The sequence below is a fragment of the Diceros bicornis genome, chromosome 33 (genome assembly GCF_020826845.1).
Source record: "Diceros bicornis minor isolate mBicDic1 chromosome 33, mDicBic1.mat.cur, whole genome shotgun sequence".
NCBI lineage: Eukaryota > Metazoa > Chordata > Mammalia > Perissodactyla > Rhinocerotidae > Diceros > Diceros bicornis.
In genome coordinates this window covers 13,632,252-13,764,380 of record NC_080772.1, presented here as the reverse complement: position 1 = coordinate 13,764,380, position 132,129 = coordinate 13,632,252, and the positions used below count along the sequence as shown (strand labels likewise).

Genomic DNA, 132,129 nt, shown 5'->3' with positions numbered 1-132,129 from the left:
AATCTTTTAGTGTGTAATTTTGGAGTAAAGGAAAATGAGAAGAGTAGAGAAATGTAAGATCAATCAGTTATTAGCCAATGTGAAGAGGAGGGTTTTCTTTCATCCGAGAGAAGTCTTCTAGATAATGGAATATTATAATAAAGAATAACCATCTTTCCTATTTTGTTCCCAGTATCAAAGGGGTAGGAAGATGGCAAAGGAGAGAAGACACATATGAAATAAGAGAAAGACAAATGGAAATGTTTGGAGAGTTTTGAATAAAATAAAGTTGGTGTTTGCCTTTTAAAAAACTGGATAGGAAAAAGTAGAGCTAAAAGCAGACTTGTGTTGATATAGATAATATTTTTTAACTTCAGTTCCATACCCTCTTCAAAATTAAAAAAAAAATCAGTGATTTCATTTCATTGAGCAATCAACAAGAATTAGAGACTTGGAAATGACAAATAAATGAAGGAAGGAAAGCATCCAGAAAAGAATATAAATTTAATGGACATGATTCATTGCAAGAGACATGACCTCATTCCTTATTAGAGGGATTTCCACTAAACCAGATTTGATGTTAAATAAATTTATTTTACAGACTTTCCTCTAAATTATACTAATTTGATATGTTCTTTTGAGGGGGGAGTATGAAAAAAGGAAGAGATACAAGGAAAATTTTAAAACGTTATTGCAGCTTCCTCAAATGACGATTGTTCCGGGCCCCTCACCCTCACCCATCATAATATAGGAATAAAAAAGCAGAAATCATCAGCGTGAAGATTCCGGCTGTCCCTGAAAGTGAAACATGAATAGCTGTGTGGATGTCTGTGAGTGAAGCAGACTTAGTTTTGATTATTTAAACTTGTAGCATTTAAATTGTTGATTTTTACAATTAAACTGGTTTTACTTATAAGTTATTGAATAAATGATTAAAATTTAGAGATTAATCAGAATGGAATAAAAATAAGTTGTTTATAATAAATACAAGCAGCAGGTACTATGATACAGGCTATAAGGTGTGAAATGTATTGAAAATAAGTTTGAGACTTTTCCAGCAAGTCTTTTTCTTAGGGTTTTTGCTTTAATATTCAAGATACTGTAACTATAGATTAATCTCTATAGAGTAATGGAACTATATTAATATATATTAATCTATATAGAGTTATGGAACTCTTGGTATATGCCAGACATTGTTTTAAGTCTCTTCTTGAATCCTCACAGATATCCTAGGGAGCAGGCACAATTTTTATCCCCATTTTAAGATTTTTTATTTATTTATTTTTCCCCCCAAAGCCCCAGTAGATAGCTGTATGTCATAGCTGCACATCCTTCCAGTTGCTGCATGTGGGACGCGGCCCCAGCATGGCCAGAGAAGCGGTGCGTCGGTGTGCGCCCGGGATCCGAACCCGAGCCGCCAGCATCGGAGCGCGCGCACCCAACCGCCAAGCCACGGGGCCGGCCCTTTATCCCCATTTTAAAGATTCAGATACTGGAGCTCTAGAGGTTAGGCAGCTTGCCCTAGGTCAGGCCGTTGGTGGGTGTAGAGCTGGGAATCAGGCCTAAAATCCAGTCTGACTCTGTTCAAAGCCATGTGGCTGTGTTCTCGATCACTCACTGAACAGATTGACTTATTTCTGTGGATATGATTATTATTTTTTTTATTTTTATTTTTTTGTGAGAAAGATCAGCCCTGAGCTAACATCCATGCTAATCCTCCTCTTTTTGCTGAGGAAGACCAGCTCTGAGCTAACATCTATTGCCAATCCTCCTCCTTTTTTTTCCCCAAAGCCCCAGTAGATAGTTGTATGTCATAGCTGCACATCCTTCTAGTTGCTGTATGTGGGACGCGGGCTCAGCATGGCCGGACAAGCGGTGCGTCGGTGCGTGCCCGGGATCCAAACCAGGGCCGCCAGTAGCGGAGTGCGCGCACTTAACCGCTAAGCCACGGGGCCGGCCCTGTGGATATGATTGTTAATCCACTTTTGATCAGATCTTTTCCACAGTTACGAATTTAAATATTTTTTGCATTAGCCCTTTCATTCATTTTGATTTCAGGTGACAATGTGGATATAAGATTGCCATCTGCGTTCATTTAGCTACAGAAAGTCAAGCATCCCTATAATTTTTTAACAGAAACACTCCCTTAAATTTGCCTCTTCTGTTCTCTTTTGAACAGACATGCACATGGGCAGTAGCCGTGGATGAGTCTTAGCACCCTCCACTTTGCTGTCTTTTCTCTTCCCCTCTTTGTCTTCTTGAACACATTGCTACATAGGACTTTTTTATAAAACCTACTGGCCGTGTGGGCTGCACCTAATCCATGTCAGTCCCGGAAGAGGTGCTGGTGTACTCAATCATTCAGTCACTGGCTGAAGGCTCACAAGTCACCCAGTCCATCAGAAGATGGAGAAGGGAGGAGGGACCAAGAATGCAAGACAGGAATTTGGGGGGTTCAGTAGCATAAAGCTAAAACAGAGGATTGTGCCCCTCAGACTTTTTTTGCCTTTCTTCTTCAGTCTGTACCTTTGGCTGAGGATCGGCATGTCATTAATGATGATCAAGAGTAAAGGGTTGCTGCCCTCACATTGCCCTTGGTCCCTTTAGGCACTGGTTCTATAGTTGGTGGCCCTTATTGTGCTCATCTGTAGCTCTGCCAGAGAGGGGAATGAGGGCAGTCAGTCTCACATCCCTCCCCGTCCTTGCTTGTTCGCAGTGCCAGAATCAGGAGGGTTAAGAAATTAGAAATAAAATTATTCTGAAGGGGGTCATTTGTGACTCATTAATCCATGTGATTTCCGATGCTTGTTATCACTGAAAATTGACTTGGCTAAGCCCGTTTAACTTTTGGATTAAGGATCAGCGTTAGGATTTGATGTTCTGGCGGCCAAGAGAGAAAAAAGAATTTTCAGCAGTCCTCCCACCCGCAGACACACCTTGCACCTAGCGCTCGCTGCCCTTGGCCAACAAGCGGTTCTGCATCCCGAGAAACACTGGCCGGAAACCCCACAGAGCAGCATGGAGGATGGGGCAGCATCCGGCAAACCTGACCCACTGAGTCCCTCTGCCATCAGGGGGTGACAGGCACGGCTGCACACGGTGTCTTAACACCCCAGGGGCCCAGAGAGGCAGGCCCGACTAAAGAGAACTAACTGGCCTCTTATCAGCCAGTGGTTGTCTTTTTATTTTATTTTTTTTTACCAAGTTCCATGATTAAGCTTTTACCATCTGATATTTCTCAAATCCAAATATTAAAATATCTTACAAATGTGTAAAAATGTTTTAAATCTAATGACAAGCGCCTACTCTTATTTATCTTTGTACTAGTACTTCCTAGCGCTCAACAGGTGGCCGCCTCTCCTCCTGGGCTCCATGCACCACCAGATTCTGGTGATGCCACCTTCCCTCCTGAACCCTTCAGCCTCAGGCTGGTGACAGCTTACTGCGCTCGATGGTTCCCGGGTGCCTTACTTTGTTGATTCCCTTCACTCTGCCCACACTTCTTAAAAGTCGTTTCAGAAAGCCGGGATGAACGTGCCTGTCCTCTCCTCCCCGGATGGTCCTGCCTCAGACATCCATCCTGCTCTGGCCCCTACCCACACCTTCAGGTTAATCTGTGGCCTTTCCCTTCTGCCTCCTTGTTCTCTCCTACAGTGAACTCCTCCTCCTCCCCTCATACCCTTTGACCCTCGAGCATGCTATTCTTTCTTCAAGAATACTCCTTGAAGACTTCCTCGGGCTCCTTCCACATGGACTGCCTCTATTATTGCATTTGCCACATTGTCTTTGAATTGCTGCTTTGCCTTCCCAAACTGGTAGTTCCTCGAGGTCAAAGGTCATGTGTTACTCGTCTCTACGCCTTGGTGCTCAGCACAGCATCTCACACATGGGAGAACATCATGAAACAATACCTAAGTAATAATCAAAATAAATTTTGTTTCCTCTATTGATTCTTTTTCTGGATCAACTTTCTAGTTTTTCAAAATTTAATCAGTTCAGAATTGAAGTTTCATTAATTTCAGTCTTGTCAGTATTTACATAGATAAAATTATATCATTTAATTAATATGTACATGATAGCATGCTTTTACCACACTTTATACAACAGAGATGCTCTCAAAAATTGAGTAAATTAACATTTCTAATTCAAGTGCTTAAAAGTTGAGGTAATTTGATGTCTTTATTAGTGGAAAAGCTTTTTTTTTGCATATATTCTTTAGCTTATTTATTTCAGAAATATTACTTTTCTTATATCAGATTTGCCTTAAGAAAAGTAATTCTGCATTGTACTCTACTACATTTTAAGTAGATTTACCTGAGAAGTATCATTTTACTGTCTTTTGCCTGTAAATATAAAAAAAAATAAAGACAATGATGTAACAGTCGTGTTTTTCCTCAAGGCGACTCCACGGTCTGTGTGTTGTCAGCAGTTAGAGAAGGAGGACGAGCTTCTCCTCTGTCCCTCCCTTGTGTTTCTCTCGTTCTAGCAGAGACGTTTTCTGTAATTGGTTTTCCACATTTGCCAAGAGTCTGTTTCCTCTTAACATTCAACATGTTTAACAGAAGTCTTGTAATAGTTCCAAAAATAATAAAACCGGTCCCAAGCATAAAAATGATACATACACATCACATTGTTTTTTTGTCGTGGCTTCAGTTTTGTTAAGTTCTTTTTAATAATTTTTAGCATCAAATTATGTGGTAGAAATAAAAGGTTTTCTTCACAGTAATAAAACCCACTAAAGAAATGCAATGGATGACGTGCAGAGGGTGAGCGTTATCTGCACAGAGGCCGTCCCAGGACAGTTGTGGCCATCTCAATATCAGCGCTTCTCGCTAGTGATGTCAGTGGGAGGTTATGGTTAAATTTAATGCTGGGGGGCCAGGCTGGTGGCGTAACGTTAAGTTTGCGTGCTCTGCTTCAGTGGCCTGGGGTACGCCAGTTCGGATCCTGGGCAAGGACCTACTCCCTGCTTATCAAGCCATGCTGAGGCAGCGTCCCACATAGAAGAGCTATAACTCTACGACTATGATACACACCTATGCACTGGGGCTTTGGGGAGAAAAAAGAAAAAGAGGAACATTGGCAACAGATGTTAGCGCAGGGCCAGTCTTCTTTAAAAAAAAAATTTGATGCTATATCCTCAGAAAGAACAAAAGCTTACTCAAGGTACATGCTTCTGACATATCAGCAAGGCTATTCTTAATCTGAGGAAATCCATTTCTTGCATTGTCCATTGTTAACATAAAAAAGCAACGTTAGCTTATATTTTATCCCACCCTACCATCACTCCTAAGAAGATGGTTCAAGTGTCCCAACAATAAATTTCTCTGCTTTAATAATTAGATGTTTGACAAGTGAAAAAAAATGTAGACTTTCCTTTGGATTATTACTTAATTTAAATATTATTATTATTATTATTATTATTAAAGCATCTTTAAGTGTTCAGAGCATCCAGATCAAGGAAGAGCTTTAAATCCCAGAGAGAAAGCAGGTGCCTTGAGGAGCATGTGACTGTGGACCTGAGGACAACAGCTCTGTGATTTCGTGCATGGCATTTTAACTCTTTCTTCATCGGGAAACTGGAATCCAAAAGGTAAGACCTTGGCAGTAAATTGAATAACCTGGAGAAAGGATGTAGTTGCCTGCCTCACTGTGAAAGCGAGCGTCCCAGAGCTGGCTGGATCCTGTGCCCTGATTCACACCCATGCTTGGGAAACCTGTGGCATCCTTTCCGAATCTAGCCCACGCTCTCTTTTGAAGAAGCGCACTGGTGGCAGAGGACCTGGATGGGCCGTGAACAGAAGCCGCGCTGCTCCTAGTGTGTCTAACGTCCAGCGGCAGCTGGGTGTCCGAAGGCCGTGCTGGAAATGCGGATGCTCAGGCTGTACCCGGACCTTCGGAATCTGGATCTGCATCTTCACCAGGTCCTCGGGGAGCACGGGCGCAGGCGGCGTGAGAAGCCTGCATTAGAACACCCCCAGGTTAAGACGAAGCGAGAGTGCCTACAGCGGCTGACGTGGGAACCCCCTGGTATATTGTGCATGTCGTTTTAGCATATGTTTCCAGGGAGTGGAGGTTGCTGGGGGGGAATAAAAAGGAGTATTACCTCACAGGGCTGGATCAATACATGTAGTGCAAATAATATTATCACCTTCAACGTAAACAACAAAACAAAAAATGGTAGTGGGGGCGATTGTCACTCAGTGACGTATCAGCTTTTCCCGCTGCGTAACTTCTAAGGGCTGCTGTAACCAAGTACCGCAGACCGGGTGACCACAGACAGTCATCCTCTCTTCTGGAGGCTACAAGTCCCAAATCAGGTGCAGGCAGGGCCACGCTCCCTCTGAGACGGCGGAGGCTCCTTCCCTGCCTCCTCCTAGCTCTGTGGTTCCTGCCGTCTGCGGCTGCGGCCACGGCGCTCCAGGCTCTGCCTTGGCCGGCACGTGGCCCTCTCCCTGGCTGTCTGCCCCTTCACATGGTGTTTCCTTCTCTTGTGAAGACACCAGTCATGTTGGATTAAGTCCCCTCTCCCCCAGCTCCAGTATGACCTCACAGGCAACGATGTTATCTCCAAATAAGGTCACATTCTGCTAGACCCGGGGCTCCTGAGATGAGGAAGCCATGGCTCTGGAGGGGATCCAAGTCGGGGGAGCCGGCATAGCAGGGGGAAGGGCTTGCAGGATGTCTTTCCAACCACCTCTCACTCCCATTTCCATTCTGTGGCCCAGGAACCTGTATTTGTAACAAGCCACAAGGGATTCTGATGCAGGCAGACACAGCCTGACTTGCAACCCACATGGGCATCAGGGGCCCTGCGGAGGTCCCCATCCCTCCCAGCTTGTGCCCACACCCTGCCCAGAGTCGACCCCAAATGTGCTTGTAGACAATGGGGGTGTGTGAGAATGGATCCAGCAGGAGAGCCTAGTCATGGAGAAAGCAGTTAGGAGTTTGCATTAGAGTACAGTGACAGGTGACAAGGGCCCTTAACAATGTCATGATGGACACTTTTATTGTTGTGAAGTCCATATATTGACCCCCGGCATTTCAAACTGGAGGTGGTTTATTCACTCATCAAATATTTGAGTGCCAAGTATGTGCAAGACATTGTACTCAGTGCTTTGGGATTTGGGGGTCTTACTATTAGTAAAAAAAAAAAAAAATCAAATAAATTTAGGAAATTAATATAAGATTACAATTAAAAATTTTTATTTTGACAGTTATGGACATTTAAAAAAACTGCCATCATAAAAGCAAGGACTTAAATTATTTTATTTTGAATTTGTATTTATTTATTTTTGAATATGTAATACCAAAAGGTATGAAGGATGACAGTGAAAAGAAAATGTCCCTTCCACAGAAGCAACCACTATTACTTGAGAAAAGTCTTTTTTTTTTTTTTTTGGTGAGGAAGATTGGCCCTGAGCTAACATCTGTGCCAATCTTCCTCTATTTTGTATGTGGGACACCACCACAGCATGGCTTGATGAGTGGTGTAGAGGTCTGTGCCTGGGATCTGAACCCGCAAACCCCGGGCCGCCAAAGCAGAGCACGTGACTTAACTACTACACCACCAGGCCGGCCCTGAGAAAAGCCATTTTTAACACCAAAGAAGTAGGAAGGACATAATCTTAAAGAAAAAGCTTTTTCCAAAAAAAGAATAGTTGTGAAAAAAATTGTGTGTGTATTTTTCCTTTCTTTATTCATCCATTTATTTTTTACACTCCTTTCATAAACGAGGCATTCTTTCAATGCAGGAGATACAGCAGAGAACAAAACAGTGAAAATACTGTTTCCTGCCCTCTTGGACTTCACACTCTTTTGGGAACCGGATCTGAAATTGGGACTCAGAAGTCCAGGAAAATGAATTGGGAAAAGCCAACAGAAGCTAAAGGAAGAGGATGCATCAGCGGACTGCGAGTTACCGGCTGTACCCCAGGCTCATGGGATACAAAGACGGGCATGAGTCTAGAAACAGCCTGCCGGCCTTGCCCAGGACTGGTCAGCGGCTAGGCCAGTAGGACTAGATGAAGGTCTTCATGCCTGGGTCTGAACGGGACAAGAGAAGCAGAGTCTGACAGTAGAATTTGGTCCAGGTGTAAGTAAAAATGCAAGAGATGTGTGGCAAGGGCGTGTGTGGGGGGAATATCAAGGAACAGAGAGGAAAGTGATTTTTAATTTCTTGATGGGGTTTCTGTTCATGCAAAGAAACCAGCTAAATCTGCCCCTTTGCGTGCTTCCTTCCTTCTTCAAGTATCTGGGTGTGCCTCTGAACCAGAGAAGAAGTTGAGCTGTGATAAATCACTGAGGCTCTGCCCACAGCTCTCCAGTCAGATCGAGTGAGAAGCATGAACTTCAATCTTTATGCATTTTTTAAAATTAATTGACTTTTTTTTTAGCAGTTTTAGGTTTATAGAAAAGTTTCCATATCCCCCCTCACCTATCTCCATTCCCCCTATTATTAACGTCTTGCATTAGCATAATAATTTATTACAATTGATGAATGCCTATTGATACATTATTATTAACTGAAGTCAATAGTTTCATTAGGGTTTGCTGTTGGTGTTCTCCATTCTATGGGTTTTGACAAATGTGTAAAGACATGTATCCACCGTGGTAGTATCACACTGAATAATTTCACTGCCCTAAAAATGGCCTGTTCTTCGCCTATTCAACCCCCCCCCCCGAAACCCCTGGCAACCAATGATCTTTTTACTGTCTCCATAGTTTTCGCCTTTTCCAGAATGTCATATAATTGGGATCATCCAGTATGTAGCTTTTCAGATTGGCTTCTTTCACTTAGCAATATGCATTTAAGATTCCTTCATGTCTTTTCATGCTTAATAGCTTATTTTTTTTTAATTATTTTATTGAGGTCATACTGGCTTATAATGTTGTATAAATTTTAGGTGTACATTGTTATATTTCAGTTTCTGTATAGACTGTATCGTGCTCACCATCAATAGTCTAGTTTTTATCCGTCACCATACGTATGTGCTCCTTTACCCCTTTCTCCTTCCCTCTACTGCCTTCCCCTCTGGAAACCACCAGATCTGTTCTCCTTATCCATGTGTGTGTTTGTTTGTTTATCTTCCACATATGAGTGAAATCACACGGTATTTGTCTTTCTCTGTCTGACTTATTTCGCTTAGCGTAATACCCTCAAAGTCTATCCATGTTGTCGCAAATGGCACAATTTTGTCTTTTTTTATGGCTGAGTGGTAGTCCACTATATATATGTACCATGTCTTCTTTATCTATTCATCCATTGATGGGCACTTGGGTTGCTTCCATGTCTTGAAATAGCTCATTTCTTTTTGGCATTGAATACTATTCCGTTGTCTGGATGGACCACAATTTGTGTTTCCATTCATCTATTAAAGGATGTCTTGGTTGCTTCTAAATTTTGGCAATTATGAATAAAGCTGCTATAAAGATTTGTGGGCAGGTTTTTGTGTTTTCAACTTTTATGGGTAAATACTAAGGAGAATTATTGCAGGAGCATATGGTAAGAGTTTTTTAACCTTTACATTTTTCCTTCAAGAATCTCTTCCCTTTATGTAAAATTTCAAATGCAGCATAACATTTTATCTTAAAATATTACGTTGCATGCAATTTCTTTCTTGATATGAGTTCATCAATTTAGGAATTTGTATTTGACAGCACAACACAAAGCTAAAAATTTTAATGTCCTGCACAATGTTTTTGGCATTTGGCTTAAAAAAAATAGATTTTATCTTTTAAAGCATTTTCAGGTTCATAGCAAAATTGAGGTTCCCATATACCCTTTACCCCCACATTTGTTTTTTGTTTTTTTGTGAGGAGGACCAGCCCTGAGCTAACATCCAATGTCAATCCTCCCCTTTTTTGCTGAGGAAGACTGGCCCTGGGCTAACATCCATGCCCATCTTCCTCTACTTTATATGGGACGCTGCCACAGCATGGCTTAACAAGCGGTGCGTCGGTGCGCACCCGGGATCCGAACTGGCGAACCCCGGGCCGCCGCAGCGGAACGTGCGCACTTAACCGCTTGCGCCACCGGGCTGGCTCCACCCCCACATTTGTTTTTTAATGCTGTCATATATGAAAATATATTTACACATAGATTTGTTAATTAAACTGTTTTTAAAACCCACAACTTTAAAAATTCAAAACTAATAGAAGCTCACAGAAACAAGTACAAGCAATGCAGACTTGTGTGACATAAACATTATCATTTCTCCTGTCTCCCACCCCCGCCCTGGTCACCACATCACTCAGTTCATGTGTAAACTTGTGGACATTATTTTTTTATGCTTTGAAAGCATATTTGCACAGAAGTAGATTTTTCTTTCTTTCTTATTCTTTTTACAAAAATGGGATCCTACCATAAATATTGTTCTGCAACATAATTTAAAAAAAATATGTTACGGACTTTCCAGCTTAGTGTATAAAAAACTTATTCTTTTTAAAGGCTGTATAGCATTCCATAATCCATACATTCCCCTAGCGTGGAAATTTAAGTGACTTTGTTATTACAAATCATGTTTAAGTACACATTCCACACATTCATCTTTATGCATTTGTGCTAAAATTTCTGTAGGATCGAGTCAGAAACATAGAATTGGGAACATTGGGTCATTTTATACACACACACACACTCACACACACACTCATATGTAAAATTTCCCCTCTAAAGTCCATCAACACTTTATGAACAAGTAAATCCTTAATCCTGGATCTCACTGAGCATTTTTACTTTATGCGCATTTGGTGGGGAAATTGGCGTCTCTTTGTTTCAGCTTGTATTTTACTAATCCTGCGTGTCTTTCCATAGGCTTGGAAGCCATGTGCATCTCTTCTTTTGTGAACTGTCTGTTTATGCCCTTTGCCTATTTTTTCTTTTAAAATAATTTTTCATTTATACAAGTAATATATTAATGTAAATTATTATTAAAAATAGCAAACAATATGGAAGTATATAGAGTTAAAAGTAAAATTTCTCCATCCAGAAATTAGTTATCATAGACAAACGTCTGGGATGTATTTCTCTATATAATTTTCTCTGCGTGTGTGATACATACACATATAATACACATACGTGTGTATCACACGTGTATAGACGTATATACATGATCATAGTATATGGATTATTCTGCATCACACTTTTTTACTTAACAGTATGTCTTGTATATAGAGATTTATATGTTGTATAAATGGTTTTCCTCAATAATATATCATGTATACAGGATCCTGAATTCTTTTTACCATTGTTTAGTATTCCATGAATTTTTTTTTCTTTTTTTCCTCTTTCTATTTAATCAACACGTATACACTGCTTGCTGTGCATGAGAAGCTCTTCTAGTGCTTCCTAAATATTAGCCCATTTCATCATCAGAACAACCCCATGGAAGAGGTATTAGTGGTATCTCCATTTTACCAAGGAAACTGAGGTACAAAAAAGTTAATTAACTCGCTCAAGATCACACGGCTAGTCAGTTACAGAATTTTAAAATTCCCTTATTATAGGCTGAAGCTGTTTCCAATCTTTTGCTGTTTCACACAGGGCTGCAATAAACACTCCAGGAACACGGCAAGAAGCCCGAAGGAGAGAGGGGCAGGAATTCAGGTCCAGGAGGCGAGAAAGTCGGCGGGAAGTACCGCAACAGGAGGAGACAGAAGGCTGAGGGCACTGGAGTGGGTATGTGGGCGGTCTGCGGAAAGGACGCATCCTCACGGCGTTTCTAAGGCAGAAGGAATAGAGCATAGAGCCACTCAAGTGCGATTTGTCTTGAGGACAAGGTTAAAAGAAGTCAACAGGAGCCAGCCTGCAGGGCAGGGTACCACGTGGAAAACTCGATTAGGAAGCCACCGGCAAGGACTCTGATAGTCATTAGTTTTCAATGATCTGGATGCTAAATATAAAAGAAGATCACATTATATTTTTAAGTAGCACGTTAATGTGATTTACTATATTTACTTGGCAAATACTCAGCGTTTGCTGAATGTTCATTCATACTGAATTGAATCAAATGCATACTGAGTGAATATTTGCTGTTTATTTTTGGATGACATTTTATAGCTGAAAAAATAGAAAGGCTATTTTTTAGGATAATAAACTAAGAAATGTATAGAAGAGAAAACAAGCAGTTGAAAAATAAAAATAGGTGAGAAATGATAAAAATTAGTAGAAATTGTAAAATCTCTTAGATTTGGTCAAATGAAAAGCAAAATGGGCAGAAATTTCCTCCCTAAAATGCACTGAATTTGAAAATGCAGAAGTAAGGCTAATTTTGGATTTTGAAAACAAACTGAGCTCCTCAAAACTCTGTTTCTGGAATGAATGTCATTATCTTAAAAGTCCTTGTTGCACAGATAGACATATCTTGTTTCCAGATGAGAACATTTAATATCATAACAATATCAATTTTTCCCCAAATTAAACATTTAACATAATTTTTTTTTATAATTTTATTTATTTATTTATTTTTCCCCCAAAGCCCCAGTAGATAGTTGTATGTCATAGCTGCACATCCTTCTAGTTGCTGTATGTGGGACGCGGCCTCATCATGGCCAGAGAAGCGGTGCGTCAGTGCGCGCCTGGGATCCGAACCCGGGCTGCCAGCATCGGAGTGCGAGCACTTAACTGCTAAGCCACGGGGCCGACCCTAACATAATTTTTTTAAATCCCAATAGAATTTTGGGGGTTTTGAGAGGTGATGCTAACAAAGAAATGTAGAAATCTGTGACACAATAAAAATGTCAGAAACAGGTACAAATATGCATATAAAAATTTTGTTTGAAATTAAATCATTAGATGTAATGAGGAAAAGATGAACTGCGTAATAAATGACACTGAAACAAAAGATTTTGGGGGGCCCATCAAGTTGCCAAAAGTGTAATTTTTAAATAAAAATTCGTATTGTTGGCAATAGAGTACAGGAAACAGAACACTCTCAAAGTCTACTTGGAATATAAATTGGTTCCTTTCTGGAGGGAAATTATATATATAAAATCTTTAACAATGTCTATACTTTATGAACCTGTAATTCCATTTCTAAGAATGTATTCTAAAGAAGTAATTGTTGACGTGCCCAGAGATTTAGCTATAAGGATGTTAACTGAGTGTTGATTGTTGTGTCTAAATTATTTATAGTCAACAGAAGGGGATGATGAGATAAATTATATCACATCCACACAAGGAAATAGTATACAGCCACCAAAATTATGTTGAAAAACAATGAGGTATCATTTGTTGAGTCCTTACTATGTGCCAAGCAAATTTCTAAGAACTTTACATGTAATAGTGTGTTTCACGCCACCGTATGAGACAGGGCGATTATTACTTCTATTTTATAGATGAGGAACCTGAACGAGGTGGTTCAATCTCGTGCTAGTAAGTGGGAGAGCCAGTATTTGAACCGGACAGTGGGGTTCCTGAGCTAATTATTACAACTAAGGAGATTATGTAACAACATTGGAATATTTATAAAATAGACTAAGTGAAAAAAAGCGATATGCACTGTGATCCCATTTTCATAAAAGAATATATGTATACATAATCATAGAAAAAAATTGGAAAGGAATACAGCAAGATGCTAAATCGTTTTTTCTGGGTGCTGAGATTCTAGGTCATTTGAGAAGATGCTATTGATGCCCTGGTTCCCACCCTCAAGTCACCACCTCGAGTCCTTTACTACAGGCCAAGAGTTTCCTATTCTTTCTGCCCAAGAGTGTGTCTGGGGGTGTTCAGGGCAGCTGAGGTGGGCAACTCTGATCAGTGACAGAGGGTGCCATTTGCTGGGATGTGTCCTCAGTTTCTCAGAGGGTCCCCAGTGAGAATGAGCCCTGGGGTACTTAAACTATTAACGCATCTGATAACGCACCTTCATTAGCTTCTTCTTCTCCTCGCCCTATCTCATTTCTGCACGCCCTCACTGGGATCCTGGGATCACCTCCCTGCAAAATTACATGCACCCAAATCTTGTCTCAGAGTCGGCTTTGTGGGGAATCCAAACTTGGAGAGTAGTTTTAAATTTTTCTCCTTTTGTTTATGTTTTCTTTGCTTTCTTCAGCAAACATACTGCATTTTAACAAGTTACAAAGGAAGACCAAGGTTTTTTGTTTTTTTTTTTAAAGATTTTATTTATTTATTTTTCCCCCCAAAGCCCCAGTAGATAGTTGTATGTCATAGCTGCACATCCTTCCAGTTGCTGCATGTGGGACGCGGCCTCAGCATGGCCGGAGAAGCGGTGCATCAGTGCACGCCCGGGATCCGAACCCAGGCCGCCAGCAGCGCAGCGCACGCACTTAACCGCCAAGCCACGGGGCCGGCCTCAAGTTTTTTTAAAAAAGGAATTTACTGGACTTCTAGTTAAGGTGGATTGAATGCATGCGTTTATTTCCTTTCCAAGGACTCAAGAAATGCCATTCAAGGAATGAAATCTACTAATACACAAGGGTAAAGAGAATAGGAGAGGCAATAACACTGTCCAAGAAAGACCAACAATATTTAGACTTAGCAGAGTGGAGCATCTGTGAACTGTGAGCCACAGTCACCGGGAAGGTGAGCGGGAGGGGAGGGGCTGGCCTCCACGCGACCTCTCAACACTGCAAGGCCAGGGGTCCGACCTCTGTCCTTCCTGGAACAGGAACTAGAGGTTGACCAGGGATGCCGGGCACCAAGGAGAGGTGAGGAGCAGGGCTGAGAAATCTGGGGAGGAGATTGTAAGGTGAGGACAGACAGGACAAGGGATGGTTGTTCTTATGTAAGCCTTCTAATACTATACGACTTTTTAAATGCTATGTGCAGGGGGCCATCCCTGTGGCATAGAGGTTAAGTGTGCATGATCCACTGCTGGTCGCCAGGGGTTCGGATCCCGGGCGCGCACCGACGCACCGCTTGTTAGGCCATGCTGAGGCCGAGTCCCACATAAAGTGGAGGAAGATCGGCAGGGATGTTAGCGCAGGGCCAGTCTTCGTCAGCAAAAAGAGGAGGATTGGCAGATGTTAGCTCAGGGCTCATCTCCCTCACAAAAATAAATAAATAAAAAAGCTATGTGCATATATAATTTTAATAAATTTTTTATAAAACATTGAAGAAATGTTTTTGTTGTTTAAATGTAGAAGAGTCAGAACTAGATTGATGCCAAGTACTAGATAGTCAGATTGATACAAGTACACACTTGTTCACAGCAGCAGTAGTCACAATAGCCAAAAACCGGAAACAAGTCAAATGCCTACCAGTGATCGACTGGATAAGCAAATTGTAGTATATACATGCAATGGAGTATTATTAAACCATGAAAAGGAATGAAGAACTGATACACACTACAATGTGTATGAACCTCAAAAACATTATGCTAAATGAAAAAAGCCAGACACAGAAGGCCGTGCATCGTATGATTCCATTTATATGAAACGTCTAGAATAGGTAGATCTGTAGAGACAGAACACAGATTAGGGGTCACCAGGGGCTGGGTGGAGGGGGTCATGGGGAGTAACTGCCACATAGGTGTGGGGTTTCCTTTGGGGTGATGAAAATGTGAAACTAGATAGAGGGGGTAGTGGCATAGATTGTGAATGTACTAAATGCTACTGAATTGTTCACTTTAAGGATGGTTAATTTTATGTTATGTGAATTTCACCTCAGTTTAAAAAAAAGGAAGACAGAAAAGAGTATTCAGGTTGAGAAAGGAGTGGGAAGGCAAGAACACTTAGGAACCTCGGTAATGCACGTATCATGTTTTCAGGAATTTCTTTACGCATATGGTCGATGCTGCCCGATAGGATGACATATGGTCCTCAGACCAGATGATGCTATGGAGACATGCATGGCAGCCCCGTGAAGCCGTTGAGCCTCAAGTGGCAAAGGGCTGAGTTCCAATGGGTCTTGATTAAGCAGTAAGACATTCAAAATCAGGACAGGGATTATTCCAGGTGCTGAGATTTTCTGTAGATTTAGTAGACACAGATGAAAATAAAGAAAATTAAGGGAGCATTCTTTAAAATCTCGACACCTAGCTTGTTCATGTCATATGTGATGTTCCCCAAATCCCAGCTAAATTGTAAACACACGCTTGGTTGATTAAAGAGGCAAGTGCTTCCCTTTCTTACTCTCTAAAATCCATAATCCATAACCACGTTTGTTATGGGCTGAACTGTGTCCCCCCTCCCAAATTTGTATGTTGAAATCCTAAACCCCAGTACCGCAGAAGGTGACATTATTTGGAGACAGAATCTTTACAGAGGTAATTCAGTTAAAATGAGGTCATTGGGGGGGCCCTCATCAACATGACTGGTGTCCTTATAAAAAGCAGAAATTTGGATATGAAGACACACATAAAGGGAAGATGATGTGAGAGACACAGGGACAAGACGGCCCTCTGCAAGCCAAGGAGAGAGGCCTAGAACAGATCCTTCCCTCACAGCCCTCAGATGAGACCAACCTGCTGACACCTTGATTTTGGACTTCTGGCTGCCAGAACTGTGAGAAAATAGATTTCTGTTGTTTAAGCTACCCAGTTTACAACACTTTGTTATGGCAGCCCTAGCAAACTAATAAAACGTTGTATAATAATCCTTGTTTTCACTCTTAAAATGCACATTACCTGCATAAATACTTCACCCATCGCGTAGTGGCCAGTCACATGAAATAAACTCACAGTCTTTTAGATTGTAAGCGTCCATAGGACAAATCCTAGGAATAAATAACTTTGTGGCCACAGCTCATTACAACGTTCTTGTAAATGTGAATTCTGTGTGGCTGCGGTTCCTGGGAACTGGAATGTGGCTATTTTAATGCAAAATTAATTGTCAAACATAAGAAGACTGCAGCGGCTTTTCCCTAGTGATCATCTCACCCTCCAGCTAGCTGGACAAGCTATTCTTGTCCTCAACGCTGTCTACTGTTAGCAACGTCCAAATTATCATAAATGATTTCAGTAGCTCAAACCCAAAACACACCCCCTCTTGGTCAGCTTGCACCCGCTTTTTAATTTGTTCTTACTGGCTTACCCCACAAGAGGAAGGACATTTCTAGAATATGTGTTATATCTCCACTTTCACTGTCATCATCATAATCGTTTTAAGATCACACTTGTGTACATTTGACACCTGCTTCCATTTTAAACTGAATTCGAGGTGTAACATTAAAAATCGTATCTTTAATGTCGTATCAAGAAAGTCCTGGGGCCGGCCCCATGGCGTAGTGGTTAAGTGTGTGCGCTCCACTGCTGGCTGCCTGGGTTCGCATCCTGGGTGCACACTGCTTGTCAAGCCATGCTGTGGCGGCGTCCCCTATAAAGCAGAGGAAGATGGGCACGGATGCTAGCTCAGGGCCAGTCTTCCTCAGCAAAAAGAGGAGGATTGGCATGGACGTTAGCTCAGGGCTTATCTTCCTCACACAAAAAAAGAAATCCCATGTGTTTTATCTATGATGTTTCATTAAATCTCTATGTAACAACATTTCCTTTTTTGGCATCACAAGATGTCCCAGGCTCATTTTCTGATTTCCCTGCCCCAGCCCTGGAATCAACAATTCCTCCAAAGAGCCCTAGATCCCTTTATGAGAATAGTATTTAGAAACCAATATCTGAGCACTAGGTGTGCTCATTGCTACTGGGGTTTTTTTCCTTTTAGGCCCTCTCAGTAGACAAAGCTAGGAAATACATGTATGTACATTCATACACTCATCCATCTGTATTTCTCATCTATATGTACACAAAAAAACCATGAGTTCCAACACTTCCAATTCCATTTCAACACCACAGTGTTCACTCTAGCCTTTCCCAACTTTTATTTGTAGCTCATTCCTCAATAATGAGAACCTTTGCTCTCATTATGGATCTTTCATTATCCACAATATATTTATTTGCTTAATCTTAACATGCAAAAGGCATTTTTAGAATTGCTAACTCATAAACCTTCACTAACTATAGTTGTATATAGCTCCTTTTGTCTTTAGCTTTACAGTATACAGTCAAAATCCCACTTTCCAAAGTTGCTGGTTATATGCTGGTTTTCTTTTTGACTGCTTCAGTGTGGTAATGTCGCTCATTTGTAATATAGGTAGGTTCACTCGTGTATTTCATTTTGAGTTCCCTGCACACCACAGTTAATTTTATTTTTGGAGTATGTGAAACATTACTATAGTCCTGAGTCAGAGCTAAACACAAATGTATACCGAGGTGTCCCTTGTCCCAAATACCCCAATCCCAATCCTCCTTACTTTCCACTCTGTACTCACCAGCTGTAGGTAACCAGTCTCATTAATTTCTAGCTTATTCTTCCTGTTTCTTTTGCACAGATGAGCAGATACATGTACATTTTCTTATACTGCCTTCTTTATTACATGAAGGATGTTAAACCGTAGGCACTCTTGCACTTTGCTTTTCTCCCTTAACAATACATCCTGGAAATCACGACATTAGCTCATAGAGCTCTTCCTCATGCTTTTTACAGCAGTGTGGGACTCCATCACGCAGACGTGTTGTAGTTTATTGAATCACCCTCCTATGTATAGGTGTCAGGTCATTTCCTGTTATTTTGCAATTACACCCAGGGCTGCAGTGAACCACCTTATGCATATGTGCTTTTACATTGTTGGAAGGATCATCAGGGTATTTTCCCTAAAAGTGGGATTGTTGGGTCAATAGGTGAGTATATTTTGGTTTTACTTGGTATTGCCAAGTTCCTCTCCACAAAGGTAGTACTAGTTTACACTTTCACCAGCAACATATGAGAGTGTTTCACCAACAGAATGTGTTGTCATACTTTTATTAACTTTCTTCCAAGCTCATAGGTGAGAAATGGTGTTTGTTTTAATTTGCATTTCTGTTTGAATTTTTAAAATATATTTTAGGGACATTGTCCTATCTTTTTGGTGAATTGTCTTTTTCCATTTTCTATCAGGATTTTGGTTTTATGTACTTCAATTTTTAAGAGTTGGCTTCACGATTTTGTAAAGCTAATGAATACCGAATATACACACTGGCACTTTAAAGTTTCCCATCATGACTTCAACCAACCGCTATTATCTAGTATATACCAATGCAGTAGGAGATGCTCTACTATTATGGGCTTAGGTTCTATTTTCATTTGAACACCAAAGCAACGTAAACTCTTTCTAAGACACACAAGTATGTTGGTTTGTCTATTTGTATAGTCAATCTTTATTACAAAACAGGGTTCTCTTTTTGCATTATTATAGTTTTATTTTTGTATTATTTTTTTAGCTCATATAGTCAAATTCTATGTTGCCAACCTTAGTACTGAGCTCAGATGGGGCTTCACTACCTATGAGAGAATCAGTATTTCATTGTGTCCCAAAGCCAGATCAAGGTCATTTTTTGAGTGAAGAGACACATTTTGGTATCATTTACAGTCCTATCCTCGACTATTAGAAGATAAATGGGGACTATTTTCCTGCTAATAAGCTATTTTAAAATTAAAAACAAACTGTATATGAAGATCCAGATCAGCTCCCATATATTGTTTGAATTGTATATCTAATTATATGCTACTCTTTCAAAAACTTGCTCTCAAATTCAGTTGTCTTAAATTCAGAAGACAAATACTAACACTGTCTTTATGAAGATTACAACTTTGGAATGTTACATGTTGAGACATTAAAAGTTGTATTTATTTTTTTTTAGTCACTGATTTTCTAGTTCTTAAAACATGTCCATACTTGTGACAAAAATTGATCAAAGATAAATTAAAGACTCAAATACAGAATTCAAGATTCAATTACAGGTGCCAATAGTACATTATTTGTGATAGGGATATTAAAATGAGCAAAGAGTAGAAACCAGACAGTAACAGTGCTTTGTCAACTGATGTGAACGTTTCATCACACATATTCCTTCATGGTAGATGAGATCTGTAGAGAAAGTGGTAATGAACTATATAGCAGTGTCCACTACTCACCCCCTGCCCAAGACTGGGGCTGCTTAAGGTTGCTATGGTAGGAGCTGTATTTGAGGGCTCCATCTTTTCTTAGGGTATTAAAATACATGTGCTTGTTTGCTGTTGATTGTTGTACCATTAGTTTCTCTTCTTATACCTGATTTATAAAAGAATTAGAGGAGACAGCATGGAGAAGAAACATATTAAACGTCTAGAAAAGTTAGCAATTTAAAAATAACAATTTTCAAAGAATTATCCTCTTCTTGGTATGGAGGAGAACAAGTCCTAGTTGTCTTAAGTTTTCCTAGGTCACTAGGGAGAGTGAGTGGTAAGATCAGTGAATTTGACATGACCACTTTAAGGAAGAAAAAGTTTATAATAAAAATATTCAAGAAACTCAATTGCCTCTCACCTTTCTCTCTGCCCTCTAGGAGCTAGTTAAAACCAAATTAAGATGGCATTAGGTGACTTCCCACAAGAGTAATGTCAAAGCTTTGACCCAGTGTTGCTGAATCTTCAGGAAAGACTGCAGAAAGTTGAAGTCAGTGAGTTAAGTGAAAGTAGTCAGTTTCATACTTAGAGCTTCTTTACAAAGCTTTCTTATAGTTAAAATGTATTTGTGCTGGTTGAGAAGTAGAAAACACTTGCTTACATCAGCAACAAAAAGAATTGTGATACTGTGAAAAGAGTTTTATCACATTTTAGCAAAATTTTTAAAAAGGGCAAGTGTTGAACATTCAGACCCTTTTAAAAAACATGCTTCAATACATGTAAAAGCTGTGGATGGACTTAAAAAAACACATCTTTAAAAAGTGATGTGGTCATAATAAAAAAAAAGAACACTTTTATACATAGGATTTTATTTTGCACTGCTATAACAATTTCATTATAGACCAAGGGAGAAAAAGAAAAAAAGGATAAAACCACCACACTGTGTCAATTACTAAAGCTTTTCTACTTTTTAACAGGATTTTCCATCTGGTAGGTTTATTGTCATATCCCCTTCAAAACAGACAAGATGCTTACCATATTTTAAAGATTATAGGTTGCCACTGAAAGAAAAATTTTACACAGTCACTGTACATCAAGGGTGAAAAACTGTCCTGCATGAAAAATATACTTAGAAATCATATGAATAAAAGAAAAAGAAAACATTATTGTGTTTAAGGAAAGATTAAAGTCCTCATAATGTGCCATCTGCATGTGGACATTCCTTCTTCTTGGAGTCGCTTAGGTGTAGGCAATTCTTGCATGTGCCCATTTCACTCATTATACTGTGTTTTTACCCAACAGTATTCATTAAGGCAAACAAATCCTTTTCTGAACAGGTCTTAAAGAAATTGTGGACAAATAGCAAACTTTTGGCATTAAAACAGGTTAACACATACATAGCCTTTAGTGATGTACATTAAGCATATTTTTCTTGAACTAGTGACAAGAAAACATGAACATGCTTGTTAACAATGTCAAAAAGTTTAAAATTCAGTGTCCAAGCAATTCCTAATAATGCTTCTGTAGCTTTAAGCTCTAAACAGTATAGAATTTATGCAAATGCATTAAAGAATTCAAGCTTGGCAAATTACACCCAAGCAGATTATTAAACTATATATACAGAAAGTAAATGATAAATACAGAATTAAAAGAGTCCTTCTGTTTTTCCTTATAGCCTTGAAAATTGACAAACTTTTTGAGGACAGTTCTATAATATTAAACATTAGGTAACCACAGGTGTTGGGAAACCTAACTACACAAACCAATTTAAAATACTCAGGATGACTTTGTAGTGTTTAATACAATTCAGTTCGTAGGTAAGGGCACAAGACAACATTTAACAAAAATAATCACATCAATTGACCTAGAAATCAAATGCAAATAGATATGAATACAATCTCCAAAATCTGTCTTTTTAAGTGAACATTAACCATTTATTCAAAGTTATACAAGAATTTGAAGGATTAAAGTCTTCTGTGACATAAAGCCATTTCGAATAGTTTCATGTCTCAGCTGAGCAGGAGGAGAGGGTGAACGAATGAGTGAGTAGCCACATGTGGGCAGCGAGACAGTAAAAACAGACTCAACAGCAGCCTCCGCCGGCCTGCTGTCCTCCCTGATTGCCCGCGTGTGTGGCATTAGTAGCAGCATGCTGAGGGCCAATTTTAATGCCATTCGCCTGAAATAAAAGAGAAAAAAATAATAAATGGAACTGGGTCCAATCAGATAGTATAGTGAACTAAATTTTAAAAATCCATTTAATTCTTAATGATACAATTTTACCACACAACTCAGAAAAATATATATTAAACACATATTTGCAACAATTAAAACAATCTCTCTTAGGGGATGTTCCTTCCTTCTAAAAACAATACTGTGGAAATATTCCTAAAAGTAATTCTTTACCATACCAAGTACTGGGTAAACAGAAACTGGATAGTGATGCTTTTCAGGGAATTCACACAATGGAGAAATTGTTTAAAACAATTATAGCAAGTAATCTTTAAAAGACAAAACTATGCAAAGCCTATGTTGCTTTAAATACAACATAAAATCTTTTCTCTAGACAGCTTTTCTGTTCCATGTTGAATCAGCTGTACAGGCTAAGGGCACATGAGTGTTCTGTGTCATCAATAATTTCTATGATCCCCAAAGACATGGCAGCTTGCCAAGAACCCACACACAGAGTAGTTCTTTCATTCATCAAACTCACACTTAAGTCTTAACCCTCACTCCCTCAAGTGGATTTTACCTAAAAATACAACACTTTGAGAAAAGTAATACAGTAGCTTCAGAAATTAAGCTCTTAAGGAAACTTCACGTCACAGTAAATCTCAGATTTATAGTGCTTGGCAGTTGTTCTGCAACAGTAGTAGCCTTGGGGTTTCTGGCACTAGCTCAGTATTGACAGCAGCTGATGTGGTTTCTTTTCGCTCTTTTGACTCCTCTTTAATAAAAAGCATGCCCTATGGCTCATTGGTTTTGCCCCCTCTGGGCTGGTAGCAACTTCTTGAGGAATCAAGGAGTCAGACGTGGCATCAGGCCAAATAAATTGCACGGCCTGTTGGCTCCTGACAGCACATTACAATCAAAGCTGCACGGGGCACAGTAAAGCAGTCAGCTACTATATGAAACCAGACAGAAACAATGAACGTGCCCTTTGAAATAGAGGCCCAATTACTGTTCAATTTATATGGCATTAGTCTCTGAATGGTGTTGCCTTTAAATTAACACAAGATCTACTGCCATATAAGCCTAGAAGATAGGATTTAGAAACTGTATTACTCCAAATTAAAAGAAATCATAAAATCAAGTACTTTTTGGAAACATTAGGCAAAATGTTGTTGGTTTTAGCAAAGAATATTGAGGCAAATAAAGAGCCTGGTTTACGTGCAGGCCAAGAGACACCCATGCCATGGCCTCCTAAAGCAGTGCTTTCCTAACCGCAGCTGGTGGAGGAATAAGAGTTTTTCTCTTGGAAGCAAAAAGTTTTACTATAGAATGGCAAAAATATTTACGTAAAAGTAAATAAGATGCTATATCCACATAAACATTCTGAAATAAACAAGGATAAATGCACAGTGGGGATTTTAGGTCAAAATGATGACCTCTGATAAACACTCTGAATTACATGCTTCAAAGCTTTACATTTTATCCTAATCATGTTGATCAAAACTGGCTCAAAATAATTTCACACACACACAAAAAAACACCAGTGCCAATTGCCAATTACATATATTAATTTAGTCTCCTGAAAATATGTTACGCTATACTGGGAGTAATTTCCAAATTAGGTATTTCCCTCTCTCATACCAGACAACAGACAGAACATCTTGCATTAGTAACATGGTACACGCATTTACACACTAGAAAATTATTCCCCAAAGCAGATGACCCCATACGGATGTGTGGATCAAAGTGGATTTTCTTCTCTCCTTGGAAGATTTATATTATTTTGCATTGAACAGGGTTACTTACTTTAATCTGTTTTCATAGATAAAGTGATGTTCTACTAGAACATAAACATTTAATTATTATACAACATATAACAAATTTTCAGTTAGACAATTATAAACTAATGTGTTAAGTGACATCATAGATCCATTTTAGGAATTAAAAAAATATAAAATCATGAATCCAAGGAGCAATTAAAATTCAATTCTAAATTAATATTAGCCAATAATATTAATATGCATATACCTCGTTATTAATGTCAAAGACTCCTTCTTGGATTTTTTCATAAATTTCTTTTGCTGTATTAATAAATGCCTGAAATATAAGGTAGAGAAATTGGTTCAAATTATTTAAAACCACAACAGTAAAAGAACATTATATAAAATATAATAATATAGAATATCATAACGTTCAACATAAGAAAATCAATGCAATATACCATATTAAAAGAATAGAGGATAAAAACCACATGATCATTTCAATAGATGCAGAAAAAGCATTTGACAAAATCCAACAACTTTTCATCACAAAAACACTTAACAAAGCAGGATTAGAAGGAAACTTCTTCAATCTGATAAACAGCATCTAAGGAAAAAACCCCAGCTAACATCATACCCAGTGGTGAAGACTGAAAACTTTCCCCTTAAGATTAAGAACAAGGCAAAGATGTATGTGAATACTCATTAGCATTATTAGCAGCAATAGCCAAAAAGTGGAAATAATATAAATGTTCATCAACTGATGAATGAAAACCAAAATGTGGCATAACCATATAATGGAACACTATTCAGCCATAAAAAAATGAAGTACCAATTCATGCTACAGTGTGGATGAACCATGAAAACATTATTATGCTAAGTAAAAGCCAGACAAAAAAGACCACATACATACAATTCCATTTACAGTCATGCGCTGCATAACAACGTTTCAGTCAATGACAACCGCATACATGATGGCGATCCCATGAGATCAGTACCATATAGCCTAGGTGTGTAGTAGGCTATACCATCTAGGTTTGTGTCAATACACTCTATGATGTTCGCACAACGAAATCACCTAACAACAGATTTCTCAGAACAAATCCCCATCATTAAGCGATGCATGACTGTATATGGAATGTCCTGAGAGGTCAATCCATAGAGAGAAACAGTAGATTATCCGTTGCCAGGGGTTTAGGGGAAGCGGGGAATGGAGAGTGATTGCTAATGAGTCTGGGGTTTCTTTTTGGGGTGATGAAAATGTTCTGGAATTAGATAGTGGTGATGGTTGCAGAACTTTGTGAATATACTCAAAGCCACTGAATTATACCCTTGAAAAGGGTGAATTTTATGGTATGTGAATTATATCTCAAAAGAAAAATTCATGATAGGTAGGGGGTAACGTAATGTGAGAACAGCACACATGAGAAAACCTTGTCAACTAGATAAATGGCATAAACTTCCATACTGAAACTAGCTTACTTTTGGAGGCCACTGTTCCACACAGGATCCTTTTTGCCAAGACAATGTATTACTTAACATACAGTTTAAGAGAGAAAGAATCAAAGGATGCTTATAACAAAGAGATAACAGGTAGTTCAACTTCTATCCCACGTTGAATAAAGTTTCACCCTTTTCCCATACAGCACACTACTACAGTGACAAGAATTAGTGATAGAACATTGTGATCAATGAAGCCTCTAAATAGCAAAATTAATACACAAGCATTCTATATTTATGTAAATTAAGACATTTTATACAAATACTGCCAATGCTATATAGAAGATGTATATAAACTCAGGTTCTAAACATGAGATTTGAGACATCACAGATAACAGTATTAATATTATAAGTTGGGTCCTCTTCAATTAGCATTCTATGAAAATTTATAAAAGAGGGCTATCTACCACTGATACAGATTTAATTCAAAATTTAAAAAGTAAACAGGGTTCTTGGAGAGAAACAAATCATACCTCTCGTCTTTTCTACACTGGAAACGTTTGACTGCTGAACTTGCCACCAGAGCTTTTGTTTCCTAATTAACAGGACTGATATGTTTTCACCTTTAAAGGCCTTACAGCTCCCCAGAGTAATCAATCTACTGCAGCTCAATTACCGCACCAAGAGCACACCAGTCAGTGAAGGAGACATGAACGACTGCGGCAGGAGCGCAGAGATATGAATATGCATAAACTCTAAGTGGTTGATCGAATCATCAGAGAGGGTCATGAGAATTTGCAGCAAAATAATGAGAAGAATTAATCACTACAGATTCACAAGGCACTTAGGAAGTGAGTGTGCTTTTCATGTGTGCTGGAGTTAAAGCGAAAGAGAAATTGGCTTTCAGCCAACTCTGAATTGATTCACATTCCTCAAAATTGAAGTTATCCCTATAAATAAGAAAAAATTTAACTTTATTTCCAATAACATGTCAATTACGATGATGCCCTTAGAAACCAGGCTAACTAAATACTGAGGTCAACAGATTCATAAAATTACTTGGTTGGAATCCCATATTGGGCCACCCACATGTGTACATTTCACTAGCACATTAGACAGAACTACAAGGCCCCATAAATGAGTTATAACTTCATATAAACAAGCATTTATATTATATGTCATTATTAAATGTGCCAATTTATGTAAACAAATTGACTTTTTGCTTATCTGTCGATGAATCAGTTAAAAACTGGCTTAAGAAAGCTATGCTATATAAAATTTTCCAAGTCACTACTAATTTTATTACTTAAATAGTACCCAGTATTTTATTAAGCACCTTTAAGAATAGTTGTACCCAATGGACTCGGGAGGTATTTTATATCTGAAAGACATGCAATTTATTGCATTACAATTGAAATATAACAAACAGTTATATTTCCTTTTATAATTCCTATCATCTCAATGTTATATAGTGTTTGGACAACACTACATTTAGTTGTCATCCAACTCTCTGATTAAATATTAAAGACACTGAAATAAAATATTTTCCACTCCTCTTAGCATATTATAGAGAGGATACTATATAAATGGATTGTTTTATCTACATCATAGGAAAAATTAATATTTAATATATATTAAGTAATAATCAACTCTAATGAATTCTCAGTTTAAAATCTAATGTGATAATGTAGACATTAGTACAACTGCCTTAAAAATGTGTGGCTATGGACTGAAATTCTTGAGTTCTTAAAAATAATGAAACATTAACCAAATAACGTTAAGGCCTATTAGGGATTAAATGAAACTCCTAAGATAAGAGCCTTGGGTGTCACAGACGATATCTGTCCACTAAAGCTGCAAAGCATTTCAAGAATGCAGAAAGACACATCTGTTACAATAATTGGCTAGAATTTGCTTTAATTGCTCATTTTACTCTAGTCACTAAAAATCAATCCTCATATATATTTTTCAAGGTAGAGATGTAACAATCTGCAATACCTCTAGAATACATTTAAAAAAATGAGGAAATTAGCAACAATAAGTTAACTAGATACTACAAAGCTTTTACACTAAAGCTCATGCTTTAATAAGACAATCTTAACTTGAAATTCCTTCCAATTTTGGACATAATTTTAACCAGTTTTACTTTTTCTATTTCCCAGGCTATGGAAGCAAATTACGAGGAGGAGGAGGGAGAGCGAGCATGAGGGACGGGTGTGGCTATGTGAGTGGGAAGCGGGGACGAGCATGTGCAGCAGCAGAGGAAGAGGCCATGGGGGAGCCTGCACGCGGCAGCGGCTGTGGGAGCAGCAGACGTGTGCAGGCTTCTTACAGCTCCTGACGGCAGAGTACAAGTGTTGATGATGACGCGCCAACTCATCAAGGAGAGCGAGGCTCAGTATTTGCTGTTTAACGTAAGAAATAGAAAATATATTTTTGAAATACTTTCATCATTATTCTTACAAGTTTTGATGTTTACCAGGGTCAGATTTTGTAACCTCAGAAATTAATCTACCTGGAATACTTATTTCCCTTATATCAGAAAAATGAAGTAAGCTGATGGCGTACCTACAGAAAATTTTTAGCATCAGCTAACGTAATACTTTTAAAACATGACATCCTAAAGATCACTGCAGGTTTTGCGGCACGTAAGTTAGAACTACAAGTAAGAATGTTACATTCGTCTCCACTCCACATTTCAAATATAGTCAAATCTGACTATTAAGAAATAAGTTACAGACTAGGAAAAAAATTTGCTAAGAAACTGGTGTCAAAGGATTTCATTATCAGCACTGTGAAACAAACAATATCTAGGCAGATTCACGATTATGAAGTATAACAGATTTCCCTGCAGTCAACTTAATCTGGTGGGCCTCTTGCTTCCCCATGCTCCACTCCAGTATCAGCAGCCTGACTCTCTTCAGTTTACCATTAGCCCCCCTCCCTGCCCCACTTTGCCCTACTTTGATTAATTGCCACATTCAGCCCTTTAGCTTCATTAGCCATTAATTGCCTTCCACCTCAGACACTAATCTTTCAACTCTTGGCAGTAGTTATCTGAATGGTTCTGATAATACCTAAACTTAAGTAAATCTTCAAGGACTTCTATAGCACAAATAAAATAAACATAACCACAAAGAACTATAAATGCATTATAATTCAAATAAATATTCAGCAAACACACAAGCAGATGTGTATCCTACCTATCATCTGTCATTTATCTGCGGGCACATATTAAACTGTTAGCACAGATTTGGCACTCCTCTAGGTACTATGTAAGATACAGGGAACAGGATTCCTGCTGTTGCTGAACTAACACAACTTGGTTGGGAGAATCTAAGCACAAAGGCTTAAATCTCTGTAAGATGCAGGAAAAATAAACTTTCTGCACTAACTGATGGAGAATGTGCGCAGGGCAGGACCAAGGCAGCTCTAGCTGTAGGCTGCAGACAATGTGTGAAAAGGGCCCTCACAGCCAATGAGAGAAAATAGAGGTAAAGGGAAACAGGCAATAATATTTTATTCTTATTATGGTTTAACAATTTTTAAGGCTAAATACTGAAAATAAATTCTCTGCCTACAAGAGTAATATTTAAATTATTTCCATGTGTAACATGCTGCCACCTGGTGGCAAGATAAAAATTACAGCATCTGTTAGGTAAGAATTCAAAACAACAAATCAAAGTATCTTAGTTTTCTTTAGACATGAAGAGCACAGAGCAAAGTACCATGTAAAATAAGTGACTCTTTAATTTTCTCTCAGAGCTGGGAAATATGAGGTAACTGGAATGCTGGTGAATTTTCCTTTTAATTGCTAATCAATGCTATGGACATTACAGGCGTCCATATGCCAAAATTACTAATAACCAATATTTACTAAGTACTCACTATGGGCCAGTCACTATGCTAAGTGATTCACATTGGTTTTCAATATTTCTATAAAGAAATTCAAAATATGTATAAAAATAAGAAAATTAATTTTTTTTCATTTGCTTTCAAGAAAATTTATGTTTGTGGGATGAAGTTACACCTATAAGATTAGCAGAATGGCTAAGGGTGGGGCTCTGGAACCAGACTGTCTAGGTTGAAACCCCCGTGCCATCTCTTACTAGATGCGTTGCTTTGGACCCACTGCTTAACCTCTCTGTAAAATGAGGATAATAACGGTGCCGACTTCCTAGAATTGTGGGGTGCCTGAATGTAACGCACTGGGAACAGTGCTCGGCACACAGTCAGTCCTCAGCGCACGTCAGCTTTCATCAACATGAACGTTTGCAGGCAATGACATGTGGTGAACAACAGGAGAAGAGGGCACGGGTGTTAACTGTGAACGTGCCCTGAAATGTCAGACGAAAGGAGAGAAAGTGATCAATGCTCTTCAGTGAATTAAAATATCTTAGTTAAATAAAACTAAACAGTAAAAAAGCAAATTAGCAAAACAAAATGTGTACAGCAAACCCTAAAGACTAAAATATATTGAGACTACACTTAAATATTATGCAAAGATAGGAAAGTTTTGTGAAAAAAACATTAGACTAGAATTCAAGATTAAACAGTTTAAATACGAAACTCCTTCAAATTCTGTGACTTTAATATGTTCTGATTCTATTTGATTGAGCTTCAGTGGGAGAGGACTCACACATACATCATCCAATACAGTGTCTTTCAAATTGTATTTCACGGAAATCCTGCAGGGGCCACCTCTAGGAGATAAGGCAGGAAGTAGGGAGAGCCCAGTGGAGGGAGAACCATTTCCTCCTCTTTCCCCCTCATTTTCCATGGCACCCCCAATTCCCAAGTAGAGCCGTTCTGCTTTTCTTTCTTTCATACAGAGTTTCCCGTGTTTCATCAGAAGAAAGAGGGCCAGTGCAAATCTACTGATGTATAATAACTCTCATTTTACAGATAGGACTGAGCTGCAAAAGGAGAAATGACTTGTCCCAAGACCACACATAATTGTAGCAGAAGCAGGATTAGCAGGATTAATATTCTGCCCACCACATTTATCTTCTCTTTATTAGGATCACTTATCTTTAACACAACTCAAAGGAATTTTCATTTATTTTGTTTATGTTGCAGTTAAAATTGAACATAGGGGCTGGCCCAGTGGTGTAGTGGTTAAGTTCACATGCTCTGCTTCAGTGGCTCGGGGTTCGTCGGTTCGCATCCTGGGTGCAGACCTATGTATGCTTATCAAGCCATGCTGTGGCAGGTGTCCCACATACAAAGTAGAGGGAGATGGGCATGGATGTTAGCCCAGGGCCACTCTTCCTCTGCAAAAAGAGGAGGATTGGCAATAGATGTTAGCTCAGGGCTAATCTTCCTCACCAAAAAAAAAAAAAAAAAAGAAAGGAAGAAAAAAGAACATAAAAAGCACACACTCCTCACATCCTTCAAAAAGCTTTTAGCTAGGAATTATTTTGGATTTCTAAGATTATTTTTGGAAGTACATAATATTTGTGATTATTTACACCCTTTGTGTCCTTCCCTCCCTTTACAAAAATTAACATCACCTGAATGCTTATTAAGAAGGAAAGGAGATGGCCTAAACAAATCTTGATCAATTTTACTGGGGAAATTAAACAGGGAAGAAACCAGAACTATTAGATTAGAAGGTTTGGGGATTATAGTGTTTAAGAATTTCCTGTTCTTACTTTCTGTCAGACATAACACACAGATATGTCTAATTCCTTAGTAATTTAGTTCTTCCGTTCAACAAGCATTTACTGAGTACTTGATTTGTACCAAGCACTGAGAATACTCAGGTAAATATGAATGTCTTTAACTCAAGGACGTGGTAGCACAAAAACTTCCACAATAGTTGCCTAGAGGAGTATTGTGGCATGACCACTTCTGATGGTAAAAACTGTCGAGAGCCCTGTGAGTGAAGGCCTGAAGGATAAGTAAGCTCCTACTCATTTATTAGGAAAGTTAAGGGGAGGAAAGAGCATTCTGGACAGAGAGGCAGATTTTAAGCTCAGTTACACTGGAAGCTGGGGACAGGCAGGCATGTGAGCTGAGGTTAGAGAGGTGGCCCAAAAGACACCAAAGAACCCTGAAAAGGTAGGAAGCAGGCGGGGAACAAAATCAGAGGACAGTTTAGAGGATGAACTCTCACGAGGCGAGGTTGGCAACAGGGAGACCAGTAAGGAGTCTACGACAATAATCCAGGTAAGGAACTGGAAGTCCTGACAAATGAAAACAGCGGCAGCCAGAATGGGAAGCAAAGATCAAACTTAATATTTACGTTGGAGAAATTAACAAGACTTGGTAAATAACAGGGTAAGAATGGTAAGGTGTTTAAGGCTGACTCCACTTCTGGCTTAAGTGACTGAGATGAAAGGGTATGCTGTGAATTGAGATAAATAAAAAAGGAAAATCAGGTTTCAAGGAGGGAACGAAGAGTTTTAGACACATCGAATTCTAATGCTCTGTCATAGACAAGTGGGAAAATCTTGGTAGTTGGTGATTTATATAATTGCACACCTATATGTGAATATACACTATAGATAAATGTGCGAGTGTGTTAAGTGCATGATATGCACATATTAGCATGATTTTCTTTAGTAATGTTTAGCCACCCTGGTGTAGAAGTAGAAAAAATGGATGTAACTTCCAAAGTTAGTTTGGTTTGAACCATCTTGAAGTTCCCTAAGGTGATGGCCAAATAAGGGGTAGAGAAGCTAATGCTAGTCAGCAAAATAGTCCAGTCTGTGGAAGACTGTAGTAAATATTTATTAAACTAAGCTCTCCTCAAGGGGTGCTGAAACCTGATAAGGTCAGATCAGATTTAAGCCTTCAGTTTACAGCCACACTCCAGCTTTATAGGAACACCTGTTCCACCACTTACAACACAGCCCACGGCAAGTAAGACGTCCTCTCAATGCAAATGAAGTCTGCAGATTTTCAAGTACTGGGACAGGACACAAGTATTAGCAAGGGGCCTTGAAACTGGCGGTCTTCTTAGTTACTCAAGTCTTATCGAGTCATGTTTTTCCTCCAGACATAGAAACCCACTAATTCTGTCAGTTTAGATGACCTCACAGGTTACTGTAATCTGTTTTGGGGTTAGTTGGCTGTATCAAGCAATCATCTTGGCTGTATCTTTAGTATGTTAGCAGCTAAGCCAAGAATTTCCAGCTATGATTTTTCAGTAGTTTAAGAGTTTTTTTTTTGTGTGTGTGTGTGTGTGTGTGTGTGTGAGGAAGATCAGCCCCGAGCTAACATCCGATGCCAATCCTCCTCTTTTTGCTGAGGAAGATTGGCCCTGGGCTAACATCTGTGCCAGTCTTCTTTTACTTTGTATGGGATGCTGCCACAGCATGGCTTAACAAGCAGTGCGTCGGTGCGCGCCCGGGATCTGAACCTGCAAACCCCGGGCTGCCGAAGCCGAGCGCACGCACTTAAACCTGTACGCCTGTGGGCTGGCCCCAAAGATATTTTTAATTACTAGACTTTTGCCTCAATATTTTTTGATGTTTATATATTTTTCTAGTTTCACATAAATTTCCAATCTTAATTTTAAGTAAAATCGATAAATATAGGGAAAAATAACCCATCAAATGGCTAAGAAATTGAAAAGGATATTTAATGAAGTGACAACTGTTTGGGCAAATGGCAAGTTTAACCATTATTCACACCACAATCACCTTTAGGTCCTAGAGGGAATATAACGCTGTAAGTTTTGGTAATGTACAACTCTGAGAAAATGCAATTTTAATTTAGAGGGAAAAAACACAGAGAAAAACAGGGAAGGAATTAGAAAAGTAAACATATCACTTCTTGAAATCAAAAAGTTGGCATAAGGCTTTTGGGAAGGAGTACTGCCCCTAGCCTGCCATAATTTTTGCTACAGTTATTCCTGGGTCTAAAAACACCTTTTCAAACTACAAAAACTCCAGGCAACTGGAGGAAGCTCCTGATGAAAGGAAGAGAAAATCTATTCATCTGGGTTTTCAAAAATCTCACAGGTTTTAGAATGCTTAGGGCAAAGAAGGTTTAGGACAGAATTCCATTTACATGTTAACAAGTGGGACCAAAGCACAACCTGATTAAAGACTGCAGGAAGAAGAGCAAGGTTGAAGTAATTAAATACATAACCATTCAAACATTTGTTACCTACTATGTGGGGGAGAAACTGTGCTAGATGTTCGGGATGCAGAGATGAAAAAATAGTCTGTGTTTTCAAAGAATTCTACTCTATGGTGAGAGTTGACATGAAAAACAAGCGTCATGATAGAGTGCTAGGATAATTCATGCTCAGGATGATACAGGAATGAATACAGAGAAAAGAGCATCTAAATTCTGACTGTGTGTGCACATGTGTGGTGGTTGGTGGTGAAAGGGGGCAGAGAGGGTGTGTCACGTGTCATGGCATTCCAAGAGGAGGTATTAGACTTGACTACAACCTTGAAGGATAAGGTAGGAAGAAAGGGCATTTCAAGTGCAGAGAACATTTCTGTGGACAGGGGTAAGGAGTACCACCCAGGTGATGAGCTCTTAGTTTAATATGGAGAGCACATTGTGGGGGGTTGGCAAATAAAAGGACTTGTCTTCCAAGCTAGGAGTTTGATTCTGAAGCTGTGGGGAACCACTACATGGTTTTAATAACATGGAGAGTGACATTCAATTTTCATTTTTAGAAAGATCTCACAGGCAACAGTGTAGAGGACTGAAAAATGAAGACAGGGAATCCAATTAGGAGCCAATTATGGAAGAGAAGAATTTGGAGAGAAATTTAACAGGTAGAAATAACAAGACAAGTGGAAAGTGATACACACTAACTGAACAGACTACTGTAAAGGGGTAGGGGAAAGGGAGGGCTCTAGGATATAGGATGTTGAAGATTTGCAGACTAGAGTGGAGAAGGGCTATCAGTTCAGCCTGGACGTGTTAAACTGGGAGGGTCAGAGGACCACTCATGCAGAGCTGTCCAGGCAGCAGAGGTCAATGTGGAGCTCAAGACACAGCCTAAGAAGGGTATCTGAAGTCACGGATTTAGGTGACATTTCAACCTGGAAAAAAGAGCTGGTAAACAAGTGTGGGAAGGCTAGAGAGGCACAAAGAAAGAGGAGAAAATGCTATTATGGAGCTAAGGAAAAACAAAGTTTACAGAAGAGTAGTCAAAAGTATCAAATATCCCCAAGGGACTGTTTAAGAACAGAAAAGCATCTGTTAGGTGAAGCAATCAGGAGGGTCCAGGATGACCCTGGCCACACTGGAGAAGTTGGACTGTGAGCTGAGGTATTAAACGGAATGAGGTGGGCTTGGCCCTGTGGCTTGGTGGTTAAGTGTGCGCGCTCCGCTACTAGCAGCCCGGGTTCGGATCCCGGGCTCGCACTGACGCACCGCTTCTCCGGCCATGCTGAGGCCACGTCCCACATACAGCAACTACCAGGATGTGCAACTATGACCTACAACTATCTACTGGGGCTTTGGGGAAAAAAAAAGGACAAGGATTGGCAATAGATATTAGCTCAGAGCCGGTCTTCCTCAGCAAAAAGAGGAGGATTAGCACGGATGTTAGCTCAGGGCTGATCTTCCTCAAAAATAAAAACAAAACAAAAATGGAATGAGGAAATGGAGATAGATCTTACTAGAAAGCTAGAAGAGAATATACCCAGGACAACTGGGAATGAGAGGTTTTTATTTTTAAGACGGTTGAAACTTGAGTATGCAATTATATGCTGAGAGCCAAGAATCAGTAGAGAGGAGAAGATGAAGATGAGGAGGTTTAAAGGAATAATGTCTCTGAGGAAATGGGAAAGGACAGCATTCTGCCAGACTCTTCTGTTAGGTAACAGAGCTGACTGGACTTCACAGCCTTTATACTCCACAGACTGAGCCCAGGGCCAGCAGCATCGACATCACGTAAGAGCTGGTTTCAAAGGCAGACTTTCAGGCTACCTCTCAGCCCCGCCAAATCAGAATCTGCATTTTAACAGGATTCCTAGGTGACATGAATGCACATCCATGTTTGAGAAGCACTGCTCTAAATACAACTGATTTGGAAAAAAATTTTTTACGAGATGTTCTGAGCTTAAGAAGAAAGTAGTCTCCACACCTCCCACTGCAACCTGTATGTTACTGTCAAGTAAGAGAAGAAGCAAAATAAAAGAGACATCAATCTTTCAGATGTTACACATACCCCACTCCTAATTCCATTTTTTTGGGAAATGGCTAAATCACACTTGGAAACCTCTGGGTTAAATAAAAGTTAATAAGTTTCTTAACAGTGGGTTCTCAGAAACTAACATACTATTGTGAATTCTGGCTTTCTATAAGGGGGATATACTCCAGCTCCTCCTAAACTCATTTGACCATAGAACCCTATGCAGAAGTGATCATTTTAATTAATGCTTCTCAAAGGATCAAATAATCTTCAGTACTGCTATTCCCTACTGTGTGCACAACACAAAGGGAAATGGATGGGAAACTGAAACACCTGAGTTTGAGTCCTCTATGGAAAATAGGGATAACGTATGTGAAAGAACTTCGACAATGTGCCATATGAATATACAACAGCACTATTATTTCAGGTCTTGACATGTTCTAATCATTTAAAAATACTTCTGAAAATTTTCCACTTATGAGACACTCTTCTAAATGCTGATACCACACGTGTGCAACTGAGATCACCAATTCCAGTGAAAGGAGACTGAGCTCCTCTTAATCTTCATACCAACTCAGTTTGTCACAGGACAGACCACAGAGGTCAGATCTTCCTGGAACCCTGCAGAGTAGCACACGAAACCAAGTGTGGTTCTGGAATGAACTGCCAGAGGGTGGCAGCTGAGGAGGCGTGTATCCAATGGGGTGCCAGGGCAGTTACCACACAGACATGATATCTTGGGGTCCTCAATGACCTTCAAGTCCCAGTTGAAAACAGAAGTCAAAACTAACATTCAAAAATGTTTACTGCTGGTCACATAGTCAATTCTTATTTCCTCATCAGCAAAATCTTTCGTAAAATGGAGGTCAAAATAATTTTTTTTTGTCAACCAGAGGTAAAAGAGCCTAAACCTCATTTTCCAAATATAAAATATGACGACACTATAAATGCTCTGCACATTCAGCATAAATAATACTGGAATAAATGACAGGCAACTAAATACATACGTTTTTTCCTCCTATGTGCTATGCACTCAGATATGTGTTTAGCATCCAAATATTACGTTTAAAAAAATCAGTAATGGGAAGTGAAAATGTAAAGAGTGAGTTCTGGTCTCCTATTACTATGGAAATAGTACAGAGACAAGAATATTTTGGTTGAAACTGGCTTTTTGATTTCGTTGACATTTAGGAGATGACCTCTGGGGTGCACGTCTATCACATTTATGGGTGTATTTCCTCAGTGAACAACAAAAAGGACAAATGACAACAGAATGCTTGGAGCCATCCCAAGTTGTATGAAACCGATTAAAATCCACTTCACAGGAGGAATGAATTCCCTTATTATAACTTGCAGCTTGGAAATTATAACTTACAGTTTGGAAACAAATATACTTGAAACATAATACTCGCGTACCATAGTTAGTTTGCTAATACAGAGAGGTTTTATATGGAGAAAACTTTCTATATTTGTGTGTATATAATAAATGTGTATGCGTGTGTGGTATTAATGTTATACATGGTTTCATAAATATAAAATTTTATCTTACTAAATAGTAGATCTTGTCTGAGAAATTCTTACTTCTGTAAGCAATACTTAATTTAGGCAGACTAGGGTATCATTTTATTTTTATGCTCTTTAGAAAATAATTTGGAAAACAAAAAGAAAATAATTTGAAAGTATAGTCTTAGGTGCCATTTTTTACTTAAGATCCCAGCTGAAGATCAACAGCATAAATTCAGGTAAGAGCAAAACAGTTGGCTATAGTAAAAGAAAAATATAAAGTCCAAGATCAGTAGAGCAGTGCTGAACGGTGTTAGTGGGTGCCTGAGGTGGAAAGAAGGAGGTCAGTGGGGTTTAGGAATGTAATGAATTGGACCCAGGTGTCAACATCATCAGGAAGATGGTGAAATAGGTGAGGACGTTCACTGTGGAATTCACAGGTCAGAGACAGCCCATAACATAGAAATGGAGTCATTTCATAACAGTACTTTCCAGTCTTCACTCTTTCCCCCAGGTTGTCAATGAAATACAGCATTTTTAAGATCAAAATCATACACCATACCACCTTCTACTAAATGAATAAAGAGGATTCATGTACTATGCTAAGTTGCTGGTGATTCACTTCACTGATTTTAATTGTATCCTATTATTCTAGCTCAGTATTTCTCAACCTTGATACCACTGACATTTTGGTCCAGGTCTCTAGCACTACTTTGACTCTTCTGCCCCACAACAGTTCCTTCATGGATGAAATCATTAAGCTGAGTACATCAGTAGATCCACAGGTTAACAGTAAACCTATTTCTAGCAACAACTCAACTAATGCTGCAAAAACAGTGTTATGCTGCAAATTATCCAATCTCTTACAGGGAAATACAAGAGTTAAACTTCATGGTCTCTACTTGCATTACAATAACTAGATCTTGGTTAAAATATAAAAAACAGACTACAGAACAAGAGCATAAAGGAAACAGGTATACTTCTAAACAGAAAGGAATCATCAATGTACCAGGAAGGTTTAACCGTAATGAAAAATCATGTAGTTTTAAATTTCTAAACAGAACCCTTAGTCAGATGGTCCATAACTAGGATAGCATTGGCATTCATATAAATCATTCTATCTTTTAACATAATTATCTTTCAATAACTTATATTTAAAAAATGGCTTTTAAGAAAGTCTTTTTTAATACAGGGGTCCCCCAACTTCTTCTCTACACACGAGAGCCAAGGATCGGTTGGGAATCGCGTAATTCTCACAGATTATACAAAAAGAGAACAACGACCTTCTGTGAGCTGCCCAAACACCAACCATCACTCTCACTAGATGACTAGGATGTGTCATTAGGGTACCTTACTCTTTTAACTCCTCATATGACCAGCTCTCCCAAAGGAGGGTCCTCCAAGCTCAGGTAGTAAGCTGAAGGTAAATTCCTGTCTGAACCCATAGCCCAAGTTTCTACCCACTGTGCTATGCTAAACTGCCTCTCCCATGGAGGATGGCATAATTAGGCAAATCCAAGTCCTTAGAGAGCAAAAACATAAGGTATAGCACTTAGAACAAATTTCTCTGAAAATTAATTCCTATTTTCTTCAACCCCAAGTCTAAGTCACTAACTATCAAGAATCTATGGACCCTGTAAAACTAACATATTGATCTCTTTTATTTCATCATGATTCCTCGTTGGATCTAATTCTAGCAGGCTAACTCTTGCTTAAATCCTAGAGATAGTACATTGTAATTTTATGAGCTGTATAGTTTCCCATTGAGGCCTCGGCTCTCCTGCCACAGGAACTGGTGTTGAGTGCCAATCACAAGGCAGATGCCTAGATAAGTGCTGGCTTAGTTCTCATTCCCATTTCTCAAAATAGAGAGAATACCTTTTGTTAGTCTTCCTGGACCCCAAAGAAAAAAACTTAGTACTGTTTTCCAACATTAATTGCCGAATGAAATAAAAAAGATGCTATTCAGACTTGATATCAGATATTATTAAGGAATTACTGCTAGTTTGTTAGGTGTAATAATGGTATCATGGTTACATTTTTTAAAATTACTGCTATTGAAATATTTACAGGTAAAATATTTCTGGAATTTGCTTAAAAAAGAGGGGGCAAGGGGCCGGCCTGGTGGCATAGTGGTTAAGTTCATGTGCTCTGCTTCAGTGGCCTGGGGTTCGCAGGTTCAGATCCCGGGCGCGGACCTACACACCACTTGTCAAGCCATGCTGTGGCAGGTGTCCCACATATAAAGTAGAGGAAGATGGGCACGGATGTTAGCCCAGGGCCAATCTTCCTCTGCAAAAAGAGGAGGACTGGCGATAGATGTTAGCTCAGGGCTAATCTTCCTCACCAAAAACAAAACAAAAACGGGGCATAATAAAACAAGATTGTCAAAATGTCAAAATTGTGATAACGTCTAAAGAGAAATGATGCATATATGAATTTACTTTTTAAAATAGTGATACTGCTTAAATTGATTTAAAATAGCAGGTCCATCAATCTTATTGTGAGCCTACCAAAATGTTTTTTAATACAGGTAATGTACAAAAATAAACTAAAGGATAAACGTGTACTGTCATACAAATGCTTTTTACTTGGTGTACTTAATTGTGTTTACAAGTCTGACATGTGGAGCTGGCCCAGTGCAGTAGCAGCTAAGTTTGCGTGCTCTGCTTCAGTGGCCCGGAGTTCACTGGTTCGGAACCTGGGCGCGGACCTACGCACTGCTCATCAAGCCATGCTGAGGCAGCGTCCCACATAGAGCAACTATAAGGATGTATAACTATGACCTACAACTATCTACTGGGGCTTTGGGAAGAAAAAAGGAAAAAAGGAGGAAGACTGGCAACAGATGTTAGCTCAGGGCCAATCTTCCTCAAAAAAAAAAAAAAAGTCTGACATGCATAGAGGTCATGAATGAACTTGGTTGGTTTTGTTTTAAAAAAAAATACTGGTTTATATATTAAAGTGCAAAATATTCTAATGTTTAGCTCATTTTTGGAGTTCTTCCCTTAGTTACCTAGCTAAATGTTAAAACTCATCATTATCTTCCAACTAGGTCTTTCTTATTCCATCTAGCCTAGCTGTCTTTTTGATGAATATGAGTATAATTTTATCTTCAGCTACTTCTGAGAAATCTTATTAAGAAAGTCTATGCATAATAAAAATCTCAACAGTAACTCTATTATTTGTTAGGCGTATGCTAAACACATAACATTTAGCATGGAGGGACTTAGTTGTTGTATAAAAATTTACTCTGTGCAGAAATGTGACAGAGACTCATAAAAGAGCCATACTTAACAAAAAAATTAATAACAATAATTTGAAAAAGAAACTGTTCTTCATGAATTCAAAAAATATCATTATAACTATATTCTGTATTCTCACATTAGTATTTTATTATAGTACAATTGTGAGGCTTCTTAATTCTTACTTAATTGCTATTGTAATCTTAAAGAAGAGGTTAAATTTAGTTAAAGTTGTTTGTATGTGGTTATTATTGTGTTTTGATCAAACTTTTTGAGATAATTATAGATTCACATGCAGGTATAAGAGATAATGTAGAGAGATCCTGTTCAACCTTTAACTTGTTTCCCCCAATGCCGATATCATGGAAATGCACAGTACACTGTTACAACCAAAACAGCGAAAAAGGATACAGAATATTTCCATTACCATAAGGATCCCTCATGTTGTCTTTTTATAACCACACCCACTTCCCTTCCATCCTGACACTCTCCTTAACACTAGCAACGATTAATTGGTTTTCCATTTCTCTAATTTTGTCATTTCAAGAAAGTCATATAAGCAGCATCACTGGGGCCGGCCCTATGGCTTAGCGGTTAAGTGTGCGAGCTCCGCTGCTGGCGGCCTGGGTTAGGATCCGGGCGCACACTGACGCATCGCTTGTCCAGCCATGCTGTGGCGGCGTTCCACATACAGCAACTAGAAGGATGTGCAACTATAACATACAACTATCTACTGAGGCTTTGGGGAAAAAAAGGAGGAGGACTGGCAATAGATGTTAGCTCAGGGCCGGTCTTCCTCAGCAAAAAGAGGAGGATTGGCATGGATGTTAGCTCAGGGCTGATCTTCCTCACACACACACACACAAAAGTAGCATCATACAGTATGCAACCTTTTGGGATTGACTTTATTCACTAAGCATAGTTTTCTGGAGATTCATCCAGGTTGTTGCTTGCATCAACAGTCTGTCCCTTTTTACTTGTGAATAGTATTCCATGGTGTGAACGTACTATTCTTTGTCTAACCATTCATACGTTGAAGGACATTTGAGTTGTTTCCAGTGTTCGGCTATTATGAATAAAGCTGCTATGTGTATGGATTTTTGTGTGAACATAAGTCTTCATTTCTCTGGGATAAATGCCCAGGGTGCAACTGCTAGGTTGTATGGTAGTTGCATGTTTAGTTTTTTAAAGAAACTGCCAAACTGTTCTCCAGAGTGGCTATATCATTTTACATTCCCACTAGCAATGTATGAGTGATCTAGTTTCTCCATATCCTTGCCAGCATTTGTTGTTGTCACTATTTTTTATTTTAGCCATTCTGATAGGCATGTAGTAATATCTCATGGAGGTCTTAATTTGCATTTCTCTAATGGCTAGTTACGCTGAATATCTTTTCAAGTGCTTATTTGTCATTTATATATCCTCTTCGATGAAATGTGTGCTCATCTCTTTTGCCCATTTTCTAACTGGATTGTTTTTATTATTATTGAGTTTTGAGAGTTCTTTATTCTAGATATTACTCCTTTGTTGGATATTTGCTTTGCCAGTATTTTCTCCCAGTCTCTAGATTATCTTTTCATCCTCTTACCAGGATCATTCATAAAGCAAAAGTTTTTAAAGGCTCATTTATCAATTTTTCCTTTTATGGATCATGCTTTTAGTGACAAGCATGCCTAGCACCAGATCCTGAAGATTTTCTCCTGTTTTTTGCCCCTAAAAGATGAATAGCTTGACACTTCACATTTAACTTCATGATCTGTTTGAGTTAGTTTTTGTATAAGGTGTGAGACTTCGGTTCTTTTTTTTTTGCCTATGGATGTCCAATTGCTAGAGCACCATTTGTTGAAATGGCTATCTTCCTCCATGAATTGTTTTTATACCTTTATTAAAAATCAGTTGGACATATTTATGTGGGTCTATTTATGGGTTCTCTATTCTTGTTCCACTGATGTATGTATCTATCCTTTCACTAATATCACACAGTCTTGATGACTTGTAGCTACGTAAGACTTGAAATCAGAGTGACTCCTCCTATTTTAATCTTCTTTTTCAAAGTTGTTTTTAGCTATTCTAGTTCTTTTGCCTTTCCATATACATTGTATAATAATATTGCCAGAAATCTATAAAAAATCTTACTGGAATTTTGATAGGAATTAAATTAAACCTGTATATCAATTTGTGAAGAAGTGACATCTTTCCTAGGCTGAGTATTACAAACAATGAACACAGTATGTTTCTCCTTATTTAGATCTTCCTTAATTTCTTTCATCAGCTTTTTGTAGTTTTTAGTATACATGCCCTGTATATGTGTTATTTTTAGATTTATAGCTAGGTATCTCATTTTCTTTTTGTGTGATTATAGATGGTATTGTATTTTAAGTTTTGGTGTTCACTGCTAGCACATAGAAATATAATAGATTTTAATGTATTTGTCTTGTATCCTGTAGCCTTGCTTAAACTCACTTATTAGATCTATTTTTTATTTTTTTGTAAATTCCTTGGGATTTCCTACAGGGACAATCATGTCATCCACAAATAAAAAGTTTTATTTCTTCCTTTCTGAGTTGTGTGCCGTTATTTCCTTTTCTTGCTTTATTGCACTGGCTAGAACTTCCACCAATATGTTGAATAATGGTGACAGCAGACATCCTTGCCTTGTTCCTGATCTAAGGGGTAAAGCCTTCAGCCTTTCACCATTAAGTATAATGTTAGCTGTAGGTGATGCTCTTTAACAAGCTGAGAAAGTCCTCCTCAATTCCTATTTTTTTTCAGTTTTTAAACATGTATGGGTATTGAACTTTGTCAAATGCGTTTCCTGCATTGACTGCTATGATGTGGTTTTTCTTCTTTACCCTACTAAAATGATGGATTATAGTACTTCATTTTTGAATACTGAACCAGCCCTGTATCCCTGGAATACATTCCATTTGGCCATGATGTATATATTTTACATATGTATATGATTTCATATATAGCTGAAATTCTATTTCCTAATGTTTTGTTGAGAATTTTTGCTTATATATCAATAAAGAGTTTATATTTTTCTTTTTTTGTACTTTCTTTCATTTTGGTATCAGGGTAACATTAGCTTCATAGGATAAATAGGGAAATGTCCCATCTCTTCTATTTTCTGGAAAAGATGGTACAGAACTGGTATTCAATCTTTCTTTAAATGTTTGGTAGAATTCTCCAGTGAAACCATCTGGGTCTTTTTTTGGGGAATTGAAAAATTACTAATTCAATTTTGTTAATAAAGGGCTATTCAAATAATCTATTTCACACTAGGTGAGTTATGGTAGTTTGCATTCTTTGAGTTTGTGTTTTTTGTCCATTTCATCTAATTTATCATATTTATGTATTATTCTTTTGATGTCTAGAGGATCTGTTGTTATATCTTCTGTTTTGTTCCTGATATTGGTAATTTGTGGTTTCTCTCTTTGCTTTTTTGTCAGTCTTGCTAGAGGTTTGTCAATTGTATTGACCTTTGAGAAAAACAGCTTCTTTCCCACTGATTTTCTCTGTTTTCCTGTTTTCACTTTCATTGATTTCTGCTCTTTATTATTTCTTTGCTTCTATTTGCTTTGGGTTTATTTTGCTTTGGGTTCTTGAGGTGGGAACAAAGATTCTTGATTTGAGACTTTCTCTTTTCTAATGTACAGATTTAATGCTATAAATTTCCCTTTCTGCACTGCTTTACCTGTTTCCCACAAATTCCAATACGTTGTATTCTCATTTTCACTCAGTTCAATGTATTTTTAAATTTCCTTTGAGACATCTCCTTTAACACGCAGATTATTTAGAAGTGTATTGTTTAGTTTCCAAGTCTCTGGAGATTTTTCAAGTTATTTGTTATTGATAACCGGAATGAACAGAACTGAAAAGAAAAGCACACAAATCCACAATCATAGTTGGAGACTGTCATTGATTTCTAGTTTACTTCCACTGTCTAGTTTAATTTCATTGGTTTTATTGGTTTTTGCTTCACATACCTTACAGCTCTGTTGTTTGGTGTGTACATACTTAGTATTGCTATGACTTCCTGGAAGACTCTACTTTTTTTTTTTTTCCTATTTAAGTCAATTTTTTTGGTAAACTTTTTGTTTATTGCAGTAACATTGGTTTATAACATTGCATAAATTTCAGGTGTACATCATTATACTTCTATTTCTGCATAGATTACATCATGTTCACCATCCAAATACTAGTTACAACCCATCACCACACACATGTGCCGAATTATCCCTTTCGCCTTCCTCCCTCCCCTCTTCCCCTCTGGTAACCAACAATCCAATCTCTGTCTCTATGTCTTTGTTTATTGTTGTTACTATCTACTACTTAATGAAGGAAGTCATATGGTATTTGACCTTCTCCATCTGACTTATTTCACCTTGCATAATACCCTCAACGTCCATCCATGTTGTCACAAATGGCTGGATTTCATCATTTCTTATGGCTGAGTAGTATTCCATTGTGTATATATACCACAGCTTCTTTATCCATTCGTCCCTTCATGGGCACTTAGGTTGCTTCCAAGTCTTGGCTATTGCGAATAACGCTGCAATGAACACAGGGGTGCATGTATCTTTACGCAATGGTGTTTTCAAGTTCTTTGGATAAATACCCAGCAGTGGAATAGCTGGATCATATGGTAGTTCTATCCTTGCTTTTTTGAGGAATCTCCATACTGTTTTCCATAGTGGCTGCATCAGTTTGCACTCCCACCAGCAGTGTATGAGAGTTCCCTTCTCTCCACATCGTCTCCAACATATGTTGTTTCCTGTCTTGTTAATTATAGCCATTCTGACGGGTGTGAGGTGACACCTCATTGTAGTTTTGATTTGCATTTCCCTGATAGTTAATGATTTTGAACATCTTTTCATGTGTCTGTTGGCCATCTGTATATCTTCTTTGGAGAAATGTCTGTTCAGGTCTTTTGCCCATTTTTTAATTGGGTTGGTAGTTTTTTTGTTGTTGAGATGCATGAGTTCTTTATATATTTTGGAGATTCAGCCCTTATCAGATGTATGGTTTGCAAATATCTTCTCCCAATTGTTAGGTTGTCTTTTTGTTTTGCTGATGGTTTCCTTTGCTGTGCAGAAGCTTTTTAGTTTGATGTAGTCTTATTTGTTTATTTTTTCTATTGTTTCTCTTGCCCAGTCAGACATTGGGCTTGAAAAGATGTTGCTAAGACCGATGTCGAAGAGCGTACTGCCTACGTTTTCTTCTAGAAGTTTCATAGTTTCAGGTCTTACGTTCAAGTCTTTAATCCATTTTGAGTTAATTTTTGTGTATGGTGTAAGGTAAGGGTCTACTTTCATTTCTTTGCATGTGGCTATCCAGTTTTCCCAACACCATTTGTTGAAGAGACTTTCTTTTCTCCACTGTATGTTCTTGGCTCCTTTGTCAAAGATTAGCTGTCCATAAATGTGTGGGTTTATTTCTGGGCTTTCACTTCTATTCCATTGATCTGTGTATCTGTTTTTGTGCCAGTACCCTGCTGTTTTGGTTACTATAGCTTTGTAGTATATTTTGAAATCACGGAGTGTGATACCTCCAGCTTTGTTCTTTTTTCTCAGGATTCTTTTACCTATTCGGAGTCTTTTGTTGTTCCATATACATTTTAGGATTCTTTATTCTATTTCTGTGAAAAATGTTGTTGTTGTTGGAACTTTGATAGGGATTGCATTGAATCTATAGACAGCTTTAGGAAGTATGGACATCTTAACTATGTTAATTCTTCCAATCCAAGAGCACGGAATATCTTTCCATTTCTTTGTGTCTTCTTCAATTTCTTTCAGCAATGTTTTATAGTGTTCCGTGTACAGATCTTTCACCTCTTTGGTTAAATTTATTCCTAGGTATTTTATTCCTTTTGCTGCAATTGTAAATGGGATGGTATTCTTAATTTCTCTTTCTGCTACTTTGTTGTTAGTGTATAGAAATGCAACTGATTTTTGTATGTTGATTTTGTATCCTGCAACTTTACCATATTCGTTTATTACTTCTAAAAGTTTTCTGGTGGATTCTTTAGGGTTTTCTATATATAAAATCATGTCATCTGCAAATAGTGACAGTTTCACTTCTTCCTTTCCAATTTCGATCCCTTTTATTTCTTTCTCTTGCCTGATTGCTCTGGCTAGGACTTCCAGTACTATGTTAAATAGGAGTGGTGACAGTGGGCATCCTTGTCTGGTTCCTGTTCTTAGAGGGATAGCTTTCAGTTTTTCACCACTGAGCATGATATTAGCTGTGGGTTTCTCATATATGGCCTTTATTATGTTGAGGTACTTTCCTTCTATACCCATTTTATTCAGAGTTTTTATCATAAATGGATGCTGTATCTTGTCAAATGCTTTTTCTGCATCTATTGAGATGATCATGTGATTTTTATTCTTCACTTTATTAATGTGGTGTATTACGTTGATTGATTTGCGAATGGTGAACCATCTCTGCATACTTGGAATAAATCCTACTTGATCATGGTGTATAATCTTTTTAACGTATTGTTGTATGTGATTTGCTAGTATTTTGTTGAGGATTTTTGCATCAATGTTCATCAGTGATACTGGCCTGTAATTTTCTTTTTTTGGGTTGTCCTTGTCTGGTTTTGGTATCAGGGTAATGTCAGCTTCGTAGAATGAGTTAGGGAGCTTCCCCCCCTCCTCAATTCTCTGGAAGAGTTTGAGGAGGATAGGTATTAAGTCTTCTTTGAATGTTTGGTAGAATTCACCAGGGAAGCCGTTTGGTCCTGGACTTTTATTTTTGGGGAGGTTTTTGATTACTGTTTTGATCTCCTTACTGGTGATTGGTCTATTCAAATTCTCTACTCCTTCTTGATCCAGTTTTGGAAGGTTGTATGATTCTAAGAATTTATCCATTTCTTCCAGATTGTCGAATTGGTTGGCATATAGCTTTTCATAGTATTCTCTTATAATCTTTTGTATTTCTGAGGTGTCTGTTGTAATTTCTCCTCTTTCATTTCTGATTTTACTTATTTGTGCCTTCTCTCTTTTTTTCTTGGTGAGTCTAGCTAAAGGTTTGTCAATTTTGTTGATCTTTTCAAAGAACCAGCTCTTGGTTTTATTAATTTTTTCTATTTTTTTTTTGGTCTCTATTTCATTTATTTCTGCTCTGATTTTTATTATTTCCCTTCTTCTAGTGATTTTGGGCTTGGTTTCTTCTTCTTTTTCCAGTTCCTTTAGGTGCATTGTTAGATTGTTTATTTGAGATTTTTCTTGTTTGCTGAGACAGGCCTGTATTGCTATAAACTTCCCTCTTAGAACCGCTTTTGCCGTATCCCATAAATTCTGGCATGTCGTATTTTCATTTGTCTCCAGGTATTTTTTGATTTCTTCTTTGACTTCTTCATTGACCCAGTCGTTGTTCAGTAGCATTTTGTTTAATCTCCACGTATTTGTGGCTTTTCTGATTTTCTTCCTATAGTTGATTTCTAGTTTCATACCGTTGTGGTCAGAAAAGATACTTGGTATTATTTCAATCTTCTTAAATTTATGGAGACTTGTTTTGTGGCCTAATATGTGATCAATCCTGGAGAATGTTCCATGTGCATTTGAAAAGAACGTGTATTCTTTGGTTTTTGGATGGAATGCTCTGTATATATCTACTAGGTCCATCTGTTCTAGTGTGTCATTTAAGGCCAATGTTTCCTTATTGATCTTCTGTTTGGATGATCTATCTGATGGTGTAAGTGGAGTGTTAAAGTCCCCTACTATTATTGTGTTACTGTCTATTTCTCTTTTTATGTCTGTTAATAATTGCTTTATATATTTAGGTGCACCTACATTGGGTGCATAGATATTTACAAGTGTTATATCCTCTTGTTGGATTGTTCCCTTGATCATTCTGTAATGCCCTTCTTTGTCTCCTCTTACAGTTTTTTTTTAATAATTTTTATTTATTTATTTTTCCCCCAAAGCCCCAGTAGATAGTTGTATGTCATAGCTGCACATCCTTCTAGTTGCTGTATGTGGGATGCGGCCTCAGCATGGCTGGAGAAGCGGTGCGTTGGTGCGCGCCTGGGATCCGAACCCGGGCCGCCAGGAGCGGAGCGCGCGCACTTAACCGCTAAGCCACGGGGCCAGCTCTACAGTTTTTGTTTTAAGGTCTATTTTGTCTGATATGAATACTGCTACCCCAGCTTTCTTTTCATTGCCATTTGTGTGGAGTATCTTTCTCCATCCCTTCACTTTCAGTTTGTGAGTGTCTTTAGGTCTGAAGTGTGTCTCTTGTATGCAGCATACATACGGGTCTTGTTTTTTTACCCAATCAGTCACCCTATGCCTTTTAATTGGAGCATTTAGTCCATTGATTTTTTTTTTTTTTTTAATTGGCCCTGGGCTAACATCCATGCCCATCTCCCTCTCTTGTTTTATATGGGATGCTGCCACGGCATGGCTTGACAAGCTGTGTGTCAGTGCATGCCCAGGATCTGAACCTGTGAACCCAGGGCCACCAAGGCCGAGTGCGTGCACTTAACCACTACACCACCGGGCTGGTCCCTCCATTGACGTTTAAAGTAGCTATTGATAAGTATGTACTTACTGCCATTATTTAACTTTTGTTTTTTTCTCAGTGTTTTAGTAGTCCTTCTCTGTTCCTTTCTTCTTCTATACAGAATTGATGGTCTCTTTAGTTTGACCTCTGTCTGAAAGCTCTACTCTTTAACTCCCCTCCTCCCTCCTCTTATGTTTTTGATATCATATCTAACCTCTTTTTTGTGCATTTGTATCCATTACCCATTTACCATGGAAATAGATAATTATTCTTATTCGTGGTCTTCTCTTTTCCCCTTAAATCAGTCCCTTTAACTTTTCTTGTAGCACTGGTTTCTTGGTGACAAACTCCTTTAATTTTTGCTTGTCTGGGAAATTTTTGATCTCTCTTTCCATTTTGAATGATAACCTTGCTGGGTAGAGTATTCTTGGCTGTAAGTTTTTTCCTTTTAGCACTTTAAATATATCATGCCACTCTCTTCTAGCCTGTAAGGTTTCTGCTGAGAAGTCAGCTGATAGCCTGATGGGGTTTCCTTTGTATGTAACTTGATTTTCTCTTGCGGCTTTTAGGATTCTCTCTTTATGTTTAATTCTGGACATTTTGAGTATGATGTGTCTTGGTGTGGGCCTCTTTGGGTTTATCTTGTTTGGGGCTCTCTGTGCTTCCTGTACCTGGATGTCTGTTTCCTTCCTTAGGTTAGGGAAGTTTTCATCTATTATTTCTTGAAATAGATTCTCTGCCCCTTTGTCTCGCTCTTCTCCTTCCGGGACATCTATAACCCGGATGTTAGTGCGCTTGATGTTGTCCCAGAGGTCCCTTAGACTGTCCTCACTCTTTTTAATTCTTTTCTCTTTTACCTGTTCAGCTTGGGTAATTTCCTCTAGTCTTTCGTCCAGCTCGCAGATCCGTTCTTCTGTATCCTCTACTCTGCTTTTGAGTCCCTCTAGTGAATTTCTCATTTCCAGTATTGTATTCTGCATTTCTGATTGGTTCTTTTTTATATCTTCCATTTCTTTGTTGACATTCTCACTGACTTCATCTATTCTTCTCCCCACATCAGTGAGCATCCTTAACACTCTTTGTTTGAACTCTCTGTCAGGTAGGTTGCTCATTTCTGTTTTACTTAGTTCCTTTGCTGGGGTTTTGTCCTGTTCCGTTACTTGGAATGTATTCCTTTGCCTCCTCATTTTGCCTCTTTCCCTGTGCTTGTGTTTACGTATTAGGTAGGTCAGCTACGTCTCCTGCTCTTGGATAGGTGACCTTATGTAAGTGATGCCTTAGGGGGCCTGCAGTGTGCTTCCCTCAGTTCTCAATGTTCCAGGGGTGACCCCTACGTGGGCTACGTGTGTCCTTCTGTTGTGGCCTGTTTGCTCTCCCTGTAGGTGCCCAGGGAAGCCGAGTTATGCTCCTAGCCAGCTGTTGTAATGCTGAGCTGCTTGTAGTTATTGTGGGCCCTTCAGTCTCTTTATCAGGTGTGGGGAGCCCCAGCACAGTTGGCTGCAAGTTCTAATACCACATTTGTGTTGCAGTATTTCTTTTAAGTGAGTAGGCACCGAGCGTGGCAGGTTGTTAGGCTCAGGGCCTTACAATTGCTATAAGCCTCCAACCTTTAGGTCTCTTGTCAGCTCTCTGAGGATTGCAGCTGTGTGGGGCTGGCACGGGAGCACCCAATTGTTTCAGGCTTTGGAAGGTGGGGCAAATCCCCTATGTGGGTCTTTGAGAAGCACAAGTCTTCTGCAGCTGACAAGCCCCACTGCCCAAAGGTCCACAGACACAGTCAATACAGCTTTGCCCCCTGTGCGTGCCCCGACCCCCCGAAGCGGACCCAGTCTCTCCACGGCGGGAGCCCCACACACCCCACCACCGCCCCACACTATCCACCCGCTCCTTGTGCACGCCCCACCCCACCAAAGTCGGCTCAGTTGCCAGGCTGCAGAGAATCCAGTCACCAATCTATGCAGGCCCACAAGCTGCCCGAGGGCCCGCTGTTGAGTGGGGCCAGTCTCCAGGGTGGGCTGCCTGCCCTGGCTGAGCTGGACCAAATTGGTGCTCTAGCAGGTGGGGCAGACCCCAGGCCAGCAGGCCCCAGGGAGAACTCCAACGGTGTCTGTGTCAAAACGCCCACAACAATGGCCACCGCCAATGTCCCAGTCTGGAGAGGTCTCACCTCTCACCGAGATGCACACAGGGCCTATTAGGTGAGTCTCTTTTCACCAAAGCACTGTGCACCTTTCTGGTGATTTCAGGTTGCTTTCTGAAATGGGTGAGTTTGTGTGTGGGCCCTTTAAGAGCCGGTTTTAATTTCTTTGTGAACCAGATTTTCTGGGGGTACTCCCCAATGTTTTAGGAGCAGGCAAAGTCAGATATTATGCCACTCATCTCGATTGTGCTGGGTCCACAAAATGCCCACAGCAGGGGCGCTCCCCGGCTCAGGACCCCGCTCCTCCCGGGAGGGCTGTGTACCTTTGGGCTGCTTCCGGGCGGCCGTGAGGCGCTGCGGCTTGTGAAGGCAGTGTTTTTCCTCTCCAGAAGGGAGTTTCTGCCTCTTCTACCTCAATTAGGATTGTGCTTTCTTGCAGGAGTTCCTCTTATCCAGTTTTCAGTTCTGTCTCAGGGGTAATTTTTCCAGGAGTAGTTGTAAATTGGCTGTGTCCGCAGGAGGAGGTGAGTTCAGAGTCTGCCTACGCCGCCATCTTGACTTCGTCTCTGGAGGACTCTTCTTTTATTATTATATCATGTCCCACTCTGTCTCTGACAATTTTCTTTGCTCCTAAGTCTACTTTATGTGATATTAATAAAGCCACTCCTACTTTTGATTATTTGCATGATATATCTTTTCCCATCATTTTATTTTCAACATCCCTGTATTGTTTTAAAGTGAGTTTCTCATAGATGCCATATAGCTGGATTATGTTTTTTAATCCTTTCTGACAAACTCTGTCTTTTGATGGGTATGTTTAGATCATTTACATTTCATGTAATTACTGCTATGTGAAGGCTTCTGTCTGCCATTTTATTTTTTGTCTGCTGTTTTTTTTCTTTTCCTGCCTTTCCGAGGGTTAACCGAACAGTTTTTAGAACTCCATATTGATTTATCTATCTTTTTTAAGTGTATCTCTTTGTATATTTTTTAGTAGTTGCTCCAGGTATTGCATTATATACATAACTTATCACAGTCTACTAGTGTTGTCATTTTACCAATCAGGTGAAGTGTAGAAATCGTACCTCCCTTGATGTCCCTTTTTCCACCATGGTTTATGGTATTTCCTGCATGTACACTGAGAACCACATCAGACAACATTATAGTTTTCCTTCAATTGTCAACTATAATTTACAAGATTCAAAAGTTTTAACAAAAAAAGTCTATCCATACTTTTGATTACTGAATAGTGTTCCTTCTCCCAAGATTCCTTCTTCTATCATTTCGTTTCTGTTAGATAACTTCCTTCAGCCATTCTTTTATACGGTAGATGTGCTATTGATAAATTCTTAGTTTTCTTTCATCTGAGAATATCTTGATTTCCCTTCATTCCTGAAAGATATTTTTGCTGGTTTTAGTGTTTTGGGTTGAAAGTTCTTTTCTTTCAGCTCTTGAAAAATGTTGTGCTACTTCCTTCCTACATTGATTCTAACGAGAAATCTGTCATTCAAATTGGTAAGGTGTTGTTTCTCACTGCTTTCAAGATCTTTTTTTTAAATTTTTTGTGACGAAGATCAGCCCTGAGCTAACATCTATTGCCAATCCTCCTCTTTTTTGCTGAGGAAGATTGGCCCTGGGCTAACATCTGTACCCATCTTGCTCCACTTTATGTGGGATGCAGCCACAGCATGGCCTGACACGCGGTGCATGGGTGCGCGCCTGGGATCTGAACCCAGGCCACCAGCAGCGGAGCGCATGCACTTAACCACTACGCCACGGGGCTGGCCCCTGCTTTCAAGATCTTTTGTCTTTAGCTTTCAGACACTTGACTATGGGCAGAAGTTTGTCTTGGTGTGGATTTGTTTGGGTTGATCCTGTTTGGAGGTGGTTCAGCTTCTTGAATCTGGAGGTTTATATCTTCTGCCACATTTGGGAAGTTTTCAGTCATCATTTCTTTGAGTACCTTTGCAGAGCCATCTTCTTTCTTTTTTCCTTCTAGGACTCTGAAAACACACGTTAGAGCTTTTGTTATAGTCCCACAGGTGGCTGAGGCACTGTCTCTTTTTTTTTTTTAGTCAATTTTCTCTCTGCAGTTGAGACTCAGTAGTTCCTATTCTTCTGTAATCCAGTTCTCTATTTCTTTCCTCTGGCCCCTTCATTCTGCTGTTGATCCTATCCACTGAGTTTTTAATTTTAGTTATTGTATTTTTCAGCTCTAAAATTTATATCTGGTTCTTCTTTTTATCTTGTATTTTTTTTTGCTGAAACTATTTTTCATTTGTTTCAAGCATGCTCCTAATTGTTTGCTGAGGCATTTTTAAGATGGTTGCCTAAAAAGTCTTCATCAGATAATTCTAAGATCTCTGTCTTCTTGCTTTTGTCATTTACTGATAATCTTTTTTTTCATTCAGTTTAAGATCTTCCTGGTACTAGGTATGAAGAGTGATTTTCTGTTGAAATCTGGACTTCGGGTACTGTTATGAGACTCTAGATTTTATTTAGATCTATGCTTTTGCTGGCTTCTTCTGACACGACTCCCAGAGGGAAATGATGAGCGTGGGAGAACCTCATTACAGCCAGCTCATGGTGGAAGCAGCACCATAATTTTTTCTGTGATGTTTGGCTGTAGCAAAATGGTTATTTTCCAAAAGCTTTCTGCTTTGCTAGGCTGTGCCTTTCTTGGTCCTTTGGCTATAGAGTAGGCTTTTTTTCCCCCTGCACTTATTGGACTTTCTAGTTGCCAGTTTCTCCAGCACCCAATATGAGGTATATGAGGCAAAAAGAAAACCAAAGGAAATCACTGCTGTGTCATTCCTCAAGTCCCAAGGTCTCTAGCTGGTTGGCCTTCTCTCCCCTTCAGCATCTTCTTGTAATTGTTTTATATGTAATGTTCATAGTTTTAGTTGTACTTAGCAGAAGGAAAAGGTGAAAGTAAGTCCTTTGGTTATTATTTTCATATTCAATCAGTTCCTAAGTCATGTAAAGAGGTTCAGGGGCCAGCCTGGTGGTGTAGTGGTTAAGTCTGCACGTTTCGCTTTGGCAGCCTGGGGTTCACCAGTTCGGATCCTGGGCATGGACCTACTCACCGCTCACCAAGCCATGCTGAAGTGGCATCCCATGTAGAAAAGCTACAACTCTACAATTATGATACACAACTACGTACTAAGGCTTTGGGGAGAAAAAAGAAAAAGAGGAAGATTGGCAACGGATGTTAGTGCAGAGCCAATCTTCCTCAAAAAAAAAAAAAAAAAAACAGGTCCAGGTTTGATTTCATCCTCTTTGGATCACAGAATAGTCCTTCACCTTCTTAAAATACTTTATCATGAAATATTTTTAGCTTTTAGGTAAAATCTCATGAATGATTATATTATGTAATATTTGTCTATGAATCTTTTAAAAAGATTATTTCTTAACATCCTCGGCTTCTGAGAGGCAAATTAATTTACATGATTAAGTAAAATGATGTTCTCTCATGAGTATGGGAAACTCCTGCCCAGATCAAATTTAAACAGTATTTTTATTATTAACCACAGATACAGAATTTTTGTAATAGGTGCTGCCAAAACATTAATGGAATATATTTCATTTAAATGTGCAGCCAAATGACAACAGTCATTTGCTGCTTACAAATAAACAACTACCATTATTTGTTAAGAAAAAGAAAAATGAACACAAATGCATTAAAGACAACTAGAAATCTAGGATTACTTTCCAGTAGTTGATGTCTTGTCATCTGACATCATAGTATGGTTCTTTATTAAAATGCAGACAATTTTGGCTTTATGATTCCCAAAATCAACAAGAAAATCCATTGTCAATAATCAATAAAGATATGTTTCAGATGTCCTGAAATCCCCACAACATGTTGGCCCTTATGGTTTTAAATACAACACGTCTAATAAAGGAGTGCCTTCCTGAAACAGGCAGTTTTATATGTCCACATTAAGTTGAACAAAGAGACAGAATGAATTTCTCTCTGGGTTCGCTGTGTGAAGTGAAACACTACTCTTGTATGTTATCAAGCTGTAATTATTGGCAACAACAGGTAGTCGCTGTAGGAAATGCATTAAAGACAATCCCAGAGCACCTCATCAAGTAGAGATAAGTATAATATTTTACCTAAGAAAGAATTCTTCAGTGAAAATATCAATGCTGTTGAATTACCGTAGTCAATTTCTGGGTTCAAGGGTTAATTAGAAGAGCTCCCAGTATCATTCTTAATAAATATTTACTTATTGTTTACTATGTTGAAGGCACAGTGCTAGCTGCTGCCTAGCACCTCATCCTCTGCTATCCTTACAACGATGAGATTCTTTAATCATTTGTTTTCTAGAATCCCTTTCTGCAGCTGCTTTGAAGATTTTTATCCAGAAGGTGGGAACTACAACAATACTCTGGGCAAACTACTTTCTTAGCCTCATTTCTGCTTTTTTATAAAACACAGTGTAGTTATACATTTACCTTAGAGAGGATTAACTGTCTACTCATTGATGTGTCGTATATAAATACCACATCCAAACACATAAAGCATAAAAGAACACGATGTGATCAGAAAACTTCCAACATGTCAGGTTGATCAATGGAAATAACTGAGATATAGCAAATTTTATCTATTAAAGATGGCAGAATTCTCATGCTTTGTATAATGCTACATAGCAATAATATAATACTTTCCCTATTTAAGCAGAGTGAATACAAATCGCTACAAATGTTTACTGTCTTGAAACACTTCCAAATTTCATTAGTGTTCTTTTTTTCCCTCTCATGCAACATAAAAAAGATTTTAGGGAAAACATATACAAAGATGTGTTAAAGCATTTTGGCTTCAGGAGAAGGCTCAAATATAATTTAAGAGTCTGATAGAAGATGAATGTCACAAGGCATTTCACAGGGAAGAAATTTTCCTACTTTATGATATTTAAAGACTATCATTGACAAAAAAGCTTATGGAAGATATACCAATAAATATTAAGTATATAAAACATTTCCATTAAGTAAAAAGATGATAAACATTTAAAAAGACCTCTTATTTACCTCTTCTACATTGGAAGCAGTCTTAGCAGACGTCTCCATAAAGATAAGTCCATGTTCTCGTGCAAAAGCTTCACCTTCTTCTTTTTTTACTTCTCTTCTCGATTCTAAGTCACTAAACATGGAAAAGAAAGGGCCATGTTATTAACCAACACAGTACAAATACAGGCATCTGTGGAAACTGTACCATGAGATTCAAAGTTGTGTGGACCATTCTTTCAATTAATTTTTAACACATAATAATCAACTGCATTATTCTGGGTATTACAACGGGCAAAGCGTTTAGAGCACACTGCTTAGTTTCAAAGAACTAACAATCCAACAGAAGAAAGATTCTGAGTTAGAGTCCTACAACACTAAAACTAGTAGAAATCTAAAGAGAACACCTACCCCAACACCTTGTCTTTGAGTATAATAGGTTCCCAAAGAAGGGAACCATTTTATTTAAAATAATAATTTGAGAGAGCAGAACTACAGTCGTTTCTCTAATCCTTCAGCTAGATTGACTGAGTTTCTCTGAATGTGATTAAAAAAATAAGCCATACAACTCTCAGAAGCTATAGGAAATTGCTTCATGAAATCCAAAGTACTAAAGAAACATCAATTAGATTATTAATCCCCATTGGTTTAATTTCCAGTAAAACTGTTAATGGAAAGAGAGAGAGAAACAAAAGTCTACGCTAGAAACTTTGGATGAACATGTGGCATTCATTTTTACCATACTGGAACTGTATTAGTAAGGCAGGGGGAGAAGTAGCAGTCTCCTTCAAGTGTATTTTACTGTAAAAATTTTAAAACTTTACTGTCATAAAGTATTTTAAGCATACGGAAAAGGATGGAGAATAATATAATACCCATGTACTTCCATCTAGCCTTGACGCATATTATTTTGACAGTTATATCAGATTTCTGTTGAGAAATAAAATCGATAGTTACACTTGAATTGCCTCCTGTGTGCCTGTCTGTTTCTGATCTCATTCACTTACATCTTATCCCAAAGGTAACCACTACTCTGTATTTGATGTTTCCATTCTCATGCATGTTTTTATATTTATACTCATGTTGATAGCCACACAATAGAGAGGGTTTTTGGGGACATTTTAAAAAATTCAAATGTAGCTATCATTTTACAACTTGTTAATTTTGGTCAACATTATGTTCTTCCACATAATATATGTAGATCTAGTTTCTTAACTTTTTTTTTTTTGATTGGCCCTACGCTAACATCTGTTGCCAATCTCCCTATTTTTCTTTTTTCTCCCCAAAGCCCCAGTACATAGTTATGTATCACAGTCGTAGAGTTGTAGCTCTTCTACGTGGGACACTGCCTCAGCATGGCTTGATGAGTGGTGAGTAGGTCTGCACCCAGGATCTGAACTGGCGAACCCCAGGCCACTGAAGCAGAATGCGCAAACTTAACTGCTGTGCCACTGGGCCGGTCCCATAATTTCTTACTTTTTTATTGCTGTATTATATTCTATTGAATGAATGCCATACAATTTTTTAAATTGTATTTTTAATTTAAAATTTAAATTTTAATTCTCCATTTGACAAAGTTATTTACAATTCTTCATCATTATAAACATGGTTACAATGAAAATTTTATACATTTTGTGTATGTGTGCCAAACTTTTCCAAGGTATTATTTTTCAAACTGTGCCATGCCTCAGTGAATTGTAAAATCACTTTAGTAAGTCATAATCAGAATTTTTTAAAAAAGAAATAGAATAGAAAATACCAGAGTGTGTCACCCATGGTTTCATGGAATTTTTCTTATTTATGTAGGCACGCACATAATTTATGTACTAGGTCATGATGTAAAATGTATTTATTTTAGGTCAAATCAAAAACACAAAAGCCACTGCACTTAAATCTATACTTAGTACAAAGTTGCTTTCCAAAACAGTTGTATAATTGATACTCTAAGCAGCAATGTTTGAAAGTTCCCATTGCATCACATCCTCACCAACATGTGGTAAGATTACACTTAAGACCTGTCAATCTGACGAACGTGCATGGTATCACACATATATGTTAATATGCCTTTAGCTGAGTATTAGTAAGCTTCATAAATGCTTTTTAGCATCCTCAATAAATTAGAAAATACAGAAAAATCCAAGAAAATGAAGCCATTCATTCATTCAACAAGTATTTACTGAATGCCTTTTATAAGCCAGGAATTTTAGTAGGCATTTGGGATGTATTAATGAAAAAGCCAGACAAAAAAGTGTATAGTAGGGGACAGAAAGACAACAATATTAGATGAGTAAAGGATATAGGATGTTGGGAAGTGGCAACAGGTAGAGAGCAGAGTCAGCAGAATCAGGAGTTCCAGGATGAGTTCCAGGGTGAGGAGGAAGGTTACTCTGTTAAGTAGGGTAGTCATCCTAAAATTGACTTACTTTTAACTTCTTCTTATTCTTGTTTTTCTACTCAAAAGTGACTCTGTTTTACATATAATCATAATAATGCCATATATTTAACTTTGTGTCCTAATTTTCTTCACTTAATATTAGTATCTATGTCATTACATCTTTTCCATAATTATCATTTTTAGTGATCAATTAATTATAATAGCCCATTAAGTGGATATATCACAATTCACTTAACTATTTCCTTACTGCTGGATGATGAGAGTTAACACTATGAACCAGGTACTGTGTGAAGTCTTTTACATGGATTATCTCATTGAATTTGCTTGACAGAGGAGGAACCTGAGGCACAAAGAGGTTAAGTGAAGCACCCAAGCTCACACTCTAGGAAGAGCTGGTAGAGTGATTCCATCCAGGCCACTGTGCTGTACTGTACCATTAAACTTTTTTTTACTCATTACCTTTTCTAATAATTGATTATACCGAAGAACTTTTGGTCAAATACAAAGAAAAAAACTACTCATAATTGCACTTTCCACAGGTAATTAACATCTTCACAAATACCATTCTGTATTACTCATTCACTATTATTGTCTGATTCTTCTCTACTAGAATATACTCATACACACTACTCGTATTTTGCTTTTTTCACTTACTATATTATGGATCACTTCCCCATGTCATTTTGCAGTCTTTTACAGTATTATTTTTATTGAGTGCACAGTAAAGAATGGGAGTATTTTATGCAAATCAAAATACCACAAATTAGGGCTAAAACAAAACAAAACAAAGATGTTAAAGTCTCATTCACGGAATGTTAAGTAACGTCAATGTTTCAACTTTACAAAATTCACCAGGAACTGCATAACTTCAAAGCTAGCTGACTGGATAAGCTGTCAATTATGTTTACAAAGTTGCCATATAGCAGCTCATTATCAGTCACTGTTGTTTCTATAACTGAAACTTCCCTAAGTGACTCTTCTGACTGTTTCGTAACTTTCACAGATGCTATGCTTTAGAAATATTTTACGATTTATAAAATGCCATCTAAGCATTCATTCAGTGGTGCAAGTGCTGAAAAAAGACTTCAAAAAACCTGAAATGTTGCAAATGAAGTTTGATATAAAATACTACAAAGAGAACCACAAGGCTATGCCATGCTGTTAAGTTAGGTGACTGTCCTATGAAATATTAGTGGTAAGATGAGAACATAAAAAGCAGGCAAACTAAGTTTGCAAATATTATAGCATAACTGGGCAAGGATAATTTATCCATCTATAATCTGAAGGTTTCCTGTGTGCCAAGCTCTTTCCTGGATCTGGGGACAGATCACTCAGCAAAACAGACAAAAATCCAAAACCCCCTGGGCCTCATGGAACTCACAACCTGGTAGGAGTAAAAAATGGGGGGAAAATGCTGGCAACAGTGAAGTGGTAGCTTGCTCCTGGAATTCGCCCTCCTTATCTGACAATCATTCCTAAGGGAAAACTAGCTTTGAATTACACAAAAACTTCAAGAAAATACTTTCCCTTAACTACTCCTTATCCTATTTTATGCATATGCCACATTTTATTTAAACAATCCCTTATTTTGAGATGAAGTTATTCCCAGTTTTCCACTACCAGTATTTCTATGTTTGCATTCACACATGTTATCTTAGGAGAAAGGGTTAAGGACAAGCACGTTTGAGGGATTGTTCAAAAAAAAAGTAAGTGGCGTTTGAGCGATTGTTCAAAAAAAAAGGAAGTGGCTCTTTAGTATTCATGATCTTTCTGTTTTATCATGTTTCTTTACTTTGTTTCTTCAGTTTTCCAGGCATAAAATCATATTTGTTGCCTTTGACTTTTCACCCCCATTAATCCCATTTAAGTTGCTTTTATTACTTAAATATCTTTTCTTTCCTAGACCATTCTCTTAATTTATGCCTCCTTTTTGTTTAGGGTTTGTATTATAATCCTTTGACTACCAAAAACTTCCATCTTTGTAGACTCTGCTTCCTATTTCTTGTATAACCAATTTAAAATGGCATAGTAAGAAAAATCTGTGTCACCTGCCACTCTGATTAGGTCACTGCCCTTCTCAAATCCCTTCACTGGTTCCCTACTGCTTAATGTATCTAATTCAAAAATTGCTTGTTCCCTGTTTCTATGTCTACCCCAATTCATCTCATCTAACAATAATCACCTCATTTATCTCCGTTCATTCCCATTCACTCTTTGGATGTCATACATTCTTTTTTCCTTTCTCCTAGTTTCTTCCTTAAAATGTCTTTCCACAACTACTATACTCCTAATTATAAGGACCACCCATCTACAATCATTAGAAACACCTCTTGCATATACTATACTTAGCTTTTCCTTTTCATATTTGGACTATAAGCTCCTCACGGGCAGCAACCAATTTTAAGCCACCAGTGAGCTGCCACCCACCATGTTTCAGGTACAAGGAAAACGATGGTAAGATAAAAGTATGAAAATTCTCTTTGTTCTCCAAATATTCTCCTCTTCTTATTTTTTGACACATCACCACTGAGTAGTAATATGAATACCTCCATATTACAAAGACTAAAGCTTCCCTCTAATAGCCTTAACCTTAAAACATTAGTGAGATGATTTAAACAATGAAAGAGTAACCAAGAAAGGTCTTGAGTGAACTTTAAGCTAACAGATACTTCTAGTTACAAAGAAGTAACCAGAAGTAACCAATAGTTGGTCTTTTACAATGGAAATGTCACTTAAGTATTTTTTCTTAACAGCAAACCTCAACTTCTATTAAAATAACACTTCGTAAAATCAAATCTATACAGTACAATGTTATTTGCTCTTAACTCTTTTTTTTACAGCTTTACTGCAGTATAATTGACATAAAAGGAATTGTACATTTAACATAAAATTTGATGAGTCTGACATATGTATACCTGTGAAGCCATCAGCCTCCCATAAGTTTTCTCATATTCCATTGTAACCCATCCTTTCCTCCCTCTGTATCCTAAGGCAACTAATGCTCTGTTTTCTGACACTATAAATTAGTCTGCACTTCCTAGGATTTTATATAAACAGAAGCACACAGTACGTCTTCTTTTTTGTCTGGGTTTTTTCACTCAGCATAATTGTTTTGAGATTCAGCCACTTTGTTGTATATACCAACAGCTCATTCCTCTTTACTGCTGAGTGGTATTCCATTGTATGGCGACGTCACAATTTATCCACTAACCTGTTAGTTAAAATGTGGGTTGTTTCTAGTTTTGGGCTATTACAAATAAAGCTGCCATGAACATTTGTGTTGGCTATTCAATTGTTTCAGCACCATTTGATGAAAAGATTACCCTTTCACTCACTGAACTGCCTTGCCACCTTTGTCAAAAAATTAATTGACCATATATGTAGGATCTACTTCTGGACTTCTCACTGCGTTCTACTTATCTATGTCTGTCTATGCCAATAGCAGACTAAACTGATTACAGTAGCTTTATAATAAATCTTGAAATCAGTATTAGTGAAACCAATAAATCTGCCAATTTTGGCTATTCTAAGACCTTTGCATTTTCACATAAATTTTAAAATAAGCTTGTCATTTCTTCCTTCTGTAAAAAGCCTGAAGAATTCTGACTGGGATTACAATGAATCTTTAGATCAATTTGGGAAGAATTGACATCTCAAAAATATTTAGTTTTCTGATCCATGAATATGGTACCTCTCTCCATTTATTTAGGTTTTTTTCTTGTTTTTTTTTTGGACTTAAGGACTCTACAGATAAGAAAGTAGTCATCTAATATAGGAAGTTTAGGAAGACCATGGTAACTACAGCTTAGAGTTGGGGGATCAAACAGCTGTGAAGAAAATATATATTTTTTAAATTGTTTAGGGATTTTTTTTTAATTGAGATATGACACATAACACTAAGTTTAAGTGTACTATGTGATGATTTGATACATTTACATAACACAATACAATTACCACCATAGTTAGTGTTAGCTAACACTTCCATCACATCACATAATTATCATTTCATTTTGTGGTGAGTACATTTAAGATCTAGTCTCAGCAGTTTTGAAGTATATGGTACAGGATTGTTAACCATAATCACAACGCTGTGTAAGGTCTCCAGAACTTATTCACCTTTTAACTGCAAGTTTGTACCCTTTGACCATCATCTCCCTAATCCGGTTATTTATTTTGTTTATAATATTCTCTTATTATCCCTTAAATATCTTAAGGATCTGTAGTACTGTCACTCTTTTATTCCTGATATTGGTAATATGTGTCTTCTTTTTTCATGATCACTATCTATTTTATTTATCTTCTCAAGAACTAGCTTTGGTTTCATAGGTTTTCTTTTTATTATCTCCTTTTTTGCTTACCTTGGGTTTAATTTGCTCTTATCTTTCTAGTTTTAATCTTAAGGCAAAAGCTTAAGTTATTGATTTGAAGCTTTTTCCTATTATAAGCATTTAGTGTTATAATCTCCATCTAAGCACTGCTTTAACTGCATCCTACAAATTTTCAAAGACTGTAGAGATAGAAATTAACTTGTGCAAGACAGATAATAATGCAAGTAATTCTTGTCCACAGAAATGCAGACTGTGCCCCGTGGAATACAACTGTATTCCTGGGGATACTGTTCAGTTTTACATTCTTTTGTAAATTCATTTCAGCATTCCTTATTTGATTATAAATGTGTGGTACTTGCAGTTCTCTTTTGAACTGACTATAATATCTTAGTGGTTCTCTCAATTAATGAGATATAGAAAAGCTTTGACATGTGTTCACTATCATGAGTCATGATTTTACTTTGCTAAAAACATTATCATTTAATACTATTTTATAAACATAAAAAATGAATAAATTCTGTGTCTAGCATTTTAAAAATATTAATTTTATTTGTTACCACTGTAATTTTCTACTCAAGTTAGTGAAAACGTTTCCACTCTTGAAAGTTTACAGAAACTATGGCCAAGAAACTGTTTTCCCATGTATTACCATTTTAAATGTACAGCACAAGAACATTCACTGCAGATAATGTTCCCTAAAGATATAAAGTAAAACAAGACTGAGGAAACAACATTAGGACGACACTAATATAAAGCCTTAGAGGTAAGCTTAAAAGTACTAATGTGATATCTACTAAACAATATTAGAAGTGTTTCAGGACTTTAAGCAGAAATACACTTGATTAATCTAGGTATTGTATTAACTCACGCACATTAAGTAATGTACATTATGCTACGAAAAAGGGAAAAAATATTTCTCTGAGTTCTGCACAGATACTCATTTCTACTGCCAAGTATTTAAAACAATTTGGATAATATTTAACAGTGATCTATCCCCCAAATAAACCAGTGGGTTTTATTTTAAATTACTAATCAGATGAAACTCCTTCAGATTATTTTTTAAAGTATACCTTCCAACAAAAACTATTTCTAATAATAATAATAATAATAATTTCCAACAAAGCTTATTGTCTGTATTTTAAAAACCAAGAGAAATATCTTAGGATTTTCAAAATTCTATAATTTAAGAAACCAACAGGGCCAGCCCAGTGGCGCAGTGGTTAAATTCATGCGCTCCGCTTTAGCGGCCCAGGATTCGCAGGTTCAGATCCCGGGTGCGGACCCATGCACTGCTTATCAAGCCATGCTGTGGCGGCGTCCCATACAAAGTAGAGGAAGATGGGCATGCATGTTGGCTCAGGGCTAATCTTCCTCAGCAAAAAATAGGAGGATTGGCAACAGATGTTAGCTCAGGGCTAACCTTCCTCAAAAAAAAAAAAAGAGAAACCAGTAACTTACATTTGGACATATGTACAAGATAAGCACTTTAACAGTTATCACATAAACAGCTATCCACAATCTTCATCATTAATGCAAAAAAGCTTTAAATTAGTCTTTTTACCTTTTATTTCCAATAAGCATAATGACCATGTTGGAATTGGAATGCTGGCGGGCATCTTCTAACCAGGTTGTCAAGTGGTTGAATGTATCTCTCCTAAACATAAATCACAATTTGATTGCTATTTTCAAAGTATTTCCCCTAGTAGTATACAATAAACAGTATACATTCCATTAAAGATAACTATTTTTAGCCACTTAGGTAATGACAAATAGATTTCAAGTACAGTATCTGGATTTAGAGTTCACTGATTACAGCTCAGTTTAGAAATTAAATATAGCCTCACTTTAGAAAATTCCAATGTATAAATAATATTACCAAATCGATCAACTTAGGGCTTATTCATAGAAGAAAATAATTTAGTTGCAGGCTTCTGTGGTAAATTTAAACTTAATTCAAGACACACAAGTTTTAAAGGCAAATAGGCATAAAGGCAAAGCTATACTTTTATTACTGGTAACCACATTTATTTAGAAAAATTCTCTGCATTGACCACTGAACTGAAAAATTTCTAAGTTCTCACCTTGTAATATCATACACTAGTAAAGCCCCTGCTGCACCTCTGTAATATGACCTTGTGATGGAACGAAAGGACTCCTGCCCTGCCTGTGAAGAAAGCAAAGGTTGAGAGTTTCCTTTAATCCACTGTCCTCTACATTTTCTTAGTATTCATATGCAGAAAATGGGCAGGTAGGGAATGAGTACTTAAAGGAAAAGAAGAAAACCTAACTTCAGCAGTCTTAGGAAAAAATCACATAATACCACTACTGCTAAGTCAACCAGACACACTTACAATCCCTCCCCATCACCCCCCACAAACAAGACCTCTAAACCTTTTTTGGCAATCCCTGACAACCCAATTTACTGAATGGCTTCACAATACATGAATCATTATTAGAACACAGAATGGACTCCTAGCAACTAAGCTCTGAAGACAAATTTGAAAGGAAGCAAATAACCCAGAGCCTCACATTTGAATGCAATAACCCACTCCCTGGGGCAGCTGTTGACACTCGAATAAATAAAGTCCATTGTAAATAAATGATGAATGACATCTTTACGCCCACCATCTGCTGGTGTAAAGGTTGTTGGAAGGCCAAGGATGCAGATTTTATCAGTTATATCATAAACTGCAGTGAGCTTTCAACAGTCATCAGATGGAATTCTTTGAGCAATCATTTTATTATGAAAAACAGAAAATGGTTCTGAATTTAATTTATATAATTTTTTCTCCACACAATCAATTTTCTCTGTATTTGATATATAATGCTTGTCAAAAGGCAACAGGATGTACAGTTATCTTTATATCCACTTGTGAAAACAGAATTCAGAGATTATGCAACAGTAGTTAACTTCTCTCTTTTACTTTCTTTTACTAACGTTCTATTTTTTAAGAAAGGTTGGTGAGGGATATGCCTATAATTGAGACCGTTCTTATCAAAAATATTTTTTTCATTTTTAATCACTTATTTTCATTTTCTACCTTTGAGAAAAAATAAGCATGTAAATTAAGTAAACATAAAGCCAGTTTTCACAATTTTTGTATTCAAAATCTACTAACTTCTTGAAAAATACTCATGTTTGTATGTTCTGAGTTCTGATCTTCCAATGTAAATATTAAATCCTTCCCACTCTCAGAATGCACACAGACAGCTCAGGTTCTGCCCTGTTCTAAGACGCAACACTCTATAATTCCTTGTTCCTGTTGGCGCTCCCACTATACCCCCTCCCTCCCATGCTCCCCCTGCCCAGTGCCTAGCACTGCGTGTGGCACACAGTACGCACGTAGAGAAAGCCTGTTGAGTGAAAGAATGAATCCTAATATCTTAGTCAAATGTACAAAATGGTCATTACCCTTTCCCATCTAAATGAGTGGACATCAGTAAATCCTAACCTGCTAAGATTTAGTAAAAATAACTTCTCCTAAGTGGAAACTAAAGATCAGACCTACTCTTGGTAACTCACAAGCAATTCTGGCACTTAGAATAACGTCTTATGCTAAACTAGATACCGAGAAAGTCATGACATAAAAGGGCTGTAAAAATAGCCAACTCATTTCACACAGTTTGAGGTTAAAACCTAAATGATACTAGTTGGAGGCATGAAATTAAAATTATTTTTATATAATTTATTGAGACATCTTTCAAAAAAAGGCCTTTCAAACCCAAGTTCAAAATGCAAACATTATGGGAATTTCTTTTTTAATTGCTTAGCAAGGAAAACTAAGGACTACATTTTTAAGACACCCATTTCACTTTGAATTATATATAGCAAGGTAAGATTCTGTGGTAAATAATACAAAAAAGATAAATATTTTATTAGTTCAAAATAAAAATCAGGTTTAGAGCTCTTGTATCTCCCATGCCTAAATATCCAGCAAAGGTTAACAGTCCTTTAAAACAATCTTGCCAGGACATTCTGTAGGATGAGTTAAAATGAATACATTTGCTAGAAGAACACCACTATAAGATCTAAAACTTCGATGTTTACAGCCCAGATAAGAAATAGTAAAAGGGAAAATAAACTGAGAAAAAGGAGAAAAGCACGCATCTACATACCATTCTCATTCCTTCCGAATTGATTTACAAAGAACAAACACGTTGTAATATGGAAATAACGTACATAATGCATCACTTTATACTGAACTCACTGAATCTGGATTTTGCCCATCATTACAAAATGAAACAAAAATTCAAGCAAATAAAAAAACCACACATTCCAAGTGAGGAATATGAATGCAGCTATCCATCTTAAAATCTATGATTACTTTATAATAAGCAAAGATCAGCATTCAGGATAGTTGCCATATTCTTGAGACCTGACTTGTAGGAAAAACATCCCTCACGCTGGCCTAGTCTCTTTGTTAATGGCACTGGTAGCCTTAAAATAAATCTTGCCCAATAAAGTGTTTTATTACAGGTTCTCCGACTATAAACAAACTGTTAAACAACACTAACTGCATAAAGCTAGACCAATGGTTAATTATCTTGATCATACTAAAGCAAAGTAATCTAGTTTTTAAAAAGCACTTTAATATAAACCTGTTCAAACTGTGACTGATCTATATTGTTTTAAATGAAAAAAAATGTCAACTTAGGAAATACAGATGTTATTTTTGATCCTCTTCACTATAAGGTGCTGGCTTAAAGAGATTTTAGAAGCTTGAAACTGAACAAGATATAGAATTCTTTGTAGTATGGCATTCCTAATAGTAGCTGAGGGTGTAAAGAAAAATGCATTTAATGAAACGAGAATGACTGGCTAAGCGAACAGCACAAGAAAAGCCTGTTTAGAGGAGGCTAGAGTGGACCATGAACTTATTCGCTCACGATATAGCTTTTTGATTTCTGTAAAAAATCAGCAAGATACCCAGATATGCAAAAAAAGTAGAACAGAGTAAGCAGGTCTCAAGAGGTAATGGGCATACTCATTTTTAGTGATGCTTAGAATTAAAATAAGAATCATAGAACATCTGTGAAAAAGAAACCTTATAGACCCTCAATTTCCATGTGAAGATTGCTAAACCAAATAAACACTCCACACTTTAAAACTTACTTCCAATTGCCAGACAAAGATTGCTCCAAATTGGCTTCCCCAGGTGCCTGAGTCTTTCTGAAGATAATTATTGTAGTTACCAGGCTGGCAACTTAATTCCTCTTCCTCTCCTGTTACCTCCATAACATAAAACTTTACACACACTAAGCTACTCTCAAAATTCTCTAAATATCCTGATTTTAAGTCCTAAGCTCTTGGGAATCTGATGTCTATTTGTTACTCTAGAATTTTACCTTCTTATTCAATGGAAGTCTTGTTCACACAGCCAATTTTTTTCCTACTGATATCCCGCCTATATTTTGAATATTCCTGCTTTTGTGCCTCTGTTTAACTCTTTGCCTGAAAAATTACTTTCTCCTCTCTCCACCTAGCCAATTTCAGAGCCAATTTCCCTCTGAGGACCAGTTCAAGCCCCCTAAATCTCTCACAAAGCAAGGAAGCTTGTCTACCACAGCCCCTACTTATCCTTTTCTCTTCAAAGATCCAAAAGCACTTTCATGTGATCATTTGGTTCTAATACTATTGATCAGATAAATGAACACACTGCTCAAATGCTTATCTTTTTTCCTTTTCAGTTCTCCTTGAGGGATAGCCTCAGAATACTAAAGTATATTGATAGTAGGCACTCAAATGTTACCTTGATTGATCCCAAAGAACCAATAAAGTTAGAAAACTAAGATTTGTGAGAATCAATGCTACAGTAATACCTCTTACTTTCATTGTTAGTCATTTATGTAACAACTTCAGCTAAATAAAACCCAGCCAAGAACCAAAGAAAAAGAAAAAAAGGATTTCTAAGTAGCCAAGTAAGTTGTCCAGTGTGAAACCTTAAGTCCTTTACTAAACAGACTCAACTTAAAAATCTTATGATCAAGGAACTGCTATCATCGAGGAAAAAGATTTTGAAATCTACATGTGTGAACAAGACTTCTGTTTTGGATGACAGTGAGATTAGTAAGAATCAAAGTGAGTTTTAGGCTGTCTCAGTGTCCACGACAAGGATGGAGAAAAAGTCAACCTAGGCTATTTTAATTCTAGGCCTTTTAAGGGAGTCTTCTCTAGAAACCAAAGTAGATCCTGAGAAGAAAAACAAGGGTTGTAAATATCTAGAAAGAACAGCAGATACTGAATGCTTTAAAAAATTTAAGAATATTTATTCTGAAAAAAAGACTTAAAGGGATGCAATCAACGACTTCAGATTCTTTTAACACTGCCATATAAGAGAAATTAAAGACAAGTGGGAGGGACACATCAGGCAGAATGAAATATCTAAGATAGTTTAATAATAATATTTCTAGAGAAAATGAGCAGATACATGGGAGAGAATAAAATTTATTTGGATATGCTGGGAAGGCAACTGAAAAACTCACCAAAAGCAAAAGATGAGTAAGAATAGAAAAAGATGGGTAAAAGCTGGATGAGGGTCTGAGAGGGAGAATGTACTTCCTATGCCCTTCTTCCATTAGTCAGTGAATAGGAACTGGGTGTAACTTATGTTTCTTATTTGACTTATCCTGACAGTGACCAAGAATATCACATATTTGACTTCTAATAAAAGACAAAAAGTTACACAGGATCAAGGGAAAGTGCTTTGAGGGAGGCACCGAGATAGTGTTATCACTGCTTCCAGCAAAGCCTCAAGGGAGCATCTGCTGGCAGCTATACTTTCGTCATTAGTGCCGTGGAGTGGATTCTGACTCCTAGTGCCCCTGTGTACAGCAGAGCAGAACGCCGCTCTGTCTTTTTACGCCTTTCTCTCACCTTCCAGCGCTATATCAGATAATGCTTCGCTGCTACTCATAGGGTTTTCATGGCCACTTTCTTCAGGAGTGGGTGGCCAGGTCCTTCTTCATAGTCTGTCTTAGTCTGGAAGCTCCGCTGAAACCTGTCCACCATGGATGACCCTGTTAGTATTTGAAATAATGGTGGCAAAGCTTTCAGCAACACACAGCTGCCACAGTATGACAACTGACAGACAAGGGTGTGGTTCCCCAACCAGGAAACAAACCCAGGCTGCTGCAGTGAGGGCAGTGAATCTTAACCACTGGGCCACCAGGGCTGGCTATACTTACTATTTTCAAAAGAAAGCAAAGATGGTGAATGTGGAAATTTTGCAAGGAAAACTCCTTATTTTTTATTTTTTTTGTACGACTGGAAATGGATATACAATAGATGACAAATATCCTAAGACACTGAGACTTAGTCACTGCAGAAAAAAAAATTCATTTCTTTAAGGCTGATGAAACAAACCTTAACATTTGGCAAATTTTTACCTGAAGGATGGTTTTACAAATGTCTTGAACCAGGAATAGCCATGACCCTTGTTACTAAAAATGGGGCTTGCTATCCAAACGTACAGACACACTGCAAAACATTAACGATATGGGACACCGTGTTTCACTCAGGTGTTTCACTCAGGTGTTTCACTCAGATATAAACTAAGTGTGGAACTAACCTTAATATATGTCAGATACCTACTAAAGAGTTTTGGAGTTAGGTATGAAAGTAAGTAGAAAACCAATGATAGTAAGAGGAAAACCTATAAGGCAGGGAGACTCAAGAAATAACTTTCAAAAGTACTAAGGTAACAGACTTTTTTGAATATTCCTTAAAATCTGGAGCAGGCCATTGGTTCCTAGTATTCTCCATGTGGAAGCTCTGCAGTTCTTTTGGGGGGTCATAATATCTTCAAAGGCTCATAATATCTTAAAAGTCTCTCCCGTTTTAGATACAGAGAAAAGAAAACTAGCCCTCTGCCCTTCCAGAGGAAGTGTGAACAAGATTTTTTTCTATTTCCCTTTCATATGGTCCAGCATAAGTAATTATTATATATTTCTTTCAAAAGATCACTGCAGTGCAAAAGTCACAAACTAAGAAAAAAAAGGCTCTTATCAAAAGAAGGCATGACTAGTTAACCCACAAAGGAAACAACTGGGGAATGAATGACTTGTTCAAATTTCAAAAAGTGGGGGGGATTATTTAAAGGAGCACCTTAAGGAGAGAAAAACTGAATAAACTAAATTACAACAAGGTGGTTTGTGCCTAAATAAATCACATAATTTTCATTACTATATTGATCTTTCCTCTTGAAACCATGTACTTCAGTGGATGATGTCTCTTGAACACATCCAATGATCCTACAAGATGTTTAGACAGAATGAGATGCCTTACTCATTCATTCAATAAAATTTACAAAAGACTCTACAGTCAGTAAACTAAGAATACAAGATACAAAGTTGAATAAGATACAGATGGTCCTTTTCCTCATGACGCTTACTGTGAGAAGGGTAGATATGTGAACAAAAACTCATATAACAACGGGATCAAAGCTATAAAAGAAATATGGATAAACTATTATGGGTAGGATCAGCTACCCCATTGGGGTCAGAGAGGCTCCACAAGAGTTGACATCTGTGCTGGTCTTAAATGAAAAAGGGGAAAAAAGTACTTAAAGCAAAGCAAGTATTTATGCAAAGTACAAGGTATGAAAAACATTTTTATTAAAGAATAGCAAATAATTTTGTTTACACTCCACTGCGCTGAAGGATGTGTTGCACAAGTTTATTAGCTAAGAAAGCAAGAGAAACTCTTTTAATACAGAAGTAGAAAATACTTCCTTTTGGTCGGAGATCATTAATTTTAAATCTCTAGGAAAAAAGTGACTTTGCATATTTTTCTCTTTTCCATGCAGTTTTGAAATCACGTTGCTTGAGAAAATATAAATCAAAAAAGTTATTAGATGCTACAGGCTCGGGGGGAAAACCCTAAGAAATAGTAAAAGCATAAATCTTCACTGAAAAAGATGAGATACTAAAGCACAAGAACCTGGAGTCCAATGTACACCTCTGGGACAGAGGAAAGAACAAGACAGATAGAGATTTAGGGTTTTCCATTTCAGGGACGATTGTGTGATATACAGGAAGTATTAGGAAACCTAGGTCTCACAACAGCCTTCAGCAGCTTGCTTGGTCTTCTTGGGAATCCAGTTTGAGAGACTGAATATTCTCCAAGGTTCCTTCCTTCAATAGATATTATAGGTGATAGATGAGAAACACTGAGTGACTAGAGAAAAAAAGACCAGGGGTATATGATGATAAAATTCCCTATATTTTATATTTCATTTACTAGTTTAGAGAATATGCTCTTTGTCACAAAAGAAGACCTTCTGGTTTTTCTCAACTGGGTTTCTGTGAAGAATTAAGTCCTAATTGTCCTAAGGCAGTGGTTCTCAAAGTGTAATCCCAGGACCCCTAGGAGCTCCTGAGACTCTTTAATGGTCCATGAGGTCCTCTGTTTCCCAACTATCTGTGTGAGGTTGTATTTTCTTCATATACTTCAACTAAACAACACACATAAGACTCAATGCAGAACCAAATATGAGAATCCAGCTGTCTTCTGTTAAGCAGACAGTAATGAGATTTTTCAAAATCTAACAATATGACTTTCTTCTCACTAGAAAAATACAGTTTCTGGTTTTTGTTTTGGAAAAACATATTTAATTTCCATAAAAATTTACACTGTTTATCCTAACATATAATGAGTTTATTATGGTTATTTTTAAATGAATTAGTAATTGAATATTTAATAAGTTTTTCAGTTTTAATTTCTAATATGGTAAATATTGATAGTTATAAGCCACATAAACAAAGGCTCTTTGGAGTCCTCACTAATTTTTACAAGTATATAAAGGGATTCTGAGACCAAAAGGTTTGAGAACCGCTATCTTAAGGCATCCATCGTATGTAATAAAATAACTTCTCTTTTATGCATCTAAGATGGGAGAATAGAGAAAACAGTCTCTCAAATCATGTTCTGCGGTTCAGATGAGAAACTGCCATTAAAAACTATAAAGCATGGCATGTAACGGGCACTCAATGAACGTAAATGATAGAATTAGGATTGGGAGCAAGGTGGCTTCAGGTGGTTGGGACTAACTCAAACTTTTTAAATAAATTAATAAGCCGTCAGATCAAGTGACTCTATGGTACTGACATTCACATTTTACTTCACATGTGTACTTTACACATGCTGCTTGTTTTTCTTAAAAACATAGTTTCTTGAGCATTTCCGTTTAGAACACATAGCCTGAGCATTCAGTCAGATATGTTCCATGAACACCCAACACCTGGGGTACACCTGTTGAAAACATTGCATAAGAAAAACTAATCTTTTTTGGTACCACATTTCATCTCATGGCTACAGGGGTGTCAATCTCTAACAAACCATTACAGGCATAAATAATATTAAAACAAAACAACCATACAATGTACTTTTATAAAACAACTTTATTGAGGTCATACAATGTATTTTTGCTATACTTACCGTATCCCATATCTGAAGTTTTATCTGTTTCCCATCAATAGTTATCATTCGAGCACCGAACTCTACACCTGAATAGAGTAGAAAATGATCTGTTACACAAACTAGTGGGAATATATTTCACATTTAAATATTAAGAAAAGGATGTCTATTTCCAGGACATCCAGGTGATATATATATCCAGGTGATAGACTGATGAACTTTAACAAATACAGCTCCTATCCTTAGAAAACGTATAAGCTAAGGCAGAGATGCTAATAAGACATAAGCTAAGGACATTATTAAAACACTAAGATACTCGAGTCTAGTATAATCAGGAAGCCAACTGTGGTCTTCATGTTTCACAGGCTCAGTAATATAAAAACAACTAGAAATTAGATTCAAGAATCATAATTATTAGTAACAAATATTAAAATTTCTTTAAAATTATTAATGTGGTATAAAAATTAGTAAAAGGAATAGATGAATTTCAACATCATAGTTTTGGTTCCCAGGATAGGTTATCAACTAGGAAAGAATCTCCAAATCTGCCCACTAGAGATAACCACTGTTTAAACATACTTCCAGACACTGCTCCATGAATAAATACACACACAGAATTAAGTATACAATTTTACATAAATGGGAACAAATAAATGCTGTTCTTCAGGGCTGGCCCCGTGGCTTAGCGGTTAAGTGCGTGCACTCCACTACTGGCGGCCCGGGTTCAGATCCCAGGTGCGCACCGATGCACCGCTTCTCCGGCCATGCTGAGGCCGTGTCCCACATACAGCAACTAGAAGGATGTGCAACTATGACATACAACTATCTACTGGGGCTTTGGGGAAAAAAAAAATGAGGAGGATTGGCAATAGATGTTAGCTCAGAGCTGGTCTTCCTCAGCAAAAAGAGGAGGATGAGCATGGATGTTAGCTCAGGGCTGATCTTCCTCACACACACACACACAAAATGCTGTTCTTCAATTTGCTTTTCAGTCAGTAATATGTCATAAGCATTATTCCATATCACAAATATCTTTACAAATCAATAAATATATAAAACAGTGTCATTATTTTTGATGGCTGCATAATATTCTTGTGTGTGGACCACTTTAGCAAGTAAAGTGAACACTTTACTAAGTTGGTATACTATCACTACAAATTTAGGTCATTCTCAAATTTTCACTAAGTAGTTAATGTTGAAATGTACTTTCTGCATACATTTTTCAACTTATGAGTATGCTTTTAGGCAAATTATAGGAAATAGGGTTGCAGGTCAAAGGAAATACAAACTTTACACTTATAAGGTTACCACATTGGCTTTTTTCCTTGCATTTATCATCTCCTTTTGAAAGTACTCATTCAATCATCAAAATAGGAGGAGGAGAAAAAGAGGGGATAACTTCAGAACAGCAAACAGCTGTGAAGAAGACTCTGACAGAGTCTACCACTTATATTATATCAAATTATTACTGCTTGAAGTGTCTTCTATCAGTATTTAGATCAGAGTCAGGGTGAAGGGAAGACACACACGGTCCCCAGAAACCAGACGTCATCTTGGCAGAAAAACAGGTTCTAGTTGCCCAGGGAGGGGCAAACTGCCCAGTGTCACAATTACATTTCAGCAACTCTTACAATTCTCCCAACTGTGATTAGGAGGGTGAGACAGAAAGGTAATTTGTCTTCCCATGATATGTAACCTGATGGAGTTTTTACTTTACATTTTAATACTTGTTCCGTCCTAGGGGCATAGTCAATACCTAGAAACTAATGGTATGTTTCTCAGACTTAGAAATATAGGAAAGCTAGAGAAAAGAGACCCAGGAGTCATGATATACTAGAATAAAAAATGCAATATTATACAATTATGCCATACAAAACCACTACAGTGTTTACATATCTACCTACCTATCTGTCTACATACATATATTCATATACATTCTGTGCCATGGGGTGGAGAGACACACAAAACAACCATCCACCACCTTACCATTAATGATATGAAAATGAGGGTAGTTGAGGGGAGAAACCAATGGCTAAACATGGTATAAACGTTCTTTGAAATATCCGGGATTTAAAAGGAATGTAATAAAGTACAAAATTCTGCATACCAGCAAGATATCTGACAAAGTGGAAGCCTTTTCATGAATTGTTTCTAGCCACAAGCTAGAGAGAAACATCCTATTTTTCCTTCCATTGGGTTAAAAGCCCACCAATGGGCTTTTAACCATAATCCAAAAACATCTGCACTGCTTATTGGGATTCAATATTTCTTCAATCCAATGCATAATGTCAAATTTGACAAAAAATAACTACAAATTAGAAACAGACCCTTGACTGATAACCAAGGGTGGGCAGGCAAGGCAAGCAAGGGCAAGCAGATGCTCCTTCTCCAGAAGGAACTGGCATCTCGAGCAGAGGGATAAAGATACCAAAACTGATCTGCAGCCATTCCGTCCCAGCAGACGAAAGGCTGACCGTCTCTGCGGCAGGACTGCCCTGCTTCCTGGCTTCTATGATGCCTCACTCCTGCCCACTCCCAAGTCCAAGTGGCCACCCTCCCGTGTGTTCCAAATGAAACTCCAGATATTCTAATATATTCCCTTTTACTTAACTTAGCCATGACTGGGTTTTGGTGTATTTATCTTTTTATTCAAAGAGGTAGACAAAGGTTGCTGAAGCTTAAAGTCATTAAACAAAGATTCTGCCTCTAAAGTATTTCCAATTTTAAAGAAACGTTATATGAAAATCAGGATTGTTTGTACAGGAGAGAAATGTCATAATAAAATTGATGTTTTAACTTCATTTAGCAATAAGTTCAGGATAGAGAATAAAAAAACAAGAGGCAAACAAACTAGTTAAAAGGCTACTGCATATCCAGGAATGAGACAAAGAAGGATGGTAGGAAGAAAAAAACACATCTCAAAAGGAAAAATTGAGGGGCAGGCCCAGTGGCGTGAGCGGTTAAGTGCGCGCACTCTGCTGCAGCGGCCCAAGGTTCGCCAGTTCGGATCCCGGGCACACACCAATGCACCGCTTGGCAAGCCATGGCTGTGGTGGCGTCCCATATAAAGTGGAGGAAGATGGGCACGGATGTTAGCCCAGGGCCAGTCTTCCTCAGCAAAAAAAGAGGAGGACTGGCAGATGTTAGCACAGGGCTGATCTCCTCACACAAAAAAATAAATAAATAAAAATAAAAAAAAGGAAAAATTGACAAGCACTATTATTGATTACTACAAAACTATGATTTCTGTTTTCCTATCAAATGAAACAAAAACAGATTTCAATTTCAGCTTCAGAAACATAACTCTTTCCCATTTACCTTGTCATAACTGGGTTCAATGCAGGTTTTACCTTTGTATTCTATGTGGCAAAAGAAAATACTGAAACCTGAAGTGTCTTAGAAGTCTCAGAAACATTAAAAAACCCCAAAACTTCAATTATATTCCGGATTTTTAAAAATTTTAAAACTTTTTCAAGTATGTATATGTGTATATATATATATATATTTATATATATATGTATATATACACACACATAAATGCTTGAGAATCCCTTTTAGAAAGGCTTCCTTATTTTCTTTTTTTATGGGATAAACCATCATCCCTGATGCCCTTGAGGTTCTCGTCCCAGATACATTTTCAATAACAGCCAATTTGGCTGCCAAAGAAATCATCTGTGGAGCCAAAGGCAAGCCCTCGTTTACCTGACATTGTCAGGGAGTAACGCTTATTTTTTCAGATATGTTATTCATATCCAACCTTCTGGAACAAAATACTCTGAATGTAAATACATATTTTTTAATTGTCTCTAAATCATTATCATCCTTGCATAGTAAGCACTTGCATCCTTGCACAGTAATCATATTTGAGCATTCAATAATCAATACCTATAAACTGTGTGACCCTGGGCAAGTTATTAAATCTCTTCCATATCTTAGTTTTCTTATCTGTAAAATGGTATTGATACCCAACTCATAAGACTTTTTTTCAAGATTAAAAGGGTTATTACATACAAAATAGAACAGAGCCTGGCGCACAGTATTTAGTATGTGTCAGCTACTATTATTCCATATTGTACACCGAAATTTCTAAACTATCAGTCCCATAACTAATGATGATAGCCCCTATAGGAAGGGGCCACCTATCAGAGCCAGGTGATTATGGAGGTACAGAAGCAGAATGCGGCTCCTTCCCCCATATGGGGCTGCCAAAGCAGAGAGCAGAAGTGGCTATCAAGCAAACAGTCAGGCTGAGCCTTCCTTAGACCAGTATGAGAACATACGGACCTACTCCTGCAACCCAGACACTGCAGAGATTCAAAACAGAGACTTGTGGGAAGAAGGCTTGATTTTCCTAATTCTAGAATCAAAGGGAAAACTAGACATAAAAAAGTAATTTTCTAGGAAAAATAAACAGCAAACACCATGTTAAAAGGTAAAACACCAGAGGAATTCAAATTACACTGAAAAAAAAAGTACAACCCCTTTACGTTTAAATTGTCCTAAAGCTTTTGGTAATAAACTACAAAAACAAAACTAAAAGGTATAAATATTAGCTAAGGAAAAAATTATGACTTACAGATAAGACCAAACTATCTACTTAGAATGTGCAAAATAATTTAACAACAATGATGGCGGAGAAAAACCAATTCACAATAGCAACAAAATCTATAAACTACCAAAACAAACTTAAGATAAGCACAAGGCTGTATGAAGAAAATTGTAAAACTTTACAGAAGAGCATTAAAAAGTTGGAATACATGAAAACACGTATTATGTGTATAAATAGGTAATCTCAATACAGTAAAAACATAAATTATCTCCAAATTAACCCAAAAACTTAAGAAAATTCTTATCACATTTTAAAAGCCTCATTAAAAATTTTGCAACTGGGCAAACAGACTAAAGTTCATCTGGAAGAACAAATGCACAAGAATAATCAAGAAAACTGAGAAAAGGAAAAATGCCAATCACATATTAAGTATACTACAAAGTTACTATAAATATCACAGCGTGATACTGCCTTATGAAATACAAAAAAAAGGCAGAAATGGAATAGACGTGAGAGTCCCCAAACAGGCTCACTAACATAAGGAGATTTAGCACATGACAAAGGTGACAGTTCAAATAGGAAAGAAAGAAAGAATTATTTAATTAATAGTGTGAGGTCACAAGTTATACAGCAATTAAAGAAAATCATATACATGACCATATACCAGATGGAGTACAAATTTATAGTATTAGAAGAATATTTAACAGAATATGTATGTAATTTTTGCACTGGGGAGCTTTACTTAGTAAACCTGAAAGCCATAAAGAAAAACATCAACGGATTGACTAAAGAAAACTAGTAGTAGAAGGGGCAAAGATATAAACAGGTAATTAAAAGAGAAGACATAGAAGTGGTTCTTAAACATATAAAAAATGCTCAGCCTCACCAAAAATTAAGGAACTGAAAAGTAAAATAACCATTTTTCCCTCTCCAATTCACAAGTTTTGAAAACATTAATAAGCTGCAGTAGAGGCAAGGGTGAGGAGAATGGGTACTATAGGACACTGGTGGAGGAAGTACAAAGTAGAACAGCTTTGTGTGTGTTCATGATACATTTAAAAACTCTAGAAGGCGATACACACACCAAACTTATCACAGTGGTTGCTGGAGGGCCAAAGGCAAGTTATACAGGGAATTTAACTTTCTCTGGACTTTTACAGTGTTTTCCTACTAATCACACCTTGTCAGGAAAATACATCTACATTTTAAAATTCTGGTACATAGACTTTGTGAGATCTAAATTAGATGTTCACAAGAGGTCTTTTAAGCTATCTTCCTAGTTCTTGGCAACGTAATTCTAGATAACTCAAGTTATCAGAAAATCGAACCCCAAATAAATGAGGTGTATTTTTAACTGATCTCCTGTGGGGAGCCTAACAGAAGAAATGATGCTTCAATTCTTCCACCTTTTCCCCAAAAGTATACTTTTCCTCCTACTAGTTATTTCTTACAGGCTGACTGGTTAAGAAGTGGGGGAGATAGGTAAGAAGGTGGAATCAACATATAAATGGCTCAGCCTCTAGACCAGTGTGTCCATTAGCAGGTAGTGAAATAAATGTATTGGGAATTAGTGGGCTGTAACTAGAATTATTTGTAAACAACATAATTGAATAGCATTAAAGGGATGCATACACTAAGCACTGTAATGTTAAATGTTGCTTTACAAAGCTTTCCCTCCAGAGAGGCAGTATATTAATTTAGCAATATTTACAGAGTCTTTATATGTATCAGGTGCTGGAGATAAAGGAATGAACAAAACAGGTAACTCTGCTGTCATGGGCTTCACTTTACATGGGTGGGAGACAATGTTCATTTATATTTACTTGTATAAAAAGTTACAGAGAAAAATAAATCTAGGTGAGAGGATGGGTATGGGTGTGTGTGTGTACATGTATACTTGTGAAGATATGGGAGGAAAAAAACCAGGAGCTATTTGGGACATGTGAAGTTTGAGATGCCAATTAGGCATACAAGAGAAGAGATGTTCAGTAAGCAGCTAGTATGTATACACGGGAAGGAGAGCCCTAGTTGGAGTGGGTTCAAGAAAGAATGAGTGGAGAAAAATTAGAGATAAAAAACACGGACAATTCTTTCTGAGCACTTTTGCTAAAAGGAGAGAAAAGGATTGAAAGCTGGAAAAGAAAATAAAGTCATGAAAAATAACCATCAAAAAGGGAAAAAATTAATAATGTCCGGAAGAAAAAAAACCTGCTGAAGCAGTGCTCTTGAGTATGCCTTGCAACTTAGAGTTCATCCACATTAGCAAGGAGAAGGTGAGTTTATGGACACAATGCACGTAGGTGGGTCTACATGGTGGTAGAAACCTGTGAAAATGCTCTTCTTTTTGCCTCTATTTTCTGAGTGAAATAGAATCCAAGGTTTTCATCTGAGAGTGAAGACAGGAAAGGTGTCATACAGGAAAATGGAGAGTGAAGGGACTGGACATAAAGTGTCATTGTTGGGCAGTTAGAAGTTAGTGTCCAAGAAATTAATATGAGACCAGTTACACGGCTCTGTACTTTTCTCCATGCAGGCATGGAGTAAATAGTTGGATTTAACCTAGGAGTTAGCCACAAGAGTATGATGAACAGAGGGGGCAAGTGGGTTGAGGGTGTACGCAGGAGTGATTATGACATAATTATAGTGGTTAGAATTAAAGCTGAGTAACGAGGGAAGTAAGAACTTGAGAGGGGTGAGAGTGAAAAGATGGTAGGATCAACGGATTATAGGTCTGATGGCGTAAATAAATCCTTAGCATTAGGAACTAGAGGATGCAAGTTGGAAGGATGGGAGGGATAGTCAAATAGCCAGATGCATGAAACTGAGATTCTGGAGTGGTTCCAAATATTGGTAATGACAAGGTCCTGGGTGTGACAATAGGAGTGAGCAGCTGAGGCAGAGTGGAAGCAAGATCACAGGAGGAGACGAAGTAAGGAACTGAGAGGCCAAGATGTGTGTGGGGGTGTGCTCACATGTGTGCATAAGGTCAACAACATAAAACATATTTCTACCTGGGTCATCAACAGCTAAAAGCCACTGCTCCAATGCTTCTCAAACTTTAATATGCATATGAATCACTTGGAGATCACCTTCAAACGCAGAATCGAATTCAGTAGATTCTTAAACAAGTTCCCACACATACTTAGGCTAGTTCACTGCAATGGCCCTTGAACCATCCTTTGAGAAGCAAGACTAATCTGGACCTTCAATGTAACTGTATCCAGAAAGCTATTTATAAATTACTTCTTTGATCCATATCACAACAATTCTCATTGAGACAGTAGTCAAAGGCTAAGGAACATTTCATAGGGTCTTCACTTTTTATGGTCTTTTATTTCTTCTTTTCTATCATTAAAAATTCTTAGTCATGACTCAACCTCAACTTTTTCACCATCCTCTCTTCATCAGGCAAAGGCAAGTATGCAGCAGAATCAAGATACTGTCTTATGCCAATTTTAGCAAATGTTCCAATGTTCTTTTCTAAAAATATGTGTTAATGAGGCCGGCCCCGTGGCTTAGCAGTTAAGTGCACGTGCTCCACTGCTGGCAGCCTGGGTTCGGATCCTGGGCACGCACCGACGCACCACTTCTCCGGCCATGCTGAGGCCACGCCCCACATATAGCAACTAGAAGGATGTGCAGCTATGACATACAACTATCTACTGGGGCTTTGGGGGGAAAATAAATAAATAAATAAAATTATAAAAAAATATATCTACATATGTGTTAATGGCCTGCTAAATTGTTTTTATGTCTGAAAAATAAATTGTTGTGATGCATATCATAAGGTATAGCAGTCAGGGTCCAACCAGAAAAACAAAAACCATACTTAAATATGTAAAACAAAGAAAATTTAATGTAGGGAATTGGTTATAGTAAAGGAAGAGCTTAAAAAGCCCAAAGAAATGGTAAAGCAACTCAGAGATTAGCAACAGCAGGAAGCTGCTACCATCCCTAGGCTCGGGGGACAAAGAGACAAACCGGGGTTACCAGAGCTGAGAAGACAGACCAGCAGTGGACCTGCTGGGCAGGGGTTGGGGCTCGGGCCATGGACGACATACAGTTAACCCAGGCAGAGAGAGAAGAGAAGATGCAGTGCCTCCCATTTGCAAATCCACAGGGAAGCCAGCTGGTACAGCTGCGTAAATTACAGTTTTCCAAACAACTCCCTTTGGTCTACTCCCTTATCTCTCTCCAGAAGTATAGCCTATGTCAATTTCTGACCCCAGGCTCAGGCCCATCCTCTCCATCAGGTGTGCTATAACAACTTAGAAATTTATACCAGTTTCAATGAAGAGGAAGACATTTTTGTTTATACCCTACACTAAAAATAACTGTTGGGCTAGTTGTCTCAGGACTGAGTGATGCCTAAGAGATGGCTATCAAGGTTCAGGCCTATTGAGCAAAGAGCAGATTGTACATAAAAATGAGCTCACCAAAGCTAAACTACACTATGAAGACTAGCACGAAACAGTAGTACCTGTTTTACCCATCATTATCTTGTGTACTTAAAACTATCAAAAGTAAAAGGGAATATGAATATTCTCATTGACAGTAGCCACTAAGGAAAGTCTTCAATATATCTTCAAAGTACATGTGGCTTGGTTGAAAACTATTAATCGATCTAATAATTTGATTCATAAACTCTACCTTCAATTTGGTATTTTACACAGGACATGAGAATCAACTTGCTACTATCAGTGAGTTAATGATATCTATAGAAAACAAGCAGTCACTGGCTGAAAAAAACACATCAAGCTATCAGTTGTAAAGTCTAAGTAGATTTCCAATTACCTTACTTCTTCATAGTTGACTAATTTCTAGTTGTTAATGGGCTACAGCCAAGGAAGAATAATTCAGCTAGATTCTTTAGCTTTCAGGGTGAAAATATAACTGTTTAACAAATAGGAACCCCAAAACATACACTTAAAAGTTTTTAGTTTTTCACTCATTTTAATTTTATACTTTTGTTATTAATGAATAATATCACTAATAATAATAGCTAATATTTGTTGACTATTTCTTACCAGTAATTATCTCATTTATTCTCCACAACTGAAGAAACCAAAAATTGTTTCATGGCAGTTTTTCTCGATTAATAATTATAGGTAAGCCTAAGCACATACCATGTCACCAGGGACTGTTCCAATGCTTCACATTTATTAACTCATTTATTGCTCACAATAGTATTATTCTCATTTTATAGATAAAGTGGCTTTATAGTAAAGTGGCTTGCCCAGCTAGTTAGTGGCAGAGCCTTGATTCAAACTCTGGCAAGCTGGTCTAGAGTCTCTCTTCTTACCTATATGCTGTACTGTCTCTGAATCATTTGTTTCATCATTAAACAGAATCAAAATCTTAAATATTAATGTCTTGCTGCGCTCCAACCACTTTTACAAAGTTAGGTAATATTATTTTTACTACACTTATATTTTCAAAAAGTGCTGGAGACTAAACTCTGCACAGCAACAAATCTAGTTTCATTGATTTTTTGACCCATCACTAATAGAATGGACCCTCTAGCATATTCTATTTCCACTACCCAAAACTTTTGAATGCTTCTCATCTCTTTTTATAAAACTTACCAATAGTAAGGTCATGCACTGGTTGAAACCTCTTGTCTGTAAACTGTAGCAATAAGCATGATTTACCAACACCTGAAAGTAAAAAAAAAAAAATTAAGAGACAAAATTCATAGATTAAGAAATATTTTACAAAAGCACAAGGAAAAGAGGCAGCCAGGGCTTCTGGTGCTTTGTGAACAATCTCCCGTGATTTCTCAGTGCTCTAACTTCTTGGGAAATTAGAGGACTGACGATTTAAGTGTTAACCAATCCAAAATACCCTTTTCATCCTTTCTTATTCACTCAGCACTTTCAATCTGAAAGATAAAAGCGGCAGTAACTCCTAGAAAACAACTATCCAGGTCCTCCCAGCAGCCTCTACCACAGCACTTACGCAGTTAAGTATTCATGCACTTTTGTTTTTTGTGTAGTAGTGAAAAAATCTTAAAATATAGTAATTTTCTCTTTCTATAGTTTATCTTACTCTCCTACAAATAACAAATGAATAATGTAGCAGTAAGTGTTTGCAATCTACTTTTCTGGGAAAAGCTCACTGCTTTATCTTCTGGCTAATTCATTTCAGGATCAACTGTAATCTGAATTGCATTCCTTCACTATAGCACCAAATTTCATGTCATTAAGGTCACGAATAGCTTCGATATTTCTAAATTAAAGGCAAAATTTCTATATTCATCCTCCTTGCCCTCTGAGGAGAACACCACACCACCCTCCTACTCATTTTCAGGCCCTTATCCTCACACTAGACCAAGTCTGCCTACTTGACAGCATTCTGCACTTCTACGGAACACTAAAGACAGTCACCATTCCTTCATGATTTACTCAACAAGTCTGTACTGCATGCTAACTCTACACTGCACGAGGGACTCGAAGGCAGGATGATGTGGAAACCGACATGCTTCCTTCCTCACACTCTGGTACAGGGAGAGAAATTACACAGAAGGACACCCAAATAATTAATATAAACTGTAATTTGAAATAATTGTGGTAACTGTCATTTGAAGCAAGAGAATAAAGTGGTATAAGGAAGAGTAACAAAAGAGACTTAATTTAGACAGAAGGGCTGGAGAAGGTCTTTCTGAAGTGACACTTAACTGCTCAATGTCTTCTAGATTATAAACTCAATGAGAGAAGGACAAGGAATATCTTGTCACTTGCTGTCTGTTTTATGCCAGAGATAAGGCACTTAATAGTTTTGTTGAATGACTGGCCTTACTGTCAAATGTTACAAACATTGTAAACATTGTCAAAATGTCCAGTAACAAATCAAAGAAATGTTCTGTGTATATATATGGTAATGTTTCAGGAAATATTTTATTTGCTCAAAATTTCTAGACTGTTTTAAAACTTTAGTTAACTGAAAATAAACTGGAATTTCAAAACATTTGACCTTAGTTTTCTTCTCTTTCTTTTATCCATAATTCTTTTTTCATTACAAAATGTGCAAAGTCAAACTCATTTTATCAGATTTCTAAACTCCTTTGAGTAGCCTTTCAGGTCTAGGATAGAAAGGAAAATTATGTTTTAAAAAGTGTGAAAGTACACAATAGATGAACAATTGAGATATGAATCTTCAGGTTTTTTTTTAAAATATACTTTATTTTTAAGAGCAGTTTTAGGTTCACAGCAAAAGTGAGCAGAAAGTACGGTGAGTTCCCATATACTCCCTGCCCCACATGAGTACAGCCTCCTCCACTATCAACATCCAATAACATTTGTTACAATCGATGAATTTACATTGAAACATCATCATCACTCAAAGTCCATAGTTTACGTTAGGATTTATTCTCCGTGCTGTACATTCTATGGGTTTTGATCAATGTATAATGTATCTACCATTACAGTATCACATAGAATTGTTTCACTGCCCTAAAAATCCCCTATGCTCTCCCTATTAGTCCCTCCTCCACTCCAACTCCTGGCAACTACTAATCTTTTCACTGTTTCCATAGTTTTGCCTTTTCCAGGATGTCATATAGCTGTAATCATAGACTATAACCTTTTTAGATTGGCTTCTTTCACTTAATATGCATTTAAGATTGCTCTATGTCTTTTCATTTCTATTTTTAATATCCAAAATTTTCCCATATGGCATAGAAAATAATTATAATTAGAAATCACAGATTTTACTGAGGGACCTCAAGAATCATCTAACAATCTGATAATCATTTAAGTGATACAAGAATTTGAAAACCCTTTGGTACCTCATAACAGAATATGTATTGCTCTAGTAATACCAATACCACTTATTCTGACCAACTGCTGGTTAAATAGAGAAAATGGTTACTCTTTGGTTCTTCACTTGCAGAACTCCATTCTTTCTTCAGGTAATCAATGTATCTTTAAATGCATAGAATATATCCAAGTGCCACTGCGGTGTTTCCCAAGTCTCCTTAATTACATATCTATTGACCATTTGTTAGGGTTGGTTATATTTACAGATAGCTTACCTTATTCAGTATTTGTTGATTTCTATTATTTCAATTCTGGATAAACCTGCTTCCAAACACTTGGGGTATCTGGCTCACAATCACCAATGCTTTTCCAAATTGCCAAATTGAATTAGCTAGCCTTTTCTCAGTCCTCATCTTATTTGGTCCAGAAATATGATCTATTTGTGCTATCTACAACCTCCTTGAAAATGATCTCTTCTGGCTTTGTCAGGCTATAACTATGTTCTTGGTTTCTTAATACTGTGATAACTGCTCCTCTTCCTCCATGCAAGTCTTAAGTACTGGAGGTTTTCCCTACCATCCCATCTTTGGTTACCTTTTCTTTTCACCTGAGAGAACTAATCCAGTCCTATAGCCTTAACCTACTTCTACCAATTAGCCAATGATTATCAAATCCATCTCTCTGGGGCCGGCCCCGTGGCTTAGTGGTTAAGTGCGCGCGCTCTGCTACTGGCGGCCCAGGTTTGGATCCCGGGTGTGCACTGATACACCGCTTGTCCGGCCATGCTGAGGCGGCGTCCCACATACAGCAACTAGAAGGATGTGCAACTATGACAAACAACTATCTACTGGTGCTTTGGGGAGAAAAAGGGGAAAAAAGGAGGAGGACTGGCAATAGATGTTAGCTCTGGGCCGGTCTTCCTCAGCAAAAAGAGGAGGATTGGCAAGGATGTTAGCTCAGGGCTGATCTTCCTCACACACACACACACAAAATCCATCCACATCTTAACTTCACTCTCACTATTCCCAAATGCCTACTGAATATGTCCACTTTAATTCCTTCAGGCCTGAAACTCAAACTTCCGAAACCTAACCCATTTTTTTTCATTCTTCTGCCCACCATCCTCCCAACCAACAACTCAGAACAAACTCAGCTTCTCCTTCAGTATTTCCTTATCTCTGGAATTGCCTTCCAATGGGTCACACCAACAAGAAAATCACAGCCATCCTTAATTCCTCTTCTTTATTATCTACATCTAATGATTTACCAAACTCATCAATTCTCTCAGAAAAGTCTTCCTAAATTCCATGCTCTTCCCTCCTCTTAATCCTTAGTGCTCTACTTTTGGTTCTCAATAAGACACGATTTTTCTGCCTTCAGCCTTTGCCCTTTTTCAAACCTATTTTGTAAACCACTGGGCGAATTTTTGCTAAAATGCAGATGATTAACTCACTCTCGTGTTATATTACTTAAAACATAAAATTCAAGCTCTCTAAAATAGTAAACAAGGTTCTTTGCACTTGGGCTAAAAAACTGTTATTCCAATAAACCATATTACCACAACCACAGTCTAAAGACCCTATAGTTAAGCATAACAAACCATCTCCTGTCCTCTGAAATGACACCATATTCTTTCTCTGGTACCTCTTACCAAGGAACATTTCACTCCTTGGCAAATCTAAACTCATGCTTTAAGATCCAGCTTAGAGGGATTCCTATGGCCACTTCAGTAAAGCATTCCTGTTCCAAAGATTCTCCCAATCCCCACGTAGAACTAATGGTACCTTGGGGCTTCCATAATATTTCACACATGCCTCAAAACCTGGTTAGAATTCTAGCTCTGTCACTTACCAACTGTATCATGGGCCAAGGTACCTGATCTTTCTGAGCCTAAAAATCCTATTTATAAAATGAGGAAAACTCCTATACCTCAGTGAATTGTTTTAAGATTCGAATGAAATAAACGTAAAAGGGTCCCTGTACAGTGCTGGTTACCTGAATGTGTCCAATCTATAAAAGTTCTTTCAGCTGTAAACTTAGGACATGTGCCTTTTTCTACACGCATAATATACTTCAATAAAAATGAAAACAACATGATGGTCTTTTGGATGCATCAACTTGGCTCAGGCCCCCCACCCCCACCCCAGTTATTCAGTCAAACACCAATCTGGGTGTTGCTGTGATGGCAGTTGGTAGATATAAGTAAAGTCCATAATCAGTTGACCTTAAATAAGGGAGATTTCTAGATAATCTGGGTGAGCCAGATTCATCCAGTTGAAAGGCCTTAAAAGCAGGACTGAGGCTTCCCTGAGAGAAGAAATAATTCTACCAGTGGACAGCAACTTCGGCCAGGCCTATGACAGGCCTGCTCTACGGGTTTCAGAATTGCTTATCCAGCCTCCACAATCATATACATTAGTAAATCAATTGATCTCAATCTCAACCTCAATCTCTTATCTATACACACCACACCTCCTACTGGTTTTTCTTCTTTAGTTGAACATTGACTCTTACAGACAACCACCACCACACAAACAGTATAGCATGTAGAATAGAGAAGGCTCTCAAATAAAAGCTATTATTTTTACTGATCAACTGTATCATAATGCTTTATAGGCTCTCCCACAACAGAATGTGACCCCCAACAGAACTTGAGCTCCATTAAGATAGAGACTATGTTCAACAATGTATCTCTAGCACATAACAGATATAAAGCAAGTGTTATAAAGCCTCTTTCTGTCCTCCTTCCTATCTTACTACAAAGAAATTCTTAGTTGTTGATTCAAATAGAAGAGACAATTGGGGCCGGCCCGGTGGCACAAGCGGTTAAGTGCACGTGCTCCACTATGGCGGCCCAGGGTTCACCAGTTGGGATCCTGGGCGCGCACTGACACACTGCTTGTCAAGCCATGCTGTGGAGGCGCCCCACATAAAGTAGAGGAAGATGGGCACGAATGTTAGCCCAGGGCCAGTCTTTCTCAGCAAAAAGAGGATTGGCAGATGTTAGCTCAAGGCCGATCTTCCTCACAAAAAAAAAAAAAAGAAGAAGAGAAAATTTGCACATATAGTTAATTCTGAATTTTTCTCACTATCTCAGGAAGATGGCTGCTTGGGAGAGATTTAACCAAGGTGACTTTGCACAAATTATTTCATTTCTTGGACATAATTTTACTATATGTACAGATAATTGAGCCAGACAATCATTAAGCTCCTTTCTAACTCTACTAGTTAGATCGCATGATTTATTATATTACTTAGTTTTAAAATTTTAACAATGTTTTCTTTTTATTGTGTGGATTTAAAGTTAACCTCTTTAAAATCTAAATAGAAAACAATGGCTCCATCAGGCCACAAAGCACAGCAACATGATGTAAAGCAACATTGAGGATTTTTCCTTCCAATTTATCAAAGTATAGGTCAGATTCTCGTGTTGGAATACAGCAAAAACAATGTCATCAAGTGGTAAGTTGAATTTCAAACAGACCTGTACTTCCAGAAAAAAGGGCCAATCCTTATTTTATGATTGAGCACGCTAATTTAAAACTTGAAGACAATTTTTACTGAAGTTTAAAATCTATGAGCACTTGTGGTTTAACTGCATTATGTAATTAGGCTGGTTTTTAAGTGCTCTATTATATATATTATGACCTCTACACAGTTAAAAAAATAAGTCACATCTCTGTATGTTCAAGTTAAATGCAAGTCTGAATTCAACAGCTTTAAGGGAACATCAACGCTCAGATCAAGTAGCTAACTCACAAGACTGACGCACGACCTTTTGAGAATTTCTATCTAACCTGTATCATTAGTCAGACATGCATAAAGGAGACCTTCAACCAAAATGCCATGCTTTCTATATTTGAAAAATGCTCTAAATTGAGGCTAGATTTTTAAATGGGTTTTTGGAATTTAGGATTATCTGAAATATGTTGTACAGACAAAATAGTAATTTCACCACAAGAAATGACTAAACTTCTCTCGAAATCTGATATTCTTTAAATAACTTTCCCTTATTTTCTGTGAGGATAAATTAGGCTATAAAATGAAACCATTAAAATAAGGACCAAAATTTCATGGTAAATAGGAATCAAAAACCTCTTATTGGACTCTTAAAAAAAAACCTAAATAGTATTAAAATAAATTTTATACATAATAAAGTTTAATTTCTAATTACAACTACACCCTTAAACAAAGAATGCAACAAATGTTAAGTTAGACGGTTTTCAGTAATATACATACTTTGCAGGGCCTCCTTTAACATTTGCCCTTTTTATTGTATAAAGTAAAATTGGCAAAAATCTCCAAGGTTTCTTTCACCAATTTTCCCAAGAGCCTCTCTTAATCCTTGATATTCAAATAGTTCTTTAAAAGCATTCTCCATATCTTTCCTCTTCTTTAGCTGTTTATTAGTCTAAATACCAGATCCCCATTCATCAACGGCATTATATGGAACTCAAGCAGTGCTCCAACATTTTCACGCACTTGATGAAATCCTATATATTTTATGAGATTTGCAACTGATTCAGAGAAGGATAGTCAAATATGTTGATTTTCCTGAAGGGAGACACTGAGAAAAGATAATTTAATACTGTTCTAAGAGACCAATGAATATTTTCATGTTATTATATTTTCAAGAATTTTGAAATATTCAAAATTATGATTCCTAACAACAGATAAAACTTATGTGCCAGACATTGTTCTAAGCAATTTACATATGTCAACTCATTTAATGCTAAGAACACTAGAGCATAGTGGTTAAGATTTCTGACTCTGAAGCCATACTCCTTGGCTTCCAATCCCAGCCTTGCCAATCACCATGAATAGAACCTCAAATTATTTACTCTCTCGTGCCTCAATTTCCTAATCTGTAAAAAGTAGGATAATAATAATACCTATTTCATAGGTTCATTGGGAGTATTAAATGAGTTAATGCATTAAGTGCTTAAGACAGTGTCTGGCACATGGTAAAATCCAATAAAGAATTCAACAAATGTCTGTTATTACTCTTAATACTACTATCACTTATTACTATGTCTGTTTATACTTTAAGTTCCCTAAAAGTAGGGAACTTAAACTTATTCATTTTCAATATAATCACATGTACTTCCGATGCTTGCCAAAATTCAATCTTTCTAGAAATATTTGAGTGTCTACTATGTCTTAAGGCTAAGCAACTGGAATATATTAGTAAACAATAAAGACAAAGGTCCCTGCCCTTGTGGAGTGAGAAGAGACAATAAAAAAACATTTTTTTTTTAACGTGTGTGTACATGTTTGTATGTCTGTGTATATACAGAGAGAGACAGAAACAGAGAGACAAAGAGGGCGTGTTAGTTGCAGAGTGTTAAGTGCTATGGTACAGAGAAAAAGCAAAGCAGAACAAGCAGATGGGGCGTGGAATGCTGGGGGAAAGGGAAAAGGATGTGGTATTTAAAGGAGATGGTCTCTCACTGAGAAGGTGAGACTTAAGTAAAGACTTGAAGGAGGTGAGGAAATAGGAAGGTGGATAACTGAGAGAACACTCTAGGCTGAGGAAACAGAGGCAAAAGTGTAAGGCGGAATGCGCTGGAGAAACTGCAATGAGGCCAATGTGGCTAAAGCTTAGAAGGCAGCAGAGTCATGCCCTGGAGCTGAGGTTACAGGAGCCATAGAGGCCCAATCACGCAGACTCCGCAGGACTTCTTAAATTTACTTGTGATAAAATGGTAGATTCACTACAGGGTTTTGAGCAGACGAGTAATATAATTTGACTTAAATTCTAAAATAACCACTCTGGCTGCTACAGTGAGAATAACCTACAAGTGGAAGCAGATGAAAGCAGAAGCAAAGAGACCAGCTAAGGAGGCTTTCTCCAGGAGGCAAGAAATGGTGTTTTGGACTAGGGCAGTAGCAATGGAGGTGGTTCAAAGTGATTGAATTCTGTATACACTTTGAAACAGAGCCAAGAGAATTTGTTGAGAGTGTGGATGTGGGTTTTGAGAGAAGGAGAAGTACGTTAAATATAGCTTCAATACTTTTGCTTGATCAAATAGAACAATCAATGAGATGGGGGAAAATTGTAGGGAGAGCAGGAAAGGCCATAAACTCCAGTTTGGTTATTTTGTGTTGAGATGTAGACATCCAAGTGGTCAAGGTGAGTAGGCAATTGGATATATGAGTCTAGACTTCAGGAGGGATGCCCAGGTTGGATATATGTATTAGAGAGTTGTCAGCCTAAGATGGTATTTAAAGCTGTATGAAGAGAGGAACCAGCAAAAAAGACATGTTTGTTTTATAAAAGCACATATTTGTTTTATAATCATAGAATTAAACAGAAACAGAACAAACATAAAAGTGGCCTCTCCAAATCCCCATCTCCTACCACTGGTTTTTGTTCTATACCTGGAACCTGCAAGGCCTTCACACATCCTCCTCCCCCTCTCCACGCAGAGAGACTCCCATGGCTAGCTTCTCATCACCACAGGCACCTCCCCGACCATTCTACGTGAAGTAGCTCCCACTCCCAATCACTTTCTACCCATTAGAAGTTTTTGATCTTTATTTTAAAAAATCTCAAAATCTGTATCAAGTCTCGTCCCCAGAGATTCTGATTGAATTGTCAGCGTTGCATAGTGGTTAAAAGCACTACTTGGGTAACCCTGGATAAACCATTGGCCTCTGTGTGTTTCCTTTGCTGTGTAGAAGCTTTGTAGTTTGATGTAGTCCCACTATTTTTGCTTTTGTTGCCTTTACTTTTGGTTTCAGAATCATCTCTAAGACCAACGTCAAGGAGTTTATTGCCTATATTTTCCTCTAGGTGTTTTACGGTTTCATGTCTTACATTGAATGTCTTTAATCCATTTTGAGTCGGTTTTTGTGTATGGTGTAAGACAGTGCTCCAGATTCATTCTTTTGCATGTGGCTGTCCAATTTTCCCAGTACCATTTACTGAAGAGACTATCCTTTCCCCACTGTATACTCTTTACTCACTTGTCATAAATTAATTGACCATATATGCCTGGGTTTATTTCTGGGCTCTCTATTCTGTTTCATTGATCTATGCGTCTGTTTTTATGCCAATACCATACAGTTTTGATTACTATAGCTTTGTAATATAGTTTGAAACCAGGGAGTATGATGTCTCTAGCTTTGCTTTTCTTTCTCAAGATTGCTTTGGCTATTCCACCACTCTTTAATTAATACGAATTATACTTAATAATGCCACGGTTCGAGTTTCTACCATGAAGTCACCTTACCTTCTTCCTTTACTCAGGGTCCAAGTTACTGTCGTCAGTAGGACACAGTGTTGTGGTGAGAACTGAGTACTTAAATACCACATCAATGCCAAACACTTACTAGTAACATTCATTAAAAATGCAGATTCCTAGGCCAGCCCAGCGGTTAAGTTCGCGTGCTCTGCTTCGGCAGCATGGGGTTTGCAGGTTCGGATCTCGGGCACAGACCTACACGCCACTTATCAAGTCATGCTGTGGCAGGCATCCCACATATAAAGTAGAGGAAGATGGGCATGGATATCAGCCCAGAGCCAATCTTCCTCACCAAAAAAAAAAAAAAAAAGCAGATTCCTAAAGCCCCACCCCAGAGATTCTGATTCAGTAGGTCTTCACTTGGGCCCAATAAGCCAATTAATAAGCCTCCCAGTGATTTTTAGACAATGTTTCTTCTCCATAAGAAACACCGGCATAAGTGCTAAATATTCTATTCAAGTTTATCTTCTAGTCCTAAACCGACTCCCACCAATTTCAAGATAATTTTTAAAAATGGGTCATGGCTCTATTTTTAAAATCACAAGACAAACAGCTTTAATTTAAAATATGTGAAAAAGCAAAGGTATGAAAAATACCAGGGCCAATTCCTAACTCCTAAAGAAAAGTTTTGCCCAACTATCATTCTGAAATCATGGCTGCATATTGTCATCTACTATACTTGGTCCTCAAAAACAAAGTGTAACAGAAGTTCCATGAATGAATGATCTACCTCACAACTAAAAGTAATACACTGAAGAACTGTATGTTTCAAAGTCATAACAAAGAACTGATAGACCTCAAACAGATCAAACAGAGATGTGGCTTAAATATTAGTAGCTTATTTTACAAACATAGAAAAATTTATTCTTCTTCGTGCTAACATTCCAAATTGAGAAACGTGTGAAGCATGAAAAAAGAATAAAGTCTGCTCCTTTTAAATAAAAAATTAATAAACTCAGCATGGTATATTAGAAAGAATACAAGCTTTACAGTTGTAACAGCAGTGTTCAAATCCATCTGTATTATTTCAAAACTTACAACTTCAGACAAATTAGTTATAGAAACTGAGCTCCATTTCCACATCTGTAAAATGAGGAAAAGAACATATAGCATTCTTACTTCAAAGGAATATCACAAGGCTCAAATGCGAAAATTTTGAATTTTGTAAATTCAAAAATTTTAATAAAAATGTTGAGGATTCTTCAAGATGAATACAAAATCTCCACCCAAACCCATCTCACCTTCAATTCAAATTTTTAAATACATATTTTCTAAAATTAATTGAAGAAAATATTCATAATCTCTAATTTTCTTTTAAATAAAATGACTTCAGAATTGTTTTAACGCTTATGGTTTTCCACATATTTTCCCCCACACATCTAAGATAGCAATCCTCTCAATTACTTCAATTAGATACTGATCTGGTGGTTTATTGTAGTAGGCTGAAGAGTGGCCCCCAAAAACATATGTCCAAGTCCTAACCCCTAGAACCTGTGAATGTGACTTTATTTGGAAAAATGATCTTCGCAGATGTAATTAAGGATTTCAAGATGAGATGAGCCTGAATTGAGGTTGGGGCATAAATCCAATGACAACATCCTTATAGGAGAAAGGCAGGGGGAAACAAAGACAGAGGGAAGAAGGCCATGTGAAGACAGAGGCAGAGACTGGAGTGATGCTGCCACGAGCCAAGGAACACCTGGAAGTGCCGGAAGCTGGAAGAGGTGAGGAAGGATGTTCTTTGGAGCCTTCAGAGGGAGCACAGCCCTGCTGACACCTGGATTTTGGACTTCTGGCCTCTAGAACTGTGACAGAACAGATTTTTGTTGTTTTAGGCCCTGAAACAAGTTTGTGATAATTTGTTACAGCAGCCCTAGGAAACTAATACACTTACCAAGAGTCATCTTTCATTCCTCCTTCTCCTTAGACTTTTATGCTTAGTCTTCTAGTCTTGTTGACTTGTCTATAATAATTCCTACTGTAATCAGTAAAGTGACTGAAACATCATAAATATTAAGAGTGAGTGGTAAGGGGAAAAGAAACAGGGAATATAGAGCATTTATTTGAGAAATCTGTCAGTGAAGGATAGGAGGGAAGGGAAAAGATGGTCCTCAAAAAACATTTATCGAGTGAATACTCACTATATTCCAGGCACTGAGTTTAGTGATAAAAATAAAGAAATTAAAAAAAGTTCCCAAAAGGATCTAGCTTTAAGAACATAAGACATCTTCTCCCTGAAACTGGAAGGCTGAAAGAGTTGCTGAAGAATCAAGTATGCTGACAAGGCTGAAAGAGTTGCTAAAGAATCAATAAAATGAAAAGGAAAGAGGAAGATGTGGAGAACCGGCCCTCCTTCCATTGACGCAAATCACCTACTACTATTTCCATATCTTTGTTTTAAAATATTAAAGTACCTCAAGAACTAAACCACTTCTTCTGGGATGAGACCAAAACCATGAAAACGACTAGAGTAATAACCTCAGCTAAAAGTCTCTGATTCATTATTCTAGTATTTTGGACCCATTGGGTCTTTGCACATATTTATTTAGCATACTTTGAGTGTTCCTTCTCTAATACTCAGTGACTTTTTGTCCACTTAGCTAACAGCTCCTTATCTTTAAAACTTAACTCAAGTGCCATAACCTCTAGAAAGCTTCCATAATACACACCTACCTTCACAAAAAGTATTCTTCAGGTTTTTAAGTATGGAGATTTTCTGGCTGCGCGAGTGTATAAAATAATCAATATAATTGTCTAGTTTCAGGGGAAGAACAATATCCTCTGCTGTAAATGCTGGAGAAGGAAGGAACCCTCATAGGCTTCTGTGATGATCTCACTCACCCTGGGTGTGGCATAAACTCTAGGAAATCAAATCTATACCTGAGCTCAGACCAAGAGATGAAGAAGCCAGGCCCCACTGAAGGGTAAAATTCATTTTAAAAAACAGGCTTAGGAAGAGCTCCAACCACACTATTTAGCCACTAACTGCTGAGCACCTATGATGGACACACAATGATGAGTAAAGAAGCCTCAACTTGGTAGTTTATTCCTTACCCTGCATTCTTTCTGAAACCTCTTGGTTTCTACCTCCCCCAAAGTTTTGATTTTTTTTCTTTGGTTTATACCTAATGGCCTTTTTCTGTCCCAGGATCCCATCCAGGATCCACATTACATTTGGTTGTCACATCTCCTTAGGCTCCTCTTGGCTGTGATCGTTTCTCAGACTTTGTATTTGATGACCTTGACAGTTTTGAGGAGTACTGGTCAGGCGTATGGCACAATGTCCTTCAACTGGGATTTGTCTGATTTTTTCCCCATGGTTGACTGGAGTTATGGGTGTTTGGGAGGAAGACCACAGAGATAGAGTACAATTTTCATCACATCATAACAAGGGTACGTATTGTCAACATGACTGATTACTGCTGATATTAACCTTGATCACCTGGCTGAGGCAGTTTGCAAGGTTACGCCACTGTAAAGTAACTCTTTTTTCCTTCCCTTTCCAGACTATACTCTGGGGAAGGAAGTCACTATGAGTAGCCCACTCCTTTGGGGAATGGACCTTACCAAAGTTTTACCAAAGTTTTAACCTCTGTGTCTCCCCTGACCTGTTTCTCTTTGTATGATGTCATCTTTAACCCCCACCCCATATCCAATCTTCTGCCCCTCCGAAGTGTTTTAACATTATCAGGTGTATTCATTACTTTCATATTAAAAAAATAAATGAAAAAGAGCCTGTATTCGAAGTACGTACTCTTCTGAAACAGAAAAGTACCTGAAAACTACCTTCTTCTTTAATTTTTTCACTCTCTACAACATCATTCCCTAAACCCTGTTAATTCCAACTCTCACCAGTAACCTCTTCAATTTTCACTACTATTGCCTTAGATAAGGCCTTTATTACCTCCCACCTGGACCACAGTAATAACCATCTAACTACATCCCAGCATTTGTTTTTTAACTTTTTTTTTTTTCTCGGTGAGGAAGATCAGCCCTGAGCTAACATCCATGCCAATCCTCCTCTTTTTACTGAGGAAGACTGGCACTGAGCTAACATCTATTGCCAATCCTCCTCCCTTTTTCTCCCCAAAGCCCCAGTAGACAGCTGTATGTCATAGTTGCACATCCTTCTAGTTGCTGTATGTGGGATGCCGCCACAGCATGGCCTGACAAGCGGTGCGTCGGTGCGCGCCCAGGATCAGAACCCAGGCTGCCAGTAGCCGAGCGCGCACACTTAACCCCTAAGCCACGGGGCCAGCCCCCATCCCAGCTTTCTAATCTGTCCTACATATGACTGCACCAGGGATGGATGAGAAAAGAAGACAGAAGGAAAGGATTACTTTTAACATCTAGTATGTTTCTGCCACTGCATTACAATATGAATATGTATTCATACATGTATATGTCTGTGTATGTATATATATACATATATATATATATATATATAGTTTCTAATTTAATCAAAACTCTAGTCCTGTACTCTTTCCTTTAAAAACTTCAATCTTTTCTACTCTCTACAGAATAAAGTTCAAACTCTACTTTAACTGGTCACAATCTAGTACCCACGTATGTCCAACATGTTTAATGAATTTATCTTTCTAGCTTTATTTCCAACAGCTGTCTGACACAAGGTCTATACTACAGTTAAAATGGATGGTATATACTGAAGAAAGTACAAGATGTGACACTTAGCAGAAGCTCAATAAATGACAACTACCCTTCTGTTCTATTTTTACATTTTGATTATTTACCATTTCTACTTGTCTAAACCCTAGCCATTTTTTAAGAACCAGCTCAAATACCATCTTACCCTAAGTTTTCCAAGGAGGACAGGCACTCTGGATCCTATGAAATGTTAAGCTTTTTCCAGTACCTCAATCAGAGCCCTTATGACATTCTACCAGCACTGCTATAAGCCCCTTAAGAGTAGGGACATATCTAATTCACTTTTTTTTTTTAAATAATTTTATTTATTTATTTATTTTTTCCCCCAAAGCCCCAGTAGATAGTTGTATGTCATAGCTGCACATCCTTCTAGTTGCTGTATGTGGGACACGGCCTCAGCATGGCCGGAGAAGCGGTGCGTCGGTGCATGCCCGGGATCTGAACCCGGGCCGCCAGCAGCAGAGCGCATGCACTTAACCGCTAAGCCACGGGGCCAGCCCTAATTCACTTTTTAAGTCCTTCATAGTAGTACCTAGTGCTGTGTTTTACATTTGGTAAACCTTTACTATTGTAGCCTTCGGTATTTCAAAGGACACCACCGATTTAAGAGACAACGAATCTACTGGACTAGATTTGGATCCTATGTGTGACACTGGTAGAAAAAGTTGTTTCAGGTCTCTAGATCTTGTTTGCTTATTTACATCATGGTAATCACACCACCTACCTTATTCATAAGGCTATTGTGAGAAATAAAAGAGATGATACGTAGAGAATAAAAGAGAAAAGATGCCTGTGCTTCTTTTTCTTTCCCCAATGTCTAAAGGCAGGCTGACACTTTATCCCACGCTAAGGTCACAGTACGCTATACATACCTTATTAAGTACTTATCACATTATACTTTTATTATCAGTTTACACATCTACCGTCCCCCACCCCTTAGGAGGAATAACATTCAACTTTTTGTATTTCAAAAACCACCTTGCACTGTGGCTTGGCTTAGAAAGCAGATGCTCAGTGAATGTTGAATTAATGTATCACATGCTCACTGAAAAGATCACCAGCGACAGATTAGTCCTTTCTACATAATGACAAACTCCAGCCTACATTAAAAAAAATCAATTTCTCAAAAAAATTTTATTCAACAGTGGATTTTTCAGATAGGAAAATGATGCTAGAGAATGAAAATGGGACTGTGCTAAGTTAGAATTGCATCCCTGATATTATCTGCCCCTAACTGAAGTGTAATTTTCCTTTGAAAAGTTCAGCTCTCTAGTGAGTACACTAGTGTGTCAGTTCCCAATCAAGTGCCTCCAAACCTGCACTGCCCTGCTAAAGAGACCAGAACATTTCTCCCCTGCAAGCTGGCGTGATACGAAGTGTCCTCAGCAGAAGGCTGCACTCACACCTCTCTCTGGTCAACTGCCCCTAGCACTACTTCAGGCTGCTTCTCATGGAGTTCCCAGGCACAGCACCATTCCATGCAGGCCTTCCCACAGCACGCAGATGGCAGCTTTCCAACCTTTCACGGCCCCTCAGTGAAATCCTCTGCCATCCAGTGGGCCGCAGCCATGCCCCTCCAAAGAGGTCTGGATGCCAGATTGGTTCCTTCCTTCCACACTCTGCCTCGGTCTTAGTGGCGGTGTCCTCTGATGTTACTGTATTCTTTAGAAGTCTCTTTACCTCCTAGCTAATTCTCCATTACTCTAATCCCACATTATAGTCAATGATTCTTTACATTAGACTTTCCCTGTTCAAATTCCTGTGTGGTTTCTGTCTCCTAGTTAGACGCTGACTGATACAACTAGTATGATTAAGACATCCTTCATTAAGATAAACCAAATTTAACCTGGTGAAGTTGAAGGTTTCTGAATATAAGCTGAGTTTAGATTTTCTTAGGAAAGACATAGTTTGTCTTTCTTTAGCGCAATATTTTTGCAAATACAAAGTACAATTTAAATTTTTTTAAATTAGAAAATAAAATGAAGCATTTGTTAATTTTCACAAGGAATAAATGATGGAATATTAAATCTAATAGCAAGTTAAGACAGCAGAATGTGGTAAAAATAGCATCTCTTTCCTTTCTTCCTCTCAACTCCTGGGGCTTTCTCCCACTAGTTTTATTTATTTATTTATTTATTTTTGTGAGGACGATCAGCCCTGAGCTAACATCCATGCCAATCCTTCCTCTTTTTGCTGAGGAAGACAGGCCCTGGGCTAACATCCATGCCCATCTCCCTCCACTTTATATGGGACGCCGCCACAGCATGGCTTGACAAGCGGTGCGTTGGTGCACGCCCAGGATCCGAACCCAGGCCGCCAGCAGAGGATTGAGAGCACTTAACCACTACGCCACGGGATGGCCCCCCATCCCCACTAGTTTGTTTTAATGGTGGAAAATGGCTAGAGTGTTTGAGAAGAATCAGAATGAAGAAAACTGAAGGATAACTACCTCTGAGAATCTTAGAATGTCACAGTTTGCTGGAACCACAGAGGTCCTCTGTGCAATGTTTTTTTAAACACTAGGCTGTAAGCAGTTAGGTCATGAAACCAATTTTGTGGATCACAACTAGCATAAAAAAATGAACTAGAATAAAATAGCAAATATTAGACTGTATGTACTACACAAGGGTAGGATAAGTAGTGTTTGGAAACTTTTGTTTTAGAGAAATATATGCCCTTACACACATATCTGAACCCTGGGTTGCAATGCAATATGGACCTATTTCTGTGCCTTGTAAAAAACAAAGTTGGAGGGGCCGGCCCGGTGGCGCAAGCGGTTAAGTGCGCGCGCTCCGCTGCGGCGGCCCAGGGTTCGCTGGTTCGGATCCCGGGCGCGCACCGACGCACTGCTTGGCAAGCCATGCTGTGGCGGCGTCCCATATAAAGTGGAGGAAGATGGGCACAGATGTTAGCCCAGGGCCGTCTTCCTCAGCAAAAAAAAGAGGAGGATTGGCGGATGTTAGCACAGGGCTGATCTCCTCACAAAAAAAAAAAAAAAAACTTGGAAATTACTGTCTAGTATCTAATCCAACTGCACATCCAATAAAAGAACTCATCTACAATATTTTTGCTAGCAGTCATGGCAAAATAAATCAGCTGAAGAATCTAGAATACCTCTATTCTCTTTTAGTTAACATTTACAGGGACAGGGATCAAAGGAAAAGTCTGATTGAATCATCTGTTAGCAATTTAACATAAATAAACACAACTTGGGTACCATGACTCATCCCCCAGGTGACAATTCTATTACATTAATCTCTTTGTAAAAAGATTTTTCCATTAGGTAAAATTAGGCTGACCCTTGTATAGGGCAAGCTCAATTACTCCTGTTGTTCTGATAAATTATGGATCAGCTTGGATAACAAATTACATGGTTTCCCTAAAGCACTGATTCTCAAAGTGTGGTCCCCAGACCAGCAGCATCAGCATTATCTGGACCCTTGTAAGAATGCAAATTATCAGCCCCACCCCAGACTTACTGAACAAGAAATTTTGGGGTGGAGCTCCGCAATCTGTGTTTTACAAAGCTCTCCAGGTGACTTTGATATATGCTAAAGCCTGAGAACCACTGCCCTAGATACAACCAACTAAAATGCTGGTTTCAGTGTCCCATCCTCTTCAGTTTAGTTTTCCAGATACAACTAATCTGAAGCCCTACATGCTTGGTATAACACACAAATAACTGAAAATACTGGAGATAAGTTTCACCACAGTACAGGTTAAGTTCAAAACATGGTCATCCTGGTTTCCACCTGGTATCTTTGGCAATTACTCAGCTTAGAATAGCTGGACTACATGCTACCTCCCAAATACCCAAGGACCCACTTCAGAACAGAGAAGTATTCCTTTTTTATTGCATCTATGGAGTCCTATAATCAAGTTTATGCTAATGTACTCTTGTCTTATTTAGAATATCTGCACAGCTTTTGACGGTCCAAAGATGAAAATATGCTCCCTCCTCATACACAACTTTACTTGACCATAACTGTAAGCCTCTGAGAACAGTAAAGCAGGAATGAGAACCTCATTTTAAAGATGAAGAAATGAGGCTTAAGTGATATGCCTCAAGTTAACAAAATAAGAGGCAGAACTGAAACTCAAAATTGGGTTTTTTGATTCTAAATCATTTTTTTTCCCACTATACTGCCAAATCTCCTGAATTTGTTCTTCTCAGATACATATCATTACTTGCAACCAACACCTCTCTTAATTAAAAAGAAAGTTATCTCACTTTCCAGGTATTAGCAGTAGGGAAAAATAGGATATTCTATAAGCTAAATGACAGGGCAGAAATTTAATGAAGGAAGAAGGTTTTATTTTGTTTTTTTTGGTGAGGAAGATTAGCCCTGAGCTAACATCTGTTGCCAATCCTCCTCTTTTTGCTGAGGAAGATTGGCCCTGGGCTAACATCCGTGCCCAGCTTCCTCCACTTTATATGTGGGACGCCTGCCACAGCATGGCTTGATAAGTGGTGCGTAGGTCTGTGCCAGGATCCGAACCTGTGAACCCCGGGGCCGCTGAAGCCGAGCGCACAAACTTAACCTCTACGCCACTGGGCTGGCCCCTAATGAAGGAAGAAGATTTAAAAAAAATGAATAGTATTTCCTCAACACTGACTTTATCCCAAATAATAATCTTCCAGTTAATATATCAGGTATATTAACACACTTTAATCTGACCATTTTTCTGATCCTTTCATAAGCAAAGACCCCAAATAAAAACTGCAGCATCTCCGAAATACATTTCAATGAAGTATTTGATGAAGATACTTTTTCACGATGCTATGGAAGGAAGAAGGTGTTTGGATATAAATCTACAATATAATTACTGTACAATAAATTTATTGTACATGATCTCTAAGTAGTAGGTTATGATATAAATGAGTATCAAAGTTAAAGGCTGTAAGCAGTAAGAACTATTTCATGCAGTTGCCAGATTAAATTAGTAAGAGCCCAAGGAAGTACCTGATAACAGTAACTAAATCAAACTGCTAAATTTCCAAACATAGCCTAGGCATCAGTGAACAGAGACAATTGTTGAGATTAGCCTGTTGAATTCAAGTATATGAGATATACATCAAGCTCAAAATTAAACATTCTTTCTAAATTCATATTTTTAATGGAAAGTGATTTGGCAGTATCTAATCAAAATGCAAAATGTAAATTCTAGTTGACCCACTAATTTTACTTCTTACACAAATTCTTACACAAGAATGCTTACCACAGCACCATGTATAACAATATTTATCAACAGGTGTAGGCAGACATTTGTTGTTTCTGGCAACCTAGCATCAGAGCACCCTTCTTTGAGCTCACTGGCAGCTAGGGCACAGACATGACCTAGGCTGAGCTAATGAGATGCTCTTGCCCAGAAATTGGAATCTTGAAAGAATGCTCTAATATAGGGGACCATCAAGAGAGAGGCATACAATGGAGATGAGAGACCACTGGCACATCAGGCTGTACTAAGAGCAGGAATGTGGCTGTGCCTTGCCTTCTTTGGCTGTGCCATTTTCAAGTTTGATTACGCTGCCTTTCTATCAATTCTGTGGAGCATCCAATCTTTCCAATAACATCTTCTTCTGCTTAAGTTAACCACAGTCGGTTTCTACTGTTTGCTACCACAGACGAGGATTAAGAATCAGGAATTGATTAAATTAATTATGGTTCAGCTATGTGGGTGTTTAAAAAGAATGAGATAGATTTATATGTGATGATATGTTAAGACACGCCAAGATTTACCCTTAAGTGAAAAAAATAAAGGCATAGAACAGTACTAATTGTATAATCCTATTGGTGGCATTGGGACACACACACATGCAGACTGACAGATGTATAGAAAATCTCTGGAAGGATACGCAAACCATTGTTCACCATACTTAACGTAAAGTGGTAGAGTATTTAATTTTCATTTTTTTACCATGAGCATTTATCACTTTCACCATTAAGAAAAAAAGAAGAAAGTGTTTCAAAAGATCTATTTTAGCATAAAACACTATATAAGCAATACTTTTAGTGGCCTCACTCAACGACCTCCATAGACCTCCATAGTGATGTGGCATTTAAATAAGTAGCAAAGTTCTGGTGTGACCCAAAATAGTTACATTAAATGTTGGTCTGCTAAGAAAATTATAAGGAAGCCTGCAAGTAAAATAATGCATTATGAAACAAAAGATTCTGATTTCCTTTTTTAACTCCTAAAAGCCACTAAAGAACAATAATAAGTAGTACTTTTTAATAAGACTTACTCATGGCTAAGGCTGAAAATTCACATACACTCAAATCTAACATGATTTTTCCCTTTCTCAGGTAAATTCTCTAAGAAAGGAAACTAAGCTAGAAAGGATGGGGAAAGAGGGCCAAGAAAGAAAAAAAGGTCAAATGGTAGAAAGGGTTCATTAATCACCATCAGAAATGTGAATTCAGGATAAAAATTTATCCCATTTAGGGATGGAGAATAGGGCTGCTTCTCTGAAGCTATCCAGAGGATAAAAAACCAACTCTTTAAACTATGCCAAACAATGCTCTTCACAGTATGGTCCCAAGATTCCTTTAGTCCTAAGCCCCCACAAAATCCTGACAAAAACCCTACACTGCCACACTCTGTATAATATGTCTGGTATAAGGTCATCCAACCTTTCTGGCAAAATAAAAGATTGTGAGGAGCTCAGCTCAATTCTCTGTTCTCCACACATAAATATAAAAATAGGGGCAAAAGCAAAAGCTGATTCTACAGGATTATTAGGTGGGGAATTATTCAAACAAATGAGACCATGTCTGATCACGTCACACATGATTTATCATTTATAAAACGGGGTCAACAGCTACCTAGGATTACTGTGAGAACAGATACGAAAGCCACAGCACAGTACTCAGTATATAGTACGTGCTCAATAAATGTTGACTGAAAATCTGAATCTGTTAAGAGCCATTCATGCTCCTTTAGTATTTTGTACATATCTCTATTACATTATCTTGTAATTATTGTGGCAAATCGGTCTCCCTTTTAGGGTTGGATAGTCTTCATTTTTCTAACTCCAGCACAGAGACTGACCACACAGTATCTGAAATTTCTTTAAAAATAAATAAAAAAAGCAAATCTAATCCTCTACTTTTTCCATAAATTCCATCTTCCAAGACCTACTATGTGTCAATCAAACCTCTGCTTGAACAGCTCCAGTAACAAACCAACTCACCACTTAACAAGCTCTTTCCATTTCACAGGGAGTCTAAATCTCTCTTCTACTTGTGGTCCTGGTTCTGCCAGTGACAAGCCACAAAGGGTACGTTTAAGCCCTCTTTTATATGACAGTTACCTAAGTATCTGAAAGTCATTATTATATTCTCCTTTAAGTCTTCTCTTTTTTAGGTTAAAATGCTTGTTATTTCAACTGTTCCTAAAATGTCATAGCCTTCATACCACTCTGACTGGTCTCTTGAGCATAGACTCCAATGTGTACATGTCCCTCTGAAACAAGAGTTTCCATAACTGAACTGTAGTTGAGTCTTGACAGAGTAGAAGTATTACTTGCCTTGTCTGTACATTATACTTTTACTAACCTAGCATCACATTTATTGCTTTGTTGGCTTTACTACTCATCTGACTCATACTGAACCAGGTCAGGTAAAAGTAAGTTTTCAGACATGTGCTGCTATTTAACCAGTTGACCTCCATCTTTGTATCTGTGTGGTTGTTTTTAAAGTAAATATAAGGCTTTGACTCCATTTTTATTAAATTTCATTTTGCTAAATTGAGCCAATCATTCTCCCTGTCAAGATCATTTTGGATTCTGTCTGGTTGAATCCACACATTAGCTCTTTCAACCAAATTGGACTTCATCCAAGTTGTTGCTAATGTGAAATGTAAAAATCCAGGACCGAATGCAGCAGCCTGCTCTCTCCAGCTTGCCTACATGGGCAGCCCTTTATGGATACAGTTATTCAGCCAGTTAAAAATCCACTTAGCTGTAAAACCAGGAGAATTCCTTTACCTCATACCAAAGGTTATCCTGAAAAAGTGTAAGGAATACCTTTACTTAAAGGACTGGTAAATCAACTCAACAGGCATACAATTATTACCGCTTTAATTTGTAACTAACAACTCATTTCCCTATTTATTAATTTTTGTATCGAGTTAAGTAAAGCTTTGAGTATAAGTGATTTTGGACACGTGCAGTTCTACTTTGCCCTCTGAAATGGTTAAAACTGAATAACAATACTTTGTCCAAAGAGATAAGAACATAACCTTTGATCATAGATTCATTTATACTAAAGACTTCAGTAGATCTACAAAAGTGCTTCTTTCCAAAGGGGTTCAAAATTGACAGAAATCATTCAAGAGGTATCTCAAGGCACCAAGAGTGTGTGTAGAGGAAATCAAGGTAGAAGACAACTACTGGCCTCACCATCCCTTTCCTGAAGACTAGTGTGAAAACAAGCAGCTCCTTCTTGATATTCTTCTCAATCTCAAGTAGCACCTGACGACATCTGAGATTGAAAAAGACTTTTTCTTTTATGGAATCTAGAGAGAATTTCGGGATCAAAGAACCATCATCTTGTAGATTAACACGTGATCTTCTTTCCTTCAACTCAAGTAATTACAGTTTGAAGTCAGCACAGTGAATAGCTTTTCTATAGGCAAGACCTCTCCCACTAACTTAATTTAGGATGCTCAACAGATTAGAAAAACTGTCTCTCAGATATTACTGTTACTAAAGTACTTTGCAGCTTACAAGGCACCTGTACACACTGCTTACTTCAAACTCATAAAAATCCTGTGAGGTAGATAAGCCAGACTTTACTACTGTCTTTGTCTGGGTGAGAAAACTGAAGTTGAATAGGTTTGAACTTTACCAAGGTAACAAGCAGAGGAGCCAGCATACAATCAAGATAGTCTAATTACAAATACTAGGCTCTTGGAAATTTTTCAAGAGTACCATCTAAGCTAAAATAACCAGAGAGGACTTAGAATAATTATTATTTGCCTCCTAGATGCGTAGCAGTTATTGCTAAAGGCCGACAAAAGCTAAAGGAGGAGTGATCCATCTATTTTAACAATGCTGGGGGTAGCAGAGCACGCAAGAATACACCACTTACACTGACATACCAACTGTACATAAATGAAGGGAAACAAATTACTGACGCTTGATTTCAAAGACAGCTATAAAGTTAGAGGAAAAAACCAAAAACCTAGAGCACTGGTGAACAACCCTAAAGGGTGCACTAGTCAGGTACTATACACATCTTACAAAGACAAAATTCAGGAATTTAAATTAATTGTTTATTTGCACAAACAAGAGTTAGTGCCAGATATCCTCTTTCCACTAGACTCTTTCTACATTGTCCTACAAGGAACAGGTGGCACTATACATGCTTGGGAAATCTGACCACCATATTGCTTTCTGTGTGGGACAAGTGCCTGCCTCACCCAAAGGCCCATGGCAAATGGGGATGCCTGTGATCTATGCCTTGATCCCTGCCCCTGTGACTGAAACAGCGTGGTACCTGATAGCAGAAATAAATTCAGATTCATCAATGATTAAATTCTCCTAGTAAAAGACAGCATCTCAGACTGAATTTTTTAAAAATATAAATATAAAACACAGGCCTTAAAAAAAAAGGGTGACCCAGTAAGGCTGAAAGAACAAGAATGAGAATGAACTGATAACTACTCTGGAGAGTGATTTAGATTAGCCAGTAAAGCTGAAGACGTGCACGCCTTCCATCCACAATTCCACTTCAACGTGTTATCTCCAGAACTTGAGCACACGTGTTCAAGGAGGCAGGCAAAAGAATAATCCATGCAGTACTGTCTTTTACAACACAACAAACAACTCACCCTAAAATTTCCTTAAGTAAAAAGAATGGTAAAAGTGTGGTACAGTCAAACAATAGAATAATTAAAATTAAACCAATCAAGCAGTTAATATCAATGAAATAGAGCAAAATATATTAATGCAGATAAATCTTTCAAAATAATGTTGAACAAAAAGTTTCAGAGCAAGTGCAGTTCAATTCCATTAACATGAAACTGAAAAAAAACAAAATATTGTGCACTGTTTATAAATACAAACATACATATGTAGTAATCTTTTGGAAACTTTCATAGGAATAATAAACACCAAATTTAGGAGAATGGTTACCTCTAGGGAGGAAGAGAAGTGAAGGGTTTACAAGGGGCTTCAATTGTATTTGTAATGTTTGCTTCCTAAACAAAACAAAACAAACAAACAAAAAACCTGATTCCAAAGAAAAAAGGAGAGAGGATGAAAAAGTACATGCTAGGCAAATATGAACCAAAAGTTAATATTCAAAACTAATATCAAACACTTGAATACCAAAAACCACACTACCAAATCCACAATATGTAAAAAGTGGAGAGTAACTTAATGACAAAGGAATAACCAACTCTTCAGCAAGATGCAAAGACCTGAGCCCACATATACCTACAAATTAGCCTTCATATTTACTGGGGAAAAAACTCAATCTGACAGAACCACAAAAAAAAATCCATTGTCATAATAGGAGATGTTAACATCTCGCCCCAAAACTCAAAAGACCATTAAGAATACAGAAGACATGACCCACACCAATAGCAAGTCTGATCTAACGGACATGTATGGAACGCTAAACCCACCATGTAGACAAGAATACACTTTTCAAGCACACACGGAACATGTACAGACACTGCAAGTACTTGGCTACAAAATTAGTCTCAAACACTGAGAATCAATACACATAGTCTATATTCTTTTACCTAAGTGAAATAAAGTCAGAAATCAATAATGAAAAGATTGTTAAAAAAAAAAAAAAAAAGAAAAGAAAAAAGATGTTTGAAACCAAAAACACACATTCCATAAAAGGAAAACAAAGATTTCAGAGTAGCCAGTTCCCCAAGACTTGTTTACAGTTTTTCTTGGATTCCTACGAGCACTCTTTATTTTATTTACTTATTTATTTATTTGTGAGGAAGATTAGCCCTGAGCTAACATCTGTTGCCAATCCTCTTCTTGTGGAGGAATATCGGCCCTGGGCTTATATGTGGGACGCCTGCCACAGCACGGCTTCATAAGCGGTGCGTAGGTCCATGCCAGAGATCCAAACCTGGAAATCCCAGGATGCCGAAGAGGAGTGCGTGAACTTAACCACTATGCCACTGGGCCAGCCCCTATGAGCCCTCTTTAAATTCTTATCAAAACCTCTTTTCATGGGGATAGGCCAGTGGCGTAGTGGTTAAGTTCACAGTGGTTAAGTGGCAGCCCGAGGTTCATGGGTTCGGATCCCAGGCGTGAACCTACACACCTACACACTCATCAAGCCATGCTGTGGCGCCATCCCTCAAACAAAATACAAGAAGACTGGCACAGATGTTAGCTCAGGGACAATCTTCCTCAAGAAAAAGAGGAAGACTGGCAACAGATGTTAGCTCAGGGACAACCTTCCTCACAAAAAACAAAAAAAAAACCCACCTCTTTTCTTGAGCTAGTTGGAGTAGATTTCTGTTCCTTGTAATCAAAAAGGTCCTTCCTAGAACAAAATCCTAGAGTTTCTAAATCATTAGTGGACTTGGATGTTCATACAGACTACATTAAGCAAAGCTGCTAAAAATATAGATACCTGAAATAAAATGAATTTTGATGAACAACTTTGAATCTTGTTAAAACAATGTTGATTAAGGAACTTTCCATAAAACATCTAGATGCAAACAAATATGCCAAGTACAAGAAAACACCAACATAGGCTAGGAAAGAAACAATTAGAGCCAAAGATAGCAGACTCCTCCAAGTATCAGCTTGCCACAAATGAGTGAGCTAAGCAGGGATGTGGGGGAAAAAAAAATCACCATATTAGGACACATATTAGGAGGCAAAAGAAATTACTTTTTCTATAAACAGCATTACTCAAACACTTTTCAGCACTGGTCAAGTCTGGGTTAGTTTTTCAAATGTATATAAGGAAATTATAGAAACATTCAAAGAAGCAGGATAAAAAGTGAGATGAGGGCCAGCCCCGTGGCTTAGTGGTTAAGTGCACGTGCTCCGCTACTGGCGGCCCGGGTCAGATCCCGGGCCCACACCGACGCACCCCTTCTCCGGCCATGCTGAGGCCACGTCCCACATACAGCAACTAGAAGGATGAGCAACTATGACATACAACTATCTACTGGGGCTTTGGGGGAAAAAAAAAAGGAGGAGGATTGGCAATAGATGTTAGCTTAGAGCCGGACTTCCTCAGCAAAAAGAGGAGGATTAGCATGGATGTTAGCTTAGCGCTGATCTTCCTCACAAAAAAAAAGTGAGATGAAATATTAACCATTTCTTATTCAAGTCAGTGTTACACATATTACGTCATTTATGCATTCCATTTTATAGATGAGGACACTGAGACTCAGGGAGATTAAAGAAGTTGCCTGAGCTCGCATAGCTGGTAAGGAGCAGAGATAGGACTTTATTCTTGTTTTATATAGGATAGTTTTGCCCTGTTTTGCATGATTGGAGGTGGTATTTGTTTTAGTAAAGGGAACTGAGGGCCTACGTACTCTCACAGCAACTCAACATACCAAGCGGTTGGTAAGCCAACAGAAGATGTCTGATATGGAATTTGTGGGAATCAAGAAATATGTATGATATGAAGAAAGAGCATGGACTTTGGGGTCAGAAAGACCTGGGTTCAAATTCCAGCTTGGTCAGTTACTAGCTGTCTGATGTGACAATTAGTCTCCCTTTCCTGTTCAGATTCAACGAGTTATATACCATTAGAAAAGGCCCTATATGTATAAATATACCAGTTGTATATTCACTTTCTTCACTACATTACACTGTATTCTTTTTAAGAGGAATCAGAAGAAAAATGTCTTTCAAGACTCAATATCAAGAATAAGGAATAATTAAGTATATGCATGCATATACTTTTTAAAGAAGTAAGGGATACTATAATTAAGGAAAATGAGCAGGGTTTTCTCTTTGTACTGCTTAGTGCTAAATACAGTGTCCACTTCAAAAAGGTATACACAAGGTGGAGTATTAATGTTGTTTCTGACTTCAATCTACTGTTTCAACTTACTGTTTCTATCTTACTGTTTTCCTTAGCTCTTTGTGGTAGGCATAATAATGCCCTCCCCACACACAGAGACATACACGCCCTAATACCCACAACCTGTGAATATCCTCCCCTATGTGGCAAAGGAGACTGTGCAGATGTGATTAAGATTACAGACCTAGAGATGAGGAGATTATCCTGAATTATCCAGGTAAACCCAATCTAATCATAAGAGTCTTTAAAAGCAGAAAACCTTTCCCAGCTTCAGAGACATGGAATGACCCAAGACGAGTCAGAAAGATGCGACACTAGAAGGACTTTACTCAACTGTTGCTATTGCTAGTTTTGAAGATGGAGGAAGGGGGCCATCGGCTAAAGAATGTGAGTATGTAGGTGCCCCTAGGAGCTGGGAACACCCTCAGATGAGAGCCAGCAAGAAAATGGAGATCTCAGCCCTACAGCTGCAATGAACTATACTCTACCAACAACCTGAATGAGCAAGGATCCTCCAGAAGGGAACCTAGCCCTGCTAAAACCTTGACGTTAGCCCAGTGAGACACATGCCAGACTTCTGACATGTATATGAACTTATGTAGAACTTCAAAACCGTAGGATAATAAATTTGTGTTATTTGAACTGCTAAGCGTGGTAGTTCGTTATGGTAGCAATACAAAAGCAATATACTTTCTCTCATTTGCATTAAAAAAAACTGTAAAAAAATTTTATGTTAGTGCCCTTAAATCCTTTTTGAAACTAGGAGAAATAAATTGGTCAATGCATGTAGCCCACCCAGCAGAAGCTACCTAGCACACATTCATCATTTTCTGAAGTGTTAACTCTGTTCCAGGCACGGTCTTGCCCCTTTAAGAACTTCGCTGCAGCATGCATCCATCAATATTTATTTTCTTCTTTTCTCCCTCAGATTTGACCAAAAACACAATAACTGTCAGCTATACCTGAAAATGGGAACATTTTGAAGACAGAACTGGGAGAAACTTAAAGAGCTACATCACAGCTATGAAAAGTAAAAACTTAAGTGGTGGGGTGAGGGAAGAAATAATTTGCCCCAAACGACATAGCTCAGTTTCTTCATCTATAAAATGGTAACCTCACATATCTGTTGAAGGATTAAAAGATAAAAAGCTTTCGATATTATGCACGAACTTATAAAAACTACGGAGAATTTCTCAGGAGAATCTACTACATAGACTTAGTGCCAAAAGTTAATGTGACGGAGAATCCATATAAATTCAGCCTGGATATACCTTACAGATTACTTATATAAAATCCCAGAAAGCAGAAAGTCTGACAATAGAAAAGAACCAGTTTTAGAAAAATAATCAGGTAAAAAAGGCCCATGACTGACCAGTAGAGGAATGCCATAGTACTGCCACACCAATAACGGTTTTAAAACAGACAGATGTCCAGGACTCACTGCAGATCTACTACAACAGCATCTCCAAGGATGAGACCCGAGCCATTTGAGTTGAGAAACACTGCAGGAATTAAAAGGATGTGACTACCTAAGTATGACAGCACAGGGAATCTAGCATCTTTTTGCCAGGTGTCCTTTACTTATAAGTGAAGAATAATAGCTAGAATGTAGAGTATTTTAAAAGTGGCTCATAAACGAGGCTGATGAAATCAAACGGGAAAGTTTCATGTAGAAAACGAAAAGTTAGAAAGGGGGACAAGGGAGGTCAGTATGTGGCTGCATCTTTTGTGGCAAAGGACACAGCCTCTCAGAATGAGGATGAGCAGAGAATAACAAAATGGAGCAAGCACAGCTGGGCCAGAGAGAGAGGGAGAAAGAGCTGAGCTGGTAAAATTGGGATCTGCTCAAACAAAACAGCAGAATTACCGGCTACTGCTGGAGGAGGAGAGCTGGTGAGATAAAATGGGGGAGGGGCGCAGTGGGGGAGATAAAGAAGAAAGTTAATTTCATGTTGGAGCAGGAGCAGGAATGGAGAGGGGACAAAAGGACAAGAGCACTGAGAAAGAAGAGAGGCGCATTACTTGAGACGAGGAGGAGGTAGGTAGGTTCACCAGCAGAGAGTAAGAAAGGGAAAGAGAAATGACAACAGGGCCATGGCCTCTTTGGTTCAATATAGTGTCCCAGGGGCAATATAAGTATTAGGGGAAGCAAGGAGCAAATAAACTGGTTAGAAGAGAAAGAGAAAAGGAAAGGGCTAGTCAAGAATCTCAAAAGACTACAAATAGCACAAACAAAGCAAAAATTTAAGTATAACAAGTACGTTGTCTAAATTCCAGATGATGTTAAAAGGTATGCTTCAGACATGTTTTAGCTCTCTCATTTAATAAAACAACTAAATACATCTAAAAACGGGCAAAACTAAACAACACAGTTTAGGGATGCATAAGATAAAACTGTGAAAAAAAGCAAAGGAAGGATTAATATAGAATTCAGGCTAGCGGAAGCCTGGGAAAGAGGGAGATGTATGTGATGAGGATCTGTATTTATTTAGCAAGGGTGTTTGATTTATTACTATTCTTTAAAACTATTAAACTATGCATACGTATATACAGTCATGGGTCACTTAACAACAGGGACAGGCTCTGAGAAATGCATCGTTAACAGATTTCGTCATTGTGCGAACATCGTAGAGTGTACTTACAAAAACCTACCCACACCTAGGCTACATGGTATTAATCTGATGGTACCACCACCGTATACGTGGTCCGTCATTGACCAAAACGTTATGTGGCACACGACTGTATATAGATATGTTTTTTATATGCATGATATATTTCATAATAAAAAAACCTTTAATGGAACTTTTCTACCTCCGAATTTCCCAGTTTGTTTTTCTACTGTTTGTTTTCTGAAGATAGCCTAACAAACTTGCTTATATAATTAAATAAAATGATTAGTGTTTCTGGCCTCAGGTTTTACAACAAGGAGATCCACCTTACATCTAGTGAATCAAAATGTCTGGGGGTTGGGCCACAGATTTTTTTTTTTTTTTTTAAACAAACACCTAGGTGATTCACAAGAATCTAAAGAAAACTCGAGTCTCCCCCAGGAAGAGGTCTTCCTTCTGTTACAGCTCTAAAGCTCTAGAGAATCTAATGCCATTCCTTCCCCAAGTTTTCTAGGATTTTGCTCCTGTCCTCTCGCTTGTATTTTTAACCTTTCAACCTCAAGTTTCCCCATCTTTATACACACACACGCAAACACACACACACACCCCAGCCCACCTGATCTTGCAACCAACTCTAAACTTCTCACTCCTTCCTTCTCTTATACACTCAAAGTCTTCAATAAAATGGCCCACACCATGGCTCTATTTTTAACTTCCCAATCTCCCTCTCTTTTTAAAACCTCCAGTAGTATATGTGAAATTGATGGCTCAAGCTGCAAACATGTATTTCCAACTACCTACCAGACATTCCCCCTTGCCCACCTGGCAAATCCCTACTCATCATTCTGATTTCAGCTCAAATGTCACCTTCCAGGGAAAGCCCTGCAGCACCTCCCCCAAGGGCCCATCCACTTATCTATTAAAAATTTCTGACACTGAATGGCCTACCTTTATATTTAGGACAAAGTCAAAAGCTTTCCAAACAAACAAACAAAAAGATTATTTAAAATGCATGTAGTGAAGATGGTCAAAAGGTACAAACTTCTAGTTATAAGATAAATAAGTCCTGGGAATGTAATGTACAGCATGATGAGTATAGTTAACAATACCATACCATATAGCTGAAAGTTGCTAAGAGAGTAAATCTTAGCAGTTCTCGTCACAAGAAAAATAACTAATAATTATGTGTGCTGATGGATGTTAACTAAACTTGTTGTGGTAATCATTTTGCAATATATACATGTATCAAATCATTATGCTGCACACCTAAAACTAGTACAATGCTATATATGTCAATTATATCTCAATTAAAAAAATATAGTCAGGTGATACAGTAATATGTAACTAATGTGTAACCAGGCTGATCTTGTTTATTTTCTTATATGGCACTTGTCCTCAAAAGATTTTAAGCAAAAAAAAAAAAAAATTCGTGTGGGAGTGGGGAGGCTAAGAAGATCAGAGAATGAAGGAAAAGTAGAGGGGACCAGTATAATGCCATAGGGAGTGGTGAAGTTTGTAATTGTCTTAAAAGAATGGATGAATACGAGTTGGTCAGGTGAACAAGTTCTGACCTAACCTTTCATTTTTTTTTGGGGGGGGGGATGGAGTGACAAGCAGGGACATTTCAGATAGAACACAACCTGGTCTGTGCTTTTATATACCTAGTTGAGTGGCAGGGAAGGTGCGGGGGGGGGGGGGGGGCGGTCAGTGATGAGGTCAAAATGGTAAGCTGATACCAAAATTTTAGGAGCAACAATTACAGGTTTATTACAATTTTTCTCTCCCTCTATACTTGATAATTATCTGCTTATGATATTAGGCCAGGCTTGTTAAAAACCAATTTCCACTTTACATACACATTTAAATGACACGTTTTCCTAAATTAGTTTTCAGAAACAAGACACTACCAATGAAAAATTTAAAAGCTATATTTTAACTGCATTTGGCCATACAGTAAGAAAATAAATATTTCAATAGTATCATCATGATCATGTAAAAAGTTTTTAAAAAATCTCTTCTATGAAAGAGGGAACTCTGAAAAGGAAAATGTGCATGGTACTTGCATATTTGTCCTCATAGTATCTATCTCACTTCTGAGAAAAGGAAAGACTACAAATGATTGTTTTATAGGCTAGGGAAAGTGAGAAGCAGGAAAAGCAATGATTCCCTTCATTCTGAGAAGCAAATTTTTCACACTATGACTTTTTAAAAGATCAGGATGGATCTCAGAGTAATGATTTAATATCATCTTTTTGTGGGGAGGGCCACATTAAGTGCATCTTACAAGTATGGGTATACTTTGAATTAAGGAAAAGTGGCAAAGGATTTCAGCCAAAGTCAACAGTAAGAAAGTGGCAGAACTGGGCTAAAAAAATTCTGCTTTCAAGTTATTAATGTATATTAATAGGAACATAGTGGTCTGTTTGGCTTTTCTTTCATTAATTTAATTAAAGGTATACCTCCTACCTTCTACTACACTCTTCCTAAAATACAAAGACATACAAAGCACGTTTTCTGCTCTCAAGAAGTATATTATCAAATAGAGATGCCTACACAAGTATCTATAAAACAGCCTGGCACTAATATCAGAAGAATGATACAAAGTGAGATACATCCAGATAAGGAGGAGTAGTCACTTCCAGCCAGGAAACCAGGAAAAGCCTGACACATCAAAAGAGCTTAATATATGTTGAGTCCAAAAGCATTATGGAAGACCTGGGTTAGACTTTGAAGGACTGACAGAATTTCCACAGAGAAGGCACTCCAAGCAGAGGGAGCAGCAGGGACCAGGAGAAAAGCACAGAAATCAGCCACTGGGCCTCACTGGCAGAAGCAAGGTAGGGAATAGTGAATACTGGGAAAGAAGGCTAGAAAAGTAAACCGGGGCTGAAATACAGAGTTCCTTGAAGGTCAAAGTAAAGAACGCGAACAGAGGAATAGCCTCCTAACAGCCATGTTTCAGGAAGATTAATCTGACAGTAAACTCTACCAGCAGAACTGCAGTGGGAAGCAGTACTGCTGTATACAGTCAAGAGTGTCAAGTATTCCGTGCCTAAACCAGGTGGTCACAAAAGCAATGGCAAGAAAGGAGTGGCTTGCATTCGAGCTGCCTGGGGATTGTTTTTGAATGAGGGCAAATTCCAAGAGAACACAGGACCGACTCGTTAATATTTGTAGCTCACTACTCCCAGCACAATACTTACCCATAGTAGACGCTCAATAAGCAAGCCAAAAGGCAACCTGCAAAGGATCACTTGAATCTTCACTACCGCTATGTGTTCATAATCACTCTTCTACCTCTCAAACCCACTCGTATTCCAGTTAATGTGAATTCCCTATCCAATCTCACTTTTACAGCTTAAAACAACATCTGCCAGTAGGCTTTAGAACGCCACTTCCTTTCCTCCAAAATACACCACAGCATTTTTAAAAGTATATAAATTTGCTACTAAACACTTGTAAAACGCTGCTTTACCTAGGGTTTTACATGGAAAACCATCCAGTTCCCATACAGACACACACCAAAAAAAACCTTGCGAAAAAACCAACTTCACAGCAGGACGTTTTTCTCTTAGGCAGCAATCAACATGCCTCTTGTGTTACTTATTGAATCTGCTACATCACTAGCGCAACCACAAGCTGCTGCTTACATTTCCAAAGTTGTGCAAAGGGTCCGAAGTTGTGCAAGAGTCCTCACTGAAATCAGACTCTGGTATATTAATAGTTGTAACACCTGAACACGCCTTAGTTTTATTATTAGATTCAAAGTCAGGCCCAAATCACAGGTATTAAAAAATATTTTACAATGAGCTTGTTTACTTATCTATGAAATACACTCGGGTGTTATTTTCAGTAAGAATAATTGAATTGCACCTCTTTCTACTTCAAACGCACATCAGCTCACCTGAAAATTGGCAGTTGTGACCTTGGATTCGATACATCGAAAAAAGTCGTGTCCCTAACACACGCCCAGACACACACACAAGCACACACCCAGAGCACTGAACGGCCTTGCATTACTATCAAATGACCGCAGTTTACACGTGGCAAAAGTCGACGGAACTCTTTCATGCTTTAATGACCTGGAAAGGATTCCCCAGCCGTTAACTAATGCGATGTGACTTATTCCGACTTGGGAGTCGACGGTGTTAATAATAATATATATTTTTTTGTTTTTAAGGTTTCCTTCTCTCCTTCTGAGCTGGCTGTCCCACAGCAGGGAGCGCTCTGCCCAGGCCTTGGCAGATGCGTGTAGGTCGGAGAAGGTGGGACCGGTCAGGACACCCAGGACCCTCCTCCCATCACCTCCTGCCCTCCTCTGCCTCCCTTTTTCTTTCCCGGGGGCGGCGAAGAGGCCCAAGGAGAGGGGCCCCGGCGAGGGAGCGCAACCATCTGAGCCGGCCCTGACGGCCCGGGGCTGGGCCGCCCCTCCTGCCACACACGTCCCAGATCGGGCGTCGAAACGGCTGCGCGGGCCCCGCTGCAGGGCCGGCGGGGCGGGGGCGGGGGCGGCGGGCCGGCCCGGCCAGGCCGCGGCCGCTCGCAGTGCCCACGTCACCAGCTCCAGCACTGCGGAAATGGAGCGGCGCGGCCCGCAGGGAGGCGCCGGGCCGCGGGGGCGCCCGCGCCGCGGCCCGACGCCGTTTGCCCCTCAGCCCGGGCCCGGAGGCCGCCGACAGCCGCCGGGCCGCGCGCCGGGCCCTCACCTGTGTCGCCGATGATGATGTACTTGAAGAGATAGGCGTACGCCATGGCCGCGGCCGCTCGGTGCCAGGGCACACGGCTCCTCCTCCTGCGACTGCTCCTCCTCCTCCTCCGCGCCCTCACCCCCGCGCCGCTCGGCTCGAAACGCCAGGCCCCGCCCGCCGCCGCCGTCAGCCGCCGGGAGTGAGGAGCTGAGAGGAAGCCGGACACACTGACACCAGCAGAGCCCACAGAGACAGCGCCCGGCCCAGCCCAGCCGAACAATAACAGCCGCCGCGGCGCCTCCGCCCCGCCTCCGCACCGACCCGGAAGTGCTGCGGCCGCCGGCGCTGCCGGCGGAAAGGGGAGGAGCCCCGCACGTCGGCCGCGCCCCGCCGGCCGGAGCCCCGCCCCGCCCCGCCCCGCCGGAGCCCCGCCCAGCGCCGAGCCAGACGCGCCCGGTCCCCCCGTCCAACCAAGCCGGGGGAGGCCCGGCGACGGTCGCTCCGGCACGTTTGAGCGGGCGACCCCGGCGGCCGGGACATGCTCGGGGAGGGCGGGGAGGGCTCGGTTCCGTCGCCGCGACGCGCGCGGTGCCGCAGCCTCCCCCCTGCAGTGGGGGCGCGGGGCGCGCAGTGGGAAGGCGGAGGTCGCGTCCGGCGCAGGGCCCCGCCCTGGGCGCCTGGAAAGGTGTTTGGCAAGGCAGGAGCCACACGGGGTGGGTTGCAGGGCGATGATGTTTCTGTGTCTGGGGATTGGGGACTGAGAGTGAACACAGAACTGTTTGTGAATTCGCAACCGTAAAGCAGGCGATGTGAAGTAAATTATGGTATGCCCCCTACGGTGGACTACTACCGGCTCTTAATTAAAATAAGAAAAAAAAGCCTAACTTATGTTAAGCGAACACAAAGCACAGGACTCAGTGTATAAATATATATTTATATTATATGTAATATCTATATATAAGGTCTATAATACAACAGTTATCTATAATGTATAATATATAAGTTACGTTTGTATATGTTATATTTTATTGTTACATAATTATAAAATATATTTTTTACCATTGCGTAAAAAAATGACAGGAATACACTTAAATACTTATATATGGGTAGTCGATCTGAAAGGAAACACAACTGGCACCAAGCAAGGGGGATGGGATTGGAGGAAAGATCTACTTTTCACTGAATTTTTCGTGTGGAGTTTGAAATTTTTTGCAGTATTTATGAATTACCTGTTGAAAAATACATTTAAAGAATGAAACAAAGTCACTTTTTAGTTCATTCAACTAACACTGGGTTTGTACTATGTTTCCCGCGCTGCTGGATTGCAACCAAAGGCCAACCCTGTAAAGGAGCGCAGATTTTGGAAGAGGAGATAGAGGACAGAGTTTAAGTGTCAAGATAGGTTACCTGGAGAAGATGATATGTGAACCAGGAATATGAATGATGAGTAAGAGTTTGTCAAAAGGAGGAAGTTTGGGGAAGGGAGCTGAAGTTCAGGCACAAGAAACAATGTGCAAAGTCTGTGGATCTGTGCAGGGAATTTAAAGTTGCATGAGGAAGCTCATTTACTAAGCCATGTCTTCTAATGTTGGCAGTGGAAGAAGAGTCATTGGTAGGGAGAAGTGACTGGGATTTAGTGGTCCTGGTTCCCGTTGCCTAGTATTCTCCTCTCCCGTGTAGTTCTATTGACACCATGCTGGGCTGGCTGTGATTGGTTGCTGCATAGTTTGAATGGCCTATGTCAAGTGTGAATTCAAAGGTTCTTTCTGGAATATTTGGAGGGGATTTTACTAAAGGTTCAGGGATAGCCCACAAGAATTTGACATGAAAAGTTACCTAAAACTGCATAACCTGGTCCACTCATCTTTAGTTTGGGGGAGGGGAGGTCCCTGCGCAACGTCTCCAGGTTCCAGATTCCAGAGGCCATTTTGTCCCTCCCATCTGAGTACCTTCACTCAAGTTTTTCCTAATGATGGATATCTAGAATGCCCCTTCCTTCCAGAACAAACTCAATTCCTTACTACTCTCAGAGGTATGGCCTTTACCCATAGCCTCAACAGGACAACTCTGTCAAGATGTTACACAAAGCCTAGCATCCTTATGAGTCAGGAGCATCTGCATACTGTTAGAGGAGGTGAGTAGCTGGAGAAGTCTCTGGTGCCAGGTCTTGTAGCCATGTCAGTATGCATATAGAACTTGACCCAGTGGACGCAAGGGAAACTGAAGAGAAAGGTCAGAATTGGGTATGTAAAAAATCATGGAAATGGATTTAGAGCTATAGAGGCAATGTGGTGTATAAAAAGGAACTTAGGAAACCTGGCTTTTGATCTCGGCCCTACCAGTAACTGATGGGATGATTGTGACAAATCATTTGGCCTCTTAGAGTTTCAGTACACTCATTTATAAAGTGAAGGGGTTAAGTGTTACCTAAAAGGGCTGTTCCAAGTCTGAAGTTCTTCGATTTTATGTCTATCCAACCTCTAGATCTAAAGCCACCTGTAAAGTAGGTATTAATCCTTCTCTCATGAAAATGTGAGGGCCACAGGAGTCAAATGTATGTGTCCTTGCACAGAACTGAGATGCCTTCCTTATTTGTGCACAGAGATTGTAATGATCGGGTGCTGCATAGCAGTATAATCTAATGAAAAGAGCAAGGACTAGATTTTCAAATCCTTCCCTGAGCCTAGGTTTCCTTATCGGGAAAATGTAGATAATAACTGACTCACAAAGTCAATTTAGGATCAAATGAGATAATGTATGTGAAGATATTTTGTAAGTTATGAAAAATATATACTTAATACATAAAACTCTTAGTGCTGCATATTTTTTAAAATTACCTTGAGGGAGTAAAGGCCTAATCACTACATAAATTTATGTTTTAAAATCAGCTCGATTCCTGTCTCTACTTTTATTTTTTTCTACATTTAATTCATAATATTTTGTTATATTTTCTCTAAGCCTATATACTGTCTTAAGTCCTCTTTGAAATAATACAGGGTATAAATAAAAACCACACAAACTTCATTTTAAACATTTTATTTAGCACAAAATCCAAAAACGTTTTTCAAGAAAAATCCCTCAGACAAAATGACAGAAAAGAACCTCTCTTCCCTTAAGTGGTAGGATACTTCCTGGGATTTTTCCATTCAGGTTGGTTTTAAGCTATTTCAGTCCCTTGGGAATGAATTCCGATAACCTCATCTCTCTGTCTTACATCATATGTGGTCTGAAGGTCATAACTGTGAAATTTAAAGATTGTAAGACTACGTTCTCCGAAGTCTCCTTATTTAACTTCTCCATAACATTTTTAAGTATAGTATTATATTGGAATTTTGCATTTACTGCTCCCAACCAAACTTTTCATGTGTTTAAATTTTTTCTGGTTTTGATTGCTCTCAGCCTGTGGGAAGAGAAGTAGGGTGGGATGGGATGGGAGAAGGGGGGCTTGGGATACTGTAATATAGGTCCTTATTTTGGTTTCCATGTTTTCCTTAGCCAGTCCTTGAATGCCCTCGGGGGGCTCTGTGATCCTCCAGAAATAGTATGCAAAATGTTGTATGCATTTACATATATGTAATTTCATGGAAGAGATTCTTGCATGAATCCATGACCCATAAATGGTTAAAACCACTGTGAAATGCCTTCTTTCAGGCATTTCTAAATACCATGACAGAACTAATTTTCCAGCAAATACTAATAAGCTCAGTACCAGTTTTGGAGGAAGAAAGAAGTAGGTTCAAATCCTGAATTTACCACCTATCAGTTGAGTGATCTTGGATAAATTACTAAACTCTCTAAGCCTTAATTTCCTCATGAGATGACACAAGTGTCTAGCACAATGTCAAGCTCACAGTAGACATTAAATAAATATTGAAGTCACTTTCCCCTTCCCTCACCGTCTCCCTGTCCTCCACCTCTAACCTGTCATTAAGAACTGTAGGAGTTAAAGGAGCCCAACAAAGACCCTGCCTTGAAGGAGATTAGAGTCTCCTTGTGCTAAGTCATGAGTAGCCTTGGCCTGATGAAGGTTACAGGAGAGGTACTGTGTTATTTTAGAGGACAGAATTTTGTTCTGGGAAATGAGGGTAGATTTTACGGAAGGAGAGCCACTTAAGCTGAGCCTTAAAGAGCATTATCTTTCATAGTTGTTGCTTTAACCTAGTCATTCCACATGCTTCAACAGCCCTCTCCATTGTACTTTCTTCACCTTATCCACCTGATCTGCCATTTGTATTCTACTTGAATAACACGCTTAGTATTCCCTGTTTTACTCTTCTACACATGACCTATTTCTGACCACATGTCAAAGCCAGAATGACTGTTTTCTTTCTTCCATTCCATTCTGCTCATCCTTCAAAAGCTTACTTGAAGAGTCAAAAATTGAATGATCGCAAATTCACGTCCTTAGTCAATGTGTGTGCAGGTGGGTGAAGAAACTTTCTTTTATATGTAGGCTATTATTTTTACCAATGGACTGATTGTTAGTAATAGAAGAGACCTGCGTAAGTGTATGGACCAGAGAAACAGTGAATACTGGAATAATAATAAGCTCATTTTATAAAATAATAGATTAAAAAATATAACTACATAAAATATTTCGAATTAATAATTAATAAAAAACTTAAAAGTGAGTTAAAAACCAGAATAGAGTTCTTAAATTAACTACTTTTCTAAGTCCTTAGCATTTGCCTAGTGCTTTCAGCAGCAAAAGTGGTCTGGAGAAAGGCCCAATATTGGATTCCAGAAGGCCTGACTTATAGTCTCTTGCCTGCCACTGACTAGCTGACCTTGAGAAGATCCTCTTCAAACTTTTTGTCATATTTCAGTAGAGATAATAATTCTGGTTGCTTATGTAATAGAATTGCTGGGAGGTAGATGTGAGAGCACTCTGAAAAGTACGTTATTACTAGGAAAGAGCACATGTACCAAATTGCAGGTGAATGATTTTCTGAAAAGGAATCTGAGTATGTTAAAAGGCTAACTCCTACAGAACCATGTAACATTAGTAATATTTTATTATCTGCATTGTTGGTTTTTTGTCAGCAGAGACTAGACCATGCAATTGCTTCAAACCCTACTCTCCATTTATCTTTAATGTATCTACTTCTTGTGTTAATTGGTAGGTGTTCCCTGTTTTGGAAAAGTTGGAATGAGAAGGGGGATACATGAGGAGTATACCTCGTGTTGTGCTGAAGAGAGAATCATTTACTACTCCTAAAAAAGCTTCAATTTTTAAAATTTTTACCCCTAAAGGTCTTCATATTTTGATAAGGGGAAATCTGTTTTCTCCCCATTTTTGAGAAAATGATAAGCTAGCTCTGTCCCAATGGGAGGTATAGACAGAGAAAACCTTCTGTCGCTGATGTCTTTTGCGTGAGATGGAATCTTAGAAAATGAGCGGTACAGGGAATTGTGAGATCACATTTCAACCTTCTTCTATCCCCCCTCCCTCCTATATAATCTTTATCTCTGCTTTTAACAATCTCATTATCAGAATTTTCAACATATGGAGTGAGAGAGAGGAAAATTGCCACCACAGAATCACATTTCTCTTCTAATCTGGAGAATATAGGAGTCTATTTTCTAAAACTTTCTTATTTTTTTTAAAAAAAGCTGTTATTAAAAGAATAAATCTTTTTCAAAAGTTGAGGTTGTATCTAAAGGCTCGCGTTTAAAAATCCGCAAGTCTAATTTAGATTTGTGCCAAGAATTGTTGCTGCACTCCACTGTGCTTGTAAATTGCTCAATTTAAGGAATCTGGGGATCAATTCTCAAGAACCTCTTCAAGTAAGTAGGTTATGAGGAAGTACAGTACAACCTTAAAACAGCAATATATATTTATTTTTGCACGATTTTTGTGCATCAGACGTCTAGGAGCAGCTTAGCTGCATGGTTCTGGCTTGAGGTCTCTTGTGGGGTTGCAGTTAATCTCTCAGCCAGGGCTGCAGTCATCTGAAGGCTTGACTGGGGCTGGAGGATTTACTTCCAAGATGGCTCATTCACATGGCTGTTGGCAGGAGGCCTTAGTTCTTTACCACATAAACCTCCCGTTGGACTGCTTGAGTATCCTCATGACACAGAAGCTGATTTCTCCCAGAGTGAGTGATGTGAGAGAGAGAAAGCACAGGCCAAAATCTCAATGTCTTTTATCACCTAGCCTCGGAAGTCACCTACCATCACTCTTGCTGTATTCTGTTGGGCCCACAAAACCGCTATGATAAAATGCAGGAAGGGACTACACGAGGGCATTAATACCAGACACAAGGACCACTGGGAGTCATCTTAGAAGCTGGCTACCACAACCTGAGGAGATCAAGAAGTAAAAATAGAGATCAAATAGTTGTCTGAAATCAGATGTATTTAAGGGTCAAATCAGGTTCATTTAGCCTGTCTATCTATAATAAAATTTTACTATAAATAGATTAGTCTATAAAGAAGTTTATTGTGGTTTTGGTTTTATGCACTTCTAAAAATATTTTAGGTAAAGAACCTGAAAAATAATTATTTTACGTTGGAAAAGGAAGAGAAAACCTGTTTTTCAGTTTTTAAAAATATATTTCAAAGCAGTTGTTTTGAGGATAGGGTACAATGACGACATACCTCCTAAAAAGGATTTTTGAAAGAGTTGCTGTTTGTTTCCATCCTAAGACCTTAAGGATTCATGTGGTTCGATGGAGTAAACAATTTATTTCCACTGAATAACTTTATGGGAACTCAATATTTTCCTGCCTATGAAAACTCTTATATACAAATATTACAGCAGGTGATTATGCATTTCAAGTTTCAGGTTAAAAATATATTAAATGAAGGTAGGGGAAGCACTGTGTTTAGTTAAGCAAGCTTAAGGTATCACCAAGTAGAAGTTTGACTACCATCTTATTCCCTAAAAACAGTCTTTTCTGATACAATAGTTTAGTAATCTTTATTAGAAAAACTGCAGGCTTGTGTCATTTTGGAATCTTATCTTGAAGTTTTCATTACTAGACTTAATGGAGAACACTTTTTACTCTTAGTAAATGGATATTTTAATTTTTTTGATACTGCATTTGATACAAATTATAGTACAAAACCATCTGTTAGAAAGAGCAGATTATTCAGCATTAATATACTATACTTTTTGTTAATTTTTCCTTTAGGAAAATCAATTATAGACAAAAACCTCTTTCTACTAGATCCTGCTTCTTCTCTTTGAATTGACTGAATGCATTTCTGGAAGGTTCTCCTTTCACTTCACCCCAAAAGACACTAAATCCAAACACCAAATGTGATCTTGTCTCATTCATCTGAACCCTGAGATAAGCTATTTTGCTTATTTATAAAAGAACAGACTGAGGTTCTTGAATTACTAATTGAAACACAAAAACTGAGTTATTTACCTTTCCTTTCTTGGAAACAAGCAGAGATGAGGAAGTAAATATATAATATGTTTTATTATAAGTCACCCAGGATACAAGAAACTGAAAGTGGACTCAGCATACAGGTATCCCTCAATTAACATTAATTCACTTAAGAAAATTTTGAAGTCACTAAGTCGCTGAAGTAAGCAACTGCTCAGTGATTAATGTAACTGTATAAAAAGAATTGAGACCTGCCATTCATACGCCAGGTGCTATGCCAGGTGCCAAGGAGATATATGTATCTGTATAAAGAGATTTACTACGAAGCTAATGAAACTTAAGCTCAGGGTCCCTTACTTGCGTGAACCCCTTCCAAGGCAAATGTGTTCACACGGTCAACTTTCTTTTTTTGGTAAAATTTGCAAAAGTAAAATATTTAAACCTTAATTAGTGAACTCTGTTTTTTCTCTTCCCTCAGCCTTCCTATCTGTCACACTTCCCCTTGTTTTGGGAAGCGCTAGAGTGTCCACAGATATTTTTTTCCGGTACTGTTTAAGGAAGAGTTGAGTTGGGGACACATTTGGCTTCACAGGATGTATTTACTCAGTCCCTCGTGTGTGGAGTTGCGTTATTGCAAGTTGTCCAGAGTAGGAAAGGGTTCCAGGAATGCCGCAGTCCCTCCTGTGCTGACTCACACCACATCGTATGGTGCAGGGGTCATATCTCAACTTGAGCATTTCCTACTGGATTAGTTTTCTATTGCTGAGTAACAAAATACCATAAATTTAGTGGCAAAAAACAGTGCCTGTTTATTAGCTCACAATTCCCCAGAAAACTAGCCTCAGGTGGAGCTTGCGGCCTTTTCCAAGCTCATGTGATGTGGCAGGACTCAGTCTCTTGCAGTTATAGGACTGAGGTTCCCATTTCCTTGCTGGCTGTTAGCCAGGAGATGCTCTCAGCAACAAGAGGCTGCCTGCATTTCTTGCAACATGGCTGACTCTGTGTTCAAAGCCAACAATAGAGAGTCCCCTTCATTTTTAATCCCTCATGCTTTGAATCTCTTTGTCAGGAATGACCCCATCCCTTTTAAAGACTCAACTGATTAGGTCCGGACCCCCCAAGACAGTCTCTCTATCTTGAAGTCAGTTGATTTGGGACATTAATTGCATCTGCAAAATCCCTTCACAGCAGCATCTAAGTTAGTATTTGAATGAACAACTAGGAGAAGGTATGTGTACACCAAGAGAGTGCAGGACTTGGGGGCCCCCTTAGATTTCTGCCTACCACACTAGATTTCTGGCCACCAGCACTGAACATAATGCAGGTTAGTGGAAGGTGTCCCTATAATAAAGCTTTTCAACTCAGAATATATATCTTCAAAGACTTGGAAGAAAGATTCAAACATAAGTAAAATGAAAATTTATTCAAAAAGTTGACACAGCTCTAATACACCATTTTAACTGCAGTGTTTCAATTAAAACTAATAAGAAATTACAGACTCCTAATTTATTTATTAAAAACTTGAAGATTCTTATTTATTAAAAACAAAGAGTTCATAAAAAATTAACAATATGCAATAAAAGCGATACAGATGAGTGATAAAATTAATAAAAATATCCTGTCATAAAGAACTAAATTGTAAAAAAAAGCCTTTACAGAACACACCAAAAACAGTAGTTCATTATAAGGAAGAAATACATTTTGAAAAGAAATAGTAAGTAGGCCCAGTGCCTGTCTTGGACTCAGAGGAGAGGGGCCCTGCCCTGATCCCTGTACTTTAGAGCACTTTGCACATCACAAATACTGAAGCACAGAGATAGTTAGCTTTCTTTTTTGATCTCGTAGGAGAGGTTCCTGAAAGTTGGTAACAAGCGGAAGACTGGAAATTGTGAGATCGCGAGGTGTGAGGAGGGCTGGCCTTGAGGCCAGAGGAGACTGGCTGAGAGCAGAAGAGCATGTGTGGGGTTAGCAGGAACACTGCCACCCAGCCCATGGAAACCAGAGAATGATCACCCCAAATCACCCAGGACGGCGTCTAGGCAGATCAGGCTCCCTAGACACTTGCTCTTTTCTGTCTTCTGCTGTGCTAGTGTAGTTTTGAGAGGTGAACTTCCAGAAGGCATGGGATTTTTTTGTGAGGCAGGAGGGAGAGTATGTGCCTACCCTGACTCCCTGAGGAACTTCACCAGGTCACTCCTCTTTTGGCTTCCGGATGGGTTCAGGCACCACCCAAGACTCCAGGGTCTAGCCAGTCCTAGCTCACTGATGTAGTGTGTATGGAAGGACTGGGAAGGAGGACAATCAAGCACAATTTCTAGGTATTTTGCCTAATGAACAGGGTAATGCACTTGAGATAGGAGAAGACCAGGCATATGGGAAAGTGGAGAGAGAATCAAAGATTCTGTTTTAGACATGTTGCATTGAGATGCCAAAGGCATACAAGTAGAGATGTCAAATGAGCAATTGGACATTTGAGCCTGGAGCTTGGGGGAGTGGTCTGAGCTAGAGATAGAAATACAACAAAGCTGGTATTGTTGAGGCCAAATGTTTTTTCAAGTGCCTGATAGTCATTTGTGGTTCCTCTATTGTAGATTATCTTTTGTATCCTCTACCTATTTATCTGTTGAGTCTCTGACAATTATTGTTAAAATTTCCTATAAATTTAATACAATTGAAAATGTGTAACAAACCACCCCAAATCATCTACTCTTCACAACAAATCTGATACATTTTTTTAAATTTTAAAATCTTTATTTTATAGAGAAAAAGACTGAGGCTTAAAGAGATTAAACAGTGTCTCATGTCATGACAGCTAGTAAGTGGCAGTGCTGGAAGGTGGATATATGGGTCTAATGAGAGTTCTGACCTCCACGTACAAATTTAGAAGTCATCAGCCTATAACACATAAGAAAAACGTACTTGTCCTCCACAAGGAGGTGATGGATGCTTTATGTTTGTGAAGAAGGGATATATGGAGTCTCCCAAGGGAACTCACAGGATGGTATATATATTAAATCAGGCTTAGAAACCGGATTTCTCTGCACATCAAGAGTGTGCAAGAATCCATCTTTTAGGAATGGACTCACACTAACCTAGTTTATGAGTCCAATTTTTAAAAGCATAGTGTCAAATTGCAATGAGAAATCACGTCCCAGAGACAGGAATATGTAAAATCCATGCAACTAGCTTTTTCTTATCCTGGACAAAGAGTAAAGTGTATGGAAATATTTAGTGATTTAAGCCAAGAGAATACGAGGCATTCGTCTCACTTTAGGGACGATCTTTCCAGGGAAGAAAACGTGTGACTCCTAACCCCTTTCAACAGCTCCTTCACTCTCTCATTTCATCAGCCTGACCATACCCTGTTGTCTCACTCTGACCTGTAAGACATATCTGTTTGGCTTCTGAAGGCGTTTGTAACTCTGGCCCAATGGCTGTAACCAAGTACCGCACGCTTTTTTGAGTGAAAAACTCCCCTGAGTAGTATTTCAGCAGAGAATAGCAGTTTTATCTCTGAGATCTTCCTTTTTCAAGCCTCTAAGTCTGACCAATCTTCCTTCTGATGGACAGTCACTTCCGGCACCTTAACAGATTCAGTCAAATTGCCATCAAGCTCTGGCCCCGGGACCCAATCTGGATGTTCAAGTCTCTCTTATAATTTCATTTTGCGGTATGTTAAGCCACTGTCTCATTAATTACAGACCATATGACCTGGCCAAGCCATTGATGCCGTCTGCACTTCAGTTTTTTAATCTGTAAAATGGGGAAAATAATATCAAATTATCGTTATCGTGCAGTGCCTAGGATGCGCAAAGCTCTCGTATGTTACCTGTTATCACCACATGCCTGTCATCATTATATGTTGAATTTTAACATTAATTCTCAGGGTACAAACTTATTTCCAAGTTCTTAGGTGAAGCTTTGCTGTAAAACCTGTGTAAAGACCATGTCAATCACATGTGGTTTTTGAGGCTAAAAAAAAAAAAATGAGATAGTAGGACCTGTAACATGAGCTTCAATATTGAACTGAGAAGCAGTAATCAGAGAGATTAAAAACAAATTAGACAGGAAACATTATCTGGTGTTTTCTTTTACTTCATTTTTTTTTCTTTTAGCAATAGATCCCTTTTGCAGTCTAGTAAAGCTCATGGATGCCTTCTCAGAATAATGATGTTAAAGGTACAAAATAAAATACAGAGGATTACAGAAAATTAGATTACATTAGAATTGTTATTAAAATATTCCAAAAATAAATTTGTGTTTAGAGTAATGTATGTGCTTCTTTATTAACACATTAAATACCAGGATCTAACAAGAGGTCTAATAATGACCATAATTTAGCCTTTGGGCTGAGTGTCAATGATATGACAAGATATTTGTACCAACTGTATGTATGATGAAAACATCCATATTTCTATTAGTGACAAAGCCACAGGTACTGCTCATACCACCGTGGTTTGTTGATAACAGTCATAATTGAAGAAAATGTTAAATTGTAGTTAGAGTTAATAAAAATAAGAATGTAATTTTCCCTTATCCATATCTATGTGGTCTATGGACCCCAGATTAAGAACCTATGCATCAGAGGGTGGTAGTACAGACACCAAAAGAAGAGGGAATATTTGAAGGAGGAACTGATTAATGCCTTTAGGAGAAAGATCAGAAATTATAAAGATGAAAATGCTTATTGGGTTTATCATTTAGGAGTTAATAAGTGAACATTGCAAGTGCAGTTTCATTAGAGAAGTTGGGGGCGTGAATCAGATAACAGTAGTTGGAAGATTAACTGGGAGAGGGACATGCAGACATGAGGAAGCAGAGAAGCAGATGAAGGTGGCACTTTGATGGAGTGAAGCGCCGTGAAGGGAAGTGCCATAGGTAAGAAGTGCACTAGTGATGCTGAGCATCTTTTCATGTGCCTGTTGGCCATCTGTACGTCTTCTTTGAAAATTGTCTATTCAAGTCCTCTGCCCATTTTCCAATTGGCTTGTTGGTTTTTTTGATATTAAGTTGTGTAAGTTCTGTATATATTTTGGATATTAACCTCTTATCGGGTGTATAATTTGCAAATATCTTCTCCCATTCAGTAGGTTGTCTTTTCATTTTGTTGATGGTTTCCTTTGCTGTGCAAAAGGTTTGTAGTTTGATGTAATCCCATTTATTTATTTTTGCTTTTATTGCCTTTGCCTGAGGAGACTGGTCCAAAAAATATTGCTAAGACCAATATCAAAGAGCTGACTGCCTATGTTGCGACAACATGGATGGACCTAGAGGGTATTGTGAAATAAGTTAAATAAGTTAGGCAGAGAAAGACAATACTGTGTGATTTCACTTATATGTGGAATCTAAAAAACAAACGAACAAACAAACAAAACAGAAGCAGACTCACAGATACAGGAAACAAACTGGTGGTTACCAGAATGGGAAGGGATTGGGAGATGGGTGAAATTGGTGAAGCGGATTAAGAGGTACAAACTTCCATCTGTAAAATAAATAAGTCATGGTGATGTAATATACAGCATAGGGAATATAGTTATTAATATTGTAATAACTTTGTATGGTGACAGATGATAACTAGACTTATCATGGTGATCATTTTGTAATATATATAAATATTGAATTGCTATGATGTACACCTGAAACTAATAGGGTATTTTATGTTAATTATACTTCAAAAAAATTAATTAACTAATTAATTAGAAAAAGTGCATTAGTCTGAGGAAGGGCTTGGTTACTGGGGGAAGAGATCTAGGCATAGTATGTGCTCTGAGTATGGAGCTGGAGAAAGGGAGAGGCTGAGAGTCAAGACACAGGGAAAATACATGATAGAGAGAGACCTCTGAGGAGGTAGGAGGAGTGGGGACCAAGATAACAAGTGAAAGAATTCTCCTTGGACTGAAAAACAAACCTCTCTTCTATTGAAAGGAGGGAGCAACAGGAAGGCAGATGCAGAAAAAAAGCTGAAGTAGAGAATAAAAAGTTGGGAAAGTTTTGAAATTGAAATCTATGCCTTGGTCCTGCCCTTCGCTGCCACTAGCCCAAATGGGCGTGTTCTTTACTTTAAGTAGAGACAGTGGGACCTAAAAGCCTAAAAAAAGATTTTATATTGGGTAGGATATTTGCCTCAGTAAACAACAGAAAGCCCAACATTTGGGATTTACTATTTAACTTCATTAGCTTAAGGAATAAAGGTGATTTGTTGGCTTATTCAACTGAAAAACTCCAGAACTGAGTGAGTGATCAGTTGTATCATAGCTGCCTTTCTAAGAGCTTTTCATTTCTGCTTAGCTCCAAGGTTTGGCTTCATCCTCAGGCTGGCAGTGACATGGCTGAGGAGTTCCAGGTCTCACCACCATACATGAAAGTTCCAGGGCAAAGAAGCTGTTTATTGCAGGTATATTCTCTTCAGAGAACTCCCTAGCAAACCTCCCCTTGCATCTCATTGGCCCAAACTGCATTCCCGTTCCTGGAGCATTCCCTATGGCAGAGAAATTCCATTTCATGGTTGGCTTCCTAATCATTGGGTAAGTTCCTGACCCATCATTGGCAGGAGGCACTGCACTCCCTAGGGACCAGCCATTCTTAAGCAGAGCACTGGCATGCAGGTGTGTGCTGGGCATTTTGAGTTGTTAGAATGATTGCAAGAGGAAATCAGGGATGTGAAACAACCTAAGATGCATGGGACAGTCCTGCAGAGCAAAGAACTGGCCAGCCACAAATGGCAGTTACTTCTCCTGCTAAGAAATACTACTGTAGACAAAGAGGCCCACTCTTGAATCTCACTGGTATCATGAGGTGGTGTGGTAGAATAAGTAATACATTTGGTCTTTGTTTGTGTTCCTGGCACAGAACTCCAAACACCCTTGGAATTTCCTGAGTGATAAGAGTGTCTTTTGTTATTTATAAGGAGCCCCTTTTTGATCACATCTGAGTTTATGCTAATGAGGACACTTAAGGTGGGGTCCCTACATAGCCTCAGAATGAGGCTGGTCACCAGAAAGACTATGTGATTAAAGAGTTGGAACTTTAGGCCCACCCACCACCCTCTGGGAAGGGGAGGGGGTGCTGCAGATTAAGCCCTATAAGCAAGAATAGACATACCAGTGTTAGCCTGAACAATGAGAGATTTGATGAGCTTCTGGGTTGGTGAACACATGGAGGTGCTGGAAAGGTGATGCACCCAGAGACTGCATCTCTCCCTTTTGACTGTTCTTGAGTGGTATCCTTTTAAAATAAACAGGTAATTGTAAGTAAATGTTTCCCTGAGCTTTGTGAGCCATTATAGCAATGATCAGATCCGAGGAGAGGGTCCTGGGAACTCCAATCTATAGCCTGTCAGTCAGAGGCGCAGGTGGCCCCT

General features: G+C 38.4%; 1 protein-coding gene across 1 annotated transcript; it reads right to left on the bottom strand.

Annotated features, from left to right (window-relative positions):
- Positions 1-20,706: 20,706 nt before the first annotated feature.
- Positions 20,707-117,711, bottom strand: RAB2A (RAB2A, member RAS oncogene family). Its single transcript, XM_058528754.1, has 8 exons — positions 117,451-117,711; positions 83,021-83,092; positions 72,908-72,975; positions 64,554-64,636; positions 64,034-64,126; positions 55,774-55,885; positions 24,055-24,123; positions 20,707-22,033 (listed from the first exon to the last, which is right to left on the bottom strand). Exons 1-8 carry the CDS (start codon positions 117,494-117,496, stop codon positions 21,938-21,940), a joined length of 639 nt encoding a protein of 212 aa, XP_058384737.1. The 5' UTR covers positions 117,497-117,711; the 3' UTR covers positions 20,707-21,937.
- Between the last annotated feature and the right edge of the window lie 14,418 nt (positions 117,712-132,129).

Coding starts and splice junctions, on each gene's coding strand:
- RAB2A (XM_058528754.1), bottom strand. CDS start 117,496: ATGGCGTACGCCTATCTCTTCAAGTACATCATCATCGGCGACACAG. Junction 83,093..117,450: donor CATCATCATCGGCGACACAG/GTGAGGGCCCGG, acceptor TTTTACTTTCAG/GTGTTGGTAAATCATGCTTA. Junction 64,127..64,553: donor CTAGTGTATGATATTACAAG/GTGAGAACTTAG, acceptor ATTTATGTTTAG/GAGAGATACATTCAACCACT.